The following is a 105039-nucleotide window of genomic DNA, read 5'->3' as shown; positions in this document are numbered from 1 at the left end:
ACAACCCAACACATCTCATCACTCGTCACCGTCCTTCTATGGACATTTGAGCATCAGACCCACGGAGTCAAGGTGGTGTAGTTTGAATGCATGACCAGGGGTGAGTGTGTGTTGTTTACCTGACTATGCTTCTAACACATCAACTTTGAGGTTTCATTCATTCATCTTCTGTACCCGCTTATTCCTGTTAAGGGTTGCAGGGGTCTGCTGGAGCCTATCCCAGCTGTCATCGGGTGAGAGGCGGGGCACACCCTGGACAGGTCGCCAGGTCATCACAGGGCCAACACAGAGAGACAGACAACCATTCACACTCACACTCACACCTACGGCCAATTTAGAATCAACAATTAACCTAATGAGTATGTCTTTGGACGGTGGGAGGAAGCTGGAGTACCCGGAGAGAACCCACGCAGACACAGGGAGAACCGCCCCGCTTCTAACATATTAACATTTAAGGGAACAATTCTTGAATTTACTTCTAACACTAATTTACTTCTAAACAACTTTGAAGACAAAAATACTGAATATGCTTCTAACATATCAACTATGAGAACAACATTTTTGAATATGCTTCTAACATATTAACTTTTAAGGGAACAATGGTTGAATATACTTCTAATTTATCAATTTTGAGGACAAAATTATTGAATATGCTTCTAACATATCAACTATGAGGATAGAATTCTTGAATATACTTGTAATACATCAACTTTGAGGACAACATTCTTGAATATGCTTCTAATACTTCAACTCTGAGGACATAATTCTTGAATATACTTGTAATACACCAACTTTGAGGCAAAAATGATTGAATATGCTCCTAACTTATCAGCCAAGAGGACAAAGGTTTTTGAATGTATGTCTAGCGCATCAGCTTTGAGGACGAATTTCCTGAATACGTTTCTGAGGACAAAGTGACATGGCGCCATGAGATAATCAGGGTTATTCGTTTCACCTGTCAGTGGACATAATGTTATGGCTGATCAATGCATTTAGGGTGGGTTTTCAGCATCCGGATCCACCCCATTGGTGTTCAGATCCCCCTTTCTCCAGCGATAAGCATTCCTCCACCAATCAGAGTTTACCATGAGCGTCATATAAATAAGGCGGTCTTCATCCCATAATTCATGTCGTCGAAGAATCGAAGAACAATGCGGGAGGACATCTGAGTGTGGAGCTGAGGACTTCAGAGTTAAGTTTTACTTTTGAACCATGTGGATTAGCGGATGACAAGCATTGCGATGGGATTTCTCTTCGTTGAGGAACTTACTCGCCCGCCGAGGACTTTCAAAACTGTAGAGATTTGAAGGAAAACAGGACGTTAGATGTTACCAGGTGTTTTGTTTTTGTTGTTTCGAAGTTGCTGCTATTTCCTTTAAATAAGGCGAAAGGCGGAGATACTGGTAAGTAATTTTCAACGCCAGGAGAAACTAAGGCGCTCTATTGTTCCTGTGTGTTTACATGTATCTATACATTTTTTTTCTTTCTTCAGAAATGTGAAACTAGTATAGTGGGCGACACACCTCTCGTATGTGACGCAGTTTCAGTTTCCATTTCTTTGAATCAAGTTTTATCGCCAGTAGATGCTGTCAATCCCAAATCACTTCAGCGATTCGGGTCACGCTCAACTCGAAACGGCTCCGTCTAAAATGAAAAGACTCGTATTTATTCGTTATAGCCTAGGCCTACTTCTTTTTTTTTTTTCTTTTTGTCATACGCTGACCCGTTAGTAAGTGAACGTCCGAGGTTCATCCAGGCAACCATGCGCTGAATGTGTAAACTATGTACGGAGTTTTTATCTTCACTGACTTCCGCGGATAACTGGGTTCACAGAAGACAGGTTTGATCTGCACATTAAATGTGCTTTCATTGTAGTGCAACGTTGCAGTTCTCTGAGTGAGAGATTGTGGATGGAGATTTAAGCGCTTCTGATTATGGAGAAGTCTACCGAAAAATGGACGACATGACAGTTCCTCATTAGTGAAGCCAAAGCTTGTAGAGCTCCCCCTGGTGGCTGGCTGAAGGAGCTCCACTTCCCCCGTGTTAGTGGATAGGACTTGAGCTGAATTTAAACGCCAAAGTACACACGCGGTTTCTGTCATTTCAGGTAGGAAATATATGCTGATGTGTGTTCAAGCGTCCATTTTTCTGAGAAGCTTCGTTTTAGCTGCTTATTTGAGGCTACAGAAACAAGATATGACATTATAATGATTGACAGTTGCCATTGACAACCCCTCTGTGAAGCTTAGTAAAAAAAACATAAGTCCGTGAATAATCTGATATTTCTTTGTAAGTGGTGGAGGTAGAGGAGAGCACAGTATTGAATGCGAGTGAGTCTAGAGCAGACACGTCAGTTGTATCTAGCCCACAAGATAATATTTTATATCTATCAGAGTCGGCCCATGGGGTATTTTGTGTGCGCACCATTGATACTACAAATCCCAGACTGCTTTGCAATAGCTGTACTTTTGGCATCAGACAGGTCGTCAGTCAGCTGCATCCTCCCAACTTTATTGACAAACTCATCAGAGTCTTATGGTTGCCTGGGCAACTGTTCAGCATATCGGTAGAGTACTACAGCTCGACGCTCTGAAGCTACATCAGTCAATACGGTTGACCCATAAAAGCTCAAGCCATAAACATTAGAGCACTAAATACTAAAAATGTATTACTGGAGATTCTTAAACAAAGACGTAGTAACGCTGTAGCAGATAGTAGACACTGGGCTAAAACGGATAGCCTACTGTTCCACCGTAACACACATGGCAAGCATATAAACGACAACACAACTACAGCTAAACACCAGTCGGTTAACACACATACTAACATACAGACACACTGAAAATGTGAAAAGACAAATAACAGCAGCACGTTTAACATGGCCTTAGCATGCTAACATAGCCCCACGGTTAGCTCCATTGTACAGTAAACGCCACGTTAGCCGTGCTAGTTTTGTGTTATTCTGGCGTTAATTCAAAGTGTCAATTGCAGCAAATTCATACAGCATACGATAACATTAGGAAACCATACTATGGTTTTCATAATGTAAAAATTGACCCAGTTGGTAAAACAGGAACACATCTGCAAGTTTTTGCTTGTGAGCCTTTACAGGAGTGGTGTCAAACTCAGAGAGCCAGGGCAGCTTCATTGTTGATATGTACCCGATGCTTGCTGAAACGCAATGTCCTAGCATCGTCGCTCGCTACCTGTGTACACAGGAGGAGGAGGAGGCGGTCTGGAACCATGTAGGTCGACTGACAGATCAGAACGTGCTAGTTGCGTCACAAATGTGTCAGCTTTGAAACGGCTCCCTGAAGGACACACTTTCACTCTTAGACAACTCATAACAAACTGCATAGTTTTCTGTCAGCTTTTCTGAGCTGGCAGACATACCACACGCCCTTTTAATATAGAAAAAGCTCAAAAAAGTGAGATTTTTATCCCTTTTATCCCCCCTGAAATTTGTTGAATTTGTGAGAAACCGTTTCATTTGAAGTAAGTCGGTGGAAATCTCCCAATAGAGAGTAACACACACAAAAAAAAAAGCCACAGATGTGTCTTTTACAGTGGTGTGAGAAAGTGTTGTCTGTTTGTCACACCTAAATGTTTCGGATAATCAAACAAATTTAAATATAATGCAAGTAACCACAAAATCAGGAAGGGGACAAACACTTTTTCACACCACTGTATTTCAGATTTGTTCCCACTACTTGTTTAATCAGTGAACTTGAATTTATTCTAAATTCTTTATTATGGCTTGGAACAAGTTAAATTCATATCTGTATGAATGATTTCTGATAATACATCTGAAAAGACAAATTGTCTCACTTTCAGTAAATGTTAATTCTGGTTTCCCCGTGATTTGGATTCTGTTCTTAATTTTGGCCCCCTCTGTGATTGAGTTTGACACCACTGGTCTAGAGGAAGTGGGAGCAGAGACAGCGTACTGGGTCTTGTTTTAAAAACTTCAACTTTGGGTCATTTTCAGCATTCCTGGCAGCAGGAGCAGCTCATAATTGGAGGTTGACATAAACATTGCAATACTTTGGTGTATTCACTGACAAGTCCTTGCAGCCCCAAATGAATGTATTTTAATCACTTCAATTATTATTGAAAATGGGTAGTTCAGATGTTTGACCACAACATCACCTATAGTATTGTGAATGGTTTAATTATTGGAGCAGTGGGCTGCCACACTTGGGCATTGGGGGATGTGAACTAGTGACTTTATGGTCCCAAAGCTGCTTCTCTTTTAGATTACTAGTCCACAGCTCCATTACAAATCAGACCCTATCCCCTTAGAGTGCCTGGAACTTGAATGTATTATGACCTTATCATTATTTTCTTTATACGTACATGACACATTGAGGGGAAACTAGTCATCTGCTAATTTTGCTCTTTATTTATTCCCTAGACAATAGAACTGCATAACTGAAGCCATCGCTTGAAAGACTGCTCTCCATTCAACGTGATCTGGATGTCTCCACAGCCAATGATGGGCATGTCCTCCAACACCAACATGATGTTGCTGCTCTCACATCGCTTCAGGACAGCAGTGTGTAACCTGTACTGGTGATTCACCCAGCCAATGGATTACATATAACTGTAGCAGCCATTCAGTATTCTTGGTTGCTCAGAGTGGCCCAAGTTGGACCTCTTGGTTATAGGCATTTACAGGCTCACAGCAACACGTCCATGAGGACAGAGGACATTTTAATTTTTTCTGATGATTCAGCACTTCAGGGAGACAGCCTGGACTCTCAACATGGACATTTTTCCAACAAGACACTGCAAGAGTCTGCAATTAAAAAATTGTCTAAATTTGTAAATTTGTGGACAGACTATCAAAAACTTGAATAATTCTGGAGAAAGTCTGCAGTGTCTCAAACATGGCTGTTGGTGAGGCCAGACTACCAACGGACGATGAAATACATCAATTCATTAAAAAGAAGATTGATCATTTTAAGTTAGAGCTAACTAAGAAAAATGGAAATTATGGCTCTCTCCACAAGAAGGGATTTTCCAATAACAGGGATTCCACGCTTCAGTTGAATCGCAACACACCAGAGTTCAAGAGAGTTGCCAGTGACCCTGCAACCTCTACCTCTTACAAAGATGAGAGGCAAAGACTCAGCAGTGCCGGGAATAAGCCACGGACTAATGCTGCTGGACAAACTCTTGAAAAGGACAGTAGAGCAAATGGTGTGTTAACTAAGAGGTCTAAGGGGCATGGTCATACATCTTCATCAGAGAAACATTCAACAGGTAAACTCATCTCTGCTGTCGTAAACTCCATACATTTTCCTGAAAATGAATATTTTGTTACGTGTACGTCTCTAGAACACATGAATGTAATTGTGTCTGCATATGAGGAGGGCGAACTTACTTGCTCGGATGGCTGCAAAGATGAGCTGTTCGTCAACAATTATCAATGTTTAAGTAGTAAATTGTGATAAGGGCTTAGTGAATTTAAAAAACAAAACAAAAAAAACACTCGTGATTCATTAACTTCACTGAAGCAGCTTATGCTAGTATGGAGAATGTAGAGACCATTATAGAGGTGGACTGCTTTTCTGAAGTTATACTACAGCAATATTGGATATAGGTAACATTCATCTCTGTATGTCCACAGACTATCCACAAAAAATGTTGGAACCTGCACCCACTTGCGCCAAGAACAAAGAAGAGAGTCGCTTGGCTCTCAGCAGGGTGCCTGAAACGACCGTCAATGAAGTGACTGAGCAGTATCCCAGTTTAACAGTTGGCTACACCTCGTCACAAGAGAAGCACAAACCTCTAAGGATAAATGCTAAGAATAATTTGGATGACAGAGCGCCCGGTGTTTGGTTTCCCAAACGCATGACACGGAAGGAGAAAGAATATAAAGATTTAAAACCAGAGGAGGCTTCAGGGTTGGATAGTTTCAGAGGTGTGCCAGATGCTTCAGAGGATTTAGGCACTGAAAGGCTCAATGCAAATTTTGATGCAAATGCAAACAAACTGAGAAACAGTGAAGTTCAACAACATTGCCATGTTACCTACGAAGACGAAGTTGTGACACATTCCACGGTACATTCATTAGTTGATAAAAAGTCCGAGACAGTTGTAAAAGGCGTGCAATATGAGGATATTTCAGATTTTGAAGACATGTCACAGGTGGACAAAAAACTCTGTGACACAGAACATGTGGAGTCTGGCGTTTCATCAAATTTTGAAAACATTCAGTATGAAGACGTAAGTGAAGATGAAAATCCCCAAATTCCTAATATGGCTGTGGAGATGCCTTCATTCCCACCTAAAGTATCCAGACCTAACATTAAGCAGCATGGACTGGTGCAGAGTCAGACTCAGGTGAACACCATTTCAGAGGACGAACTGATTCCAGAGAAAGTGTCAAAAAAGACTAAAACACCTGACATAGCGCAACACTCCTCATGTCCAAATAGTTTTGAAACTAATGATTGTGAAAGTGAGAGACCTTTGGGATGGCAGACAAACGACTCGTATAGTCCTTCCTCTGTTTCAGAGGATGAAGATGAGACTGATGATGAAGATGAGACTGATGATGAAATGGACGATAACTCCTTGGTCGTATGTTTAAGCGTATTGGATATTAAATTTGAACCAGTAGATGGAGACCAGGCTCATCAAGAGAAACCTCTGCTAGGTGATGGTGAACATGCAAACAAATCAAGACACAGTGGGACAAGTCCAGCACTCTCTGGGCTACGGTTGCCGGCTCCAGATCCAGTGCCAGCTTCTGTTTTTTCCCAGATCGAAGTCTTCGACACTGTTGAGAGATTTCAAAAAGCAAAATATGTACACTTGGGGGCAAAAAGGGTGACGTCACCAGGAATGAGCACATCCGAGAGAAATCCAACTGCACCTCAGAACTGGAGCTATTCCTCGTCTGAGCCAGATAAGAGCTGTGACACTGAAGACAGCTGTGATTACTCGCCTGGTTCCAAGCACAACTACCTGACCGTGCCGAAGCAGCTGTTGAAAAACCCGGGAGCACCTACATCCTCAACGACAGAAAGTGAAGATGAAGCTGTGACTAATTTGCAAAAAAGTCAAACCAGGAGCAGACCTAATACTTCAAAAGAGTTAGATATAATAATCATTGATTCTGACTCGGACAATGAAAGTGACCAAAACCCTGAAAGTGTGGACAGTTGTTGTGGAACTGTTAAAGAAAACTTTAACAAGAGTGGAATTCCACCTGCAGAAGAATTTAATGAAGAAGTGGTTCAGAATTCATACTCTGTCCTTCCACACAGTCCAGAAAAGTGTGCCCCACTGTTGGAACACAGATCCAGATCTCGGCATGCTAAAGTCGACATCTCAGAACAGAAGATTTCAGATGTAATAATCTTGTCATCGGACACAGAGGACGAAAGTCACCAAAACGACGAAAAGAAGACGAGCACATTCTCTTCAGGATCAGAGGAAAATGACAATGCTCCATGTGTTAAACAAAAGAGAAAAACTATGAACAGCGAGGATAACTCGGCAGAAAAAACCCTCCATGAAGCCAGACTGTCGTCTGCAGCCTCATCTAAGCCACAGCATGGGTGTGAACTTGAACAGATGCAGAACTCCTCTCCTGACCATGCTCAACAAGAGAACACCAGACATATGACCTCAAAAAAACACTTGACCAAACGGAAGAGGAGGAGAATACTCTCATCAGAAACGGAGGACAGTGAAGATGACCTTTCTGATCACAACAACACTTTTCATTCCAACAAAAAGCCCCAAAATAACACTGTGTCCAAGGATTCACCAGAGCAGCATCTCCACTACTCCACTTTGGATTCTAATCCTGTGACTCATTTTCAGAAGTCCTGTCAATTCAGTGAACCTTTAGAAGAGCCCACACAGAGTAATGATGAAACTCTCATGGTACCAAAGACAACCACAACCACTCCCATAAGAAAGAAGTATAAGGAGACACCACATTCGTACAGAGATAAACAAGAAAGTGTTGTCTCTAAACTCAAACCTGCAAGTGATACAACACCACTGCCTAAAGTTAAGCAGAGTTCATCTCAGCCCAGCTCTAAGATGTCTTCATCTGAACTACGGCGCTCTCAGTCTTACCCCTCAACACAAGATCCCAAAAAGAGTCCCTCGCCTTCTACAAGCAAACAGTCATCAGCAAGGAAACAAGTGATCCATGACTGGGAGAGCACCTATGTCCCAACCAGGAGAGACAGAAAAACTAGCCAGGGGATGGAAGAGGACTTCAGACCGAGGAACAGCTTGGATTATCGGAGGGAAGCGAGGCCTGGACCTCGTCTCTTTGAGAGAGCACCCAGACGAAGACATGCCTCCTTTGAATCTGAAACCCCGCTGATGAAGAGGACCAAGACTGAAGCCAAACAATGGACGAACGCCATAAACCGGAAAGCTTCAACGGAACAAAGTGTGTTATATTTGAAGTCTAAAATGTCTTTATAGTTGATGTTTAATACAATAACAATGACTGAATTAATTTATCTAACCTGAATGCATGTTTCTAAACCTGATTCTTACCATAGGATATCCTGTTGGTGAAGGCTACAAATGGAAGAATTCTGAAAGGCCAGGTTCAACAAAAGGTGATTCTCAACATTTTCCATTACATTAATACTGTCCTTTTACAGGCAAACGGTATATTTTACAAGTTGATAAAGTGTCCAGACTTATGTTTTTTTCCTTCTGTCGTAGACTCCTGCAGACAGGGCAGTAAGTACAGACCTCCTCGAAGGCCCCATCAGTGAGAAGAATTGTCTACACCTGTTCCAGTTATTATTGTTTGATCTAAAAGACATTTGACAAAAAGACATTTATGTGTAACACTGTAAATATTGTACATATAAAACCCCAAATTCTGTATTTTAACTGTGTATACAACTGTTCATTTGCATGCAGCATGAAGTGGCTTTGTTATATTATTGTTCATCTTTTAAAGTTGACTAGAAATAAACACTTTTTACTATGTGCCTCAAACTGTGGGGGGGAAAAGCAGTGAATTAAAAGATTTTACTTAGGATACTCTGAAAACTTTTTATTTTGTTGTATATCTAATCCTTTTCCCCCATTTTAAGTTGACCTAAGTTTTTGTTCTTTGCACTCAGTTGTGATTAGATTACATGGTTTCAAAGGTGAGATATATTTATTTTAAAATAATGCCAAAATAAAAAGTTTCAATACTGTGCTGTTTGTTTGCATTTCACCACCAGAGGGAGACATTGCAACGTACATATACACCGATCAGGCATAACATTATGACCACCTTCCTAATATTTTGTAGCGCTCACTTATGCCTCCAAAACAGTTGTGACTCATCAGAGTGACCCACATTCTGAGAGTGTTGTTAGTGAGGGCCTCAGGGTCCTATGGATTGAGGGGAGGGGCCTCTGTGGATCATCCCACAGATACTTAATCAGTTTGGGATCTAGTGAATTTGGAGGCCAGGTCAACACCTTGTGCATCCTGCTGGTGTCATTGCTATGGGGTGGGCGTGCCTGGTCTGGTCTAGGTGGGTGGTACATGCCTAAGTAACATTCCCAGCAGAATATTGAATTGTCACAAGATGCTCAATGTTGTTTACTTCTCAAGTCAGTGGTCATAATGTTTTGCCTTATTGGTGTATATGACCAGTGTTTCTGTTGTTTAGTTGACAGATGGATTGGCCAGTCATATAGTTACACTCATACTGCCATAAGAAGCCAAAATAAAAAAAAACCATAATGGATGATAAAATATTTCATTAAAATTCAATCATGTATTATTAATATTTACTGAGAGCATGTCTTTTAATGTATTCTTGTGTTAATTAGGTGAAAATGATACGCTACAGCTGGCCCTGTGACAACAAAGAAACGCATGTACTCCTCCGCAAGATAATAAAGTCCTCACCCTCTGTACTATGAAAGCAGAACTCTGACTGCGGCTGCGTGATATCAGAGCACTGATTGAAATTGTGGCCACAGGTGCGTTTGTTGGAGAAATAATAGTCAGAGGAAACTTATTTTTATTCTATGATTACAGGCAAGAAACGGTATGCCAACAGTGAGTGAGACTCCGTATACGAATTAGAGGACTATATTTGAATATCCCGCCCTGCCAGTCGGACTCCTCCGAGCTCCACCGAGGCGGAGATTCACTCAGCTCTCTCCTCCAGTAGGCTACAGTCGGCTGTGTGTCTCGAAAGCTCCGCTTAAACGGCTCCCCGAAAGCTAACTAGCGTCGGAAGCCGTTTTAAAAACAACTTAACTTGCGTGTGGAGTATTTTGTTTGCCCCGAATCTAAACAGAATATCGCACGCTTGAGCGTTTCACCCACCGACCTTTGTTGCTGTTTTCTCAACCGGAGATGTGTCACTTGGAGAACTAGGAGCGGAGCGCGCAGCAAACCGACGCCGGGATGAGTGGGACCTCCGCGGCGTCCGGAGCGGCGCCGTGCCGCTTTGCCCACTACTTTGCCGTTTGCGGGATAGACACGGAGACTGGACTGGAACCGGACGAGTTGGCAGGTACGTGGTATCTGTTTTATTTATATATTTTTATTTTGGAAAAGTCTTTACTTGCTTTAAGAAAAAAATAAATCACAACAGTCCGCCAACATAACACATGTAGCCTAGTGTATTGTTGACTAAAATGCTCGCTGCTCTATGGAGCTAGCACATCGTGATAGCCACTAAACACATCACTGGCTGCAATCTTAAATGACTATTTAATCAATATAAATTGCCTTCAACTATGAATATAAGTGCCACATGCGCACTGTTGACTAGAAAATATCAAATGATCGGAGTCAGATTTCATTTACAGAGTTAACTTTATTGTAAATAAGTACCTTGAAATAGTCTGTAAATAATAATAATGAACAGAAAAGTGTGTAAGTGATACAGCCATTTGGAGCAGCATTGCTGTTCATCATCTGCACAGTGTACCGCTTCCCTTTCAGCTAGATGAGCTTCTGAAAAATTTGCATTATCTTTTCTAACTGCTAGAATCTGATCTAAACTTCCTGTGCTGTGCTTTTCGGAGCCTTTCAGTTTGAATCACAGTTGCATTTTTTCCCAAAGAAAGGTTATCTTTTGTTGCAGCTACACCCTTGCAGTCTCCTATAGAAAACTGAGCCACATTTCTGTAACTGTGACAGCAGACCTAAACTTCATTGGCTGGTTTGTGTAGTTTGAGACTTGCAGGTGGAATAGTCAAAAGCGCGGTTGTGTGTAGGCTGCTGCAAGTGTGGGTGAAGGTGGCGATGATTTCTCCACACGGGTAATTCTTTTACTGAATTGTCACTGATGCCTGCACATCGGATCAAACCGGGGCCAGTCTCTGGTCTCTGATCGCACCGGTCAGCTGAGGCGTATTAGTGCTTGCTCTGTCTCCAGATACATCCACTCCTATGCTCCTGTCCACTAACAGCCTGATCATGTTGTCGCAGTCAGAGTGGTTTACAAGCATCGCGTTTCACATGTGTTTCCACAAGTGCAGAGGGCTGCATGCTCACCAGCTGAGATATTACATCACAGTCAAATAATCAGTATTTGTCCTAGTCACTGTCCCAGTCTGTGGGCCAAAGTGCGGGATTGTAAAGTCAAACAAGCACTGGTTGCACATTATTGGCCTTATAGAGCTCCTGAATGATGCCAAGTATGTGTCATTCAGCAGTTCTAGAGAGTGTTACTGTGTGTTTTAGACTAGGTTTGGTGCTTTGTCTGTCTGGAAGTAGTGTGTGTATGTGTGTGTGTGTTGCCCTCAGGCTGTAGGAAGTCTCAAAGGTGACACCAAGCATCCACCATACTGAGTCCATATGCCCCACTGTCTGCTCTGCTGACACCAATCACCCCAACATGCCGAGCATCTGGTGCGACTTTGTATTTAGAAAAATTTAACAGGAACTGACGGGATGGGAATGCGACTCACGGTTGCTTTCGTTATTGATTAATGTGCCAGTTATTTTCTTAATGGATTGTTTTGTCTATAAATTGGAAATGAAAAATAAGGTAACATCATTTTTAGGCTTTGACTATCAATTATGTTTTCAGTGCAGGGGGAACCTAATTAAGAAAGATGTTCTTTACAATATTCTGTCATTAATTAGCATACATAGTGTGGAGTATGGTTTTAATTTTAACAGCTACTGCAAGTTATAGCTGGAAAATCAGATGTATTATTTATCTTATAACTTGTATATCTTGTATTTTATCTTGTTTTATTTATTATGTATTAGAGGATGCTTGGCGAGGGGGTAACTTATGTGAACTTGGTACAGCCAGGCATCCCAGAATGGATTTTGCGGGCATCATCAAGTACGTGCTGTTCCAGTTCTGTACTGCTCCACAACTCCACAAGTTCGAGGTCATGTGCTTGGTATTGATAAATGCCTAAATTAAACTTCACAGTGCTTGGATGACATGTACTGCATAAAGCCAGCCCAAATGATTTCACTGGCAGGGGTTGTGTTGTGAGACATCTAAATTGCCCACATAACATATAGCAAAGCGGTTTGTGTAGGGGTAGGGTGATGGTGTCATTATTGTTGTAGCTGATGAGATCATTCATAAGGGGTGCTCCATCTTGCTGGCTGCTGTCTTCTCTAGACTGGATTAGGTGCTCTTATGTGTCATATTGCCGTGCTGCCACCTGATCCACTTGTAAACTCTGCAGTTTCGTAGTTGTGTTTGCGTCTGCTGTTGCGGATTAGAACAACATCTATTCAAAGACGTTATAGGCCACATGTCTGTTATCATTCCATTTAGCCAGACACCCAGAGTAGAATCACTTACTACAGCCTTAACATACTAGAGATAATGTGTTCTTCATTATCATTATCCCTCAGGAACTCATTTACTGACATCTGCTTTATTGCTTCTTTTTTTTTTGCGCCAAATACTGTTTATGGCACTTTATGTCAACAGTGCAACCATCACTGGCCTGTTTACATGGACAATATTTCATCAACCTGATGGAAATAATTCTGATTCCAATTGAACTGTTTACATGGACGCTATGCAAGATCAGATCTGCTTTTGAGTCTGCCAAAACATAACATACAAACATAACATATCAGTAGAGGAAAAAGAAAAAGGTGTTCCTGAATTCCCTCAATAGAAGAAGATGACCAAGATGGACCCACTTGGTTGAACAACTGGTTGTTTTGATACATTTGTGTTTCTGTCCCTCCTGAAAACCTAAAACCAATGCAAATGTTTTTGGATGAAACCTGTGCCGCTCGGATAAGCAGTTTCAGCATCGATGCATGTCAAAACAGCTGTGTCCTTTCTTTTCCTTTCAGTGTGCTAACACACAGAAAGGCACATCTCTATAATCTGGTCAACATGCCAGAGTACACCTCTGTCCTGTTTGCTGTGCAGTATAGCTGCACAAGATACAAAGTCACCAGTGTGCGTTCACCTGATGTGGAGACACAACAAAAGTGCCTGTCACACAGGCTGATCCATGTACATTTTAGCCAAAGTGAAGACCAATCTGAATGTTAAGCATTTAACTTTTTGCCTGAAGCAGATATAAATCAAGCTTTATGGGGCATTACACCCCCCTCCTCTTTATTCATCCCCAAAGCTGCCCACCCCCATTTCTTTATAGTCTGCCAGTTTGCCTCCACTCTCCTGCACTTCATTAGAGATCATTTACAATTCTGATCAGGCCTGTTGCTGTCCTCCCCCATGATGCACCATCATCCATACAACACTAATGCTGCCATGACTGATGTCAAAGTGCTGCCGTCGCTGCTCTACAAACCTCCTTTTTTTGTCGAGCGTTTCAGCACCCCCACATTTTCTTGTACCCTGAGTTGGAGGCAGCCATAATTGCAGTGACCCACATTAGGCAGCATTCAATGCCTTTGCCTATTTTAGGCTGCGACTCCCCTCCTCCTTGCTCTTTGTGTGGCACTGTGACCATATTTCCCCTTAGCCCATTGTTCTAGTCAGAGGGCCCGACTTCCTGCAGGCCTGCCTCAGGCTCCTTCACGATTTACAGTATCTTCTCCGTCTGTCTGATTATGAGTCTGCCCGCTACAACAATATCCAGTATTTAACTCCTTTATGTGAACTCACACCCTGTTATAGATCCGGGGTTCTTTGGTCCAGGCTGGAATGCTAATTAGCTGGTTTAAATAGCCACTTTGCCAGTCCAGACACTCACCCCATACCAATGTGACATAGTCATGGTGATATAAATACTCTCTGGCTGGCATACAGAGCCTAAAATAGTCCCTGCACTCGAATACCAGTTGCATTTTAGGGCCAGCCGCATCATGGAGTTGAAAGGTGAGAGGAGTGAGGAGCTAACTTTGGGCTTGAGATCTGAGTTCATGACTGGTACACAATGAGATGTGCTTCACTTTACCGTCAGGGCCCACTGCTGAAGATGAGGCTGCCACGGGGGTGACTCCCACTTTAATGAATGGAGGACAAAGTAAAAGTTGATTATTACCTTTGTCAGAGCTGCAGCTACATCTGAAAAATGACTGATGATGAAAGTATTTTTTTTTGTTGTTGTTTTTAATTTCCTAAGGTCCACAACATTAAAAGTACACTTTTAAATTGTAAAAAGCTTTCGATTTATCATGAACAAATATTCTCTCTTATTTGAAATTACAAGTAATGACCATGACTAGAATGGGGCAAAGCAAAGCGTTGATGCTTGCTCACATATGTCGTTCCTGATGCATGCATGAACACACACAGATGTTTGGTCCATGCTACAGATACACGGTGGAGGTTGTGGCGATGCTCTTATGAAAACAACAGCTGCTCAGTTTCAGTTCTTAGATGAGCCACTCCGTCAGGTGTTCAGCTCTCATGGGAAATCATATCTGCTTTGAAAAGCCAAAAGCGACTTCTTTTAACAGTCATTTCCAGCGCTGCCAGTGTCAGACCTTGTCCTCCTTTCATGCGTCTCCTGTGTCTCCACCTTCAACACCTTTCACTCGTAACACGTGTGTGTGTGTCACCCACTGTACTGCTCCCACGGCGGGGCAGGTTAGTCACTGGCCATGACCCAGACATGAATGAGTAAATGACACCTCAGGGAGAATTGGCTGAGTTGGTTAGAAAGCAGTGTCATTAACAACCACCTCCAATTCTTAGCCAGGTGCCAATGACCCCCTATCCTCAATAACCATTTCCTCTCCTGCCAGCTTCAACACGTCTGTTTCAACATGAATGTCTTTAATAACAGCTGTGTTTCTGGCGAGACTTCATGTAAAAGTCTCCCTCTTAAGATTGAATCAGATACTACCTTCGCTCCCCTAGTGCTTTGTGCTCTTTAAAAATTTAAAATGTAAATCGAAAGTTTCAGGATTGCATGTGGAGGGCCAGCTATGTGATTTTAGCAACTCTAGGTTCATAAGGAATCCAGATTAGACTCTCTATTTACCAAGTTCTTTCATTATATGTACGTTATTATACGTATACAGTAATATGATCTGTAAGGAAGGCCACTGCAGCAATATACATTTTTAGACAAAATGTAAAACAAGGAAGGCAACGTAAGTAGTTTACTGGAGAGCATTTTAAATGAGTAATTTAAAATGTGAATTAAGAATAATAAGGCAAAAAGCACACAATGCCCCAAGGAGACTGTGGTAGTGATATCTAAGTAAAAGTAATATGAACACTTATTTAAACATCTCTAAGTGTACAAATGAACTTGGTTAAACTTATGGTGCTGGACACAGGTGTGTTTGCCAACTAGTCAGTTCAACATAGCAGTGTGAGATGTTTGATCCTCCTCTGAGAGACCTTATTGCTCCAGTGGTCCATGCTCACACTATTTCTGGCTATTAGTATTCAGTTTGATCAGATGGTTCTCTTGCCATCAGTTGGAGTTGGATGCTGCCCATTACAGTCCTAAGGTGGGAGGGTTCTCGGGGTGCAACCGAACACAATAGGATCTGAGCCGCCAAAGCTCCCTCTGGCCAGGGCCATCTGTCCACACCAGCCAGTCAGTCAGCACAAAGGCTGCATCATACCACTGCCCGCTGACGTATGCTAATGATGACAGGGGCTACAACAGTGACGCATGCCCCTGTTGACTTGTGCTAACAATGGTGTGCTCAAGTAATGGGCAGATAATAGTATATGGCATTTCCAATGTGAATTACAAACAAAAAGCAGACCTCTGTAGACTTATTTCATGTTGTTGTCTGTGTTTGCTTTTGCTTCCGATTCTTGCAAATTTCCATTTGACTTTCTTTCTTTCTTTCTGTCATAGATCATCACTTCCTTCCTCCTCTCTTCTGACCTTAATAATTTCATCCATCTCTCTGCCTTTTGTCTCCCGCTTGTTGCCTCGTGCTCTGTCAGCCCAGCCGGGCTTTTGTAAGCCTGTTAGAGTAATCCATTTAGACAGTTCTTCCAGGCTACACTGAAAGCCTCACTGTAAACACATGGCCAGTCCTCACCACCGTCTCCTCCACAGACACACACATTTGTGCTTACAACTTACTTCACTTTGTGCCTCTTACGGTGTTCAGCCATTACCTTTTGTCTTTATATAGCAGGTCAGCAGGGGTTCACTTGTTTGTCAGTTACGTATAAATGGCTAAACAATTTCTTCTTATCATTTTTTTAAATCCATTGTGCTTATATTCATCATCCATTTTGAAGAATTTGAAATTCTATTCTGGTTCCACTTTTCTACAACAAAATCTCTTTGTGATTTGGCTCTGATTGATTGTTAATGTATTGTTGTGGTGTGTTCCCTCAACTGCTGCAGAGACAACTGAGGAAAGATGGAGCAAAAGTCATTGTGGACCAAAAACCTGCAGCACTGATCATGAGCAGAATCATAGAACATACTACCTGCTACATTGGTACCTGTGGTGGCTTTCATGGGGCTAGTTTCCATGCAGGCTGGAGATCTGCGGCAAGAACCTGCCCACCTCCGTGGGAGGAAGGCAGGCCTAACAACAGACTTTTGTTGCCTCAAGTGCTTATAGGTTTAAGTTGAAGGTCCTGACAGAGCCATGAACCTGCCTGTCATAGGTGTCAGGGATGTGCAGTCCCATTCTGTAGGAGGGGCTGCCATGTGTTAGCAGTCAAAGTTCAAGGATCTGGGGTGCATTGGGAGTCAGTAATGATGGATGGTCTCTGGGAGTCAGCAGAAGCTGGCAGCCTTGGAGGATGCTGCGAACTGTTGCTGGATGGTCACATCCCTTTGCTGCTAGAGATGGTGAGGCATTTACAAAGTGAGCAGTTGGTCTTGGGAGGCGTGGGGAGTCATTTCACAGCCCCTCCCTTGGAGTGACCTTTGACCCTAAGTCCCATATGTTCTCTCTATGAAAGAATAAGAAGAGAATAGGACCACAGGGAGCTTCAGGGTTGTTGTTTTGGTTTCTTAAAGAGATCTGCACTAGTTGTAGCTGGACATGGACATGGAAAGTCAACCCCATTGCTTACGTCAGTTTTTTTTTGTTTTGTTTTTGTCTTTTTTTAAATTTTTTATTTTTTACAGTTTTTCTATTGGAAAAGGTTTGGAGGCCTTCTTCTGCTTGAAACCAACACGTTCTTACATTGGCACAGGTCAAAAGGCAATGGTGTATATAGCTGCAGTGGCCACACTTAATACAAGTGTAAAGATGGCTAAGACTTCATAACTGCAACGCTTCACATGGTCTTCTCAAAAGCATTCAGTATCCAGACAGCAAAAGCTATGTTGAGAATGAAAAAGAGAGCTTGGCTTGGGTTTTGGACATGAACACTGGGTGTTGGAAGCATGTGTATATTCACCGGCCTTGTGTGTTTTAAGTTTAAAATAGCTTATTAACTCAGTCAGTGAAAATGAAGCCTGTTGTTTCCTTAGGGCTATAGCTCTGAATGTCACTTCCTGTTCTCCAGACATCGTAGGCTATAATATGAAAATGTCATTGCCATTTCCCATGTAGCTTGAAATCTTCCCTGTTTCTCTGCTAGAGTAGTGTACTATGCTCAGAAGAATCCATTATCTGTAATGAATCTGTACTGCAATGACCAACCACCTGACAGACCTCCAGGAAATGCAAATGCATAGCTTGTATATCCTTTCTTATAAAGATAAATGTTTTTTCCAGAAAGCTTAAGTAAAATCCTCTTACAGTATGTTACCTCTGCACGGTGATGTTCTCTTTGAAAGCTCTTGGCTTTGGCTCATTTTGTGTACATGCATGCTCTCACGGATTGTAAGGCAGTTTTGTTATTCTCTGTGCCAAAATCTCACACATGTCATACATCACTTGGAGTGTCCACAGTAACCATGGCAATGTACTGAAAGCCTTGCATGTAACGTAATGGCTATCTTTCATCAGGAAATCTTTGTACAGAGGTCAGCTACCTGTAGAGTGGTTTGCAGACCATGCCCCTTGTTTCTTCCTTCGCACTGAACAAAGGAGTTCAAGTTCAATGAGCAACAGACAAGAGGCCTTCTCTGTTCATTTCTTTTCAGAATGAATACACTTTCCTACAAGCACCCAGGCATGTTCAGTATAAGAGGTATTACAGAGTGAACAGTTGCAGCCTCTAGTCTATATAGTCTCTTTACAAGTCCTTTTACATAGAGCTCACAAATACAATTCCCAGTGTAATAAGACAAAAGCTTACTCGACCAAAACAATGACCAACTATGCTGATGATTAATAAATAATTCATCTTATCAGACACACCTTTTGACTAGTCTCGGTATCACAGGCCGATTGCGGCATATTATAAGGATTGGTGTCAGCTAAAAAAAAAAAGCCTATTAAAAATCAGATTATTTCTTCATTGAACTGTTGTCTTTTGTCCACTTAGCCTGCTTGTGTTGCAGATGTGTTCTTTTAAATAACTGGACTCTACACAGCTCATACTTTGTTGCATATAAGGGTGACAGATAAAGTGTGTTATTTACTTTTTCCAGCATAAGTCTGAATTTAAGATTTCCAACTTTATCTCTGTCTTTCTCTATTTTTTTCATTTAATTTTCTTTTAATTTTTGTTATTATTTTTAATTGCAGACAAACAGTTTGCGCTAGAACTTTCCCCAGGGACCATGAACCTTTGGAGGTGCACTATGTATTCCCACTACAGGGATCACAATATTAAATGAAGTTTGAGTCAGGAAATTTGGTGGTGGGGCTAGCTTACTTTAATTTTAGTATTTTGGGTGTTATATTCACATTGTTACTAAAGCTTAGTTTATAGTAGCATGTCAGATTGTAGCTCTGGGCCATAGCTTAAGCTAATGTATACATCCCCAGAAACAACGTGTTGCGGTGACGTAACAGCTCTCATTGTTCTGAAATGCATTTCCACATTCACGTGTCTCAGCGGCTGACGAGCGCAGAAAGTAATCTTCTGTATTACTGCCACATAGTTGACTAGAGTTGAGAAGATTATTGTATATACATGCACAAAAATGACTTGTAAAAACTGGCTAAGCTTTCTGGGTCTTTAAGCTGCTAGGGAGAAACAGACGAGGAACAATTTTCTGCTAACCAAATGCTGGCTGACCTCCACATAAGTGCAAGCCTTAACTTGTGTTTCATTTGTTGTGTTCACTCTGAAAAATCAATTGTGATATGTATGTAGTGTCAAGGTACACTCTGCTCTGCATGTTTATATTGGTCAATTTGTACCTGGGTGACACTGACCAGCTCTTGAGGCCTTGACGCCTTTGTGTTGAGCGAGGAGAAAAGTTGGGCTTACAAAGAGGGATGGGTGTAGAAAAAAACTTCAGTAATTAAACTATGAGCTGCAGGAAGATGTTGAGTGAAAAAAGCTGAGCAAATTCTAACCAGTTAAACCGCTGAGACTGATGAGCCCACTTATTTTTATTGGTTCTTGAATGTTATGCCATAATAAAATATAGCTTAGAGCCAAGGGACACACACACAGGCAGTATCAGCTCAAATAAACCTCCTCTTAGGAGCAGCGAGGAGCGTGGTGTTATGTCCAGCAGGACGTAAATCTCCTTGCATAACTGTTATACGCTGCACAGCGGTAACTAAGGCCCCTTATGACAGATTAGAGTTGCTGTGCTACAGGGGCCCTGCTGCCTACTGACAGGTCATCACTGTGAGACATGCTGGACACACATAGTGGACTCTGGATAATATTTTATAAACAGAGAGCCTGAGAGCATCACCACAGAGCTGAAAGCTTTTTTTTTTATTATTACATAATTGCTTTTCAAGCCAGTGATTATCAACAGTGTGTGTTAGACTGCTGCATGATTCACAACAATGCAAACACAGCCACTTCCTTTCATGCACCACATGAGGAGTCCTCTGTTCAACTTTGGTTTTTGTTCAATATCTCTGTCTGAGAATAAGATGAATGGTCAGTAATGGTCAGGAAGGTCAGAAAGCTTAGGCACAGTCATTTTCACGGTGGGGCTTGCAGCACTGTACAGCACTGATTGGTGAAGTAGTGCTTTTTCCAGCATTGTTTGGGGACAACAAATCAGCATTGAGGGAACTTTGCAGATACATTTGTGGTTTTACCGTGTCACGGAAACACCACATGTAATGCATTTGAAAAACTCTCACATCTAGTTGCAAGTTCCTTGACATAAAGTTAAGTTCTTGAACCTGTGGTAGGGAAAACATCTTGAGTTTGAATCTTGGTGAAACACTAAGAATTGATTGGGGCTGGCTAGTGGATGATAATTGTCTGTTAGCTGTTTGGTTCAATTTCTAAATGTAAAAATATGGATAGTGGTAAGAAGGTGGTGAATACACTGAATAAAAAAAAGAAGGGAAATCATTTAGACAACATTTACCTTTATGACATTTTAGTATGAAGCCTTGTTGGTTGACTCTGATTTGTGATTTGGTATTCATTATTTTGTTCATGTCAGAAGAGATTTTGAGCGCTCCTGTCCATTTGTTATGGGCATTGTAAGCAGGTTAATTTCACCTGGGGCTGCTCTGATCAGCACTTTTGCAGCTGATAACCGATGGCTGATCCTAGGAAGCACTAATGGCCAGTAACGATCACAGGGTCTGTTTGTGCATATAAATGAGTCTAAATATAGATTCTTGTTTTTGAAGCAGCTTCAGAGTGTGGTTCCCGTAAGAGGTAAAAATCATGACAATGTGTTTTTTCTACATCAGTTATTCAGGAATACTGGTCTTCATTAATTCACTCATTAATTCCATTTAGCTAATAAAAGAAACTATGAACAGTCCACATGCAGCACTGAAAAGCTGCTCTCTATGTACAGTTGAGCACAATGTACAGAGGTATACTCGTGCTGCTGGACCTTTTGTTGTCCTCTCCTAAAATAAGTGACTGTCCACCTTGAGGGGCAGGCATCAGCATATATAGCATACAAGGAGCCAGCTTCCAGTACTTTCTTTGGGGGTCTGGGGCCACTGCTCCAGGCCAGTGGCCAGGACATCACAAAGCAGACCATGTATCTGAAGTTCGAGTCCAATTGTGAGTGTGCATTATGAAATGATCTCTGCTTTTCTGATTGGCTGCTGTAGAGGGCCGATCAGACTATTGACCAGTATCTAAAGTGGCAAATAATGATCGGTACCCGATTGATATGAGCACCCTGAATTTCATTCATATAAGTTATCTCTGATCACAGCTGCAGAGTTGATAATGAGCCATAAGTACAAACAGACTGAAAGAACTAAGCCCTCCACACCACTAACCATCAACAGTACCAGCAGAAGAAACAGGCTGCAGACATCTATGTAGGCATTTTGAGCTTCTCTGTGTATGTCCAGTAAATCTTATGGAATAAAAAGGGAAAAAGTGTTAGCCTGTCAAAAGCATTTGGTTGGCTGATCATGCCTGCTTGTTCAAGAAGACAGAAAAGTGTGTGTGTTAGTGTTTTAACTTAATTGGACTTTGATTTCTGGAGCGATTGAGTTCCAACTCACACAAGCCATTGACCTCTGGCTTGTGAGATAAGGCTGGGTAAACAAAAGCATGACCGCTATCAGATAAGCTGGTCCATGTCATATTCTCCCTCTGTCTCACTTGAAAATCTCTGTCCCACTTTCTTTGTTCCTTCTTCATCTTCACCATCCCCGGCAGTCCGTACAAGTTTACACAAGTTTTACACAGTGCGACTGCACAGGTCATTGAATATAGTGAACATAGTGAATCAAACCAGCAATGTGTGTAATGAAGTCTCCTAGTTTTGACCTCCCTCTGCTGCAGCACAGCGTCCAGCATGTAGGTCCCCAGGTTGTTTTTAGATGTGAGCCACAGGCAGCGTAACGGAGGCTAATGGCTCCCCAGAAGCCTCCACATGCACAGCAGTGATGAAAGGCACAGCGGGCAGCCATTTTTCTCCAAACTGTAACATTTTCATAACTGATGTAGGAGAGATTGGTGTGTTTGTCTGGAAAATTTTGAACTGTTATTCATTTTGTTTCACAGTCACAAATTAACCTTGTCCTAAAGCAAAAACAATCCTAAACGCGCTACTTTAATGCACCTGATACCTTATACGCCATCTCTGGTAATGACAATATGAGGATATGTTAATATTATACAATTGCAGCTCAACTCTACTGTAATCTCAATTGTCTTAGTTGGATAGCATCTCATTAGAATAAGTGTATGATGAAATATGGATGAGGGCTATTAGCATTATTAGCAATATCAGTGAGCTCAGCCCAGCGAGGGACTGGCCCAGTATGATTATGTCACAGCACACAGCTACACAAAACTAAATCCCCCTGAATGTTTTTTTTTTTTTTTTTTTTTAAACTGTTGGAATCTCCTCCAACACATCCCCACCACTTAGTTGACTGTGTTTTTGTCTGTGTGTCTGAGCTCAAGTCCCATTCAATCCCCGATGAAGTCCTGTCTCCTCCCCTAAAAGCAGCATCAGGTTATGTAATTGGGCCATCAGTGGACTTGTCAAATCAGATTAGAGGGACTCTGCAGCTATTCCTGAACCAGTAGCTCGGATTGTTTATCACAGTGGCTTGAAGGGCAAAACTTGACAGAACAGTCGAAATTAGAAATGTGTGAAGAGCACAGACTCATGGATAGAGGAGGTGTTTTAATGTGAGGGACGGAGGAAACAATCATTCATGACACTTGTGTTGGCTCAAAGGAAGTTGGAAGTAAAAGGACTCAAGGTGTCGTTGGTGAAAAGCCATGTACTGTTAGACAACCACAGTCCACAGCCAATGATTCTGATTCTGGGCCATGGCTAGCTGGTTAGCATGCTAACTTCAATAGATAACTCAATATGTAAAACGTCTTTGTCATAACTTCAAACAGAATACATAAGCACTAACCACTCTCCCCTACCAATGCACATACTATATATACAAACAAGGACTGGGTTAATAGTAATCTATTTTCCAGTTCAAAACAAAAGATCTGGTATCAATTCATAAAATCTCCAGATTAATTTTTTTTTTTAATACACACAATTTCCTGCTTCCTCTCATTAGAAATCGTGCTGCAGTCTTGCGAGTCTGGGTTTGTAGGACAAATCTTGAGAGCACACACGAGTCCTTGTGTAAGGGAGATCTAAAAAACCTGACAGCTGATTGGATTTAGAACGTGTGACGACAGAGAAGAGCTGGACAAAAGCAAAGCCATATGGCAAGATGTGCCAACTGCAGGTAGACTATGGTGCAAATAGCACAAATCTCTGGAACCAATGACGGCTTTAGTTTTGTGAGCATCTCATTCAGTAAAATAGTTTTGAAACTGAAGCTGAAGACTTCAGTGTCAGTACAGAAATGACAAAAACAGCTGTATAGTCCAAGTTTTTCCAGCTTCAGGTTGTTATCACTCCAGAACTTTGTGTCATCTTCAGCTTTAATTCACTCCTGTGAGTTTCTGAGCTTAAAGGACATCCTGTCCTCTTTTCTTTTTATCCATCCATTTGCATTAAATCAGTTGTCCTGCCGGAAGGCTGCAGTATGGGATGTACGGCTGAAGTAGTTTATGCAACTGTCCTCAATGTCCAGCTCTTCCTTGGGGCTGTTTAAAAAAACTCCTCTCTCTGTTCCCTGTCTTTTACTCTTCGTCTGTCTTTATTACAGCTCCGTGCCTTTTATCGTGTTCTTTCCAAGCTGCCTCAGGTCCCCTCTCCACCCTCTTAGTTTTGTAGGAGCCACAGCGCATATCATAAAACATCACCGTTACTGTTCACTGCATGTCCCTCACATGGCCTGCGATCTGAGCTGAGGAGGGCCTGCTACTAGGCAATGCAATTAACATGCACCGGGGTTCAAAATGGATGACGTACCCTCCATTATCGAGGGGAGCCCTTTAGCCTTTTCTATGTGCTACAGGGGGCACGGGGGGTTGCCATGGAGACGAGAGAACATTTAAGCAAGACAAATTATTCTGCTGAAGGGGGTTGATGAGCTAAAGAGAGAACCCAACAATTCTTTGTTAGCCGTGTCTTGGTCCTACCCATTGGTTCGGGTACTAAATATTCCAAGGATTCCAAAAGAAAGCTAATTCACTTTTAATTCATTATTTATATCACTTAAACTTAGCAGCAGTTTCAATCAGTGTAAAGCTCCTGTTAATAAAAGCTCTTACTACAGATGTTGTGACACAACTAGTGCAGGGCGCAGAGGGGCTTCCTTAAAATAACTTATAATGCCAAAATAGATTTCAATTTACTGTGGCCAAGGGATTTAAGTGTGAAACATCTGTGCAGGAACTGTGTGGAAAGGGCCAACATGGGTGAAAAGGATTAGTTGCTGATGACCATATTCTGTCAGACTTTTCAGAGTAGTTCTGCATACAGACTGTAAGGTTCCCTTCTTGCGCTTGTGCTCTGAGGTTACCATGTTGTCATGTTATTTTAAAAGGGTGCTTTAATGTAATGAAATGTTGGCCCCTGCTGTCGGCTCTTCTTCAGTTACTCTTCCTCCTGACCTCTGTTGTTTGTAGTCCCCACATTGATTTCATCTCGCTGTCTTGCTCCTTGCTTAGAGTGAGCCTCCCGCCCCTCGCTGTCACACGCTGTTTCTCAGCACCAGTGCAATGCTCGCTGCGTTGTGGATATGTCCCCCTGTCTCTCTCAGACAACCCTCGCTGTGGATAGCTTCTATCTTTTATGTGTTGCCTGTTGCTCTCTTCCTTCATCTTTTCTATTCTTTCAGACAACACAGGGTTCGGGTGATGCTGCTTTTGTCACATCTGTCAACTAGGATCATGTTTCCACCCCTGCCTGCCTGCCTGTCTCTGTTAAGATGTCCAACAGTTACAAATGAATTTTCCTCTATCTATAACACAGCCTTCATATAGCATTAGGAAATACCAACATTTCATTTTATTTCAAATTCTAAAATAAAATTAAAACTGAAATTCCTTGTCCCCTGATCTATTTCAAAAGATCCAAAACAAAAAGTCCAGCATTCATTTCAAACTATGTGAAAGTGTTGTCCTCTCCATGTCTGATAGAAATTCTGTCCTGTGATTAAGAATTAATTTTCTTCTTTGTAAAGTCAGACTCACAAGGTAAAATTATTTCTATACCTTCTAGTTGTTTTATAAACTTCTGGCTAAGCCTAAATGAACATTTAAAAAACCCACCATGCATGCACTGAGCCCGACACACGCACCTGAGCTCCCTAACAATGAACTCGTATATTGTATCTGTTCTCATCACTGTCACCACCTCACTATAGCCTTACAGCTGCTGTCAGAGCAGCTGCCTCTACCTCACACACACACATACACACAGACAAACACCCAGGCAGCTGCTTTCTGCCTGATATGTTCATACTATTATGAATATGTGTCCCTTGACATGTATCTAGACTGCCAGAACTCTTTTGCTGTTCTTCTCTTACCTTATCACTGTAGATATTTATTTAACCCTATGTTAAGTTTGCTTTTCTGCTGCAACACCCTGTTAACATATACTTTGGAACAGAAAGGAAAAAAAGTCAAAGATAAACGTGGTTATTCATAAAACAGTAAATCAGTTACAAACCAGGTAGTAAACTGATTATATCACTGATTCAGACAGGGCCTCTAGCTGCATGAATGAGGGAGTCTCCTTTTATCGTATTAGACAGTCCAGTGACTAAAATTTCAAGTTTGCCTGCCAAATTAAAAACCCATAGCTAAACTAAATTGTAAAGTTTAGCACATACTGTACATGTTTGTATGATATGATGCTCTGTAGAACTGGTTTAGTCTGCAGTTAGTCTGTTGGTGCAGTGACATTCTCCTCAATGTGCATCCAAACTGCTGTCTAAACTTTCATTTAAATTTTCTAAGATGGTCTCAATAATTCATGAGCAGGAAAAATGTGTTGTTTTGAGAAATATAGTAGGTCATTTTTACATTACAAATCAGGGACATGGCAGATTTGCATGTGATTAAGATCACAGACAACCTCCATAATTACTTCAAATAAGTAGAGGTCCTTAGGTAACAGTAGTCTGGTGTGAATATGGCTATAGGTTTGAATATTTTACTCGGTATACTAGTATATTACATCATCAAGATTGACTGACGTAGTTGAGCAGAATAAATATGTGATATGTAGTGATGTGTTCAGTAGCACATGACCTGAAGTCAGTGGTGACAGAATATTCTACACCTAGTTTTTACTCTAACACATAGAAGTACGTAGAAGGACTCGTCATTCTCTCATTTGTTGTTAGTACCCTCCCGATATGTTGCGTTTTTCAGGTTTGATGAATTTTTATATGAGTTGTCCTGTATTTGTATACATCTTCTGTGATATTGTTGATCTCTGTAGTATCCAAAAGGCAACAGCAGCTGACTATACAGAGAAAGAGAAAGGTTGGATATAGAATTCGGTGGCTGTAGCACTAACAGATTGGGTATATGACAAACTTGGAACAAGATACAGGTTACTGGATCCCTGGTGTTATGGTTGTGCATCAAAAATGTATGCAACTTTTTACTTACAGGGAAATATATTTGGAGTACATGCATTCAACACGTTGAAGGAGCGTTTTAGTTTTCAGTGCTTTGGTTGATCCCCTCACAGCCGGCCGCAGGCAGCCTGCTGACACGGTTGTGTCATGAGTAAAGAATGCTGGACTGGAACAACTGTGGCAAGCCCAGCTTAACTGAGATAAAAGGACTTGTGGGGACGCGTTTTCCCCTCCAAATCTCTCACAATACAGACATGACAATTTTGTTTTCATCCATCATCGCTGCCCTCCTTCACGAGTGATTTCAACAGTCTGCTCGCTGCAAGCTCAGAACAAGGTGCAGATAAACAGCAGCTGCTAATCTGCTAATACACTCAGATGGCAGTGAGTCATGATGAAGGGACACAGAAGCCTCCTGTGATTGAAGGACCCAAGGGAGCAACCAGAGCTTATGCCTGAATGAAAATGAGTCCATCACCCCTAACACCTTCTCCTTTTTCTCATTCAGCTCTCCCTTCTTACTCCTCTCTCTCCTCAATATCTTAGAGTGGAAAAAAGAACAAAGTAGTGGTTGACAGCATGACAGAGAGATGGCATCACCACGGCAGACTGGCCAATAGAGAGCTGAATAGAGCTGGAATAGCCAGCTTGGCCTGGGCACTGGGACACTGGACCACTGTAGCACACATTCACACACTCTCTGCCAGTGACACAAAGGAGGAGGAAAGACAATCACGTCACTGCACACACATGCACTCTAAAAGCTGCTCACACATATTCTAACTCAGCCTGGCTCCCTGCAGTCCCGATCCCCATCGTGTAAGGATAATTCATAATGATTAGAGATTAGAAGGTGTTAACCCTGCCTCCCCAGCTCCCAGCACCTCCACAACAACAGCCCCCATTTTGTTGTCCTGTTGCCAAGGAGACAGATGGGGTGCTGCTCTCACCCAGTCAGTGCCAGGCGTTGGCAGCCCAACTCGGCGCAGCAGGCGCTGGCTCCGTTTAGAGAGAATTAGAAGGTTGAGTTAGTGTTTTGTGGACATATGAGCCTTTGGGACGCGTTTTGTGTGCGCAATTGTGTATTATTTGTGTGTGTGTGGTCAATGTGGCTGCCCAGTTGTAGCAGGTGCTGCGGGTGGAACCCTGGGTGGTGGAATGTGTGGTTGGGGCCAAATGGATGAATGTGATGGGAGCGACTTGGAATCAAAGCTGGAAGGAAAGCAATGTGGAGGTCATCTTTACTGGTCCGCACTGTGGGGAGAAGCTTTCTTCAAATCATCAAGGCTTATTGTTTTGATGGGTTTCTATTTTTCCTTTACACGTCTACATAGTACAACAGAGTCAGGTCATTATCACCATCTTTCTGATAAGACTTTCTCTTTCTGCTCTCAACAAAACTCTTTCAGATAAAACTTATTTTAAACTTCCTGTTTATATTTTGCACGTGTTGTGTTATTTATATAATATTCCGAAAGCTTTCCAATTACTAAGCCAGTGTGCAAATAAAATTCTGGTTTATTCTAAGAGTGAAAAGCATATGTGTTGTCAAGGTTGAGAGACAGAAAGTTGTGTATTGTGGATTCTCCCACTTCAAAGTGGTTGTTTCTTGGAGCTTGCTCTGCTGCCGTGTCGGTTCTTTATTTTTATTGATTACGTGCAGGCTACAGGCCGTTTTGTTTTGTTCCCAGGATACATTGTTGCTTCCACGCATGACAGACTCGGTTGAAGTGGGTGATTTAATATATTCAGCAGATATTCAGATTATGCACGGACTGATGTTTTTGAAGTAGCTCAAGACATAAAAGCCCCAGGGACTGAGAATAATGACAGCTGCAGCTGTCATTTTCTTTTGTTCTTTCAAATCCACCAATGTGCACGTTCTCCACCTTTGTGCAGCAGGTGAAACACTGACAGTGTCATTTCTGTCGACTGGAAGTGTCCAGACTGTCTGCATTCACATAAATGCGTAGGGCCTTGAAGCAACGCAACAAAGCCTGTCAGTCATTCGCCTTGACTGTGGAGTTCATGCATACACACACACACACACTCTGATTCTCACACACACACACACTCCTAGTACAGAGCGTCTGAACGCCTGGTCGGCAGGGCAACAAGCTCTCCATCCATTATGCATCGGTGTCTGTGGCCAATATATGATTTTTACAATTATCTGCATGCAAATGTGTGTCTCTTTGTGTGTATTTCTCCTACAGAGTGTGTGTGTGTGTGCTTAGAAACATTCCTCATCTCACTTGTGTATATGTATTCCGAGGATGTCCTCCTGAGACCTATTGCATGTAATTAAAGGCGCATTAAGTGATTTGTGGCTCTAATGAAGCATGGTGTCACTTAATACCCCACCCCTGACACTCAGGGGCGGGGCTTATGCAGTGCAGAGCTGGCTGTTGATGGAAATGACCTCATTAATGTGATGGTTGTCAGGTTAAATTCAGGGTGAGGTGGCAGAAGAGCTTTTTTTATTGTAAAGGTTCAGCTTCATGCAGTAAAAATACGAAAGGTGACGATATGATGGAACAAAATGGCGCTTCATTGGGCATTAATGTGGGATTGACAGGCTCATTAATGAACTTGATTCTTTTTTACCCTAAAAAACATTGTGTATTCATACTGACAACACAAGGATATCACAGCATAAACTGGCACAAGGCAGACATTGTACAGAATTGTTCTTTGTTCCTCCAGATGCAAATGTCAGATTCTTCTCATGGCTTTTTAGTAGTAGATTAGTATGAGAGTCTGAGAGAGAGAGAGAGACTGAGGAAAAACTAAGCTCAGTTTGCATTTCAGATTATTTATTGTATACTGTAATCATAAAGAAATGCTTAGATTCTTCAGAGAGTTGAAATCTAAAATGTATTTATTCATTTATTTATTTGTTTATCACTACTTAGTTTTTAAAGCGGCACTATTCTATCACACTAGTACAAAATTAAGATGCATATAGTGCCACATGGTTATACCTCTTTTCTCAGTACTTGCAAGAAGTGCGTGTCCATTACCTATTGAGCAAGATAATTTATAGCCACACCAGTTCTAAATAACAGAAGTACTGCCCTCTTTTTGGTATAAATTTTTACACCTCAGTCTCTCCAACTGTTTCAGACACCCTTGTCATTTCTGTTACCGCCACTTTATAAACTCTGGTACCAGCTCAGCCTTCACTTTTAAAACTGTGACACTGTGAGTTTATAGGCTGTTGCCGTAGGTCTATTTCCTTAGTTTGTGTGCTCAAGCCAAAATCATACAGTGGCTCCCAGAATCTAAAATATAAAGTCAAGCCTGACCAGAAGCAACCTGGAGAGCATCACTGGAAGAAACAGATTATAGTCATTTGATTTTCCCTTTGCAATGGGAGTGCAACATGGACTAATACAGCATTTCTGCAATAAAGAGCACATTAAGATTTGGGCCAGTATGATGAGGAGAAGCCACACTAGCACTTTGTTTAACATTACTCCATGTTTACTATGTAGGTCACTGCATTTACTGTTTGGGTCAGTGTGTGTAGCACATCACATTATATACATAATATATATAATTATATACAATATGTGACTGATGCAGAAGTTGCATGAATACCGCAATCTAAGAAATGCCTACCCGGGAAATGTTGGAGCTACCTGTGTTGCTTGAACGTTGCATTCAGACCCTGTGTGAAACTCCTCAGAAAAATGTATTCAGAAGTCTGACACGAAAATGTATTTTGTATCGGACACAATTTGCAGCAGAAAACCGAAAAAAAAAAAAAAATGCTTAAAGATTAGTGCTAGATAAAGGCAGATAGAGCGCACACACACACATGCACACACACTCGGGCTACATTGATCTGTTGTTACTGAACTGTTGCCTGGCTGCTGCTTTGCAATTCAATTTGGGAGGCAGCAGCGAGGGCCATCCAGAGGGGCCCAATCGGCCCTCTTACCCCAGCACACTCTCATTCACATTTAATGACAGCACTGCTCTAGGAGGCTGCTTCAGCAGGCCTGGGGTAGCCCATGGCAACCAGACACTTGCACCTTCTTGAGGGGGGAGGGAAGGAACAGAAGAACAAGGGAATGGCTCATCAAGAGTTTCCGTGGTTGATGCTAAACACCCCAACATACCTGTGGCAAAGACAGACGGATGACAGTTTGACCATAAAGATGTGAATCAGTACAGGACGACAGCTTAGAACATAGGATGTTATGTGATTTATTTAGATTTGTAGTCTTTGAAGTGCAGAGTGCATATTGTAGACTCAAAGCTCAGCAGAAACGATAAAAAGATGGTTGACAATGACGGCAATATATTTCAATATTGCTGGGACATCTAGGGAGGACAGCAGTTCATTATAGAACAATTTTGAACCATTACACGGGGGAACATTCAGACAACAGTGTAACAATGTCGTAAGGTTTTCTGGGTAATACTGAAATCACTTGTGGGATTTTATGTCTTTGCTTTTGGTAGCATCTATGAATTTTTATCTGTGTGTGCGTGGCACATTCACAAGCAAAACCAAGTTGTTCTAACAGAAAATATGATCCCACATCCCTCACAGTGACAAATTGGAATTTGCACAATGTACCATAGCAGACTGAGTATAAACTACAGTAATGCAGTAGCTACATGGTTGAGGTTACAGAGCACCAAGGTCCATCGTAATGGAAAAATATGTGATTCTATTGAATTTGCTCTGTCTCAGGCAGGGAAATCACAGTGGGAATTAAGGCTGGTAGTGAACGTATTGTAATAAGAAGCTGGCTGCAAACAGTCAATTATCTGAATCAATTGAGAGTCCCAGGAGCATGTATGGTTTGAGATTAACACTGAGTCACTATCGTAATTGGTTCTGTTTGCGCTACAATGAGCAGGAGGAAAGATCTGCTCTGATACTCATCTTAACCATTTCCCTTGGAATCTTGTTTGTGTGGATATAAAGCTACAAAACTTGTTCATCTATGACGTGAGAAAAAGACCTAGCCAAGCCGAGTGAAAGAAATGGCCCCTAAACAGAGGTAGTCTAGGGTAAGGTAAACTGACATTTTGGACATTTGCAGATATTTCTTAATGAAAAGCTGTTCATTATGTTGGATTATATTTGCACTCGGACCAAGATCACAGATCAGTTTACCTCCAATATCAGTGATAAGTCAATACGCTGTGTTTTATTGTGGTGTACTTGCTATAGGCCGATCAAAATGAACCACAGACAAATCTGCAGTTAAAGGCTGGTAATCTTATCTGATTTTCAGTAGCTTCTTTTCCACAATAAAATAGGACCAGACAATGCCAATCAAACCAGGTACACTCCCAATCAGAACTCTATTTGAGACCTAGCAACTACTTAATGATGGAATGATTTACATACATTGATCTTAGCTTATGATAATGGCAGTAAAATTGTTGAATGCCTGATCGATGTGTGCGCCAATTCACCAATTCTAGGCATAAATCTTCATAAATTTATTACAAATATTTCTTTTTATCTGTGTCAAAATGTGTATGTGATGACAGCAATGGCGCTCCCCAGAGGAATAAAACACATCTCACTTTGGTCATGGTGGGATGCATTTATTGTTGATTTGCCTCTCAAAACTGAAAGCCTGGCTCACTGTTACTGATGTGTAAGTAGCGTTAGAGCAGCAGTGTATGTGGACCAATAACTAATCAGCATTAGTTGATCTCATGCCATTTATGATCATTACAATCACTCCTGAGTTCAGTCCTTATCAATAGGATCAATATATATATATGTGTGTGTGTGTGTGCGCCATTACCTCATTTTCCTAATGAAGTCCGAAATGTATTGTTTGCATGCATTTAAAGTGCATGCCTGTGAAAGTTCTAGATGTGACGAAGTCTAGGAAATGAGAATGGGCTGATAGGAGTTAACCGGCAGAGACACAGTGATGTAATAAACAGATAATGCCAGCAGCAGCTCTGTGTGTGGTTTTCCTGTCACACAGCAGATGTACAGTTTGCCTCATTTTCTGCCTTAACAACTGTTTGAACCAAGTGATGCCTCATCATCACAGAATGACTAAAGAGACTTTCAGTTCAATCCCAGGCACCATGGCAGGTCCTGTGGTGTCAGCATGCAAGAGAGAAAAAAAATCCTCTCCTTTGCAGAATGATGTCTGTTAGATTCATTATCTGCTTTTGTAAAGGTCGGGGCTTTTTATTGGCCGTTCAGAATGAGATGTAAAATTATACTGGTAGATCCTTGTGTTAGGCAATTTATCACAAATATTTTTTTGTTTCAGCGGCATATTGGACCAGAGACAATAATGGGGCGATGTGGCAAACACATACTTACCCCACGGACGCCAATTACAGTACAAGGGAAATATCTACCCTGGATTCTTTTTTTATGACAGGAAGTTGAGATTTTAAAACCCAGTGGTAAGAGAAAGATCAGTTTTGACGTTACAAGCGGTATTACTGCCTGAGAATTATTTACTATGACCACACATGAGATTCTTCTTGCTTTCCACAGCATTACTGAAGCTTTGATCACTTCCTGAGTTCCCAAACTGTGGTGCAGGCAAAAAAAAATAAAAAAAAGAAATTAAAAGGCATTTGTGTTAGCGCATTATTAACATGTTAACTTTGATAGCCCTGCTTAATATTGGGAGATGTTTGTATGTCTTTGTGTATCTGTCTGTCACCAGAGTACTGTGTTGTACAGAGAAAACTCTTACTTTTCATTTCATTTGTAGCAATATACCAGTGCATTCAAGTATTGTGTCATCATTGCGAACTTGAAATACATGCCACTGCAATATGTGTGGGTGATTTGGAGTTAGTATTAGGCAAAATGCATTACACACATTGCACATTTCAGTCAGTGTAAACACTCTTTCATCATATTACATTATATTTGTATAACAGTAAATTATGTTTTGGGTTCAAGCGTGGCAGTTACAGTTCTGTTTAGAATTCTAGTGGTTTTCCAGTGTATACATGATGAGCACCACCAGGACAGAGGGATTTAATTTCAGGGACAGTTTGGAACTCTATGAAGTCACTTTGTACATAGATAACTAACAAGCAGTGTTCAGCATATGAATTACCTTGCTTTTCAAGGGCAGATTTGTGTGTACCACAGGCTGGATGTAAGGCTGCTGATCTTCAGCCTGTTGACTGATCATAAAAGTAGAGATTATCTCACAGGGATTAGCCTGTTGTCTGTGTGCATGCTCACATAGTGACTTCATCCGATTCATTATCTTGTTTATATTCTCGTGTAGTGTGTATAGGGATGGATGGATGGATGGATGGATAGATGTCTACCAACTTCAGTATTTGTAGTCCAGTCTGTCACTCCCCATGTGATAACAATAACCCCCTTTAACCCTCTAACCACCAGGTTATGTAAAAATCATGTTATTGCCCACTTTCTGACAGGTATTGCGTCCCTCCTTATTCAAGCTCTTTATGAAATAATGTTTTTTTTGCTGTTTCACATCAAATGGAAATATTTTCCATTTCATTTCAGGCATCTTCTCAAATTCAACCAGTTGCGTTCAGTGTCTTTGGAAACCTTGCGTGCTTCCCTAAAACTTAAAATGAATTTTTATTGATCTGAGCAGAGACTGGCTACACAACATTAGTTTGTTATCACTGTTGGTCAGTGGGATATTGTGGCCAGATATACAAACTTTGCTGTTCATAGTTTGTCAGTTTCACATGTAAATTGCCATCTCAGTGGTCTAATTGGTTAGAAGAAATTTGAGTTTTGATTTAAATATGGAATCATATTCACTGCTTCTGAAAATGTTTCTTGCTATGCAAATGCTGCTGCTTGATTTAGCTCAATAACCCTAAACCACACTGCTGTCACACGCTGCTCATCAGAAGTCACATTCAAAATTCATTCATTCACATTTTCATTGAGCTTTGCACTTCTGAAACAGCACTTTATCCCTAAAAGACCAACTACTCATGAAAAGTGTCTCAATATGCAGACGACAACAGACTCTTTGTATTTAACGTGTGTTTTGATATTGCAGTTTTGAAGTCCTTGTTAGGCATTTTGACCTCCATTCTAACACTATTTATTGGCGATTGAGTATCTAGACTAAACCTAACAGTGAAAAGTGCTTTTTCAGAATGCTAACACTCCCATTTGAAGTCATGTATGTTCCATCTTAAATACCTTGCCATGCTTTGTTGTGATACTGATGTTGTGTCATGGTCATGCTCGACTCATTCTCATGCATCATTAATTTGCTTTTCTGTGTGCACTTGTTTTGACATTGCGCTGTTTTTCTTTGTTTTTCGCTCCATGTTTTTCTGCATGTGGCTCCTCCGTAGCTTTGTACCAATGGCTAGAAGCAGACCGCCAAGGCAGGGATCCAGACACGGCAGCCACAGGTAAAAAACTGTCATCCATACCCCTCCTTCATCACGGCTACATCTCACTCTGCATGCCTGTAAGCTTGCTTTGTCTTCACTCATCTGCTCCTTGGAAGCTCAAATAGCAAATTCAGCGTTCTCCCTGTATAGATTTATGTTCTAAAGTGAGACAGACTAGTGTTAATGACAATAAGGGAATCATTGTGATTCGGGGAGTATTTGATCAAATCTGCATTCAGTGTTAAATCAAGTTATCTTTTATCTTTTTTCCATATATGTTCAGCAACAAGACGATAAAAAAAAAAAAAAAACATTTTAAAATGAACTTTAAAAGGCAGAGATGTAACAAATTCCCATTGATCTACAGCCTGAAATCACATCCTACAATATCAATTGTTAAAATTCTAGTTCAAGGAACTAGGTTCAGGAACAGACCAAGATGAACCAATAAACAAGGTGAAATTACTGATATACTAAGCAAGTTTAAGATGTTCTAACTTCTGAAAGTGTCACAGCAGCAAAACCACTACTATACTGCATCTACAAAATTTCTTGTTTGTGTGCAACATCGCAAAACTACCACCACCACCACCACCACCTACTGTATCAAGCAGAAGTAGAGCAACTTTCACATCCGTCTTCAGGCTTTCCAGCTGTCAGAAATCTCTCCACTGTTCTATATGTTTCAAATTGTCTGGTGTTGTTGAGTTTAGCATTGTGTTGATTGCTGGGCCACTGCTTTCTTTCCCCACAAACAATACCCTTTTTTTAGATGTGGTGATCTGTGTGGAATCTTAGGTGAGGTGGAAGTTACCTGAATAATTTCTAAATTGCTCTATGGTATTGAAAATATTTGAGAAGGGCTGAGAGGCTGTTCGACAAATTGGAGGTCAGGCAATGCTAAAAAGTGCATCCTAGGGCTGGGTATCACTACTGATTTCCTGAATTGATTTAATTCTGATTCACAAGGTCCCAGTTCAGTTTGATTTCAATATGAAACAAATTTTATTTACTTAGGAGATTTTCACAAAACTGAAGTTGTCATTTGTTCCAGAAATTGTGGTAGTTAAACAGTATTTTACCTCTAGTATCTAGCATATGGCTCTGTCTTTATACTTTTAAGATCCAATCAGCTGTCAGGCCTGACGGTGCTCTAAGGTTTTTAGCTTCTTCATGTTTTGGATCTCCCTTGCACGTGGACTAATCTTGTTGCCTGGACCGCACCAATATTACTAACAAGAGGATGGGTATTAAATAAGAAAAATAAAAAAATAAATCAAACACTGATCAGATTTTATGGATCAATATTTTTAAACACAGCCTAAGTGGGAGTAGTTATTAGGACCCAACACATTTAAAAGATCATCACACAGCCAGAGGGAAAATCCCTTCTGTCTGCCTGTCTCTTGCTGTTTTATGTTTCATAGAATACCTTGGCTAACACTGCCATCACCACCTTTATGTGGATTACACTCTTCAATCCATGCTATCCTCTTAGCCTCTGTCTCATTTCCTTTCTTCATTGTACCGTATGTGGGTCAACTTTCTCTTGAGCCTATTATCCAAATCAGTCACTATCATCCTGGTCACAGCGGACTATTTTTACCTTTGGCCCCCTCTTCATCCAAACTCCGATTAAACAAATTCAGTCATACCGTTTCTCCTGCAGAGAAGACATAAAGCCCTGGACGTCCTGCGGTGTGCGGCAGTAGTAAAATTGGTGGATGGGTGGGTGTGAGATAGAAATAAATAAATAGGAACGGATAGAGAGAAGCAGGAACCAGCTGTTTTCTTGAATTAGCTTAATTAAAGTAGAAGTCATTGTGTATTTCTGCATGGGGCAACCACTATTGGGCGATGCTTTACTGGGGGATGTAAATGTCATCTCAGCCCTTACAGGGTAAGTAGGATGTGTAGTGTATGGGTGAAGTAAAGAGGGAGACCTGCAGGGAATCAATTCAAGGCGAACAGGTCAGTTGTGACTGTGAAACATAGTTCTGTTTTGATCTCCAAGCCTCCTTAAATGTCACATGGCATTTTCATTATTCATATGGCATTGCTTCATAACCTTTCCGCTTCTCTCCCAAATGAACCAGACACTGAATGTAACCATGATTGTGTTTATTTTCAAGGAAATTCCACATGGTATCTTTTAAACAGTTTATGGGTCTGGTAACATGCTATGTCTCATTGTCAACAAATCCCTCATGAATCTCATGAAGCAAGCCAACAATGGCTATGTCCTTGTACTGTGTGTGCCTGGTAAATCTTTTTACGTATACACCCATTGTTGTTAAAACTACATTATTACACAATTTGTCACTAGACCACCAAATCAGCATAAATCCACAGCTGAAAACAGTCCCAAACAAATGCACCATTTCCTTCAGTTTCAGTTAAGCGTTACCTTTTTGATAACTTTTAATTGGAGCTTATACAATTAGTTGATTAACTGATTAGTTGATTGTGAAAATTAAATGGAAACTACTTTTTTATTCAAAAAACGACTTGAATTTGTTGAAGCAAAAATGACTAAATTTGCCAGTTTCTGCATCTGTGATACGTGGATTTGATGCTTCACTTAACTTATAAGCGTGAACAGAATATTTTTGGACTGAAGACATTTGAAGACTTGACTTTTGCTTGTGACAAATGATGGCAAGCAATTTAACAACAGTCTTTATAGACAAAATATTTAATATTTATAATTTTGAAAATAATCAGCAGATGGGTAATAAATATGACTGTTAATTGCAGCCTTCCTTTTAATCTGTATCATCAGCTAACAAAGGGAGTGTCACTGACCACTGCTAAGCACAGAATGAAAAAAAAACAAAGGGAAGGAAGAAAGGGAAGGAATAACTAAAAACGGCTGTAAAAGTTTAATAGGCTATTGAGTCTCACTAGAATATATTCAAGTATGAGAATAAAGGTCTGTCTGTAACACACGCCTGTTTCAAACAAAGACCAGAGATAAAGGTGAAATAAATCTCTCAGATTTGAGAGTACAGTTGGAGTTTTTATGTGAGCCACACCACTCACACAAAACCTTTATTGATCTTGTGAGCGGGCCACCGTGGAATGATCAGTAATTAAACAATCAGTCTCCCTGTCCCTCTCAGTGCTGTGCTTCTCTTCTGTAACCTTCTGACCTCGCTCAAACTGTCTACAGTCAATAGACCAGTGCTTTCATTTACAGACCCAATTCACTTATCTGAAATCAATGGATCTTTGTCTACACCTTGTAACATGACTGGAGAGTTGGTCACTGAGCCGAAATGAAATGGAGTGTGAATTGTTGGTGAGATTTAACAGCCCACAGAGAGCTATTATGAGGTGCAGATTTGACCTCGGTATCGGAGCACCATCAGCAATTCATCAGAGTCCGTTTGACCCGAGTCAGCAAGTTTTAGACTTGCTGATGCCCCCTTGAGCAAGACTCTGAATCTTGGTATTGGTATCTAATTGATTTTCACATCTCTAAGTCCCTTGCAGTGCAGATAGTTTTGGTTTTGTCAAGACATTGCCACTTTCAGACAACAGACAAACATCCACAAAAATGCTCTGACCTTGTAAAAATACATCTAGAAAGAACCGGATAGTCCTACAACCATCCAGACCCATTTTCTTATAAAAATGTGACGTAAAATAGACTGTAAAAATAGTGTCGTTGAGAAAGTATATTGTAAAAACTGCTCTGGTGGACAGCTGTTGTGTCCTGAGCAGAAGTTGGACATGTGACCAGCAGCATGGCTGTCGGGCATTAGACACAGTTTGTCTTAGCTATGCTGCCAAGACAGCTGTCTGACACACATACACTCAGCAGAATAAAATAGCAGCTTTGTTACAGTTGGATTATTCATTGTGAATTACTTTAAGAGGTGTGGGCTCTACATGGCTTCTATGCCAACTGGATTTGAGACAGAAATGTAATGACTTTATACTCGACAAAAACATTAGAACTCAAGTTGGACTTGAGCGTTAGACTTGAGAATACTTGAGAGCTTCCATCAAGCCCAAAGATGAAAAAGTATGCCGCAAAATTCTCTTTTATTATCCTAAATGGAGATTTGTTGAGACCACTGCAAAGAGCCTGCCCTCAGAGTTCTTACCTAGGCTGCCACAGGATCTGCTTGTATCAACGATAGATACATGTCTGGCAAGGCAGTTAATAGTCGTAATCATTTCTAACAATACTTCTACTCCTAAATAATATAGATGTTAACATTACTAACCACAGTTGGAGGGAAATATGTTGATAATTACATAATAATGATAAAATATTCAGATTTAAACCATGTTGTAAAATACTATGTTACAAGTAAAGGTCCTGCATTTAAAACATTGCTAAAGTAATGGCACTGATTGTAAGAGAATGTCCCACTGCAACTATTGATTTACTCCATCTGTACTATAAATCAATAATACTCCTACTGTATTATACTTGTATTCACAAAAGCTCTATTTTACCGTTGTAGTCAGTTATGGTGGGACTCATATTGAACTATTTTGTACAGGAGTGCAACTAATTATTATTTTTCTTATCTTCTGATAATTTTTATATAAATTGCTTAAATGTTTGGTGTGTAAAAACTTCAAAAAGATACAGGAACGCCATCACAATTACCCAGAGCCAAAGGGGACGCTTTCATAAAGGCTGGTTTGCCCGACCAACAGTCCAATCCTTAAAATTTAAACGTAAAAGCAGAAAATAATTACTTTTTATTTTAGCTGGAACCATGAAATGTTTTTTCAAAAAAAAAATTTACTTGCATGCCAATTTATGGCATTAGATATTGACAAGATAACATTCTGACTCTGGACTCGATTTTGGCTTGTCAGTCTTGACTTGGAATGTGTCTCTTGCTTGGCTCTTGCTATTAGAAACCCTTAGATTGGAGAAACCCTGACAATATCAAGTATTATGTAGTGGAAAGGTAGGGGTAAGCATGAAAGATGATATGAAAGATTGACAAGCCTCTGATGAGCGCTTAAAAGTTGTTTGGACACCCAATTACAGTCCAAATCTGGTGTGTTTTGCTTTGAGAAAGACCCAGTCCAGTGTCCAGTGGCTGACAGAGAGAATGCATGAAGTGGCTGCCAGTATAAAGGTCCGGCCAGGTCTCTATGTCTGTACATCTGCTCCATCATTACCTTTGTCCATTTTTCTTCTATGTGTCCAGGCGAAAACTTCGAGCAGAGCCCACTGAAGAGGACTTTCAAGTCAAAGGTTCTGGCACGTTACCCTGAGAATGTGGAGTGGAACCCCTTTGACCAGGATGCTGTCAACATGGTAAGTGGATTCCTCCAAGTGGAGAAAATAGGGATAGAACTGGGGAAGTTATTCAATAGTTTATAATAAATAAAATAAGCCTTGGTTTAAGGCACAATTCTTTTTCTAGTGATCTGGGTTACAAATCAACAACAAATCACCATTACATCTTTGTGAGGAGCATTGCATGTTGAGATGCACCGTGGCTGGTTTGTGAATATATAGAATACATAATAATAATGTATAGATAAACATACATACAAACAGTATTTCTGTTTTGACCTGATCCTTTGTGACACATTGCCTCAAACCAATCCACAATAGCTACATCGTTAGCTAGTGTTGTATGACAGAGGCCTGACAAGGCCTATAGGTTGTAGATTACCAAGCCAGGTTGCAGTAAGTGTGCAGTTACACCCTTATTGGTATACATTGCAGAAGACCTACAGGGAAGTTACATTATGGATGACGCATGTCTCCTTTCCAATTTGAGCCAGGACCTTCTAAATATGGTAAATTGTGTGGCGCATTGGGCATGACCATTTAAACATATTTAGAGCCCATGCTAATGCATACAGTATTAGTAGTATGCTACCTACTGGAGAATTTTCATTGTACATCTTCTACTTAATGGAAAAATGAAATTTAAAGTACATTATGATAAGTGCTAAAAACAAGCTAACTGACAGCAAAAGTGTATGTGGAAAATATATTGCCCACTCCACCAATAAATTACAACAAGACATCACATCATTTAACCAGCCACTCAAAGTCATTATACCACAACTGAATCTAAACAATGTACAGCTCCTGTTAACTGGTGAATTACCCTTCTGGCCTGCCTCTGAAAAGCCAGGAGTCAATCAAGCCAGACACATCCTGAAACATACTTCTCTTTGAGCCCTAAACTCTAAACTAAAATTTCAAATGATCAACCAGAACACCGATCAGAAGAACAGAATAATAACTTAATAGAATATAAGTGATTGTGGAGAGAAAACATTTTATGAGAGAAGTAGATGCTTTTTTAGTCTATTGGATTCAGAGATGTTTTGGAGGCAAATGTGAAGTCGTTTTCTTGTGAAGTTTCTTTTTCAGTTTTGAAAAAAGCACTTCAAACCAAGTACGAGCTACATACTAAGTGTAGCAGTAGACCTAAAAAAAATCTGGCAGAAAAGTGATCCTGTCAGGGACAACAGGAGTTAATTCCCCATCTCGATGTATAGGCTGTGTGTGTGTGTGTGTGTGTGTGTGTGGAAGGTCGCCGCCTATTTTACCACCTGCCCTGGCGTCAACACTGCTGAATAATTCAGCCGCGCTTCTCACCTTACGTCGGCATGGAAACGGGCCATTATGCGGCAGTGCAGCGACTGAAACCCGACACTGAGATGATTGCGAACTGGTGCTGGCAATGACTGTCAGACACTCTGTGGAAACACCATCCACTGTCTTTCGTTTTCTGTGTCTGCTCACCTCTTCCTCCTCCTCATGCATCATACCTCCGTTACCTCCACATCCCAACCGCTCTCCTCTTCCGGCTCAGAGGTGAGAGATGAGGAGGATGGGGGAGTGTAATCACACATGCAGCTGCAGGCTTCTCAGTAAAGCTCTTGCGATTATTGTTTTCAGATCCAAACACCCCCAAGCTCACACATCCACATGCCTTTGTAACACCACGTTTTTTAATTTATATTTATTTTTTTATTTATTTGCCCTTCTATCCACGTGGATCTATTGAGCATTAGAAATATCTTCTCGTTTCTTCAGCATGAAGGATAAAATGATGTAATGCATCTCAGGTGTCTCATGTGGTCTGTAGCTTTTATCAGCTTAAATAATTTATAAATATACATAAAAACCTAGTATTTGCAACATTTGAAATAATAAAAACCTGATTCTAGCAAAAACCTGGACAGAGCATCCTAACACAGACAAGTAAGCCTACAGTTTTAGATGATATAGATATAGAAAGTGTTGGTTGTTAAACTGTTGTATGACGTCAACATTCATTTGCATGCCCCAACCCCCATTAAGGTAGTGGGATCTCAGACAGGTTCAAGTTAGGAAGGTTGTAGTTATATGTGCAGGAAAGTGAATGTAAGGTCAAAAGAAGTGATCTAAATCTGTGTCTGAGTGTACATACTGTAGTTCTAATTCAGCTCTCTTTGCCTCTCTAATGGGGCCATGTCTATGCTTGAAGAATTATTAGTGGAGACTGATTGAGAACACTCCTCTGCTAAGATGTGCCAGGTTTTAGTTAAGCCACAGTTCCACAGTGATAATTGCAGAAAAGTTCTTCCAACGGATAAAGCTGACAACAGCTTCTTGCCGTTAAAGAAGGCTTCGGCAGTTTTGCCGCACTGTGAACGGTAAACCATGCGTTCTGCTCCTATTGTCCTCATTTCTTCCGTGAGCAACATAACATAAACAGGAAGAAAGTGAAATCAGGTCGTTTTGTCCTGCATCATGGAGGTTAGATGCATTTGTTCCTACAAACACCTCACGCCTCTACTGTCATTGCCGCTCTGAATGCTCCACTCATTCTGCAGGTCTTATTTGACAAAACGCTTACTAAATTTATTTGCCATGTTGTGTGACATTTTAGAGTCAGTTTTTCAATGCTCTGTTTGATTTCATGCCATTCTTCTGTGCAGCAGGGTCAAGAGGTGAAGCACAAGTAATATTTTCTAGACGATAAAGCCAACTAAGAAATGTGTTGGTGGCGATGACTAATATCAGACGCAGGATAAGTGTGGAGGAGAGACGATCTGTCACACACGCAACGCACATGACTCATGCTGAATCCAATCAGGTCATCAGGCCAAAGTGCAGTGTTTGTTTTCCAAATGTACATAAAAAACGGCTACATAAAATGGCATTGTTACTTGTGCTGGTAAAGTTTACAGTCAGTACAAACAAGCATGTAAAATGTATGAGTTTGTTCATGTCTCTGAAGCTCATACATATGCATGTGTTGATATGTGCTGCAGATCAGCATCCCAGTTGAATATGTGTTTATGTGTAGGCATAGGGCAGATCTCAGTCTCCAGTCAGTTCTTGTTCAGCTCTCTGCAGCCTAATAAACATAATGAAGCTATTAAGTCAGCTTTATTGCAGGCAGCTGCTGACTGGGTGTTTAATAATTCCAGAGTTCCATAGAGACTGTGAAAGCAGCATCACACACAAACACACACTATTAATGTAATAGAAGTATCATTATAATTTGTAAATAGCTGTTTAAGTAAGAGCCTCAGCTAACAATTCTTTTCGTTATTGATTGATGTGTTCATTAGTTTCTTGGATATAAGGGATTAGTCCACTGGTCCATTCAGTATCCTAAAAGAGTAAATAGTTCCCCAGAACTCACTGATTCAGATTCAGTCTTATTTTGTCCAATCAAATATAACGCAAAGCTACTCAGTATAAAAACAAATGTAGACATTCACTTCATTTGAGATACTAGAAGCAGGGAATCTTTGATTTTTAAAATGATCTAAATGAATAACAATAATAATAATCAATTTTTAAGATATTTAATTATCTGCATTTTATCTACAGTAATAAATCACATGACTGTTTCAGCTTTAATTAGTTTTTTGAGATTAAAACTCATTTGTCACCCTAAATATCACAGTAATAAATCTTTCCAGCAGAATACCACAACCTCGGATTGGTAGCAGCTTATCTTTAGCCCCACCGCTTCACACCTTGCTCAAAGCCTCTCAGATCTAGAGGGCACAGATCTGTGAGGGCAACTGAGCTATGATCTGCAAAAAAGTCCAATGGCAAGCTTGAGGTTATCAAACTGGCTTCAGCTGGGGATTACAAATGTGTATGGGAATCATTCTTGTGAGTCGTGTGTAACGCACTCTTTCCTCTCTCTCCACAGCTGTGTATGCCCAAAGGCTTGTCATTCAGGACACAGGTGGACCAGCGTGATCCTCAGTTCCACTCGTTTATCATCACCAAGGAGGATGGCTCACGAACCTATGGCTTCGTCCACACCTTCTATGAGGAGGTGACCAGCCCGCAGATCTGCTCTGCCATGCAGACCCTCTACCAGATGCACAATGCCGAGCACGCCTCCGCCAACCCCACTTCTTCCTCCTCATCCTCCTCCTCCAGCATGGACTCTCTGGCTAGCAGTTTAGATGAGGTGGACTCCCCTACTTCCTCGTCTTCCTCATCTTCTTCTCGTGCAGCGGGTGGCTATGACTCATCAAGGGACACTTTGTATGTGTCCAAGGCCTTGTGTCTGATCACACCCATGCCCTTCATGCACGCCTGCCGTCGCTTCCTGTCACAGCTACACAGAGCCGTCACAGCCGCCACTGCGCCCCCCCTGCCGCTGGAGAGCTATGTTCACAATATCCTGTATGAGGTTCCACTGCCCGCTCCTGGACGCTCGCTCAAGTTCCACGGTGTGTACGAGCCCATTGTGTGCCAAAGACCCGGGCTTGGGGAGTTGCCCCTGGCTGACTTCCCCCTGGCAGAGGCCTTCCGTCTGCTGGGAGTGGAGAACCTGGTCCAAGTGTTCACCTGCACCCTGCTGGAGATGCAGATACTGCTGTACTCACAGGGTAAGTACACCTACACATGGTATATTTTTCTTTCATGGTAAAATCTGAAATTAGGAACTAGAGCAAGATCTTCCTTTTTGGACATTCTCACAATCTTGGTGGTTTGGTACACGCTGGTTTGACTGACAGGATTCACACCAAAATGAATACGCCTATATAACAGGTGAGGTGTAGAAGCACTCTTGCAGTGTGCTGTGGCACCACTCTGTCAGAGACATTTTACATTGTACATTGTATTGTATCCAACTCTAAAGCTAGAGCTCAATAGGTGCCGCTTCTGGGTTCTTGAAGGAACAGAATATAATTGAGATCAACTGCATTCCATTTAAATTAGACTTTCTTTGCACAGTTGGGGCGTGTGCAGGTGGCTCTAGCTAAGCTAAGCAAAATAATAGTCGTTTATTTTGCTAGCCATAATGTTGCACTTGTGCATGCATGCTCATGTCAGGTGGAGTAATCTATAGTAGATGCCTTCATTCACTCTTCCTACACATTGAGGTGGAGGAGGAAAACTTTTTGTCTGCAGCAATGGTGCAGAATGGCATCTCTAGAGAAGCCAGACAATTCTGTCCAGGTAATGTACTGCAGAGTCTAACTAATGATAATTTCCTTACAACAGACACATAAGAAACTCTTGGATGTTGTCCCACTCATATTTCAGCCTCTTCACTGGATCATGCAAATTCTCAATTCTCTGGGCTCTGATGAGTCTGGAGGCAAGGACAAAGCCTCAGGCGTTTTGTTGTGTTCATCAGGCTGTTCCTGTGGGATTTTTGGGGCTTGGCAGTGCACATTTTTTTGTTACTACCTTTACCTAATATTATTTACATCAGTGTATATTCACATAAGCAGGCCTTAAATTACTTAATTTAAAGCCCCTGCAGTGTCCCCGTCTGGTGGAAAGGTCAGAAATTGTTGCAGGTAGTGTAGATGTCTTCTTCAGTGTAGTATGTCCAGTTTGATGTACTAGGTTGTGAGTCAGGAGAAACTCTCACACAGAGGAAAAGGAAAATGGGGAATAACAAATGATCTCTGATGCTGGAGTCTCTGAGGCTCTCCAAAGCCTTACAGACATATCAGAATAACTGAGACGCAAAGTGATCCTCCTTGTAGGTATCCCGTAATCCATTATTCACAGCTGCAGTGAGCCACTGACGTAGGAGTGCATGTGTGTTGCTCGCTGTGTTGGAGCACATCACCCCCACATGCAGAGAATGTAGACTGAGATCAGCTTCTGTCCTACATTCCACTGTCCTACTCTTTCTCAGTTTCAGTGCAGGTTATCTGTTTATGTTCTGTTCAGGATGAGTCATGCAAAACAAAAAGGTTAGCACTCGCACCAAATCCAGATCTACAATATTCTGCAGCATGCACACATTGTTTACACTCCTTTAAAATGCTTTTTACGTAACTTCAAAAACTTCCTGCCTCCGCAATTGAACTGCTGGGACAGCACAATGTGCAAACAAGCTCTGAAGGATCAGACACCAAAACTAATCTTTTTTCCTGTTTACTGATTAATTAGAGATGAACAGCAGATGTTTTTACCATCTCACCCCTGATTTTCCACTGTATTTTTAAAAAAAATTCATCATGTCGTCTTGTTGACTTCTTCTCCAGCTATAGTTTAAGATACAGATACAGATACAGATACAGAAAGCTTTATTAATCCCCGAAGAGCAATTCAGTTTCTACAATCCACCATCTAGACATACAACCATTCACACAGCAATAGTATATAGCAGGAGTAACGCGATGAGGTCTGGGTCCAAATACAATTTATAAATAAAAAGACATCAGAAGCAGAATAGATAATGATAAAAAGAATACAAATAACTGCTTGTCCTGATAGAAAAAAATAAAAATAAGATAAAAATAAAAATAAAAATAAAAATAAAAAATACCAGCTGGACAACTAGCACTACCAGCTGTATGTTGATTAAACTATTCCTAGGTTTAACATAACTATAGAGGATAGATACATGTTTTGCCCTATTTTCTTGCAGTTCATAAATTGGGCTTTGTTTGGACTGAAGCCTGACTGGAGTATGTACAAAATTATGATCTTGGTTTCCTCTTTTAAATGTTTTTGTTTCTTTGGTTGTGCTGTCAAACAGCTCAACTCAACAAGATATCAGTCTGACAAGGTTTGTGGCAGAGATTGCTTTTAGTGTAAGGAACAGAATAGCAATTTGCTCTACAAGCAGGAGAGTTCTTTTGATGGCTGAGGGGGCGGTCTTTATTTCAAGCCAGCATTCCACTAAAAATGCTGCATAAAACACCAATATTATACAGTACTAATGGATCAAACAATAACAGATTAGTCAAAGAGCACTATAGAAAAAATGTTAACTGAAAAAGTGGCTGCTTCAAGGTTGTTCTTTTCTCATCCCATTATCCTTTGATTAAAAATGGCTCTGTGTTTTATGCATCTCTGTCAGCATTAAAGTCATTCATAAAGAGAAACAACCTCACTTGAGTGAAAATCTTTCCAGTTTTATTTAAGTGTTCGTTGTTTTTCAGACAATCACTTCTGGCGCTCAGCCCGAGCTCTGACATGTCAGTCCAAATGAACCCAATTTTCTCTGTAATGACTTTGAGTAAAACCCAGCAAGGAGCTTCATTTTGCCAGAGGCAGGTGATGCAAGGGATGAGTTGAGGGGAAACGAGGAGAACATTCCATGGACGTTAATGAGACGTGGCCCAGCCATATGTTCCCACGCTCGTCCTAATTAATCAGCAACCATTTACACTGTGACAGACAGAGGCATCGGCTGCCCCCACCGCTACCTGTCATCCTCACACACTCATTGGCTGTGGCAGGTAGAGGGAGACGATGACAAGTGTCTCATCCAGTCATGGAATACAGTAGGGGGTGGTGCAATTATATGGTACTGAGTGAAGTTAATTTACATTCCTTTTGGCTGTTATAGTAGACCAGTTGACTAGCAGTAGGTTTTTACACAGTATTACTGATTTAAGTTGTATTTGTCAAGGATACGATCCTTCTCTTAAGTATCCTTCTAATATTCCTATCTTACATTAACATTATCCTGGTGCAGCTGAAGATCACCTAATGTCAACTATTTACCAAAGAGTTGATCGCTTCTTCCCTTGTGAGACTGAGCTGTCTGTTTTTATCAGTCCCTGATGCACCGTTACAGTTTCACAATGACTCAACATGTCCCGGCCTGTTTTTCAGGCTCATAACAGAATCAGAAACTCAAAGCATCCCTGAGCTCTGTTGGTGTCGGGGCTTTCTGCTGCTCTGTGCTTTTCCGTATCAGATTTGTTTCGTTTTACGTGATTGCATGCTTGTGCACCTATCACAGGTCCTTGTACTTGCCATGCTTCAGAGGGAGTTTCTTTGCAACGTAGCAAATATTGTTAAAGATGGCTTGACGATATGACTTGATGAGATGAAAGGAGCACCCATGGCAATTTCTGACTGTAACAGAAATTGTGAATTAGTTCAGTTCAGTTCAGCAAAAGGAGACGGTAACATCAGTCAGTATAAGATTCCTCATCTCCTTCTCTTTATTCCCCCACATCCCTTACTGTGTGAGTTTTCATGTGACTTACTGTGAAGAAAAGAAAGAAAATGAAATTTATGAAGTATGGCGTGTCAGATTAGAACTGAAGTGTTGGCGAAGCCAGCTTGTGTTGCAATGGCTAAACCTGTCCTGATGTGATTTGCGCATTAATAGGAACAGTTAGAAAGGGATATGCTGTAACTTGAAAAAGGAAACGGGAGTGTTTCAGTGAGACTCCCTTGTTGTTCCCACAGAGTGGTGTGTGTGGCGGGGGAGAAACTTTGAACCTGTTCAGACATGAGAGATAAAATACATACTGACTTTAACTTACGCTCACAGGTGGGATCTTTCCAACTGGTCTGTCTTCTTTCTGTGGGTTGTGGGTGTAAAATCTTTTGTCTGAACTGAAACATTGAGGTTTAGACGGAAACAGAAGGACTTATTCAGCAAACCATCTCTGACAGTTACAATAACAGAAGTAACAATTGTCTTGCTATGACTGCTACAATTACTGTTAGTCTGTACAACAGTGCTTTGAGCTACTTGCTACATGCAAGTTTTGGTATTTGTGAAGTCGGTGCATTTTAAGAGAAGACATTCTGTGACATTACCTACCACATGGGTCAGAGAAAACTGAACCTTTGAGAGCATACGCTATGCTTATATAGAGCTGACAAGACTTGAAATTCTTAATAAGTATAAATCCAGCCAGCAAAACCCCTTTCATCAGGGTTAAAGATAGATAATGGTTTATTTGTTTAAAGATAAAAGTGTCTTTTTCAGTATTTTAGGAACGACCAAGACATTTCCTTAGCCTGGCAGTTCTCTGAATTTTCTGTGATATCCAAATTACAACTTGCTGCCAGCCTTAGAGCAGCAATCATGCTAGCAATGCTTCAAAAGAAAGAAGGATAGAAGTAAAAGTAACACATACATAGTGTGTGTGTGACAAATCAATACTTTCCCTGCTGATTTTGTGCTTTCATTTACAGAACATAGTCTCAGTAAAGTCTGTTAGTTTCCCTTCATCTGTTATTCAGACTCTCAGTCTCTGTCATGTGGCTCCTCAACTAGAGTGGGAATGAAAGTGTGTGGTTATGTGGCTTACTAGCGCTTTGGCACTGTATGCTACAGGTTAACTCATCTCACTGTATATTAGAGAAAGTTGTCAAAGTTCTCTCATAGCTTCAATATCCTTTATTTGGACAAAGAACTTCTCTGATTATGCTGAATCAGCACTATTTGGAGAATAACTTTGAAAGGAGATGTAAAAAAGTGCATTTTCTTTACCATTAAAGAGCCTGTCTGTAGAATGACATCTATGTACCCCTCATGTCACCAATCCCTTCTGACTACTACAAATAAAAAATAAAAAAAGCCCCCCTAAAGCTTTCTGGGAGAGGACTTGCTCCCATTTCTAGCCCCTGAGAATCATATATTTGCAATACTGATAAAAAAAAAAAAAGAGCACGTATACACTTTACTGCCACCACAACGCTTTGTACAGCTTTAAGGCAAAAAAGCATCCTGAGGTATGCATGTGATGATACTAGATAGAATTGTCTTATCAAGCCAAAGCCCTTGTTTCAGAGCTGGTTGCATGTGTGTCCAGTCCAGAATATGTTTGGAAAAACATCTTTTTAGTCATAGCCATGATTCACCAGAAATATCAACTGATCAGCAGCAGCATGTTCATACCTCAGAATGTAGGAGGTTACTCTCAGGTGTTTTGTGCACACATGCACCTTTGGAAAATACTCAGGCCTACACAACCAAAAAGCAGAAAGTGGGTGATGAACACAATGTGAAAGTTGCATAAGACTGTGAGAAAGAATGTTATGGCAAAGAGCTGAGAGCTGCAGTTAAATTTCATGTTCTACTTTCCTGCTGCAACATGCCTGTTTGCCTGTAATCACACCAGATGCTCTGTTCTGGCCTCCAGATGACTAATCGAATAAATTACCACAGTTCATTTCACTGACACGGAACTGGTACTCATTCAAAAACACACGCACACACACACTGCAAGTACATGTGTATACACTTATTAAGACACTAATTATTTTATTTGTGTGTTTTCTCCACACTCCCCAAGTACATGAGTTTCAGGCTTCAGTGCAGGCTGTGGTTAAAGGCTCTGGAAACCTTAATGCATCTTCAGTGACCGTGAACATACAGACAGGAGGACACTGACTGACCGACCTAGACAGAATGAAAGAAAATGACAAAAGGGGGAGGGGGGCACAGAAGAAGAGAGCAGCTGATGGGATAAATTGGTAGAAGTCAGTCACGTTTTATTTTTTTTTTTCCCCCCCTTTCCTTGAGGTCATACAGGCTTTACGCTCTGGCCATCATAATAACATCTGATGGAACTGCAGCTGAACTCAATACTAAAGCCAGCCTGCTACCACAGCCTTAATCTGGTTTAGAGAACACACACACATACACACACATACATATATATGAAAACATGATTGAAAAGAATCCATTGGAATGTAATTCCTCACTCACTCACAGATTCAATTTTTACCTCTTGATTAAAGTCACTCCTGCAAGTCTATACTCTCACTATATGTACTAGTGAATTTCATAAAAGTCTTATTTAATCTTCCCCGCTGCATCTGGTCAGTTCAGGAGTCTGTAAGGCAATACAACTGTTGTTTTATACATGAGGACAACATATAGGGACTCAATAATTACAAAAAGACATTTTGAATTTTATAAATAAGTCTGGCAGCTATCTCTATTTTGTCTTATTCTCCACAAATTCAATTGGAAGGCCCACATTAATACTGTGTGTATGCTGCATAGAGGGAAAGATGGAGAAGTGCGGGAAAACTGACTAATTTAGAAGTTGACATATATCATCAAATAAGAGTAACAGTTGCTGCTCAGACTCATTTTTGTCGGGTTGAGTACTTGGTAGAGCTGCGACTGGCGGTAGTACCAGAAGCTGCTGCTCATGGTGGAACTGAAGAGGCAGCATGCATATGATCACGTATGCCGTGGACAGATCACACCCAGTCATGAAAGCAGCCCTGTTTGTGTAGGGTTTGTGTTTGTGTCATCTTCACAAAGATGATAAGTCACCATGATAAAAACTCACCAGATGTGTGGCAAAACTGTCAGTATCACTACCTCTGCACAGTGAACTACAGTACAGACAACTCCCTTATGTCTCACACTGTACAGTAATGTACAGTAATGAAACAAAGCTAAGAGCACTGCAAAATGATTGATGCCATTTTCACATTTTGTGAAAAATCAAACTACAGGAAACTGAAGTTTGATTTTTCCAACTACAGGTAGATGACCATGAGCCTGTTTTTCATATTCTCACATTTCTTTTTTTCTCCATGTCTCTCAGACTATCAGCGGTTGATGACGGTGGCAGAGGGCATCACCACGCTGCTGTTTCCCTTCCAATGGCAGCACGTCTACGTTCCCATCCTGCCAGCCTCCCTCCTCCACTTCCTGGATGCACCCGTTCCCTACCTGATGGGTCTGCAGTCTAAAGAGGGCACTGACCGCTCCAAACTCGAGCTTCCCCAGGAGGTACAACACCAGCGTGTGTTAAAAGCAAGCAATATATGTTAAATGCTATTTTGATCCAAGTGAAAACTCTAATCCATACTAGAAGTACTGGGTTAACCCTCACTGAGTGAGAATAAGTAAGTAGGAATAGCAAAACAAGTTTGCAATTAGGACTTTTAACAATACACTGTCCAAGGCCAACACAGACACACACAATAGTCAGACTACCATACTCCTGCTCAGACAGGAAATTACAAAAAACACCTCTCTGGACATGACAACCTTCTGCCCCGTCTCTCTCTCACACACATAGCAGACATCAGCAGACCAGGAAAAAACAAGTTTCATTAATTCTTTCTCCATTCTATTAGGTGTCCTAGGAAGCAGTGGCATTGAGCTGGTAGCAGGACTCTGAAACCTGCTGAACTAAACTGAAGCTGGCATTAGTAACACCTGTTCTTTTCTTGCTGGCTAAATACTCGCTGTGAAAAGAGGCTATTGAACAGAGAATTGCCTGTTCATCTGTAACTTCACCTAGAGGCCTAACCTCTTCCTCCCTTTTTATTTCAGTCCTAACCAGACAGTGTGTGCTGGATTTAAACCAGTGTGTAGTTCAGAGCAGAATTACTGTTAATATATATGTGTGTGTGTGTGTGTGTGTGTGTGTGTGTGTGTATTCATGTGTTAAGTGAGATAAGGCCCTAACAAAGCGGAACATCCAGACTCGCTGGCTTCCGGCTTTGCTTACATTCCTCCCTGACTCCCAGTGCTCGTTAATCCGACACATTCCATATGGATGCTAATTATCCCAGCCAGCGCAGGATGCCGCTGCAGAGGACTCCCTGGCCCCCTCCGCTACTCTCCCCTCCTCCCCCACATGGGATCCTCTGCTTTAAAACTGGAGAATCTCCCTGCATTTGTGAATGATCCTTTGAAGTGGCAGTGACCTAGAAATTGGCTGATGATGAAAGAATAGCTTAAAGCGAAGCAGAGAGGACACGATGAGAGAGGAAAATATGGATGTAACTATACCAGTCAATACCAGACAGTTTATTTATTCTCTTTTTTAACTTAGGTTTTCTGTGTTTTAACTGATCATGGCTGATTACATGGTTCATCACACTGTTATCATAATTGTTCCTTTTTTCCCCTCCCTCTCCTTGCCTGAGTATATAAAAGTATAGCTAGAGGGCTTTAGATCCCAACTAGGACAACCTGTCTGGAATCAAAAACTAAATGGTGCAATCTGTCCAGCAAGTTATTTTCTTTTTCTTTTCTTTTAATCATCCCTAATCCTCGTTGGATTGTTTCTTTTGTTTTGTTTTTTACTTGTCCCAACCAGATAAATACCACATGTCCATACATCACCTGCTTAATAACACCCCTCAGATTGTGATATAATTCATATCATAGTACAGCTGCTTTAATTATGTATTTGCTTCTTTCCATGTACAGTAGAGAAAAATGGTTATACAAGTAATACTTTTAACATATGTAACTTAAACATGAGCAAAACAAAGTACAGAGTTTACTGAATCCTTTCTGCATTTTGCTCTACCTGTAACTTACTGCTATGATGGGCTGTGTCCTACTCGATTGCAGATATTACATGAAAATTATGGCAAAATTATATGATCCTTTGTTTCGATTTGATTTTAAATTTGGTCTTATAGTCTGTTACAGTTGGGTGTCACTAGAGTTCACCACACACTGGGGTCAGATTAGAATCTGGAGGTCCTTTGTCACGCTTATTCTCCGGCATGTGCAAGCTCATCCCCATTTCCATGGTTTTGTGTGATTTTAAGCACTTACTGATAGATCAGAGGTTTAGCTTTAATCCCATATGAGGGTGTAATGCTAACTCCATTATGTCCGATTTAGGTTGATCTCTGAGAATGCGCTGTTATCAATCACATACTGGCCTACATTCTCTGCATTCTAAATTTCCTGGCCTACATTTCCTTATCTAACCTCCTAAACCCAATCTGTCCTCAGCATGTCTCTTGATAATACCTGTTCCAGCTCTTTTGTCCTAGCTCATATCTTCTGTCAACACACCACAGGGGAAGCTTTTATCTTCTACCACCACTGTCTAATTTGTTACCAAACTGTATTGTATTGTAATATAAATATATTTTCCTGTCCCAGGCCAACCTGTGTTTTGTGGATATTGACAACCACTACATCGAGCTTCCCGAGGACTTCCCCCACTTCCCCAACAAAACAGAGTTTATCCAGGAGCTCAACGAAGTGCTGTTGAGCTTTGGTATTTCGGCCAAAGCTGGCGCCCCACCCCAGACCCGCTCAAGTCCCAGCAGCACCCCTTGTACCCCAGGTAGAGAGCGCAAGACATCCGCCCTCCTGCAACTGGAGGATGACGGACGTAATGGAAACCTGGCAGGAGAGGAGCTGGCTGTGCTGGAGCTGCTGCAGGGTAACGCCACCTTGGAGAGACTGCAAGCATTAACCAAACGCACTGGGGTGACGGTTGCCCGCGTGGACGCCCTAAGGGCTGGTGTAAAAGCCCAAGCCACTGATGGGCAAGGGGGCCGGACGGCAGCTGAGGAGGAGGAGTTGAGGAATGCCAAGCTGAATGTCCAGCTCAGAGAGGTGTTTGCCAGCCGCTTCACCACCATGTTTGCAGACTACGAAGCCTTTGTCATCCAGAGCGCCCCAGATCTGGAGTCCTGGCTCACCAACAGGGAGCAGATGCACAACTTTGACAAGGTGACAAATTAAACACTAACACTAACTGTAAAGCATGACCTTTCTCAGACAGTGTGCTAATGCTGGAGTAAACGGGTAGGAATGGGACATGGTCATGCGAATCAGCGTTAAATTGCGTGTGTGAAATTCACTTGTCAATGTCATGTATTCAAAGGATTGTGGGTATTGTAAATGAACCTTGGAAAATGCCATCTACTGCACACTATTAAAAACATGTGGTGTTGTCTTTAGACTTCATTTCTGTCAGACCAGCCAGAGCCCTACCTGCCCTTCCTGTCACACTTCATTGAGACACAGATGTTCGCCACCTTCATTGACAACAAGATCATGTCCCAGTGGGAGGAGAAGGAGCCGCTGCTGCGCGTCTTTGACACTCGCATTGACAAGGCCCGCCTCTACAACGTCCGTGCACCCAGCCTCCGATCCTCCAGCTATCAGAGGTGCTCCATCCTCAAGGAGTCTGGTAAGATCAACAAAGAGGCACCAGTGTGTGATTTATGTTAGTGAAAACATGAAGAATTGGAACATTAGTGGATCAAGAGGTAAATTTACTGGGAGGAAAAACAAGAATAGTAGTGTTTTAATTGGAAACAAGAAAGCATCTGAAGCATCCAGTCTTCCATTAGCCAAGGTCAGACAGTATTGCACTAGCTGTGCAATTTAAAAATACACACAAACAGTCAACATCCATCTTTGTGCTTTCTCCTCCATTTCTCCTTTCCATCTTGTCTCTCATTTATCGTCTGGAAGCAGCTCAGCTCTCCCTAGTGACCAGAAAACCCCACATTCCTCTGCAACCCAGCACAGCAAACACTCCATCACTTTCTCTCTCACACACAACCAAAAGCACACGCACACACACACATACACACAAGACATCGTCTTATTGCAAGACTGATCGGTCTGAGGTCTTTTTTTTGGTCAATTAGTGTCATTTGGGTTTCACTTCGTTAAGCTTTTAATTGGTTCTGACTTTGCAGTGTAAGCCAGGAGGTCAGACTTAGCACTGACTCAGACTGTAGGAGGCCAGCAGGGAATCTGTGAGGGTGCAATGTGCCTGGTTGTGGTTTAATGAACAATAAACTAAGAGGAGGAATTCAGTATCTAGCAGCATCTATAAAACCAAAACAATGAGCTAAAAGATGCTAAAAAGCTACATAGAGCTTCTCCGTGGAATGACACATTGTTCTTTTGTTTAACAAACCTAAATAATACAGTTAAAAGGAAGGTAAGAAATCAAATAAGTTTTCCTGCTAGTTTTGTTCTTTAATAAATGTATTGTGTTAAATGATTTCTTTCCGCAATCAGCTGATCATCGTAGATATTTCAGGGGGAAAATTTACCACCTTCAAGAACACAAACATTGCAGAATATGATGTTGTGGAAAATTCTGAATTCATACCAAGACAGCTTTGTATGTTTCTAGATTGATATGTCAGAGAGCTATTATGATGATTCAAAACACCCCAGCTGTTAGCTGTATATGACAGGACAAACGGTGATGTTATCAGCTTTCGGTTTTGCTCAGTATTCTCAGTTTTGCAGTGTTCTGTAACACGGATGGTTATCTTTGTGTATCAGAATGATCAGGATTATTATTTAACCCAAGGCGGTTCTCTCCTTACTCTTTGTTTTTTTTTTTTGTTGCGTGTGCACCCATGTGTGACATCCGTCTTTGACCTGCACTGTTTCATGCTAATGGGCCGAGTGATGTACAGCTTTAATTGCTAGTGGTGAGCTCATTTGGGGGCGATGGCGCATGCACGTACTCAATTACTCAGACAATAGGCAGCTCTTCCCTCCGCTTGCCCTCGTGGCGATTCGCTCCAGTACCTCTGCGCTCTGATCACTCCACAGTTCAGATTAATACGCAGCTTCTGTCTGAGGGAATTTATTCAGCCGCGAAACAAGTTCAACATAACCCAGACAGCTTAACAACAAGCAGCTCTGAAAGACAGCAGATAAGTACTATTTGTAGTGTGTTTGCTGTTGCTGCTTTAAACGTGACGTTAAAGCTGCTGTAGGACCTAGAGGGAAGAGTCAGTCAAAGTGGGACTCCACGGAGAGCAATGAAGCAGCAAATGAGCCCGAAAGAGAGAGAGAAAAAGAAATGAGAGGACAGTGTACCTCATTTTATAATTTATTGTGCTAACAGCCAGGTTTGAAGTCCAGATAGCTGTCTGTACTTGACAAATCAGCAGATGTTGCAGCATATTATTCTAGCTTCATTAGGACAGGAGTAATGTGTAAATGGTAGAGGGAGTTATTTGTCTTTGTCATTATTATTTGTCAGGTCTTACTGTTCCTTTGTTGATATGGTTCCCTTTCAGGCTGCATTTACAAATTTTTAGTATGATTGATTCATTGTTCAGCACAACCTGCACCACTAGAGGTCAGTTTATGTAGACAGCTGGAGAAATTCGAAGGCAGCTGGCTTGCCTTCCTTGCCTGTCTTTATACGGCATCTGACTGTAACCTATTTGCAGCGTAATCTGAATCTGCTCTGTCTCCTCTGCAGCTCAAGCCATTGAGCAGCGGCTCATTAAGATCGACCACACGGCCATCCATCCACACCTGCTGGACATGAAGATCGGCCAAGGCAAATACGAGCAGGGATTTTTCCCTAAACTGCAGGCCGATGTGCTCAACACCGGGCCTACCAATAACAAGTGAGTCAACATCCACCTCCTCTCTACTACCAAGGTACCACAGGCTGAAGACAGAGCCAGATTGTCTGCTTCTTCCTGCTTCTAGTCTTCATGCTAAGCGAATTTAATAACATCCCCTCTCCAGCTTTGTTCTTGACACTCAGTCATGAGATTGAGATCAATTGTCTTGTCCAACCTGGAGAGAAGACTGCAAAGCTCATTGCCCAGACAAAAGAAAACAGATTTGTATCCTCCAATGATAACTTACTAGCTCATAAATGAGAAAAAGAATGGGGAATTGGCAGTTTTTCCTACTAATGCAGGACTTTTAAATATATATAATTAAATGCTCATTACATCCAAGCCTTTGCTAAACTTCAAACTACTTCAAACTAGGACAATATGCAGTGTATACAGTATTTGTACATAGGAATAAATTCCTGTGGATGCCAGATTGTTACTAAATCTCAAAGGATGATTAAATCTTTAAAAAGCAATAGTTGTGTAATTACACAGTATTTGGTCTACAGGTGGTCTCACAGGACAATGACAACTCAACGCAGAAAAGATCGCCACAGACAACAAACAGAGCATCTGAACCTTGACAACGACTTGAAGGAGGTAAAAAATTTAAAAAATATCCTCCTCTTCCCTGCCTGCCCCCTACTCCTCCCCCCTCCTTTTTCTAACATGTCATGTCTTTATTTTTTGTCTCATGACGTCTTCTTGTTTACGTCCTGTTTCTTTGAGCTTTCTTTGTTTTCTTTATATCCTCTGTTAAAACTTCAAAAACTTCATGTGCATGCTGCTTGTTTTTTTTTTTCCATTCTTCTTTTTCGCTTCTGCCCTCTACTATCTACTCATGCGTCCCGTGCCGGGCGGTGTGGGGTCGGGTGGTACCTCTCCTCCTCCTCCTCCAGCAGGTGGAGGGCTGTCTGGTCCTGCAGAACTCCATGGCATTTTGGGAGTGGGACAATGCGTCCCCTCCGCCTATCAAACCGCCTAAAAAATCTGCCTCTGCGTCCTGCCTGGTATGTGCAGGAGCTGCTTGTGTTGTGGATTCCCTTACAGACCGTACCTCTTCCCCCCCTCCACCTTTACCTCCACTCTTAGTCAACAATCCCACCTGCCCCCAAGACTTTAAAAGTTCTCTATTTCATAATAGCCTAGTATTAGCCCAGGTTCCTACACAATAGAGGGATAAATTGAAGTTAGTTACCTTGCTGAGGAGTTGGAGGTGTGCAGCCTGATGGCAGCTGTTCTCACAATGGGGCAGGCATGGCAATGCTGGAGAATAGGACCGGCTAACATTTACTGTCAAACTGACTGATGATAGCTGTTTTAATGATTTGAGCCTACAATGCCTCTGTTGTATGGCCAGGTCTTTGCAAGTCTTCTGAGCTGTGAAGGAAGTTAAGGATCTATGGATCATTATTGAAAAACTATAAAACTGTGGCTTTGGTGGGAACCCTACTAACCTCCCATCACACTCCAACACACACCTATTATTAAAGGACCCTTGGGCTTTCACTTCCCTGCTGATCCATACACTTCCCAGCAAACTAACATAAATCCTGTCCTTTTTAGTTTCACATAAAATTAATCATCTATAGTCTTATCAATCATCCTTGTATCTTGTTTAATGTGATGATTAACTCACAAAAACAAGATCTAGGTTATCTGACAGCAGATTGAAGCCAGAATTATTTGTATCAGGAGTGTGTGCGCTGAAGACTATGGTGTTTCTTCCGTACTTTGATGAAGAATTAGCTTATCGTTCTCTAAGTGGCTCTGTCTGGTCTTCAGAAGTACATGCAGGAGGCCCGCGGCCTGGGGAAGAACCTGCGACAGCCCAAACTGTCTGATCTGTCGCCCGCCGTCATCGCCCAGACCAACTGGAAATTTGTGGAGGGGCTGCTCAAGGAATGTCGCATGAAGGTGAGCTAACAAATTCAACATATTTTTGCACTCACCATTCTTAGTCACACTGTGTGGTTTAACATTAGAATTTGGTTGATAAATGATTATTTAAGTTACACAATTCATTAGTGAAAACCCCCATGAGTTTCCTGTTACTGTTAATTTGAATTTAAATTTATTTGATAAAAATTATTCAATTATGATTTGATGAAATTTAACATACTTCCAGCGCAGAACATGAAACTGAGGTCCTCCAGAAGGTTTATACAGATTGCTTAGTTTTTTGGTTTTTAAATACGCAATGAAACGGGAACCAATGAGACAAATAGAAAATAAGTAATAATAATCTAGTAAATAGTTAGTTAGTGATTCAATTTACTGTATGCCTCGGCTGTGTTAAAAATGTAATCGCACATTTTTAACTGAATACACGTATTGAAAGCACATTCATGCCGACTCATTAGCATTTGACCTGTGTCACTCTAAGTTACCTTTGGCTGTGTGGAAGATAATGCAGTAGAAAAATGAAATAGCCCTGCAATAGACTGGCAACCTGTCCAGGGTGTACCCCAACTCTGTTAAAGCAGTGATCTGGAAATTAATTTAAAAAGATGATGAAAAGATGTCTTAAGATGTCTTAAAGATGAGCTGTTGTTATTCCCAACTACTACTATTTTACAGTGTGTTTACTTAGCAGAATCCATTACTGTGGAATCTGTCAATTGCAAATACAAATTTTTCGACTGTAGTTTCTAATGGGTAAACTAGGCTCACATCACAGGAGCTGCATTACTAATACCTAGGGGTGTGCCAAAATATCGATACTACGATATATCGTGTTATTTCGTCTTGCGGCACGTTATCGATACACTGACGTCAAATATCGATATTTAAACAATAAACATACAGCGGTTCTAAACAAATTCTCTCACAAAAACCTGCTACAATTTTGACACTACTTCAAGCCACCACATGATGGCGCTTAGCATGAATAAAAATGGGTGCTGCGGCCAAGGACGCTGAACATGTAAGCAGCCAATAAAACAAAGAAGAAGAAGTTAGCCGAAGAAGAAGAAAATGGCGGAAGGCGGTAGAGAAAGACTTGTGTATTTACCTCCGCTGTCAGCGGAGGAAAATAAAGGCCGGTCTCTAATAGTATATTTATTAGAACCATCTCGGCAGGTCAGGGTTTCGGCGGCACGGTGTGGGAGGATCCCCTCAGCGGGACCTCTCCCCGGCGTCGGCCGGCCCCCGCCGGGCGCATTTCCTCCGTGGCGGTGTGCCGCAACCGGCTCTGGGCCGGACCGGCGCGACTGCCGACCGGCAGCGGACTGTCCTCAGTGCGCTCTGACCGCGTCGCGCCGCTCATTTGTTGTTAATGTTCTGTATGCATACCATGTTATGGTAACTGTACGTTTTCAATAAATGAACCTAGTATTTTATAGGTTCAAATAGACACAAATCTTGTTTTTATTCATTCTACTGGTAGTTCGTTTTGCTCAAATAGAAATTGAGGCATGCCTCAATTCTAATTCATGCTTCTAATGCGAGGAGAAGAGTCCAACAATCTCCGTCATCAGACATCTGTGTGTCCCAGTGACCAGTGTACGGAACGTGTTTTTTCTACTGCAGGTGGCATAATCAGCTCTCAGAGGAGCTGTTTTCAGTTATCATAATGCACTGAAATGTACATTTTTTTTTGTGAATTTCTGTTAATAAATTCAGAATTTCTTCAGACACAGATATCGTGATGTATTGTGGATGAAATTTCTTGCAATATATCGATTATCGCAGAATCGCTGTATCGTGATATTATCGTTATCGTGGACAAAATATCGTGATAGTATCGTATCGCGAGGTACCTGGTGATACCCAGCCCTACTAATACCCAGCATTCATTGCACTCATATTGAGAAAATTCACTTCAAAAATGTATCATTATCTGCAATGGAGTACAGTTCTGTCCATTACAAGAAATCAGTAGGCACCTTCCGACCAATCAGAAGTTTTTGTCGTTGGTCCTTTTGCAGACCAAGCGTATGCTGGTGGAGAAGATGGGTCGAGAGGCGGTGGAGCTGGGCCATGGCGAGGCGAACATCACGGGGCTGGAGGAAAACACTCTGATCGCTAGTCTGTGTGACTTGCTGGAGAGGATCTGGAGTCACGGGCTGCAAGTCAAACAGGTCAGCACGGAAACAAAACTCTAGCTGCACGCATTCACTGACTGCTGCACATGTGTTGCATTGTTCTTAATCAAATTAGAGAGCAGAATCAAACCGCAGACGCATATTTGTACTGTCAGTATAAACACGCTGTGGTTTATCAGGTACTGGACCGCATTGAAAATTTAGGCTAAGAGATTACTGCTGAATGAATCCTCTTTGTGTGTGTAATCTGTCCCTTCATCAGCGAGTGCATTAGCCACTGTGTGTGTTCGTTGAGACTTTTGCTTTCTCACACACTGTGACCTTTCAGGGGAAGTCAGCCTTGTGGTCTCACCTAGTCCACTATCAGGCCCGCGAAGAGAAGCTGGAGCAGCAGCAGGCTGAGTTACCAGGTGATCAACACATTCATCAAAAGCCCTGCTTTCTTTGAATATTATCTGAGTGTTATCGAACCAATGATGTCCTGTACTTCTCTTCAACAGTGTCTCACGTTCCTGAGAGGAGGAGGTCTGATGGCTGTATAGCACTGCCTTCTCCACGTGTGTCTCTCGTTCAGGATATGAGGTACTGTTACAGGACGACGACATGTCAGAGATCCTTGGCACTATCCACCCCAATTTATAGTGACATGTGGTGTCATATAAAATAAAAAGAGTAGCAAGTATAAAATCTTGAATTGCTGGGCACCATATGTATTATTTCCTGTATACAACGATGTATCTAAATGTACATCAATTTCTTGTTGACAAGATGTAAAAACAGCTAATATTATATAGAAGTGGTGTGTGGTATTCATTAGAGACATAGCACACAGTCTGTGATTGAAAGGTCATCTGAGGAATTGTAGGAGATCACTGCCTGACATAAACCAAGACAAAGCAGGATGGAAACATGAACACATAGAATGTAATTACAATACTTTACTGGCTGCTCACGTTTTTTGCTTCACCTTACATGAAACATCTTCTTCTTGTCAATTTCCCATCTGTTTCTTCAGACACATCCAGAGTATGTCAGAGATTAAGACAGATGTGGGCCGAGCAAGAGCCTGGATCCGTCTGTCCCTGGAGAAGAAGGTGCTCTCACAGCACCTCAAACAGCTGCTGTCGCGACAAGCCTTAACAAAGTAAGATTGTTGGTAGATGAGACATCCATCTGTCAGATGAGGCAGTACTAAACTAGATATACCTTTGTATTTATTTGTCTGTTTTAAGGGATCATGATTTTAAACAAGGCCACAGAGAGAATGTCACCTTTGAGAGACAGGAGGAAAAAGGGAGGTGGGAGATGAGGGGAGTAGAGCATCAGAAGTAAAAATGATAACCTGATACATATAGGTGATGTAAGAGAAAGAATATTTGTTACTAGTTATAGAATACTTTGATGGGTATACAGTGTGCTCATGAAGTTATTGTTAAAATGATCACAAAGTGTACATTAATAGGCTGGCATCAAGTATGAATATGAAATGTACCATAAGTATATTGAAACAGCTCGGTAGGACTGGACAACGGTAAGCAATAAACACTGGGCAGGTTGGCTCAGACCATAATGCAGAAACACACAGCTTTGGAGCCAGAGACATTCATAGATTATACTTTATCTTGAAAAATTGAAATAGTCCAGCCAGAAATAACACTCGTCCACTATAACAGTTTCTCCAGTTGGATGCTTGGTTTATGTGTAAGTTAAAGGATATTTCCTGGTCTTCAGGGTTCACAGAAGCACCAAGGCTTTTCATTTATAAAGCAAAAAAAACAAACATGTCTCTAAAAATTAGCATAACCTAATCACAGCATTGCAGAAATTCCATTAAATCTCTTTCCATTAATGGCACAGAAGTTGGTGGCTGCTTTTATCAGACATTGAAAACTACACCGATTAGGCATAGCATTATGACCACCTTCCTAATATTGTGTAGGTGTCCCTTGTGCCTCCAAAACAGTTGTGACTCATCAGAGAATGGACATGAGTCTTCTGAGGGTGTCCTGTGGTGTCTAGTAACAGAATGTTGTTAGTGGGGGCCTTTGGGTCCTATGGGTTGAGGGGAGGGAGGGACCTCGGTGGATCATCCCACAGATACTTGATCTGGAGGCCAGGTCAACACCTTGTGCTGTTCTTCATGTTTTTTAAGTTGTTCCTAAAGGCTGTCAGGCTGCATCCTGCTGGGGATGGCTGCTGCTATCAAGGAGTGTCATTAGTATGGGGTGGGGGTGCCTGGTCTGGTCTAGGTGGGTGCTACATGTCTAAGTAACATCCACATGAATGCCAGGTCCAAAAGTTTCCCAGCAGATCATGAATTGTCACAAGATGGTCAATGTTATTTACTTCTGTCAGTGGTTTTAATGTTGAGACTGATCGGTGTAGGTGTGCATTTGCCAAGCTGGTAAGCCAAAAAAGTTTGAAAACAGTTCTTACTGCACACAAATCTCGCATTTCTGTGGCTTGCCTAAGTAAGCTAAGTAAGCAAAGCACTCTCTTTGACTCATTGTGGTTCACCATTTTTTAGACAAGGTCCAGCAACGAGCGCATTTAAGCTGCCCTCTCCACACAAAACCGAGATTTACACTTCCTCAGAAATGTTTACGAGTGTGTGTTTCGCTTTCACAGAGTAAAACACTTCAAAGGTCTATCAGTCTCTTTAACTTTCCCACCGCTAGTATAGAGCATTGCACATCCACAGCCACAAACCTTTAAATGGGAAGCATCTGGGAGAGTCTCTCAATTAAAAAGAGACTCAGGCTGGATCTGTTGCATGTGTTTGACAGGTTAAAATGAGACTACTAGATATTCATTTGATGTTTTGCATGCAAGAAGAATATTAATGAAAATGTTTTATTTAGGACAGTTTTAGGTGACACTTGAATGTTCTCTTGACACCAGGACCAATCAGAAGAAATAGGGACATAAATGAGTGAAATCCAACTGTAAACTGTTGCAGTAGACACTAAGTGAAATATCCTCTTTTTAGTACACACCCCAGAAATTTAGATTTTAAATGCTTTCTCCACCCAATGACCTCAGATCATCAAACTGATCTGTACAGACTTTTTGCTTTAACAGTAGGTATTGATCAGCAGAAGACGATGCATCATTTAACTGTATCTGATCCTAACTAGACCTGTCTGTGTGTCTACAGGAAGCTCTACAAGCGATACGCCTTCTTGCGCTGTGAAGAGGAGAAGGAGCAGTTCCTCTTCCACCTGCTCTCTCTAAACGCTGTCGACTACTTCTGCTTCACCAGCGTCTTCACCACCATTAGTGAGTTTACCATCAGCTACACATGACCTCTGACCTCTCTTCAGATGAGGGGTTTTACTGTTTATACATGAGAAGTCATTCAGACAAGTCCATGGAGTTGTTGAATTTTCAGTCCATCAGCCTCTCAGTTGCCCAGTAAGAAATCCACTTCATCTTATATTTTCAATGCCAACAACATTTCCAGGTATTCTTGTAATTGTGTGGTTTGCTGTCACCTGAAGACAAGCCTCTATAAGCCTGTCCTAGTAAATCTGTTTGGCAACGTTTCTAGGAAAAAGAACACCTGTGTGCTAAAGTTACCATCATGTAGTAACATGTACAGATAAAAGTAAAGGCTCTTAACCTGGTACCTGAGGAACTACATGCTTAATTGAAATGCAATTGGAGTGTTAAAGGAGATTCTAAGAATGAATGGGCCACACACCACCTGCCGAGTACCTCAAGCATTTCATGCTGCCAGAGAACACCTTGTTCATCGTTTGTTATTTGGTTGATGTCAGTGCTGATCAATGGCTGGCTGCACTATTAGTATGAATAAAGCATTAGAGTAGATGTACAATATAATCAATGATTCAGAGCACAATGTATTATTCAGCTCCGTGAGTGCACATACCAATGAATTAAAAACCTAAAAAAAAAATGGACTAGCCAGTAGCTTCTTTGGTTCTAAATGGCTGGTGGGGAGCTTAGGTTTTTATCAGGAACATCTGTGAACTCACTTGAAACTCACATGACTAGGGTCTGTTAACAACCTAATACTCATTTGAAGGAACTGAAGGAATTTGTTTCTTTCCTTCGAGGAGTGGTACTCTAACTACACATTAATGGCCAAATACTCCAGACTCAAAGTGTGAATCAGGGTGAAACTTCTTGGGGAAAAGATTTGGTAGATAAATTATGTTTAAGTCCACCTCTCCTTTGTTTTGGGTTATACAATGACCTGGATGACCGAGAATCTTCACAGACAAATGAAAATGCAGTACATGCTGGCGTTTACGCAAGCATGGCAAGGATCTAGTCTCCTCTCTTGTACTATCAGATCAGTTGTGTTTCCTATTCTGCTACCTCTCACTGCAGTGTGTTTGGCCTCAGTCTTGATTTGAGAATTTAACTGACCCAGTTAGGGGAGTTACACTGAGTCAACGTGAGATGACGTTTATTTCTCCGATGTGTTGTTCGTCCCTGCAGTGATCCCATACCGAGTTGTCATCATCCCCATCAAGAAGCTGAGCAATGCCATGACCACCTCCAACCCCTGGGTGTGTGTGTCGGGGGAGCTGGGAGACTCGGGGATCATGCAGATCCCCAAGAATGTCCTGGAGATGACCTTTGACGTAAGTGCTGTGACCTTTGCCCTTGCAGCAGCTGAGCATGCAGTCAGTCACAGAGTTGTTGTGTGCAGGCATCAAGTTTGTTTTTTCCTCTATTTGGAATGGGGTTTTTTTCACTTCCTGTCACTCTCACTTGACTGCCTTGAACCGATTCTGCATGCTAAGGTGTGGGAACACCTTATTTAACAGAGCAACACGGAGAATTTTACTCGCATTCACTAGAAATCTGATAAAGAGAAAGTAAAGAGGATTTCCTGTTGTTCATATTTACTGTCAAAAGTTATGTTCCATGACCTCAAGGTTTAAAAATTATGTAATGACTGTGGAAAAAAAACAGTCTGCAACTTGTGGTCACCTTGGCTGCCCCCATCAAACCAATGTCCACAACTAGCTCCAGTTCCATAGCCTTGGTTGTTTGTGTTCTCTACAAGTATCGCAATGGATCCATCACAATGGAATTTGAAGAAAAGTTACCAAGAGGTACATGCATTTAAAAGTTTCAAGCTTGCTTCATGGGTTGCCTCAGCGCTGCAGAGCTCCAGATTCTGGAGACATATAAGAATCAGGAGAAAAACGTGGCCACGACCACATCTCTTTTTGAGAAAGACCAGCCAGTACCATCAACTCTATTCACATCTTAAAAATATTTCGTTTTTTTCCCTTATTTTGAAAGTTAAGAATTTCTACTTTTACAAAAATAAATAATCCACTAACATTTCAGTTTAAGTACAACCCCTGCTTGCAGATATTCAAAAACTCATTGATATCCAAGTCTTTCACACCTAGCTAAAAGTTAAAATGTGTGTTACCAGATGTGACCATAAGCAGCGTGTATGAATTCTGTGCAGTCTGATCTAACGCACCGTAGACCGAGATTGTCATCTAGTAGAAGACACTGTGACTTCCTGCTGTCCTCCTCTCACACCGCATGTCTGTTTGGGTGCACGTTTGAGCTGTTTTCTCTGTGTGCATGAAGGATAATGATCTTTTTTATTTCTTGCTTGATTTTTTTTGGTTCTGTGATTTCCATTCTGCCGTTTTTCATCGTCCATTTGTCGTGTCTTAATAAGTGTTTCCATCTCCCTCAGTCGGCTTTCAGGTCTCACACGCACATCTCCGCTGTGTTCAAGGTTAGATGAAGTCCCTGCTCCACCCCTTCCATTTCCCATCACCTCCCTCTGTGTCGGGAAAAGCTTGTTTCCCAGTTGTCTGTTTCCCATGTAGGGAATGTAGCCTCATCTTAGTTTGACCTTGGTGATAGTTGGTCTGTCATCCTGCTACCACTGCTGCTAGTATCAGGCTCTTCACCACTGAATCTGCCTCACTACATACTCTGTTTGTGATAGATCGATAACTGTAGTGATAGAAAACTACTCTAAGAAAAGCCAGTGTACGTGTTATTTGTAAAATGTGGGAGGTTCATTTCAGTGCATGCTCAGAATATTCTCATTTGAATCTAGATTTAATGTTGCAGGTTGTATTACATCAAATCTACTTTGCATTTACTAAGATATTTTGTCTGCTGTGTGTTTGTGTTCAGTGTCAGAACCTGGGGAAGCTGACCACGGTGCAGCTGGGTCACGACAACGCTGGCCTTCTGGCTAAATGGCTGGTGGACTGTGTCATGGTGCGCAATGAGATCACAGGACACACCTACAGGTGAGCGAGGGGGTTCCAGTGTTTTGTTCTTTTACTCTTGTCATTTACATTTAAGGGATTTCTCCTGAATTAAATAGACTATGGATCAGAATCTGATTTTGCTTACATTTTCTCAATGAAACACTGACGTTTTAAAATGTCAAAACATATATATTCAGGTTGCCTTCATTTACATTTAGATGAGATGTCATTAAGGACAATTGATTCTGTCTAAAAATCAAACCAACTCCCAGCCAATCAAGTTGTTCTTCATTGGTCATTTGCCATAAAAGCCCAAAATTACAGGGAGCGTTCCATTATATGGGCATTTCTGAATATGGGTTCTTATCTGTACTTGTCTTCTTGTGAAGACATCATCAGTCGAAGCCCAAGTACTGTTCCAGTTCAAAGTACCATCTTACAAAGAATAAAAACAGTCCAGATAGCCAGATGTGTTCTTGTCCTGCCCATTTAATGGAGGATGCAACAGGGGATAACTTTTACAGAATCAGGTCATCCAAATATCCCAGTTGACATAGTTGGCATGGATAAATGCCCCAAACTGTATGTACAAACTAAGATGTAATCAGAACAATATAAAAAAAATTATTTATTTTATCAACGTGCTAGTTCAAGGTGAAAACCATTTCACACTTACATTTGACTACTTAGAATAATTCACCAGTCACACCATGACATTTATATACACCATTTAGTCAGTGTCCATGCATTTAAAGGGGGCTGGGTGTTGCTGTGACTCATTTAACACTGCACATGATGTTTGTAGTAAAATATAGAATGATTCTACAGACAAACACGACAAGAACATAAAGTAAAACGTATGTATAAATAGATTCAGGGCATGAGAAGCAGATCCCTGTAAACAGTACTTTGTCGTTTCGTTCAGGTTCCCTTGTGGTCGATGGCTCGGGAAGGGTGTGGATGACGGCAGCCTGGAGAGGGTCCTGATCGGTGAGCTGGTGTTGCCCAGCGGGGAGGAGGATTCTGGGAGGGGTTGCCGTACGCCTCCTCTGCAGCGCTCGCCCTCCCAGGTCAGGCGCATCAGTATCACATCACTGACCGGACGAGGACCCAGTAAGTATCTGTTGGGATTCACAGGGCTGGGAACTGCTTAGTACATAGTGTTCCTCATCTCTGATGGGAGTTGATTCACAGAGAAGCTCTATGAAATGTTTTCAATGGGTAGGAATTTGTCTTCAGTTGGATCAAAACACCCTTAGAAATAGACATAAAATACATTTAATGTTAATTCTTAACCCCTTTTTGCAGCAGCTGATTCACCCCGATACAGATTACAGTTTGCAACATTACATCACATACTGAGAATAAAAACATTTTCACATATTTATCCTTAGAAGAGTGTAAGAATTCATGGATGATGTGGATGCTTTTTTTAATGGGGAACTTGTTTCAAATGTAAAGAAGTTGCAGACGGGGTCAAATTTCAAAGCAGTCCCTCACATTCCAAGGAAAAAGGGGTCATGACTTTAGGGAAGCTACAGGCATGTTAAGTGTGTCATGTAGAATTGAACACACTAGTAAGGTGATGCTCCTAGTGTTGAGTTGTTCCTGAGGCTGACAGAGGTCAGAGGTCTGTATGAAGATGTGCTGATGTCCTCGTTTTCCTGATTCCAGAACCGACTTCAGGCCAAATCCAAGATGCCATCGGGGAGGCGGTGAATATCATCATCAAACACTTCCACAAGCCAGAGAAAGAGGTTAGTGACTGATTGGAGTCTCTATAGTGTCTGAATTCCACTGTTTGAAAAAGAATAGATTCATCTTCTATACACATGTTGTGTAGTGTGTCTAAAGAGTGTAGATTGTATGGGCTCTGTCTCTGTGAGAGACGGTGTTCGTTGTGTTTTAGTCAGTAAAGTGGTGCTTGATGGCTGGTTTAATGGAAGTCTTGGTGCCACAGCAGAGGGAACAGTACAAATGTACAAATGGCTCAGGGCACATTTATCAATCATCCTTTAAGTGCCCTCTGTCAATGGAGAGTGATGCATACAGCCTTGACAGAGGCCATCAACCACACTGTTCTAGTTTCCTGTGGCTCATTCTTCTCAAAGGGCTGCACTAACTAGGTAACATTAGCATCTGATGGTCAACTGAAGGGACAGATTCATGTTTAGAGGTACTGTACTGTTCTAAAGCTTTTCCATAGATAAATTAGGAGAAAATAAGAGTCGTTTAGGCCTTAAATCCTTTAGATCTTGGAGTAATTTACTGTGAGAGCTGGACACATGGATGACCCTTCCTCTTGACTGTCTTGTACTCCTTCCACACTTATCATTTCAGATGGAAATAATTAGTAACTGCTAGCTGTCTAGATTGCCACATATCTCAAATACCATGCCAAATGAATGCCAAGGTGGCAGCATCCATTTCTCAGGGAGTTTGGCTTCACTCTGAGGGGCCTTTCATTATCACCATCTTTATATACATAGTCTCCAGAGTTGGCTGAGCTAAAAGAGAATACTTTGTTAATTAGGTGGACACAAATACAACTCTGAGTGCCATTATTGCTTGATACGTGATGTGGCACCCACAAACAGTGAGAGAATTAAAAAAAATATAGGTATTGTTATTGGATTATGGGAAATTTAAACTAGTGTAATGGAGCATGATACGGTCTCTCCAGAGGGCCACAACTTTATAGAAGTACTATACTTTATCTGACTTTAATCAACAGGAAGAAGAAGAATTCTTCACACATTTTGCTATGTGCGCTCTTCCATCATTTATCATCACTGAACTCTGCTCACTGCTCATTTCTGCCAGTTCCACATGTTGTTGTGTTCTCCCTGCAGAGAGGTAACCTGACCATCCTGCTCTGTGGAGAGAACAGTTTGGTCGCAGCTCTGGAGCAGTTCTTCCATCACGGCTTCAAGTCAGCCCGGCTCTTCCAGAAGACCGTGTTTGTGTGGGACTTTGTGGGTGAGTGTGGAGCTTCAGCACCCTCTGCTGCTCTTCAGGAGAATGGTGTTATTTTGCTTTTTTTTTTTACTGGGTTTAATGGGTCCTTTTTGTTAGAAATTATTTTGGTGTAATAGTTTTCTGATTTACTGCTAAAGAATATTTTTTTGCAATCTAATATTAATAGTGAGATGGGGAGCAGGGTTTTCACTGTTCGTTAGTCTGGTAAAGCACAGAGGGGGGACGTAAAAGGAAACTGATGTACACACCAACTCCTGTCTGAGTGTATAATTTCACCACTCACTCTACAGAGAAGGCCATTGCCTACATGGAGTCAGCTGACCAGATGGGAGACCTTCAGGAGACCGCAGAGCCCCTGGGGATGACCTGTCAATCACTGTGTCGATATGTCAATGCAATCAACTCCACTCCCAGGAACATTGGCAAGGATGGGAAGTTCCAGTTGCTGGTCTGCCTTGGTGCCAGGTCAGTGTCAGGAGAAAGAATGAATCCAAGGCCCTGCTCAGACCTTGGATTAACATCCATAGAGCACACGTATGAACACACCCAAGACACACTGAGGACGCATTTGGAGGTGGTCTAGGATTCATTTGCCACATTCCTTTGGTAGTGTGAACACACAGTGCATCCTGAGTCACGTTAAAGACCGCCTACTCAGCAGGGGTGCAATTGCATAAGCGTTTTGACTCATTCATTCAGAAAAAACATACAATTGCTAATAAATGATCAACTGAAAAGGAGAAAGCCCTGTAAGTGATATGTGTTCATTAAGCTATATTCCCTGTCTTTGTCGCTGCTAACTAATCAAATAATCAGCAAAACTAAACAAGAATGAACTAAGTCATTTATTTAATGTGAGTACAGTGTGTGTGATTCCATCGTTAAACAAAACAGTAAAATGCCATGTGGTTAGTTACTGATTCAATCACGTTGATGTTTAAGGAGCTGCCAGGGCCCACTTACGTATTAAATTTGTTTATTACCATAGATTTGATTGATTGCCTTCTTCAAACAGTATGGAAGTTTTTAAGGTTCAGTTAAAATCTGAGCTCTGGTGGGTCAGGGCAGTGATCAGTAAATAAATGTGTGTGATTTCAGTGAGTGAAAGAGCTTATTCCACAATATCTATCATTTCCCATGTCAGCACCTGTTCATGGTTCTGATACAGCGGTAGCTAGAGATCCATTAGCCCCAAATGATGTTGCATACAGAGCACGAAACTGAGATTGGATCTCTTCTGTTCATTTTTCATTATGGAATGAACAGCAAATGTTTTAGTGTGGACTCTAAATCATGATACATTTCCTCTCTCTGTTCTCTGTGCAGAGACCGCCTGCTGCCCCAATGGCTCCCCCTACTGGTTGAGTGCCCTGTCATCCTGAGAATGTATGAGGACACGGCCCTACTCAGAGACCGCGCTACTGTCAACTCCCTCATTGCTGTCCTTGAGACGCTGCACGACTTCCCTATCACACTGGAAGCATCCCTGGTCAAAGGCATCGATCTTTAGCTCCGAGGAGGGACCACCGTGCTGCTCCACGTTCTCCTGCAACCCCACCCCCTATTCCTCAGGATTAGAGACAAACGACGAGGGATGGAGGAAATAAAATGAACCAAGTTCCACAGCTTCATGTGAAAATCATCAGGGCTTTGGATCAACCACAAGCTTGGATGCAATATTTTTATTCCACTTCTGGCTCTGAAAGACTTTTTAATGAAATGACTGGACCAGAGATTTATCATTTTCAGTAACTACAAATCCCGAATATTTTGCATCACTGTGTACATGTGTTTTCAAAACATAGCATCGGGTTTTAGATTGTCTTCCTACCTTGCAGGTAGCCTTTGTTTTCAACTCAATTCAGTATTCAAATCTCTACTGTTCAGTACTTCCCTACTCTGTCTCCAGCTCAAAAAGACTCATTTCCTAAAACACCTTCAAAAGTTGTTTTGTTGGGGACTATTTTCAGCAGCAAATCAACCCATTGTGCTGTGCTTTAGTTTCAGGCAGATATATCAAATGGGATGTGTTTATTGTTAGTTTGGGTCAACATTATAGAATATCATTATCCTTTAAAACACACCAACAAAGAGCAAATTCAACACAGTGAGGATTACTTGATGAACAGCAAGTCATCATTTCTGACATATAATTTTCATAGTGTACCAAAATGAAGGAAAACAATGGCTGTCTGAGAGAAAGGAAGTTGGTCTATAAATTTAAAGCGTGCTTTGGAACATCTCCAAATATAACCTGCTGATATGACGGGTGAAAGAAATCGTAGCAGTGGCATTTTCCTGTGTGGTTGCTGTGTGTAGCATCTAGGGAAGTTCTCCTTCCTCGCCTGCAACTAGTGGTTATAGTACCACCAACCCCTAGCTAGCATTAGCATTAGCATTAGCATTATCCAGCATGCCTAGTAGTGTGCCTAGTGTGGGAAGAAAAGACGACCTCAGTCACTGACTGGAACAAGGATCGTTACGATGGTGATGGACTCCACCGGCTGTGGGCGGCTGTGGCTCAGTAGGTAGAGCAGGTCGTCCACCAGAGGGTTAGTGGTTCGATCCCTGGAATGCCGAAGTGTCCTTGAGCAAGACACTGAATCCAGTTGCTCCCAGTGCATGTCACTGGTGTGTGAATGTGTGTGTGCTTGTGTGAGCGAATGGGTAGATGTGTCTGTGACTGTAAAGCGCTTTGAGTACCAATAGGTAGAAAAGCACTTTATAAAAACAACACCATTTACCACGTTCAGTTCTGAGCAGTCAGCATCTCTGCGTGTTTCACTTTCTACTCGTTGCATGATTTCTTAACAGTCTGCCGATTGCATCACTGTAGCTTAAACACAACATACTACACAATCTGAACTCAAGCTCCATTCAACCGCACTTCGTGCTTTGATGGAGCTTCATCATATGACTGGAGAAGGGAACTTTGTGGCTGAAAGCTCTCGCAAAAGCCTGTGAGCTCTGAGAGGTTCACACAAACCAGCAACGATTTTTAATCAGTGTAGTGAACACTGGAATATATTTTAGCACTGTGCTGCACCATTCATGTCAAACGGAAGAGGTGAAATCCAGAACATTTCAGTTGTTAGATACTGAAATAAGAGGCAGGGAATCTGGATACACTGAATGCCATGAAATCTCTCTTTATACCTACATTTGTAGTTTGTCGTTTCATGCTCCACAGTATGACGTGAGCACAAATGTTACATTTTGCAACATTTTCTAACCGTATGCAGCAGTAGATAACAGTTACAGATTGATTTAGAGTTTTTTTGAAAGGAATAGTTGAGGGTTATAAGTTAATATAGTCACAGGTTCCGCTCTCCTGAGAAGACTAAGTCTCTGGATGTGGGTAGTTTTGTAGTTTTGGTAAATGGCATAAATGGCTTTGTATCCATCCACCCACTCTGCCCAGCATCCTGGAAATGACTCTAGGAAGACCAGCCAACAAATAGTTCTAATGTTACTGGACAAAACAACATTTTGTAAATAATCTTTAAATCATCATCTTTAAAATGATCTCTATGGATATTTTTAAGCTTGCGTTGCGCCAGGCTAGCTGTTTCCCCATACTTTCTTTTAGCTGCTTAGCTAAGCTAACGGTATTAGCATTAGTTTAAACCAACATCAGTCTCTTAATACTTTCTCCCCTCCTGACACTGACCTTTAAACACAGCTCACAGATACACAGTTTAATTTCCTGAGAGAGTTTAGTTTTTAGGAATCTTAACTGAATCAGGGAAATGGGGATTTTGTTGAGGGTTAGGGTTTTCAGTGGGGCTTTAATCCACAGCCGGTTCAACAGTGGTCATACACCGCACTGGTGCATCTATTTATGAGGGCTTTTTTGTTTTGTTCTGCTTCAGTTCACTGCTGACTTTGCTCTTTATGTGGGATCTGCTGACAATAAGAAAAAAATGGTTGTCCTGTAATCATTTCAAGAAGTATCCAGTAGAACGGAGCATAAAATGGTTGCATTTTTGTTACAAGAAAACTGTTAACTCCCATATTACTGAATGCAGCATGAAGGATAAAACAGGAAGTTACTTTTTATATAAGATGTGAGAGATTTCAGTTCAGTCTCCATATCTTCCAAACACACACAAACTGCATACATTTTTTGCAGCAGCCAACAGAGATGTATAGGAACGATTCTTTTTTCTTTTAAAATATTTTATTACCTCTTGAACTTTGACCGCATGAGAGATTTTGCCACTTCTTCCACTTACTGCCATGTGAATGAATGCTTTCTGGTGTAAATATTGTCATTAGTGCATGCTGACATTTAGCCTCAGGTGTACTAACATGACCCTCTCATGAATTATACATGGTTTTTATTGAGAGGGCAAAAAGAACAGCTCCCTACATTGGTCTGTATTTCTGCTGATTCCAGTATTGAGTCTGTGAAGGACACATGGTCCATCATGGTTTGCTTTGAATGTCTTGATTTTTAGTATTTATTAATTTAATAACTGTGGCGAGCCGTTGGCTGCACTTGGTTTTAAGGTCGATAAAGCCTGTGGAATGTGTTTAAAGCTGTAACCACTATTTCCATGTGTTTTTTTTTTTTTTTTAACCACCTGTGCCCCTGATGCCTCACCTGCAGGACTCTCCACAGCTGCTCAGTAACTGATTCCTCTGCCTTGTCCTGGATTTGTACAGACTGTTAAATTGTGGCTACAGGGTAGACTTGTGGATGAGGACATGGACCTAGACTAATGTACACATTACACACTGGACTGATGATCCAGACAGTTCTGTTAACCCTGTCTGGATCTGCTACTGACAGCCATCTAAGGCAGCAGCCTGCGGTCTGCCCCTCATTTGACATCATGTGACAATTATTTTCTTGTTGTTGTTGGACTGACTACTCTGTTCTGATATTTATTATGACTACTTCAATAAAACACCCAGTGTGTTAAAAATGTAAAATGTTCTTGTTTGAATTTCTACATGTGCTCTATGCAGTGGTGAGAAAAGTGCTCACTGCTAGGTAAGACATCAGATGAAATATTAAACTATTAGAAATGAATGTACTTAAATGTTACACTTATGTAATTTTATTGTTCTCATGACTGTTTTCATTATGAATTCATCTGTTTATAGTTTTATTGGCTGGTCTTGAATAGAGAAAAATCACCAAAAGTGACAGATAAAACAACTTTATATGTCTTATAATAACACAAGTCCAAACAAAGATGGCATCCAGTAAACCAAACGCAAGACAAAACTCAGAAAAGGGGAACAACAAGGAGATGAACAGAAATACAAGGGATCATGAACAGGTAATCCAGACATAGAGAACAGCTGAATGAACAGAACAAGCAGGTAACTCAACAGATGACAAAAAACAAAGGGAACAACAGACTTATATGCACACACTGAGGCTAATGGGGCACAGGTGAGACTATTGAGGGTGGAGGAACCAATCAAACAATCAGTGGAGGGAACACAGGAAGTAAAGCAAGACACAAAACAGTCAAGGAAGAAACTTACAAAATAGAAACAGGAAATGCAAAGAAAACCAAACGGGAATACAGAAAATGTTTAAAAGACAATACCATGACAAGAAAAGCAGGTAAATAGTTGTTTCATTTCAACTGCAACACATTACAAGAAACATATACATATAGTACATGTTTATCAGTAACTAACTTTTAGATTCCAATGGAGTCATAATGATATTGGGACATTTCTTATGAGATTCAACACTGACAGATAAAAACGGATTTTCTTTATTTAATAGCAAATCTGTGTTGGAGAGAACACCTACCTCCGTATACAACTACCTTGTGAATGGTCTATTTATATATTATTTTATTATATATAATTCTCCAAAAGCACAGAAAACCTAGAAAATGCTCTAGGTTGCATAACGAAAATAAAGTTCATGTTCAAATATTTTATACACTTTATAATATATTTGTTCAATGCTGCGCCTCCTCCTGGCAGCTTCCTTCTCCATCAACAGCTCCATGGCAACTGGCTATACCCCGTTTCCCGCGTAAATCCCCTTCCTTATATGGATATTGCTATGTTGCACGCAGAGAAACGTCACGGTTGTATGCAAATCACGGATGATTGAAGAAAATCAGAAAATGGTGGCGCGGGAGTTGCGTAGCGCGCAGGCGTGAACGTTTCTACTACGGCCACACTGCCTGCGTCAAGTTAATTTGAGATAGGCACCGTGGGGGCAGAAGTTGAATTGTTGGCTTTTCAAAATAATCTATCCTAAGTAAATCGAAACGCGACCAAAGGGCGTTCTGGTGAGTGCAGCTTTTAATTTGAAACTGCCAAAAGGAAGTGAATCTTGTTAATCCCGTGTTTTGACTCCTCGGCGGGTAACGTTAGAGCTTCGGGTCCTCGTCGACGTTGAAACACGCTGCATGAGACACACTTCTTCGTTTTCTAAAAAAAAGACCTTTCTGGACACGTATGGCACAAGTGTGAATCGCTCGGCTGTTCACTTTGAAACAAGGTAAGGGTGTTTTCTGACCGAATAAAAGCTTTTCAGGCACCCCGGCGCGTGTCGGCGTGCTGTAAACTTATCGGAGGATGGAGCTCCTCGTTGCACTAACGTTGCTCGAAACAACCAACAAGACAGTTCAGTAAACTTTGCTGTTGACCTACACAAAGCTCCGTCTTTATCAGTACTAAAGTTCTTCTTGCAGTTATCTCAGTAGTAGTGATTTTGTGTGCTTGCTTTCCCTCTGTTTTGTTGAGCGTGCTCTGTGTTCATGGTTCCGTCGGCTTTGTGACGCTCTCCTTCTCTGACGTTAGCCGGTTGTTCCTTTAGTTAGTTATTAGAGACATTATTTCTTCTTTAGCCAGCAGTCTGCCGTTAGCTTGTTAACTTTATTTAGTTCCAATGTGCCGTAACTGGTACGCACACGTCGCTCCGTCGAAGAGGACAAGCGTCTCGCTTCGTGTCATTCTCCTCGTCCGGATATCTGTTAACAACCAAGTCAAGTTAGAACGCTTGGCTAGCTTCAACTGCTGAAAGTTGCTAAACGTATTTCACAGCTGAGTTGAAGTCTCGAGCCGTTGTGTGTGAAGCTGATGCTTTTGTCGTGGTGGTGGTGGGTGTGTTGCCTGCGTCAGTGTCCGCCCCCCCCCCCCCACATACATTTGTAACGCAAGTCAAGGAATCTGCGAGTGAACAGCCGTAAAATGTCGTTTCGGTCGCACTGCACTGCGCAGTGACGGTCAAAGAAGACCACAAAAGCAGCGTAAATGTGAATTATGGACCGGGTTGCTAGTGTCGGAGACGTCCGCTGCATCCATTATCGGACACCGCGTGTGCTGCTGATCACTAGCAGTGCTGCTAAACCGGTTAGGTGATTTCATGTCAAATTCACCAGCCCCTGCGGCGAAGCCAATCTGTTGATTATTCCCCAGCGCACGCCTCATTGTATAGGCGACACTTCCCGTTTCTTCCATTGCGATTTGTTAACCAAATAAGTGAAGTGGCAAAACTGGACGAGACCAAAGAGCAAACGCGTTGACCTCTGACAGTGGAAGGCTGCGTCTTTTACGCGGGGACTGTGCTGAGTGTTTACGACGAAGAGCGCAATTATGCGTTATAAAAGTAAGGGTGAGATTGAACAACGTCGGTGTCCGATAATAAAAGCATGCGGCGGAGAGCTTCCACCACGTTGCGATCTGACAATAGGTGGCGCCTTATACACACTGTTGGTGTCCGAATGCAGGTTGATAGTTGAACATCACTGTAAACTTCACGATCATTTGATGTGCGAACACCTTTTGTGAACTCTCTGCACTTTATAGCCACATCCAGGCGGTTCTGCGGCTTTGAATCGCGGTTCTGCAGCAGGCAGCATCACATCGCATCAGTCGGCAGCGTGCCTCCTCCTCCTCCTCCTCCTCCTCCTCCTCCTCCTGCCATGTGCCATGCTTCAGTCAGGACAGGATTACACAATCACTGCCAGCATCACCGCACGGCGCCGCGTCACATTTAGAAATGTTAGAAACCTAAAACGATTCCATTTTCTCTCGCGCGCCGATTGCAGCTACACTCCCTAATTCCTACTTTGAATTTCAGTTGGAATGTTTTTATATTATTGTAGTATGTGGGGGAAAAGTAACGTTTTCTATTACTGCTTTCAACCGCAGTAAAAGAGGTGTAAATGAATACTGCACATGGTTAAGGCTGTGCGTCCAGTTCCAGCTCGACTGGCCATCTTGGCCAGATGTCGCCTCCAGTTGCATCAGCACCACTGTTGCATAAGCGACAGCCAGGCCACGCTGTTCCTTCCTCCAGTGATTCTGTGATAACCTGCTTTATCCCTCCCCTGCCTCCTCCTCCTCCTCCCGGGCTTACGTAAATGCGCATGTTACCCACATGGACCCGAGTTTTATTCTCGGTAAATCTATCTTCCCAAACGGTATGCTGAACTACAGCATGGCTTAAAGAGCAATGCTGTGCTTTCAGACACAAAACCTTCTGTCTGCAAGTCTTTATTACAATATATTAAAATTGATTGTTGTCTTCAAAACGATACTTCATAGAACTGCATTCTCCTGGTGATATCTGTTTGATTTAAGTGAGTTCTATTTTATTCATAAGTGGCTTTTCATTCATCCTGACAGTAACTCAGTATCTTTGAATTTGGGATTATCAGTTAAGCGTAAAAGGTATGACTAGTGATAGTAATGTGAACATAATTGATTGAAAATAATTGTAAAGAACTGCTTTAAATCCACTCTGAAATCATGAAATTTACCCATATTCAATAATAGTTTGTGTTAAAATGGTTAATCTGCACAGATTGCAGTTGGTATTTGCATTTGTCACTTTAACTCCATTTGCACACTACCTCAATGGTCATTCATTGCAGTTAAATTTTAATGTTGATACTTTTTACCGCCTATATTTATACTTGGAAAGCTAATTTTATTCTATATTCTATATTTATACTTTTGTTTTTTTTACTTATGGCTTGAATCGGGACCAGAGAAACCAATTTCGTTCCTTCCCATGTACCAACATGTGTCGTAATGACAATAAAGAATCCTTGAATCCTTGAAATTTGCAGGCACTTGAGTTAAACCAGGTTTTATCTTCTCCGGAGAGTGTTTAGCAGTACAGCATCCCCATTGTTTAACTATTGTATGTTTCTTGACCTGCGTTTCCACAGATGTTTGGCTTCCACAAGCCGAAGATGTACCGCAGCATCGACGGATGCTGCATCTGCAGAGCCAAGTCTTCCAGCTCCCGCTTCACTGACAGCAAACGCTACGAGACCAACTTCAAGAGCTGCTTCGGGTGAGTCTGCAAAACTCCACTCCCTGTAGTTTGACCAGATGTTTTCAAAGTGGCTGGCGTTAAGCTTAGATTGTGTGAGGTGAAAGGCACAGGTGCATACAGGTGTTGTATCAGCCATTGAGGATGTCATTATCACTGATGTCTGTGTCATTCACACAAGCACACACACACATTCACACACCAATACCAGGTACTGGAAGCAGCACGTTTAAGAACCTGCTCAATAACAGTTGGGCATGTGCTCCATGTACCAGGGATTGAACCGCTTACACTCTAGTTTGTGGACAACATGCTCTTCCTGAGCCACAGCCGCCCCACTGGTACCAGCTTCACCTGAGGGAAGAACACAAGACACCATGGCTGTTTATAAATATGTGCTCTTGTGAAATGCCATCACCCGGGTAGTATTTGCAGCTTTGTTTAAGACAGTATTTAATCCATTTCTTTTGAACGGTACCTCAGATCTCTGATACAAGACATGTAGAACGGTTCTTTTGATCCAGGGATGCACTTGTGATCTGACTCTCTGCAGGTTGGGTGAGGTGCGTAGCGGGGACATCTGTAATGCATGTGTCCTCCTGGTCAAGAGATGGAAAAAACTTCCTGTGGGATCCAAGAAGAACTGGAATCATGTAAGGAAACATCTGCAGCATTTCATTAGGCCTTGTACTGATGCTAAACACAAGTTTACAAATCAGTATTTTGTAATTAAGAATCATTTTGATTACATAATTTAGCTAAATGTTCTTTTCTGTCTCCTGTGTGGGTCCAGGTTGTCGATGCAAAAGCCGGATCAAGCATGAAATCCACACTGAGGACAAAGAAGATAAAGAAGAAGGTGCGGCCGAGCCAGTTTAGTCGGGTGAAGAGTGAGCTGAAGACAAACAGTAAGTAGCAAATACAGTTGTCACTGGAGCAAGATAGATCATTAGTTTACATATACTAATATCACAGTGTGAATGTCTCTCTCAGAGTCAGAAGATATATATTAGAGGTCATGTATCCCCTTCCCATATTACATTACATCCACCAGTAATGGAAAACTGACGCAGCAGTTTATTAAACATGTACAGATAGATTTTGGATGTGCTTAACCTTGTCTTCTTCTAGATGTCTTCATTAATTAGCTCTTGGAAAGTTGACTATTTAGGCACATGTGGTTGTCAGAGGACAGTGCATAGCTATAGGAACATTTGACTCCTCTCACACTGTTGTGAGATCATAAAAAGCATTATGTGTGTCTCCCCCAGACTCAGACGCCCACAGCACCACCTCCAGTGCCTCTCCCGCCCAGTCACCCAGCTATAGCAACCAGTCAGATGAGGGCTCAGACACCGACCTCTCACCTGGCACCACCCCGTCACCAGCCTTCTCTTTCCTGGACCTCACATACTGGAAAAGGTAAAACATGACATTAAAGACCACATTTAGTCCAACACTGTGTCCACTGCAATGGAAACTGAAATGTACACGTCTCTATTAAGGCACAACAACTTATTATGTTATGTTACCTTAAAAAGTTCCATAGACACGTACTGTTTATCTTCATTCACTTCACTTATTTGATTGATAGTAAAATTTGCAGTAACACTGTTGTAGTATTGCAGTTACTGAAGTTGAGGTTGACAGCAGTTTGTTGCTGTTTCAGGCAGAAGGTGTGCTGTGGCATAGTGTACAAAGGACGCTATGGAGAAGTCATCATTGACCCCCACCTGTACAAGCCTTGCTGTCAGAGGAAACCTAAACTGCACCAGCCACAGGAAGAAGGTGGGGAGCTGGAGGAGGAGGATGAGGAGGAAGAGGCCGAGGAAGAACAGGGATCTGGAAAAAATGCATCCAACATGTCTCCAGGCCCCATTCAGAAACAAGAAGAAGAGGTGATGGATGAGGACGGCGGTGGCAGCAGCACGGGGTTGGTATTTTCTCCAATGATGGACAAAGAAGTCGTACAACACTGATGTGTAGGACTCAGCCAAACCCTCCATGTACGGTCCAGACCTGCTCCTGCAGTCCTTTCAGACATCACTGACCTGGATATTCAGACTGGTTCTGTTTTCAGTGTCTTGGCTTGCTATGAGATTCTTGTTTTTTTTTGTAAATATTTTTTGTTCTTCTGTTTGTAATGCTGGATCAGCTGTTGCTGCATGGAAACCCGTAGACCTCTGGAATTCACCCTTTACTGTTTGGACGGAGCCATAAAGTGGAACATCCACTCTTTGCCTTTCCTCTTCTTAACTCAAAAAGCTGTTTGTCAAACAATTTTTTTTTTTTTTTAAAGAATCCATACATTTCTGGATTTCTGGCTTTATATGTAGCAGGTTATATAGTGTACATTTCCATTTTTCTAGTGATGAGCTCCTACGTAGCTGCTGTGGCTGCACAGAGAATGTGTCTAGCACAACACACACATTACTTTTTCAAACAGTTCAGTTTAAAACGGGACTTGAAATGCAAAACACAGTTCATGTTCAACCACTGCCTCATTAAGTGACACGCTAACTTTGCTGAGAGATTTATTTTCTTACCTTATGTCCATGATTGTCCTGTCGAGTTGAATTCTAAATGCTTCCTTGCTTTTTCTCAGATGGTTGGCAATTTTTATTTTCAGCATAGCCTAAAGAACTGATTTCCAGGGCCTGATGTACAAGTTTGAATGTCGCCAACCTTTTGACACTAGTTTAAATTTCACATTACAAGTGACCTGCCTACTGAACATTAACTTCAGTTTACTCAAGAGACATACTGTTATTAGTCCAACAGGAGGTTATGCAAAACACACTTACTGTGATGTTTCCTTCCACTATGAACTCTTAAATCTCTTCAAACCAAAAAAATAGTTCAGCTACAGTTTTGCACTTCAGAATTTTGAATCTGAGTTATCATGTGATATTCTGTACACACTGAAAACACACAACAATTGGCTAAATAGCAACAGTAAAGAATTTTTTTTTTTTTTTAAAGCAGATACTGGTCCATCGAAGTACTATAGCGGAACAGTGCATCTGTACCATAAAAGGAAAGTGGGGTTTCTTTGTTGTACATAGTACTTGTGTATTTATGAAGTCTGTAAATAATGAATGATTGGAAAAACTCCTCCTTGCATCATTGCTACAGTAAACCGATTCATGGTGCACATACTGTTCATAGAAAGCACAAACTAACATTCAGGGAGCCTTGGAGCTCTGAGACATGCAGCTCTCCTTTGAAACTGTCGAGTAAACCATTATAAGCTAAACAAACCCTCAGGAAGGCTGTGACACAGAATGAAACACAGTGGGACCTCTCTTCAGCAGCTTTCTCTGTATTCCAGTGATATCATTTTGCCAGTTTATGATTAATAGTTGAGTTTTAGTTTGGGATCTTAAAAGGAATGTTCTGAGGGTGTTAGTGGAACTTTTACTCAAAGCTAAGAGTATTTTGCATGAGATTTACACACCTTTTCAGCTAAATCTGCCTTGTTGGTGTGATCTTGTACAGCTTATATATATATATATTTTTGTATATAAAGGGATATGAGATATTTGATGTCGGCCATTTGCATCATGTTATGGCGCTTTGATTACTAAGTACAGAATTAAAAATTCCAGTAAGTGTCCAGTCAGATTTCAGATGGTGGACACGTTATTCCCATTTCCTCTGACAACATGTTTTGAAATAAAGTTTAGGTACGTAGAATCGAACTTTATGCCCAGAGACGCTTTACCAAAGCAACACACACAGCAGCAACCTATGTAACCGTACCAGAGCTGCGTACTTAACCTTATTATTAATATTGATATGTTCTATTTAATGTAAGGAAGTGTCCTCTTAACGTGTTGGTTCATATGTCGGCTAGATATTTGAGTGTTTTATTTCCACTACACTAAAACGTCTTGCTCTCTGTGAACATGAATACTATTCAGGATGATTATTCAAAGCTGTACTTCAGTTATTTCACAGTACTTCCTGTTTCTAGTATAGAGGGATCCTTGAACTCCTGATATTTTGGTAGAGATGCAACATGGGTGTTTTGTTCTTCACTTACGTTAGCGATGTGATGTACTCCTGTCTGCACTTAATCTAGAGAAGATATTTTAGTAGTCTGTCACAAAGAGATTCACTACTGTTTATTTGTTCAAGCAAAGGTTGTATTTTTATACATGCTTGTCATTTCTACTTGTTCATTAAATGTCACTTGTCATGTTCCAGTCTCGTCTTGGCTGATAATGTAAGGAAGTACTCCTCAAAGTGTGTGAGATGTCAAGATTCTGCCAAAGAAAGTGACGAGCGTGAATGAGAAAAAGAACTCGTGTGAAATGGAAAGTAATAAAACCAAATACAGGCATTTGGTTAGTTAATCTAGTGATGCCAATTATGTAATCGTGTGCGAGGCTGGTCGTTCTAATAGTGAGACTCAGGGACACACAGCAGTTAACATGCTGTACAGTAGTACCAGAGAATTGCATGAGTAGTAATAAGAAATTAGAGGACAGGAGTTTGGTGCCAGAAAAAAATAAATTAGAGGACATGTGCTCAGTGTTCAGTGCTGCCTAGGCCTATTGGAGCATAACTAAGGGTTGGTTCAATCCAGCCCCAACTATAAACTTGATCAAAAAGGAAAGTCTTAAGCCTGACCTTAAAAGTAGAGAGGATGTCTGCCTCCCAAAAACAAACTGGGAGCCGGTTCCACAGGAGAGGAGCCTGATAGCTGAAGACTCTACCTCCCATTCTACTTTCTGAAATTCTAGGAACCACAAGTAGGTCTGCACTTTGAGATATAAGTGATCTGTTGGGATGATATGGTTGATATGTTTGATACACAAATATCAGTACCATCTGAGTCCTGCAAACAGTTAAAATCAGTCCTATCATTTAAATTTCCAACATGGCTGCTGGACCAGTGATTTAGATTAACATTAACAGTACATGAATAACAGGAAGTTAATACACCATTAATTAGTAATAAGTCCATGTGTTTTTGAGTAATTTTTATTCAGAAATGCAAAACATTTTGAAGGACACACAAACTTGGATCGATGTAAGAACCTGGATGTGCAAGGCAGCATGTGCAAAAAAAAAAATAAAAAACATTCTTTCAGAAGTCTTTATACCATGTATCAGCAGACCTCATGCATCCTTTATTTACAGAGAGCAGTGTAATCAAGGGTAGATTTTTCTCAGAAAAAACAGGGCAGCAGTGAAAAAGTTAACATACTGACCACAGAAGTGTGGGTGCACGTCAAAAGGTAAAATTTGCAAGGAACATATTAAAGTAGATCAACAAATAAACACTGGTAGTAATGAAAGTGACATACAGAGCCATGTTGTGCAAAATATCAAAAATAAAATAAAATAAAACACACACCAAGTACATGAAGTACAAACTACTGAGAGGCCCATCACTACACAATAACACCATCATTACATACCTTTCAGTTATTTGATTAGGTATTTAAATTGGATACTGAATTAATTGGAAATTAGTATCATCATCAGTTTCATTATCTGCTCTGAAGCAATATCATGTACAGATATGATGCAACTGTCACTGTGACAGTAAAGTCAACACTGCATTTAACATTAGATAGAATAGTCCACAATATACGGAAAATGATGCTCAGTGTGAGTTCACTCAGAAGGCTGTCTTTATAATCACTCGCTTAAAACGCAACTGTAATCAGCTGACTGTGGGAGTTTCCGGTTTAACCTTTCAGATTTTGCCACAATCTCCATCAGCCATCTTATCTTAAATGATTCATTTATGTCTTTGCAGTCAAACTTTATAATGTTTCTGCTATGCAGCTTTGAGGTGTCATCTCAGTTTGAACTGCTGTGACCCTCCTCCACCCCATTCACCTCCAGTCCCTACGTCCAGGGTCCAGGTCAAGCACAACCAATGTCTAGACCAGGGGTGGGCTTAACCACTGGGTTTTAAATTTGACAGACAGGCCGGGCCAGTAGCAAACTGCCCTACCTTTTCCCCATTTTAACCACAACGACAAGAGAACAGGAGACTATTTGTTTTACCAGTAGTCCTTCTAATAATCATCTCTAATCCAGTCTAATCAGTGTGACTGAGAGGACAGATGACAAGAGGGGCAGAGTTGGTCAGACCATCATTAAGACACGGACCAAAGATGGGGTAGAGTTTCTCAGTGAAGTTACAGCCAGTAAAGGAGTAGATGAGAGCTGCTGTATCTACGTCATAAAATGAGACCAGACCCTCCTCATAGTCCACAAACACCCCCACCTTCTGAGGCTGGGACTTCAGACACAGAACAATGCTTGGATCATCTAGAGCTTTGTACTCATTACCCTTCTTCAGCCATATAATCCAAAGACCTGCCAGGGGGCTAGCTGCTATAGGTCCCTTCCTGTTGATCGACTCACTGGCCACTCCTAAATCCCATTTAGATTTACCCTTAACCTCAACTTCATAGTAAAATCTGCCTGAAGAGAAACTTTGTTTTCCTAGGACACAGGGACTAGAGGTGAATCTTTTTGGATTGTCTGGCCTGCACTTCTTAATATCACCACACCTGACTTGTTTCCCATCCTCAGACAGGATGAGAGCAGCATGCGCCGTATCAGGATCAAGAGTCACATCCGCTGCAAACTGCTGGACCCTCTTCAGCTCATCTTCAGTCAGCTTCTTCACCTCTTTACTGAGGGTCTCCTCCAGCTGAGCCACAGCTCTCCTCACAGTGCCCTCATACGATGAGTGAACTCTGACATCAGTCCAGTCTTTGGTGGGTGGAGCAGTGTTCAGTGATGATGAGTAGCTCTGGAGGAAGTGGAGGTGGTCTTCATCGTGTGAGAGCTGCTCCACCTCAGAGCTTCTCTTCATCAGCTCAGAGATTTCCTCTTCCAGCTCTTTGATGAAGCCTTCAGCCTGTCTCTCTGTAGCTTTCTGCTTCTCTTCAATGGTGTCAATGAGCTGAGCCAGACCTCTCTCTACAGACTGGATCAGAGCAGTGAACACCTGCACACTGGCTGCTGTCTCTATGTCTGCGTCTTCCTTGCTCAGCTCCACCGACAATTTGATCTCCTCAATCTTAAATTGTCTCTCCTGAATCATCGCCTGGATTACAGAATTATTTTTCAGTTGTGTATCTTTCTTTTGTTCCTGCTCTTTTTTCTGAGAGCAGACGCTATGTCTCTTGTGATCTGTCCCTGTGCACAAGCGACACATATAGTACGGGTTAGTATCACAGGACATCTCCAGAGGTCTATCATGCTTCTTACACATCCTGTCTTCCAGGTTCTCTACAGGGTCGATCAGCTTATGTCTTGTCATGCCAGTGATCTTCTGATGAAGCTCCAGGTGAGTCTCACAGTAGGAGTTCAGACACACCAGGCAGGACTTGAGAGCCTTCAGTTTGGTTTCAGTGCACACGTCACAGAGAGCGTCTCGTGCTTCGGCTTGTTTTTGGTCCGATTCTTTCTGAGCTGACACCCTGCACTCATCGTCCATCTCAGATAACACCTGCAGCTCAGGTCTTCTGTCAAAGACATGATTACACGCAGGGCACTGGTATTCTCCAATAACACCCCAGTGTTGTGTGATGCACTTCTTGCAGAAGTTGTGTCCACATGGTATGGTGACTGGATCGGTGAACACATCCAGACAGATGGAACACAGAAACTGATCTTCAGAGAGGTGACTGCCAGCTTCAGCCATATTACATCTACGTATGAAAGCAAATATATAGGTATTAACCTGAGTTATAGTCTAACAGTTCAGAGTCTTTGTATGTGAAATGTCAGCACAAAACCATAGAGACGTCCTGATTACAGCTGTATAAACTCAGCTTGTTTAAACACAGTAAATATTCTACACAGTACTCACCAGTAATCCCAGCACACCTTGATAGTAACTAGCTTATTTTTATCCTCCGAGAGAAACCCTTCTTGTGACTCTTCTGCAGTTTTTACCGTCAGCTACATGAGGAATGTGATCTTGTCACATTTCTCACTAAGCTCCACCTTTTACCATAAGGTAGTGTTCCTCAACTCCTTCCTGTTCCAGTAGGATTACAGAGACTAACAGTTAATTCATCACAGATTTACGGTTTAAACTTTGGGGGAAACAATAAATAAAAAGAAAGAGAGAAGGAAAAGAGAGAGAAAGAGAGAAAAAGGGGGGATTACTGATAATGTGCTGTCAGTGCCTCTAGAGGGAGCTGACTGATGAATGTCCTCGGGGGATGTCACTGGAGATGTCAACGGGGGGGCGGATAGTCACAGCCTTTTCCTGTTTGGTGCTGGGCAGGTAGCATACAGTGTTTAACTCTTGCTGCTTAAATTTAGATGGTGATTAAAAGAAACAACGAGCTCAAAGAGGTTAAAAGACTCATTTGAGCTGAAGGCTGATGAGTGACTGTGGGTTTATCACCATAAGCGGCCGCATCTGAATGATGGTTAATACAGAAAGATTGATTTTGCAACTTAAACATATCTTCCTGAAGCAGAAAACAGCAACTGTTTCAGCTGTTTTAGGTAAAATGACTAAAGAAAGGCAATTTTGAAATGAGTCATTTGTAGAATAATCCGCTGCATTTATAATATTGCATGTTCTAAATTTAGACTAAACAAAAACCTTTAAAGTATCTGCGCAGTAAACTAGTCAGTGTGTGATTTAAAACTGTAGACGACCCCTGCAGGTTGCCAGATAGCTAAACCTCATTCACCATTCATTCTTTCTTTGAAGGTCAGTAAAGAAGCAAAAGAAACAAATTTAATTTACTTAACTCTGCCCGTTAAGGGACAAGAACCTCAGACAGCCACTTAAATAATATTACCACTAAGTCAGTTTTATACTTGTTTTTTTAACGGCACATTGACAGCGCATAAGCCAATTTAACAAATGGAGGGGCCCACAGAGATATCTCCAATATCCCTCATCACCTTTCACTTGATCTACCTGATCCAGGGACCTTAACAGTCTCAGACTGGTAGTCAGGGGAGGTTTGTTCCCTTTCAACAACCCAGGCCAAGTTCAAGATGTTGTAGCAGTCCTCTGCCACCTGAGGGCAAAGCAGGACAACACATTACAGAGCACATTCAGACATGAGGATCTGTAGAACAAGAAAAAGCAGAGTAAAAGCAAATTCATTTGTTTGTGAAACAGTATACAGCAGCTCGGAACATAATAATAATTTATTAATCTGTCAAGGAAATAGTTTAAAACCCAACTGTAAAACTTGGTTGGAAGTGAAAACAACACTAAACTTGCTCAAGGAGGCAAGAGCTGATATTATACAGATGCATTTCTCACATTAAGCCTCAGTGGGGCAATAATTGTGTACTGCCTATATTGTTTATGTAATGCAATACAACCCAACACTTCTGTAAAACATTTCAAGCTAAAAATGATAATCTTCATGATGTGAAGGTTTGTTGTAAAGTAGGATTTCAAAAGTTTTATTTCACTTGTCAGCTTAAGTGTGTCAGCGTGTTTGTTTTCCTTTAACAGTTCATTGAACAGGTGAAAATTCACAGCTGATGATTCTTTGCTGACTTGAAGCAGGACTACTAAATATTTTAAGGTCAACAAAAATGAATGTAGGCTATTGAAAGAACATGTTTGGTGATCAGAGACAGCTCTACATTTGCACCAGTAAAGTCTTAGGTTATCTTTTCCTGTGTTTTCCTGTGTCTGCAAAAGATGCTTTAAACTAACAGGTAGAGGAAGCATGCTTCTACATGGTGTGTCCACCCATAGTATCAGAAAAAAATGGAGTGATAGAAAACATATTCATTGCTGACTTAAAGCTGCACCCTGGAGCTATTTAAAGAATATGGGATTGGGCGATCAGAAACACATTTTCAAATAAATGTTAATGTTTTTCCATGTCTGTGAATAGATTTAATAGATTTAAATAATCTACTTCATACTTAAAAATGGCCAAAGTCAACTAGTGACGCGACAAAAACGCAAAAGTCAATTTACAAACATTAAATCACTGTAGGAATCATTTAGCAATTTGATGAAAATAATGTTTTTTCTTGTTGTTGTTGTTGTTTTTAAGTCGAGGTTCTGCGTGTGCACTGACAGGTGCCAGAACCGGATGTAGTCCGGGTGGATTTTTTTTTTTCTTTTTTTTTTCTTTTTTCCACCCCGGCTGAGCGTGTGTGTGTGTGTGCGCGCAGACGGCCCAGTATAAAAAGGTATGATCCGACACTGGCGTGGCCTCTGCGATCTAAACATCACGGTTAGGAGAAGGGGTCCGGTTGGTTTCGGGGGGCTTTTCGGATGTCCAGCGGCGCCTACCGTGAGAATTTAAAGCGCTGGAGCCACAGACACGAGGTGGGTCAGCTGTTGTTGATGACTGAATGTGGACGCGTGGGGCGATTTAAATGGAAATCACCAAAAATATGAAGGCATGAACTTTGGAGCCGGCTTCCCAGATGAGTGTCTGGTCTTGTTGGGAGATATGTGCAGCGAAGTTTGAGTGTTTTAATCGACAGTGTGATCTTGACATGATTGTAGCAGATTGATTTAATTGCTCGTCACGCTGTGCGTAATTGCTTAACCTACCATTCTGTTAGTGTGAACCCCCACCCAGCCACCGGGACAAGTGATGCATCACGCATGCATGGGTGTTAAATTCCAACCAGCCTGCTTTTTTTTTTTTTTCTTTTTTTTTGCACAATTTGAGCTGGTGCTTTCCACTTCTGCCGCTTTCATGAATCATCCAGAGAGAGCACGTTGTTCACTGGCCGCTATAAATGCAGTGTCACGGGGCTGGCGGCCGCCCAAGCTGGGCTCACTCCATCCTAGGCTCTATTGAAACACTCGGCTTGGCACCGGCAGCATCTCATTCCTTTGTCGCAGCTGCATGGCACAAAAACCGCAGGGCTCTCTCTGGTTCCACATCCAAGACCATCTGTCTTGTCTTCTTCCAGTGTGTAGCTCAAACATGGTGCAGTTGTCTCCTTCCCCTACCCTGGATGTCACCCCGCCACCCGAGCACTCAGCGGAGGGGGAGGAAAGCCAGGAGGAGCCCGAGACCGGCGGAAGCCCAAAGGTGGGGTCACCCAGCGCGCTGAACACCCTGGAGGTCTCCACCGCCTACCACGGCTATGAAAACTACATAGAAGATGGCCTCATCTGCCTCAAACACAAAGTCCGCAACTTGGAGAAAAAGAAGGTAGGATGGTGACCGCTCTAAAAGCTTGATGGTCAAAGGCGGGCACCTGGGTTTTGTGACACTTCTCGTGTGCCCACAGCTGAAACTGGAAGGCTACAAGACGAGGCTGAACCGGGGCGAGGCGCTCAACAAAGATCAGATGGTGAGACCTAGTGGCAACTAATAAGGACCTCACAACTGCCAAACAAGTACCATGTGTTTAGAGCTTGTGGTTTGCTCTCTGTCTTTCTGCTTTGCATTAGGTCGCTGTGGAAAAGTATGAGGAGGTGCGGCACAACCTGGAATTTGCACGGGAGCTGCACAAAACCCTGGACGGCTTGACTCAGAATGTAAAGGACCCTGGTGATCAGACTGTCGCTCGCTTTGGTTTCTGTAGGACCTGGCTAGTCCGGTTGTTGTTGTCTAATCATAAGTTCCATAGGCCTCTGTGCCAAAAAATTCATTCAGAAGTTCAGCAACTTCTAATGAAGTGGCCAGATGTAATAATTATGATGCTATAGGTAAAATTATGTGAAGATAAGACTACCAATTAAGCTTCATTCTGTGTCCAAATAGTTCTTCGACTTAGTTTTGGTTTACACGCCTTAAACAGAGAGGCTGTCAACTGAAAGAATATTTGAGACATCTTCCATAGCATAGAAAGATCAGTAATGAGTTGCAAATAATGGACGGAACTGTTTTTATCCTTTAAAGGTAGTTGTGAAGAATTTAAGTCTCCACTTTGGTAGTTTTGGCTCTGCACCATTAGCGGCTAGCTTTGACTAGCTCAGTTTTTACTCATGAATTCATCTTTTTAAGGTTTAAGTTAGGAAACAAAATTTAACTTTAAAAGAATAATTAAGCCCAAGATGTGCTAATGAGCGAGCTTTATAGACGGTTAGCACGTTGGATTGGCTTTTTATGCTAGGTTCTGTGGATGCACAGTCATTTACTCTTAAATAAAAGCACTTTTGTTCGCTTTCCAGTGAAAATATCTCTACAACAACCCCTTTTGCGTCATTTAAGCATTAGGCTCTAAAAATGAACCTATAGAGATTTTTAAAAAATCGACTTTGATGCCACTCCTGGTATCGTCTTGCCCCCCTGCAGCTGCTGAGGGCCCAGAAAAAAGCGGAGAAGAAGGAGCAGTTGGCAACGGTGGAGATGGAGCGGAAGCGCTTGACCACGGTGCTCCAGGTCCAGCACCTCCTCGCTAGCCTGCAGCTGGAGCACGTCCGGATGGATGTGCTGGCAGGACGGAACCAGGCACCGCACGTAACAGCCCAGCAGCTGCACAGCCTGAGCCAGCTCGCCGCCATGCTAGGAGTCAAGAGGGATAAAAGACTGAGGTAAGGGCCACGGCTACACGTTGAGGTTTTCTGTCTTTGAAGATGAGCTCCCAGTGTTGGCTTTTTTGGAGTGGGAATGACTGCCTTATAGTCTGGATAGTCTCTAAAGGGACCGTTGGGTTTCTTTGAAGTGGAGTAGCAGGATTTACTTATCCATAGTCTGTGTACTACCTACAGAAGATTGTGGTCAGGACACCTCCAGTTTGGAGAGCCTTTTGGTAGTATCTGCACAGAAACCAAGCAATGAACACTTGTGGATGGGGTCAACAGCAAAACATTTTCATAACCAAACACGACAACCGCCAAACACCTATATCACTTTGGAATATTTTCACCTTAATCTCAGACAGGAACCTGGAGTTTTTGCCCTCCAAAACCATTGGATTCGGTTGACAAAACTGGTAAAGCTGCTGGTTAGAAACCTTAGATGAACTGAATTAAGGAATAAAACCAATGATGCAAACAAACAAACCCAATGAGGCACCATACTTTCTGACAACAATTGCCCAATACCCTAACCCCACTGCAAAGAAACGGAAGTATCCCTTTAATTTCTCCAGAGTTAATGGGGTCATTGATGAACACGATGACTCATCAGTTGTGTCACCGGGAGCACAGATTTCTTGGGCCCAGTTTGGTTTTACCCTGTTGTTCCTGTTCCTGCCCACAACACCCCCACACATGCTGCGTATTGATGAGGCTACAAGTGATCAAAAACCACAGAATGCTTCAACAGCAAAGGCTCTGTGTTGGATCTGTGGCCAAGTAAACCACAAAGCAACATTTGTGCTGTTCTGTTCTCTGCTGAGTGTTAGAACGGATTCATTGGTGGCTTCTCTTCTGTCCTCTTCACTGTGTGCTGTAGTTTAGGTGAGCAGATGGAGCAAGCAGCTCTGGTCTACTTGGACCTGCTGGAGGGAAGAGACAAGCCAGTGGCTGGTTCCTCGTGTGAGTATCAAAAGGCAATATAAGCATTAATCTGTCCAGTTGATCTTTGAACTGCTTAAGTGAATTGCCAACGCTACCATCTTGTTTTCATTGGTTATGGTTTTTGTCCAGGCAAGTGTGTACATTTCTTTAGCAAATATGTTTGCAGAGGTTCTCTAGGATTTGTTAATCAATGGTGGAAGCTCTTGATCTCAAATTTGGCTGGTTTTACCTGACAGAAACATGTTGACATGTATACTGAGCACTTGCTGGCTGTTTTTGCTTCGCTCAGTGGTCCTCGGTTTAGGTCAGTGATTGTGGAACCTGGGTCATGTGATGCAGTATTCAAACTCCTCTACAGGCAATGGAAGTGTTTTTGCTCTGATTGAATGGTATGCTACTACAAAACCACCCCCTCAAAACATCTCCGATTTAAACTGATCAAAATCCTTTTCGGATGTGCATTCATTATGCTTCTTGCCTGAAGCTACAAGGCCACTAGAATGCTGCAGCATTTCACTAGAATGCCATGGGCCGCCTGTCAGTCTCGAGGCTGCTGAATTGTTTTGAGGCCAGTAAAGTTCTAAGGAACTCCTCTGCAGCAAAGGGAACTCTTTCTTTCCCTGGGGCAATTCTCTTCAGAACCAGTTTCTGAAGGTTTTGGGACTGCACTTTAAGGCATTAAGATCAATTAGTCCTGAAAAGATGAGTTGCCATTTGTCTTGAGTGATACTTTCCACAATATGGATTACTACAGTACGGTAATAGGGCTGTTTGCTATAAACCAACAACATTACTGATGGTCTAAAACACAATAAAAAGGTAAATGATGGGGGGATTAACTTTTGACGATGCTCATCTGTTAGCTGAGAACTCTTGCAGGTGACACTGGAATTTATTTATCTTTTTTATTTCCAGATAAGCAGCTGAAAGAGACGATCCTCAGGCTTTTGAATTGCAAGTACTTCAGTTGTCTTCCACCTCCACCCAACAAGACTCCAGAGGTGTTGCTGAGCTCAACCACCCACAGCGGTAAGGGCACACTTGGATTAATGTTTTGACTGTTGGCCTGGCGTAAGAAATTAAGTTTTAGTACAGTAGCAGTGATTATTTATATACATTTTTTCATGTTTAAGCCAACTAATGTCGTTGGCTACTTTTGTTGGTGCCAAACCTTTCCCAAAATGTGCAGCCATATTTTAGTTCATCTTGCCTTTTCTTATATACAGTTGGAACCAGAGGGTTTACATACTCTATATAAAGACACATTTTTGTTCCTCAATGCCTGACTTTTAAATTGGATTAAACATTTCCTTTACATATCCTAGGTCCAAGGGCGTTTACATACCCTTAGACTAATATGCCTTCAAATTATTTGTGAAAATCCAGATAATGTCATGGCTTTGGAAGCTTCGGATTGGTCAAGTGATAACATTTGTGTTGAATAGGGGTACACATGATGGGAAAATCAAAAGAAATCGGCCAAAATATCAGGAAGAGAATTCTAGACCTCCACTAGTCTGGTTCATCCTTGGGTACAATTTCCAGATGCCAGAAGGTGCCACGTTCATCTGTTCAAAGAAAATGTACACCAGCATAAACACCATGGGAATGTCCATGCATCATACCGCTCAAGAAGGTGACGGGTTCTGAGTCCCAGAACTGAACGTGCTTTGGTGTGAAATCTGCGTATCAACCCTTGAACAAAGACCTTGTGTATATGCTGGCTAAAGATTGTGGGAGAGTCATTATCCACGATGAAACGAGTCCTGTGGGCATGGGCACTCAACGAGGAAGCCATTATTCGTAAACGACATTTGGCACAACAAAAAAAAAAAGGCAGATTAGTTTGCAAAATCATGAACTTGAAAACACCATTCCAACTGAAGTATGGGAGTGGCATCTTTTTTGTCTTTCCACAAAACATTCACTAATATTGGACCCTATTAATTAAAATACAAGTAAATGGAATGCAATAGAAATACCATAAATGTAAATCACATGGAAAATATTTGTACCAAGGGGAATTACAGCAATACAGTATCAATCAGAGAAACGCAACAATCTTATAACCCATATTCCTCCATCAGTCATCCAAATACAGAGTAATACAGTTCCACCTTTGTTCAAAAGTGTACATTTTTAGTTCCAAATTATCCTTCCATCATTTTCTTAGCAATCAGTAAAAGTATCCCTAACATGTATCTTTGATCTGACCCATATGTCTCCTTAGGTATAGCTCCCAGTAGGAATAATCAGTGGGTCTAATGGGGAGTTCACTTGTTAGATTTTGTCAGTTTCTCCCTCACCTCTCTTCCAGAATCCCTGGATTACAGGGCATTCCCAAAGGATATGTGAATAATCTCCAATGTTTACACATTTTCCCTGAACACAATTATACGTTAGGTTCTTTCACAAATTATGAGAGGTGTATTTGTTTTTAATTTGGAGTCAAATTCTTTCCATAACTGACTATTAAGTCCTTTATGACAATTTGCACACATGTAGAAATACTGAAGCAACATCTCAAGACATCAGCCACGAAGCTTTGGCCCTAGAAGTTTGCATTAACTGAAATGTTAATGTGAGCTCTTGGCTCACAGGATTGACTGGACTGAGCAAAACGACGGGAAATATAATCTTACAATGGAAACAAATATATATTGTATCTTTCCTGAAAATGAATGGCTAATTTAGCCTTCTCTCATTTATTTATTTTTTTGTCCCTGTTAGCCACATTAAAGTCGAACTCAAATGAAGTTTCCAAGGAGGTAAGACCAGTTTCAGTTTTTTCTTCCCCCAACTATTTTAGTGCCATCTGTCTGTGTGTTACTTGAAGCATGCTCCCAGGATGCACTGATGCTCTGTTGGTGATATGGCAGTTTTTCAACAGACTATACCTAACTGACATGGAGACTCCTCCCACTCAGAACTGGAAGGATGACTTCCAGGGCATTGGGGAGCGAGAGCCTCCCGATTCCTGGGAAATGGAGTACCCGGATGGACCCCCAGCACCACAAACTACAATCCACAAACCATGGAGAGGAGCTGCTACTTTAATCCCTAAAGTCATCCCAGTTGCGACAAAGAAACGGACTGCTGCTGACTGCAAACAGGTGACTTATTGTCTAACTCTTCCTGGCACTGGACTACACGTTGGAATTAGGTTGATGGACAAAGAATAGTTGAACCAGGATGTCCTAGCACTGTTCAGGCTAGTCTTTATACTTTTGTATTTCAGCATAATCACGTTTGTCCTTTCCACTACTTAAAATCCCCTGTCAGTCTTCCTGGTGGGGGTAGACGGGTCCTCTGTACTCAATAACACGTTCATGCTCCTGCACTCTTTTGCTTGGTGAATCATTGTTCTTTATTAATTTACTCTAAACATTGTCCTGGGTCACAGATGTATGCTAACTTGCCTCTTATCAGCCACAGTTACATTTGAACTGATTTAAGAGTTTAACTATGACATATGTGGTTTTGTTGGAAATATGGAGCCAAGTATTGGTGCCAATCAATAATGGATTTGTATCGGCTAAAGAGAGCCAGTAAAATACAGGTCCCTTGTTTTATGGGACTCCTAGGTTGTAGAGCAGCACACCAGTTGGAGATTGCTAAGATGGTCTTTCTTCCATCTCTGCAGAAGACTTCTGAAGCTTGGTTTGCGTAACGGATCCAAAAGGGCCTTGGTTACCTCCCCACAAACTCATTGGCTACTCAGTTTGCTGGGTACCAAATCTAAGAAGAGTCCCAATGATTCTAAACTTCTTCCATTTCACTCATGAAATGCTTTACCAGATTTATTTTTGCACAGTTCAGCAGTTTCTGAGTTCTCAATGGGACACAGTGGTGTAGCAAAGATTTTAGCTTCTGAAATGAGACCCATGGCTTGTGAAAAAGCTATGCTAGCATTAGTAGCTACAGCTGTTTCAGTGTGCCGGATGCATACTGTATGTGATCCACATATCAAATCTATTTTGATAGGGACTTCCCTAGCCTCGGTTGACTTGCATGTTATGCAACTACATTACAAAAAAAACTAACCTTGTTCTGCATGGCCAGCGTCTGCCTGGGGGCTGAATAATTTTGGCTGACAAATGGTTGATTAAAAAAGAAAAAGCCACTGAAAAAGGATTATTTGACCTTTAGAATTTGGATTTTTCTGCTGCTGCAGTAGTTTCCTTGAATGCAAAGACAACTGGTGAGACTGTAATTATCCACAATGAACTTGCTGATTGATACAATGATTATTCTCCCCAGAGAAAAGAGAGGAAAGCCAGAGGAGCGCAAAATGCCAAGTCGGTAAGTACAGAGCCTGTAGTTTATATTAGAGATGTCTGTGCACTGTTTGACAAACTATCGATTTGATTCTCGACAGGATGTTCACATGGTCATGCCTGCAGAGGTTTTCAACTCCCCGTCTGCCTTACCAAAAGACCCCATTCTGAGGAAACAGAAACTTGAGGACCTCATGGCAAAGATCCATGGCTCCTTCAGTTTCATGCAGGTGGACTTGAGCTGTTTACAAACCCATGTACATAATATCCATGCAGTACTAAATGACACTATGATTGTGAATGTTTGGCCTACTTTACTAGTGACAGGTTTTAAAATGTTGCTGTCCTGCTCAGGACTCTCTCCTGGATGGTGATGTCTCCCCTACTAATGGCCCCCCCAGACTGAAGAAACGTCTGTCTGGATCCCCTTCTGCCCTGGGTAACTCAACCTATGTACCAATCAATGAAGACTGCTTGCTATACAGACAAAGATGATATGAAAATTCTGAAACATCTGCTCAGCTAAATTTTGAATAAAGCCATTTGTTTAGATGTCAGCATTTGAGGGTTGTTACAAATTGTGTAATGCTGCGTTGTTAAATGCCCTGTGCCTTTTATTTAATCTGACTCGCACTTTATAATGTGATATTCTGACATATAACCCCTAAATGCAAATTCGTGGTTCCCTAATCTGTAATGGTATACCATTACTAATCCAATACATATCACAGATGCATGTCGCAAACTTGAGTTCTGATTTCAGAGACTTCCGTGACCAGTCTTGTTTTCCCTCTCCCAATTTACCAGCTCAAGAAGATTTGTTGAGCCCTGCTGATGTCCTGCCCACACCAATGCATGTAAGCCCCCCCCCCCCAAAAAAAAGAATCTGTCTCTGTGCTAAATCTGTTATGAATAAAATCATTATCACATCTCCCTTATTTCCCACATTCAGTCCACCCCACTGCCTACCAGGCTTATGGAGCGCAAAGCCAGTCTGACCAATGGGGATCAGTGCCTAGAGACCTGTGACTTGGACCTTTCATCAAAAGACCTACCTCATGTAAGAAACATCACCGTACTGTTGGTTCCAACCATAGACTGTATATAAATATGGGCAACAAGTCCCCGCTTCCTTCCATTGGCTAAACTCACCCTATTTTCCTGGGGATTTGGGTGGCACCATCTTGTGAGTTTGAAGGCAGAGTCTGTGCAGTACGGTGTGAGAGTGGAGCCACATTATCGATGACCCACCCAAACTTCCTCCAGACTCGGTCGCATTTTTGTTTAATTAATACTACCTCCACCTTACAAGGAAATGTTGGATTATACAACATTTGGATGAATTTATTATCCCCCGAACTCTCACACTCCCACAGGACCGCTTCACGGAGCACTTGGCATAACAACTGGTAGTCATCATTATGTCACGTCCTGTTTCTATAGCATCAAATAACTAACTAAAACGAAAAATTGACACTTGATTATGCATTACCATTATGTGAACTACTTAAAATGACAGAAACCTTACTTGAAAAAAATTATTTGGTGTACTTTAGTGTTTTAGTTTCGCCAAAGTCCTGTCCACTAACATGGAGGGGGTGGAGCTTATGACCTATACTGCAGCTAGCCACCAGGGGGAGCTCTACTTGCTTTAGCTTCACTTTTGAAGAGCTGTTCTGTTCATCTTTATACAGTCTATGGTTCCAGCATAGACTGTATATGAATGTTTAAATTGGTCTTTCCTCCTTGCAGGAACCTCTCCAGTTGTCTGAAAGGAATGTGTTTTCCTCACCGCCACTCTACCGCAGGGAGTCGACCATCTCTATCAATATGGAGGAGAAGACCCGTCCTCGGGTAACTGGGCTTTCTTAGCCATGTCACCAGAAAGTATGTTGGCTACTGTGACGTGTTAAACAGTATGAAGGTTTCTTTTTGTTGTCCAGACACCTGTTACTGATTCAGGGAAGCAGTCCCCCTGTAATGGGGTGGCATCATGCACCTCAACCCCGCCCCAGGGACAGGGTTTTTCTACTCCTCCCACCAGGCGAAGTCTTACCTCTGCACAGTTTCAGAACATCCAGTCAGTAAGTTTTACCAATTTTTTTTATTTCATCAAGGCACCAAAGTACAGTTATGTGGTTTACCCTTTGGTTTGATTAGACCAGTTCAGACGAGTTATCTCAGATCCACTCAGCAAGGTAGAAGGTGATGGATGGAAAAATGCCATGCAGTCAAAGAAGTAGCTGAAGGTATCCAGAGGCTAGTTGTGTATCACACTGCATGTATTTCTCAAAGCCATAGAAGCATAATCAAGTGACCTGAGGTCACATTCTGTGCCAGATGTGAACTGAAATGTCTTAAATGCATCTGCGCACAATCTGAACATCTATATCTAGACCTGAATGGGACCTTGTGCAGTTTCTGCAAGCTGCTCTGGTGTCCATTTTCTGCTTTCTATAGGTCTTCAAGGTGAATGCCTCCTTACCCCAAAATGGGGACATGAACTACAAACCAGACTCTACAGTTTTTTCTGAACCCAGGTACAGCACTGCCAGTACCCAAACACCACCAGAGTTTGCTCCATCAGAGGATGAGCAGCAGTCAGGTATGTTGAGATTTATGTTCCTTGACTCCTAACATTCCCTGGTTCAATAGTCAGTGGTCTGAGACGCATTTGTTGGTGTGTGTGATCTCTCTAGAATACCAGTCAGATTACTCAGTCGGCACTGGTGGACAGATCTTCCTGTCCCCCGGGCAGTCAAGTGGAAGTGTGACTCGTCCCAGAGAGTCGTACTACACTAGAGGATCTGTGAGAGGTATGGCACGTGGCGGCAAGGGACTGGCACAAACCTTTCGCTCCTCTGGTTGGCACCGAGGTATCTATCCTCACCTTTCCTTTTCCTCTTTTAGAGTTTTCCCAACTGCATTTTCTATCTCTTTTTGCTAAACAGCTGTTTAGGAACACGTATGGTGTAGTCTTGGCTAAAGCTTTGCATGATGTCGTTCTTATTCAGGTTTTTCTAAAATGTACTTTTCCCCCTAGGAGGATCCTACATGGCCCAGGCTCATCTTAGGGACTCTGGCCCTCTCCTCTATGCTGCAAGAGTAAGTCAACCCATATTGAATTACTTTGTTTTATAGTATAATCTGATACAGTGGGCAGTCACTTTTGACTTTTTCATTTTGAATGTTGGACAATATTAGATACTGCTGAACTTAAATTTATCAGGTCATTACAACTGAATATTTAAAGTAGTTTACATCTTTCAACAGACGGCATGCTTAAGATTCATGATTGGGTAGCCTTATTACTGCCCTGTAAACCAATCTGATGAATAAAAATTAAAGGCAAAAGAGAACAAAGGCTCGCTCGCTGGGTAATCAAAAGCACTGAGTGGATTAGTTTAGATTCCACTTGAAAATTGCTTGTGACTAGAAGGCATTTTGCTGATTGCTAGATATCGGTTTTCCATCCCTTCTCTCACTTAGACATTGGAGGCACCAGAAACAAAAGGGAATGCATCTTTATAGTTGGAATGGAAATCAATAGATTTCAGTAGCTTTAAACGATTTTAAAAATTGCGTACAAACCTCAACACTGAACAGAACTCTCCATGCACAGTCGGTGTTGGATCATGTACTGGTTAAAGGATCGTAAGCGTCACTGCAAAGTCATTTTAGTGTGTGGTAGTTCATTTTGAAATCCTAAGTTATGATAAATTACATTGACACAATTTCTTAATATCAAATTAGTAATGCATTTTTTTTAAAATGCCTATTAAGGCTGCTTTCACGCTTAAACATTTACTGTGTTCACATGTTTCAAAACGTGTGAACACAGCAGTCACGCGGTTATGGAACCAATGAATTGAGCTCGGCCCGGCGACGGTGGTCTCCTACAGTCTCTGAGGATATTAAGTATATGATTAGAGAATTAACAGGTCAAACTTTTCAGTTTTTGCATCCTCCAGCAGTCTTGCACTACATATAGTGTGATTCAAAACTAATCTGTTGCTTCAGAACCAAAGATGCAGACTTTAGCTTATTTTTTTATGTGAAATGGAAGCGTGTCATGTGTGGAATGAATTCCCTCAGAGTCCCCAGTTTGACTCATGGCTGCACAGCTGGATCTGTGCTGCAGGTCCTTCCCCTTCTTTCCTTCTCTGGTTTAAAATAAATGAATCTGGCTTGAGGTACTCTAATGCAATAGTCTGTAATACGCTGAAACAGACGCAAAACAACAAATTATCCAAATATAGTTGGGCTAAACCATTGTCAACTTCATTTTATCTTCTGCCTGCTTGTTTCTTGCAATATTGGACTACATTGTAGTAACCCTATGCTTTAGTACAGTGTAATGGAAATATAGCTGAAAATATGAAATGACTGCTGTGCGCTTTTTTTGGACATCAGTTATATCTTTTAACCAGAGAAAACATGCTACTAGAACACCAGCGACAAGTATAAGTTCTCCTTTATGTATACATGCATTTTGATTGTGCCTCTGTGGTCTTTCTCAGGACTCTGGATACCAACACAGCAGACGAGGAGGAAGACAATACTCCAGTGGTAAGAACACAAGCAAACGGTTGTTGCAAAAACGTAAAGTTGGTGAAATGTTCCCTGTGGACCATTATGCACTGTATTCATGCATGTCATTTTGTTTTGGTTGATTAAGCAACTGTTTGACAATTGCAATATGAAACTAACATTTTGTTAATGAGGCTCATGCATACTGTTGTACAAGGTTGTTCAAAAGAGGACAAATTAAATGGCATAATGGCTTGCCGTTGGTGTACAGGATATTAGGTTGGATAAGGTTCCATAAAAGCACAAGTCACAAGCATTCCTCTTCAATGTTCCAACCTGTGCTTGTGTGCTCTTTACTGACGCTTGATAGACTTGGCTCAATTTCTCAAAAGACAGATTAAACTGTCAAAGTAATGAAGTAAACCCAGAAAAAAAGGTCCTGAAAAGACTATCAGCCAAATATTAAGGAGGCAGCGTGCTAGGGGGAGGGGAAGAAGGTACTCGTAGTTGGTGAGGCATTCCACTTTGACTAAGAGGTTCTACTTTCCAAACTCTACTAAAAGTTGCAAAGATGACCCTCTGTGCTCATCTGCTGATGCTCCAGGAGTGCATTCTACACCTGAGTAGAGCCTTCTTACATTATCTGAAGGCCTTGCTCTTGGTTCTCTCTGGAGTAGTTGGGGAAGTTTAGTAGAATAGACTGGCATTCTACGCAACAGTCGTTCAAGATCTCTTGTTAGGTTCAGATCCAATGGGCTACACCTCATGGCCTATACCATGACCTGGATGACTGAGAACCTTAACACACATGTCCAGATGTAAATTAAACATGATCAGCTTAATCCAGACTGAACGATGCAGGTTTGGAAACCCCTCACCATCTGCACTTCTAGTGCACCAGAGTCCTCAAACGATGTGCATCACTCCTTACAGTTACTCTGTTAATTATTTTGTCTTGATTCTGCAGCAGCCTGGAGCGACTCTTCACAGGTGAGCAGCCCAGACCGGGAGGGAACCTTTGCGGTTTTGGACTCGGGGCATGGGGATTCCCTGTCGGTCTCCACCATTGAGGTCCCGCTCACTCCTCACAGCCACCACCACCACCACGCTACCCTGCTCCCCATGCAACTCTACCCGCTCACTCAGCCGCTGAGAGTGGCCTTCACCGCCTCCCGCACCGCCAACTTTGCCCCGGGCAACCTTGACCAGCCCATTGTGTTCGACCAGCTGCATAGCAACCTGGGGGAGATGTACGACACCCACATCGGCCGCTTCACCTGCCCCGTAAATGGAACCTACGTCTTCATCTTTCACATCCTGAAGCTCGCCATCAACGTGCCACTCTATATTAACCTCATGCGCAACGAGGAGGTCATGGTGTCGGCGTACGCCAACGACGGAGCTCCAGATCACGAGACGGCCAGCAACCACGCCATCCTGCCTCTCTTCCAAGGTGACCAGGTGTGGCTCAGATTGCATCGTGGCGCCATCTATGGCAGCACTTGGAAGTACAGCACATTCTCTGGCTTTCTTCTGTATCAGGACTAAACTGTGTGCTGAACAGCCCTCTTCTCCCAGTGTTTACCGTTTGCTTTGCACTAAATGGCGATTTAAACTGACCTTTCAGTAATGGGCTCAGGCTGCATGTCAGTGCCCTGTAACCAAAAGTCCACAACATAAGGTATGAAATGGTGAATGAACTATACTCTAAGCCATTATCTACATTTGCAATGGAGGTTGTGAGAAACCGTGTGTAGTTCACAATGCTGGTGCTCTGTCTGACTGATACTAGGCTATGAACTTGTGTCATCTGGCTTGAAATCATCTAGCAGCACATCTCCTGTTTACCCCACAGGTCTCTGATTTCAGTGAGAACTCTGATGCAATGTTATGAATTTGTGCCTTTTTGTTTTCTGAATGGCTTTAGGATGAGTGGCCAGGTGTCAAAAGGCTAATGAACGGAATGGCTGACTTATGAGATGAATTATAACTTGATCTACTCGCAGCACTTCGCTTGATCCTATGCATTAAGTCTTACTTTGCTCTGTGAATGTGAAGCTGAGGAAGAAAATCGTGTGTTCTTGGTGGTGGGTGTGGTGTTGAACACTAGAGGCCAACTTGTGCACTAAAAGACTACTGTGGAGCATATTTGGTCCTTTGATATGCCTAAATAAAAGATGAGCAGTTAAACTTTGTTATCTAAAGTGTTATCATCTTCTACGCTTCTCACGCTTCACTTATTCTGGACGGTTGGATTTTCGTTTCCTAGCATTATTTCCTTCAGTAACCATGACAAAAAAGTCTGTAGACCGAGTACATTCAATTCTTGAAACACATTTTATGGTACAATAAGATGCAAAGTCTTTTCATTATTGGAATTCATACATTAACAGTGGATACAGAAAATGTGTGTCCAAGTCATTTGTAATTGGAATAACTTGTAGAACTATGGACATACTTTTTACTCATTCATCTTATGTGGGGATGCATCCATAGGCAAAATGTCACTACTAATGTGAGAAGTGTTTGGGCACAGTGACCATAACAAGAATTCTCTTATGGTCACAGGTTCTCTATTAGACTGAGGTCTAGGCTTTCATAACTGTAGTTGGCCTCAACAGTGACGATAAAACCAAAACAAAAATAAAGGGATGCAACATGTTAACTTTGGGAGAGCTCACCAACAATGCCAAGACTCCCTGCTGACCATTGATGACCATTAACAGCTCTAGTGGAGAGGGTCAGCAGCACCATGTTCCCGGGGGTGCA

The 105039-nt window shown here is 41.6% G+C and overlaps 5 protein-coding genes across 10 annotated transcripts; 4 read left to right on the top strand and 1 right to left on the bottom strand.

The window, feature by feature from the left end:
* Nucleotides 1-1146: 1146 nt before the first annotated feature.
* Nucleotides 1147-9198, top strand: LOC311508679 (uncharacterized protein). The gene is made up of 5 exons (XM_084573584.1): nt 1147-1403; nt 4415-5265; nt 5633-8428; nt 8544-8603; nt 8713-9198. Exons 2-5 carry the CDS (start codon nt 4890-4892, stop codon nt 8763-8765), a joined length of 3285 nt encoding a protein of 1094 aa, XP_084429710.1. The 5' UTR covers nt 1147-1403; nt 4415-4889; the 3' UTR covers nt 8766-9198.
* A 588-nt stretch (nt 9199-9786) lies between these two features.
* dennd5b (DENN/MADD domain containing 5B) lies at nt 9787-75847 on the top strand. 3 transcript variants are annotated; one of them, XM_084573583.1, is made up of 24 exons: nt 9787-10522; nt 35170-35229; nt 40395-40504; nt 44373-45063; nt 51964-52151; nt 54279-54857; nt 55089-55320; nt 57376-57526; nt 58036-58126; nt 58426-58536; nt 59312-59443; nt 61456-61608; nt 61901-61982; nt 62073-62154; nt 62588-62716; nt 64730-64851; nt 66040-66185; nt 67271-67312; nt 67723-67841; nt 68728-68915; nt 69477-69559; nt 70655-70781; nt 71072-71246; nt 72108-75847. In XM_084573583.1, the coding sequence occupies exons 1-24, from the start codon at nt 10414-10416 to the stop codon at nt 72289-72291; spliced, it is 4086 nt and encodes a 1361-aa protein (XP_084429709.1). In that variant the 5' UTR covers nt 9787-10413; the 3' UTR covers nt 72292-75847. The 3 variants fall into 3 exon arrangements, with proteins under 3 accessions (XP_084429709.1, XP_084429707.1, XP_084429708.1); XM_084573581.1 differs by lacking the exons at nt 58426-58536; nt 67271-67312; XM_084573582.1 differs by lacking the exons at nt 35170-35229; nt 58426-58536; nt 67271-67312.
* A 1282-nt stretch (nt 75848-77129) lies between these two features.
* On the top strand, nt 77130-84257 carry LOC311508804 (SIN3-HDAC complex-associated factor-like). The gene is made up of 6 exons (XM_084573779.1): nt 77130-77265; nt 79946-80073; nt 80606-80705; nt 80846-80960; nt 81324-81474; nt 81722-84257. The coding sequence occupies exons 2-6, from the start codon at nt 79946-79948 to the stop codon at nt 82029-82031; spliced, it is 804 nt and encodes a 267-aa protein (XP_084429905.1). The 5' UTR covers nt 77130-77265; the 3' UTR covers nt 82032-84257.
* A 1811-nt stretch (nt 84258-86068) lies between these two features.
* On the bottom strand, nt 86069-88477 carry LOC311508677 (E3 ubiquitin-protein ligase TRIM21-like). The gene has a single exon (XM_084573580.1). The coding sequence runs from the start codon at nt 87731-87733 to the stop codon at nt 86114-86116; it is 1620 nt and encodes a 539-aa protein (XP_084429706.1). The 5' UTR covers nt 87734-88477; the 3' UTR covers nt 86069-86113.
* Nucleotides 88478-90271: 1794 nt separating this feature from the next.
* caprin2 (caprin family member 2) lies at nt 90272-104583 on the top strand. 4 transcript variants are annotated; one of them, XM_084573412.1, is made up of 21 exons: nt 90272-90361; nt 90961-91205; nt 91285-91347; nt 91448-91534; nt 92295-92533; nt 93399-93481; nt 94379-94492; nt 96194-96231; nt 96391-96576; nt 97724-97765; nt 97842-97997; nt 98095-98179; nt 98548-98597; nt 98693-98800; nt 99493-99594; nt 99684-99824; nt 100201-100345; nt 100440-100616; nt 100784-100845; nt 102261-102309; nt 103238-104583. In XM_084573412.1, exons 2-21 carry the CDS (start codon nt 90975-90977, stop codon nt 103816-103818), a joined length of 2739 nt encoding a protein of 912 aa, XP_084429538.1. In that variant the 5' UTR covers nt 90272-90361; nt 90961-90974; the 3' UTR covers nt 103819-104583. The 4 variants fall into 4 exon arrangements, with proteins under 4 accessions (XP_084429538.1, XP_084429537.1, XP_084429539.1 ...); XM_084573411.1 differs by having other exon boundaries at nt 96343-96576; nt 97842-97970; XM_084573413.1 differs by having other exon boundaries at nt 96343-96576; nt 100440-100556.
* The last annotated feature ends 456 nt before the right edge of the window (nt 104584-105039 follow it).

This window comes from Chelon labrosus (genome assembly GCF_963514085.1).
Source record: "Chelon labrosus genome assembly, chromosome: 23".
In the NCBI taxonomy this organism is placed as follows: domain Eukaryota; kingdom Metazoa; phylum Chordata; class Actinopteri; order Mugiliformes; family Mugilidae; genus Chelon; species Chelon labrosus.
This window is presented reverse-complemented; position numbering and strand designations above follow the sequence as displayed.

Excerpts from the sequence above, each read along its gene's own strand:
- caprin2 (XM_084573410.1), top strand. The coding sequence starts at position 90,975 with ATGGTGCAGTTGTCTCCTTCCCCTACCCTGGATGTCACCCCGCCACCC. Across the intron at positions 97,766-97,841 it reads GAGCGCAAAATGCCAAGTCG|GATGTTCACATGGTCATGCC; the intron begins GTAAGTACAGAG and ends GATTCTCGACAG. Across the intron at positions 97,998-98,094 it reads TGAGCTGTTTACAAACCCAT|GACTCTCTCCTGGATGGTGA; the intron begins GTACATAATATC and ends TGTCCTGCTCAG.
- dennd5b (XM_084573583.1), top strand. The coding sequence starts at position 10,414 with ATGAGTGGGACCTCCGCGGCGTCCGGAGCGGCGCCGTGCCGCTTTGCC. Across the intron at positions 10,523-35,169 it reads GGAACCGGACGAGTTGGCAG|CTTTGTACCAATGGCTAGAA; the intron begins GTACGTGGTATC and ends GCTCCTCCGTAG. Across the intron at positions 40,505-44,372 it reads ACCAGGATGCTGTCAACATG|CTGTGTATGCCCAAAGGCTT; the intron begins GTAAGTGGATTC and ends CTCTCTCCACAG.
- LOC311508679 (XM_084573584.1), top strand. The coding sequence starts at position 4,890 with ATGGCTGTTGGTGAGGCCAGACTACCAACGGACGATGAAATACATCAA. Across the intron at positions 5,266-5,632 it reads ATCAGAGAAACATTCAACAG|ACTATCCACAAAAAATGTTG; the intron begins GTAAACTCATCT and ends GTATGTCCACAG. Across the intron at positions 8,604-8,712 it reads AAGGCCAGGTTCAACAAAAG|ACTCCTGCAGACAGGGCAGT; the intron begins GTGATTCTCAAC and ends CTTCTGTCGTAG.
- LOC311508677 (XM_084573580.1), bottom strand. The coding sequence starts at position 87,733 with ATGGCTGAAGCTGGCAGTCACCTCTCTGAAGATCAGTTTCTGTGTTCC.
- LOC311508804 (XM_084573779.1), top strand. The coding sequence starts at position 79,946 with ATGTTTGGCTTCCACAAGCCGAAGATGTACCGCAGCATCGACGGATGC. Across the intron at positions 80,961-81,323 it reads GAGTGAGCTGAAGACAAACA|ACTCAGACGCCCACAGCACC; the intron begins GTAAGTAGCAAA and ends TGTCTCCCCCAG. Across the intron at positions 81,475-81,721 it reads GACCTCACATACTGGAAAAG|GCAGAAGGTGTGCTGTGGCA; the intron begins GTAAAACATGAC and ends TTGCTGTTTCAG.